The sequence below is a fragment of the Ostrea edulis genome, chromosome 6 (assembly GCF_947568905.1).
Source record: "Ostrea edulis chromosome 6, xbOstEdul1.1, whole genome shotgun sequence".
Lineage (NCBI taxonomy): Eukaryota > Metazoa > Mollusca > Bivalvia > Ostreida > Ostreidae > Ostrea > Ostrea edulis.
Window position 1 is genome coordinate 5517180 of NC_079169.1, and position 121896 is coordinate 5639075.

The 121896-nt window shown below is 35.9% G+C and overlaps 3 protein-coding genes and 1 pseudogene across 7 annotated transcripts; all 4 read left to right on the forward strand.

Annotated features, from left to right (window-relative positions):
* Positions 1 to 28003: 28003 nt before the first annotated feature.
* LOC125645421 (angiotensin-converting enzyme-like) lies at positions 28004 to 43459 on the forward strand. Of its 2 annotated transcripts, none has more exons than XM_048870906.2 (13): positions 28004 to 28358; positions 29168 to 29329; positions 32004 to 32091; positions 34522 to 34665; positions 37082 to 37273; positions 38275 to 38372; positions 38694 to 38863; positions 39398 to 39522; positions 40469 to 40567; positions 40978 to 41122; positions 41373 to 41471; positions 41815 to 41937; positions 42682 to 43459. In XM_048870906.2, exons 1-13 carry the CDS (start codon positions 28179 to 28181, stop codon positions 42956 to 42958), a joined length of 1902 nt encoding a protein of 633 aa, XP_048726863.2. In that variant the 5' UTR covers positions 28004 to 28178; the 3' UTR covers positions 42959 to 43459. The 2 variants fall into 2 exon arrangements, with proteins under 2 accessions (XP_048726863.2, XP_055997353.1); XM_056141378.1 differs by lacking the exon at positions 39398 to 39522 and adding an exon at positions 39568 to 39692 and having other exon boundaries at positions 28008 to 28358.
* A 7261-nt stretch (positions 43460 to 50720) lies between these two features.
* Positions 50721 to 94428, forward strand: LOC125683659 (uncharacterized). The gene is made up of 37 exons (XM_056141147.1): positions 50721 to 50918; positions 51230 to 51394; positions 57135 to 57219; positions 58511 to 58654; positions 60733 to 60924; positions 61487 to 61584; positions 62408 to 62577; positions 62832 to 62956; positions 63464 to 63562; positions 63872 to 64016; positions 64132 to 64230; positions 65269 to 65391; positions 66464 to 66692; positions 77749 to 77860; positions 78040 to 78061; positions 78180 to 78275; positions 78392 to 78505; positions 79960 to 80070; positions 80236 to 80331; positions 80448 to 80561; positions 80843 to 80953; positions 81122 to 81217; positions 81573 to 81686; positions 81858 to 81953; positions 82070 to 82183; positions 82470 to 82580; positions 82760 to 82855; positions 83205 to 83318; positions 83605 to 83715; positions 83895 to 83990; positions 84340 to 84453; positions 87261 to 87371; positions 87678 to 87788; positions 89633 to 89782; positions 90526 to 90675; positions 92123 to 92269; positions 94350 to 94428. Exons 1-37 carry the CDS (start codon positions 50721 to 50723, stop codon positions 94351 to 94353), a joined length of 4383 nt encoding a protein of 1460 aa, XP_055997122.1. The 3' UTR covers positions 94354 to 94428.
* Positions 94429 to 102012: 7584 nt separating this feature from the next.
* On the forward strand, positions 102013 to 109564 carry LOC130047103 (integrin beta-5-like). 4 transcript variants are annotated; one of them, XM_056141381.1, is made up of 6 exons: positions 102013 to 102120; positions 102238 to 102259; positions 104380 to 104493; positions 107203 to 107295; positions 108001 to 108093; positions 109488 to 109564. In XM_056141381.1, the coding sequence occupies exons 1-6, from the start codon at positions 102081 to 102083 to the stop codon at positions 109489 to 109491; spliced, it is 366 nt and encodes a 121-aa protein (XP_055997356.1). In that variant the 5' UTR covers positions 102013 to 102080; the 3' UTR covers positions 109492 to 109564. The 4 variants fall into 4 exon arrangements, with proteins under 4 accessions (XP_055997356.1, XP_055997355.1, XP_055997357.1 ...); XM_056141380.1 differs by having other exon boundaries at positions 108001 to 109564; XM_056141382.1 differs by lacking the exon at positions 107203 to 107295.
* A 4884-nt stretch (positions 109565 to 114448) lies between these two features.
* LOC130047029 (uncharacterized) lies at positions 114449 to 116643 on the forward strand (annotated as a pseudogene).
* The last annotated feature ends 5253 nt before the right edge of the window (positions 116644 to 121896 follow it).

Consider the following 121896-nt stretch of genomic DNA (forward strand, 5'->3'; position numbering starts at 1 on the left):
GATCTTGTGCATCACATAATGGTCCTCGATAATTAGGTTTATAATATTCGATCCTCGGGATCGGCAGTGGTTGTATGTGATAGGGTATTTGGTCACCCATTCGGACACGTGGGTTTCATCCGGGTACTCCAGTTTCCTCCTACATCAATGACCCTTCACGCCAACGTCTGAACCGACGGGAAGCATTGATATAATTTGTAAAAACTTGTTCTTCGTAAAATAAATAAAGTTTAAACTTTTAGGTCACCTAAGTAAACTCAGGTGACCTATTGCAATTGGTTGTCGTCGTGCGTTGTGCGTCGTCCGTTAATAATTGAACATTTTTAACTTCTTCTTGATAACTACCGGTCCAATTCTTTTCAAATTTGTTATGAAGCATTTTTTGGACAAGGGGGACGCAACTTCAGCACCCCTGGGGCGTTAGGGGTGGGGCAAAAACTGCCCCAAATTGACCAATTTTCAAAAATCTTCTCAAGAACCGTACGTGTAAGAAAAACTAAATGCATGGTGATGTAGAGCAAGAAGGCCTCTACAACAATTGTACATTTCATGATCCCCGGGATAGGGGTTCTGCCCCCAGGGTGGGGCCAAACTCTGTATATAGTGTTTATGTGTAACACATAAGTTATTAAATGTGTGAACAATAGACATTATTAACTTCTTAAGATCAATTCTATGTAAAAAGAAAGAAAAAAAAAATCAAAGAAATCAGATAGGGTCTGGACACTCAATGTCACAGATTTCTTTGATTTTCACAGTATTAACTTTACTTGCACCATCTTACATAATTTTAACCCCACCACCAAATTTCTACCATCCGTTGCCATGGAAACCGACAGCACTCTATGAGGGCTAATTGAACTGCAAAATTCAGCCAGTTTTACCCATGCTTTGTCCTTGTGGTATATAAAAAATTAAAAAAGACAACTAATTCTCTCCATAAATCTCGATTCCCATAAAATTCCCTCCTTATTTGTGATATCTATATCCACCTATGGTAAAGAGTGTGCTACTGACCGCTGTACCAATGTATTATAATTTGTCACTTTGCCAAAAAGTGATTTTTTGTTGGATTTCGTTGATGATTTTAGATAATTTGAAAAATACATACATCATAATCAACTGTCATCAAAGGGTGTCCATATCAAAGACTCTTGATATATATAAAAAGATTAATGGTGAAACGTAGTACAAATGATCTATTGTAGTATGAAAAGTGTAGATTTGGGCATTTTGCCAAAAATTCATACTAATGACAAATAATACAAATCTACGCCATTTTCAGCCAAAATGAACTATATGAGGAATTGATATTTCAAAAATAAACATGGAGAAGTTTATCATATTAATCAAAATTAGTTAAACTGATAAAACACAACAACATGTAAACATAAACTGTAGTCCAGTAGGACCCCCTGGGGCCCTACCAAAACACCAAGTACATTTTGCAATCATTTCCATAAACGAGCTATATTACATGTACTGTATTGACATGCAAACTATTTTCAATGTCTAGATAAAGAATTAAGTACATGAATACCATAACAAGAATTGTTTGCAAAACATATATACCCCCTCAGCTATGCCATCTGTACACTTGTGTTAATTTTTTTTACTACCACAGTCATAGCAAGGGAGTACCAGGGTCATGCATCATGGGCACGATTAAGCTGTCAATGTGTTAATGTTTGCTTCTTTATTATATTTCATAAAATTTTGATGATTGGTTAAAGGTGGAAAATTTCCCTTTTCTCTGAAGTTTGAACATACAGAAATTGCACCCTTCTCGCTGACATCAAATGCATGGAGTACATCCCTGCACTTCCAATGTGACCTTTTGAACTGAAAATCACCAAAGGTCTCTATAACCAGTGACCAACCCATGCATGGAATAGCATCACTATAAAAAAAGTCTTCTCAAGATATTGGGCAGATACCAATAAATTGTTTATTGTACTGCCTTGTCATAACCAACCAACATATGAAATATCATAATTGAACAACAGGCTCAAGATATTAGGAGGACGCCATTGCATAGAGTACTAGCTACATTGCACCTAGCCATTTTTAATCTTTTGACCTGAAAATCAATGGGGGTCATATACTACAAGTGACCAACCCCTGTATGAAATATCACAATCAATCAAAGGGTTCTGAAGAAACTGGTCAGACATCAATTGTACAGAGTACTATATTGCACCCGGTGACCTTTGGACCAGAAAATCAATAGGTGTCATTTTCTACTGCAGAAACTGCATGAAGCTTTAGAATCTATTGAAGTCTGTTCAGCACCTGTAATTAGTAAAATAATATTAACACAGAAAAACTCATTTTTGCAAAGTTGTTTATTCAACAAACATGGATCACAATGTTATCCAAACAACACAATCATCTGTTTTTAATAGTGATTTCCCTTCAACTGTTCAGTAATGAATCCTTATTCAGTAGGCTCACATAAGACACTTGCAGGAGTTCTAGCCTGTTAATTTTGCAATGTTTTAGTTACATTGGTCTTCTGACACCAAAACTTGATCTTAATTAAGTCATGGTGTGTCCTTAGAAGAATAGACTACCAGTTTACTGAATCAGGATGGACTTGTGTCGTGAGGTGTGTTCATTGACTGTAAAACTCGCAGGTTATTTTCCATTCTCATCAGCTCTTCTTTGTCTTCTATATCATATAAGAGTCATGGAATGCATCTTCTGCTCTCCAAGTTCTAAAACATGTGTTGAACAAATATTGAAAAGTTCATCTTATTTTTCACATACAGTACGCACCTAATTCAATTTGATTAAACTGTCTTTTACCTGCATTTACATGTACAAGATCCTTCATGATGCTAGAATAGTAATTTTACCACTTAATTAATTACTTAATTGATAGATTATCATCCCCGCCCGCCCCTCAAAAATCATCTGTGAAATAAGCATAGATTGATATATCTGGCATTAAATTATGCACTTCTGTTGACAAAAACTCGTTTGTCATTAATAAATTTCTCGGAAAATAAAAATTAAAAAATTAAATTCCCCACCTGTCCCATACTTTTTGGTGACCCTGGATGATAATCTACTAATTAAGTTGAATTGGCCTAAAGGAGGTTATGTTTTGACACAGTTTGTATACATGCATGTGTTTATGATTTACTGAAGAACTACTAATAGTGTTAATACTCATAAATTAACAAGAGGTCCACAGACCTTATTGGTTATCCGAGTATTAATCAAATTTCAAAAAATTCAAAGTATCACTATAGCTCTAAGGGCTATGGAATCCATGATATTGGACTTTAGCTTATAAATAAGCAGAACAGGAAGATTAAATCTTCCTGTTCTGCATATTTATAACCTAAATTCCAATATTCAGTAGTAATATTAAACAAGAGTTGTTCTTAAAACATAAATTCCACAGAAAGTGCCCATACTAATGAAGGACTTAAAACATAATATATAATACACTATATGACTATTTTGGACCCACATTCACAACCCTGTGTTTTCGAAATTCGCAATTTTGGTATCCCTTTCCGCTTTTCCTTCATAAGCATCTAGTTTTATTTAAGGTAGTTCCATCCTCCTGTGACGTCATCAGATTTTGCGAAGTCAATGATTTGATAAGATTTATGCATTGTATGAACATAAATTTTGTTGGAATCTTTTTCAATAGTTATTGTAAAAAATCTTGTTGACCATAAAATATTTCAAACGTTTATATGAATAATCAATGAGCTACATTATTCACAATGCTGTATGAGTTATTTCTCCCTGATTACAGAGAACGAGCGGCACATTGCTGTCCTCATTTGATGGTGTCAAGTAAGGAATAAATAGAAAATTTGCAATTTCTGATTGCAATAAATTGCTAGTTAAGGAATTTTTCCAAGAATTAAGTGTAATGACTTGAAAATAGTATAACTGAACAAAATGTCTTAGTCACTGATTACATGTATGTGACCATTGTGTGTTTTTCTTGCAAGCAATGTATGGTCATGATGTAACAAAGTATGTAAATATTAACTAGTCCTCAATTTCTTTAGATCAGAATCATGATGTCCTTAGTATATCAGCAATTCTTCATTATTAATTTCTATCAATATTTTCGACAACCAAACACAAAAAACATGCAATAAGATATGCCTAAAAACACATGTGAAACCAACGCATACATGTACATTATCAATTGCGAATATTTGTCAGTTGTTTCCCCTATTTCAAACATAGGTGGCGCAAGACTCGTTTACGTCCTTGTTGACTTCCGGTGTACATAAGATTTATAAGAGAGTGCAAGGTTTTTGTTGTGCAAACAGGGAGCGGGGGTAGAATTCCCGAGATATGAAGCTTTTAAAAAAAATCAATTGGTTCATTGTCATCAAATGTGACAGCGACAACGATCGTTTTAAGTTCCACTCAGCGTCGTGCGCTATAAACTTCAGTCTTCAGTTCAGTCCGACTTCACAGATATCAGATGACGACTTTGTTGCAGATAGTATTTACGGGGGATTAAACATTTGCTCTGTAGATAGTAATATTCTGCATGAATGTTTTATGCTGAAATTTTATTTATCCTTAGTGATACAGTCATCAATGATCTTATAATTCTATGACCCCCACCCCCCCATTCTTTCTAGACTAGATCTATAATCGAACAGGGGAAATTTGAGTCCTCAATATATAAACCAAGTATGGTACGAAAATACATTTCAGATGTCTTTTAAAAATTAATTTTAGAGTTAACCAAGGTCGTCAAAATATGAATGAACGCGATTGCTAATATCACCCCCCCCCCCTCCGCCGTCACTCGGTACGACGACACGACTGTAATGGAGGGGTGGCTATAATCAGACTGTAACTGTAAGGCAGTAAGAAAGTTTAAAAATGGCGGCTACCAGTAGCGGACGTCGTATTACCGAAGGAAGTAAATCTAATGGTTCTTTGCATTATCCTAGCACAGACAACGGTGCAAATGCTACAGAAAGTGGAAATACAAGTGTTCTACTAACAGACATGCTAAATTGTGACAATTCTGAGGAAACAGACGAGTTTGTCAACTTGTTTACTTCCCAACCCATGAGTTCCGTGAGTACTTCTTACGATATGAACTACAACATGTCTCTCAATCAAGCCGTGTTCGATTCACAATCCATTCCTATCAACGATAGGATTTTGAATCAAACAGATATTGAATACCTAGATGAACAGCTTAAAAACTTACCAAAAGAAATATACATAGGGAAGCTTACCGATTTGTGTTCTAACAATGAAAGCATGATATGCTGGTATCGGGACATATTATGCACACGAGCGAAAAGTCAAAGTGATTGTCCACGGGGTAACCTTATTAACAGAAAATCCACTAAAAGCAGTCCTAACACAGTAAAATATGCCAGAGATTGCTTTACTCTGAACATGTTTCTTCAAGGTGATAAGCTCGGAATAGAAACTATCTTCGACAGAAATAAAAATTCATCATGTGGCACCGATAGCTCAAAAATCAATCTAGTTGAACTAAGGGTGACCATGCAATCTCTGATGCAAAGAGTGACTGAGTTGGAAGATACTTTAGGCTCTAAGAACAAATCTATTGAAAATCTGGAATCAAATATCCGGTCGCTACGCTCGGAACATGTGCAACTTCGGTTAGACTACGAATGTCTCAAAGCTGAGGCCACATCAAGATTTACTAAATATGACTCCTTTCAGAAGCTCACAGCCGACAATATCAAACGTGTGGAATCTGATTTTGATGAATGCCGAATTCATAAAAACAAAACAAATGATGAACTTAAAAGACTAGCCAAAGTTAGTGTCTAAACTTTCAAAAACAATTAAGCACCCTTAGTCCAAATAAAACATATGCAAATATAGTAGACGAGCAATCAAAAACGTCTACAATATCGGAAAATCGTTGCCTGGTGGAGGAAGCAGAATCTTGTCGTACCATCCACCAGAATTCCCAGTCCGATTCGTTAGGCAACGTCGTAGCTGAGGGAATTCAATCTTTGCGTACTTACATGTCAAACACACCGACGCAAAATCACCCAGCAGATGAAGGAAGAGCAGTGCCTGCACTCTCCACTGAAACCCCGCGGTGTACCTCTCCCACTCGTGGTCAACATAACGGTGATGGCCAAAACGATATTGAAATAACCGAGGTAAATTCGACACGCTCTGAAAGGCATAGGAATGCTGGTACACAAAGAGTTCAATCAGACAATGTCAATAGATCGGTGAATTATAACGGGGAATCGTGCATGGTGACCCTGCAACCCAAAAAAGCAAAGCAAGAAGAAGACATCTTCATAGGGGTTACATACAATAAGACAGCTAGATACTATCTTTCGGGAATAAACAAAAAATCAACCAAATATGGTATTGAAAACTACATTCAGGACAAAGGTATAAAAACTACCCACCTAATGTTATTCAAACCACGATACGGAAGCTCTCTAGTTACTGCAAAGGTAAACGTACCCGCACAGTTTGCTAAAATTGTAGAATCGCCCCGATTCTGGCCTGAAGGAGTGAGGTGCAGACGGTGGTTCATTCATTCATTCATTCTTTATTTCCTCCTAAAGGAGATTTACATACAACAATTATACATTAGAAATAAACATCACATAGATAGTATATAAGACAGAAAAAAAAAATTATATTGTGAATACATGTTATAGGTAAGTTATACCACAGGTATAGAAAAATGTTTTCTCACATCGTACGTTAATATACGTATATTATATATGAAAACATACATACATATGCACACATCTATATTTACATATGCACGTATATGTTCATATGCATAACCAGTTAATTTGCATCATTGGGCACAGTGTGAAATACGACATTGAGATATCTAGACTGGGCAGTTACTTTGGTTTGCGATTGTTCGCTTAGGTTGAAATTACGTACCTAAACGAGACATTCTGTAGTACCAGGCTGCTGCATCCCTTAATAAACGAAAGTTAAGGAGATGTAAACTGGAGGATTGTTCAGAAAATATAAGGCCTGGCAGAGACCTTCCACCTAAAAGAAACGTATATAGGTCACGACTGTCAAGTCCACACAACTCAGCGGATAAGTTAATATCAAAATTCTCTACTATTGTTTGCCACCAAGCTTCTCTAAATACAAAGGTTCCTTTGCATGCTGTTGAAGCATGTTCAAATACATTTGTAAAAATACGATGACAAATTATACACGTTTCGGGTGGAATATCCACAAGAGTCCAGAGTTTCACTATGAATTTGCAAAGTTGAACTTCATGCATGCCAGTAGGAATTTGCCAGAGCATGCTGGGATTTCTATTTTGGGTTATACATCTGAAGAGTGTGAATTCAGGGTCTCCGAGTATACGAGCTGATCTAGTTTCTGAAAAATGGCTGGATACAACAGAGTTTACAGTTCTTTTCCATTCTACTTGGGTGGGAAACATTCCACTTTGTAGATATGAGTGGAGATGTATTTGAAGGCAATACTTGTTGAGGAGATCGATCACATCCGGTATGAACCCATAATGTTTGTGTTTTGGAAAGTCGATGTATGAAAAAAGACGGTTAAGAAAGATCTGTTTAGTGAGGTTGTTTGTTTCCATCCGACATAGGCGACCAAAGAACTGTAATTTTCGTTTGTCTATTTCAGACACTATTGGCATTAGTCCGAACAGTGACTCACACATGTCCGATCGTGTTTGTTTGGGGAGATTCATAGCATGTTTACAAATAAAGTGCTGAAAGATGTTGAGGGAGCGAATATCTTTTTGTCTGAGATCACACCATAGTTCACTTCCGTATAAGACGCCAGGAAGAATAACTCGTTTATATAATTTGGATAAAGTCGCAGGGTTGAGGTGTTCATTGATTTTAAGAGCAAAATATGACTGTTGTCCTTTTCTGCATGCATTGGCAATCCTATCACTGGGATCCATTTTTGCATCAAGAAGAATACCAAGATGAGTGTAAGCTTTTGAGAGTTGAATAGTATTCTGGCCAAGTCGCCATGAGGTGGAGTTAATGCCTGTATCTGAGGGAGAGAAGCGCAAAACACTAGATTTATTTGCGTTGAAGGTAAATCTCCACCGTATTGAGTAGCTGTAGGCTGTGTCTAGAAGAACTTGGAGTGACCGTGGAGACAAGGCAACACAGGAAATATCATCTGCTAAAGCTGGATTTGAAGATTTTATACTGTAGATTCCGGTATTTGTGCAATTGTTTTGCAGTTCCTGTAGAAGGTCATTAATAAACACTAAATAAAGAAAGGTTGAAAGGACACCACCTTGCCTTACTCCTTGAGAAATGGGAAACCAGTCAGAATTCGTCTGGTTCACGGCAACTGAACAGAGAGTATCCGTGTGGCAATCATCAATGAGAGTCCATAAAGGTCCTGTCACACCGAGATGACGTAATTTGAGCATGAGACCATGCCTCCAGACTGTATCGAAAGCTTTTTGCGTGTCCAGAAAGGCAACATAGACAGGACTACCATGTTCTAAGTTGTGGAATATAGTTTCTTGGAGATTGAATGAGGCTGTAATGGATCCTAGTCTTGGTTGGAAGCCTTGTTGTTGTGGGTTTGGAAATAGGATGGATGGTAGTATGTGATGGCGAATCCTTAGCATCAGTATTTTCTCAAATAATTTCATAAGACATGGAAGAAGAGCGATTGGTCGGTAGCTGTCGGGAGATTTTTTGGGCTTGTTATTTCCCTTGTAGATAGGTACTATGAGATCCTTTTTCCAAATAGTTGGGATTTTACCAATCTTGATTATTGCGTTGAAGAGGTGTGAGATACATCTGGAAAGTGAGGGTCCTCCATATATAAGATGTTCATTTTGAATACGGTCCAGTCCAGGTGCCTTCCTGCGTTTAAGTTCCTTGATAAGGTTAGAGACCTCAGTTGAGGATACTTCTCCTCCCGGAATCGTAGAATATTGTTGATAACAAGTTGATTTCTTGATCGAAGTGTACAAGTTTTCAACAAGGGTAAAGAACTCTGAGTCAAAGTTTTTGCAGTCAGTTGGGTTGTAGACCCTTTCAAAGTAATTGGCAAAACAGTTTGCAATACAATCAGGCTTGTCGAACAGTTTTCCGTCAAGTTCAATTTCTGGATATGATTTCGGTTTTTTGGGACGCTGACGTTTAACGAGTTTCCAGAATAACCTCACATCACATTCAGAGGCTTCATCAATGTCATGGAACACCGATGCCATGTATCTTTCATGTTCAGCATCTAACTCGTTTCGAAAGTCTCGTTTAGCTCGTTTGTAGTTCTTATAAGATTCGTGTACCATACCTCGAGGACGGCCTTGACTTAACCAGACATTCCGTAAGTGGCGTTCTCGGTTGTGCAGACTTTTAACTTTAGGCGTCCATTCTGGTCTTAAGTGAGGTTTAAATTTAGCTAAAGGAATAAAAAGGGATGCAGCAGTGTATAACATATGGTACAAATCAGTGCAAAAAGAATCGATGTCATCAACAGAGCTAAGATTTTTATCGAACAAAACACTTGATTCATTGTTGATATACAATTCATAATCCTGTAGTTTGCTTACATCTGCTTTGTGCCATGCTGGAAGAGAGTTATATGGTTTACATGAAACATAATTCTTTACGTTTAAGACAATATCCATAAAAACCGGAAGGTGGTCAGACGTGGAACTGAAGGTACCTTCTTCAAAAATTTGATACTTGTATACATTGCTAACAAGAGTTTTGCTACACAAAATAAAGTCTAATGTGGTCTTAGTTTGTAAAAAGGTATAACTAGACCCTACAACAGGAAAATCAATCCTCGGACGACATATATCGTTTCGAGAAATAAATTCTTTGAGTGCTTTAGACTTGTATGAATTAACATGGGGCAGATCAATTTCATAAATACTGGCATTCAGATCACCTCCTATTACCACATCACCTAGAGTGCAAAAATGATTGAATAATGCATCTAACAGGTTTAATTCAGTGTTGTATGATTGAATATTACTATCTGATGGTAAATACGCTCCAAGTATATATAACGAGTGTTGATGTTGGCGTTTAACCTCAATACCAATGATGCGAGAAGAATCTATATCTGGTATTTTCGAAACTGTAAACTGCAAGTCTTTCTTATACATAATCCCCACCCCTCCTTTGCCTATAAAGCTTGAGTAAAGATTGTCAGAGTTTTGACCATGACCTGGTTCTATATGAACGTAACCTACATATTTGGAACTAATCGTGTCTAAGTATTGCACACTGGTTGGTTTAAGCTTGTGTTCACATATAATGGCAATATCACAATTGACATTGTCCAGAATATTTGATAAACTTATGGACGATGACATAATGCCACGTACATTCCATGTTAGAATATTGAGAAATGCTGACATAAAAACATTGCAGTTGATCAAATGAATATAAACAGTTGCAAACAACAAAATACATGTATATGACAATTTAATCAACATCATTGTCCTCTGGTTGCACCCGGTTATCATTTTCCGCAAATCCATTGTCCTGCTTTTCTTCACACGCGATTTTGATTTCCCACTGTCTGTTACTTAACCATCGGCGACAGGAAATACCATTAGGCCAAAATTGTGGCGATTCGATCGTTTGCACATCACGTAGTGATACGTTGATCTTCGCGTTGCGTCTTGCGCCTGGGTGTTTTTGTTTAAAAAATACACAGTGTGATACAGAGACGCCTCTGCTTTTAAGAAAATTCACCAAACCTGTCTTCGTGGACCTAGGTCCAATTCCTGCGATGTAATACCTAGCATTTCGCTTGTATGAAACGCCCTCGAATATATCATCATCAACGTTAATAGTTAATGATGTTCCATCTTTAGTAGGTTTGAGCGCATGGTGGATATCATCAGACTTACGGACGTTAGACTGATGACCCAGGTTTCCCAGTTTCTCGGTAAACCTTTGTGTGCGTTGAATTGGCTCAGATTGATCACGTACCGTTGCATTGTTGCATGGATAATCTCGTGTCGCATCGGTCCCTAACTTTCCCCCGTTAAATGTAACGGTAGATGTCTTCTGTTGGTGTTCGTCCATGTGTGACGGTCCTTTACAGTCATTTACTGGAATCTCGGGGGCTATAGAGGGGGAGTACGTTTTGTCATGTTTTTCTCCCGGTGAATCAGCTTGGCTGAAGTTGATGATGGCAGTATCATCTACAGTAGTGTTACATGGTGGTGGAGTATCAGACTCATTGACAAGTGGTTGGTTGTTTTGTTTAGAGGACAAGTTACATGGTTTTTGTCCTACAGTTTGGAATTCGCTTGCAACGCTTGCATACGATTTCACAGGGCTGCGTGTGATCGACTGTATTTGCTTTTGGATGTTTTGAGTAACTTTAGACAATCTTTTCAATTCGTCATTTGTTCTAAGGTTTTTCTTGTAGTTGTGGAATTCCTGGATGTCAAGTTCAGCTTGTTTGAGTCTTTCGTTTGCAAGTTTGAGAAATGAGTCATATTTTGTGAACCTAGAAGTGGCCTCTGCTTCCATACAATCATATTTAGATTTTAATGCCTCGTGATCTGATCGTAAAGATTTAATTTCCTTAACATAGTAGGATAACGAATTTTCTAATTCTGAGACGCGTTGCAGTAAGGTTTGCAGCACTACTTTTGTTTCTATGCGCTTAACTTTTGATGCATCCGTGGAGCAACTGTTGTTTTTGTGTTTGTCGAAAACGTGTTCAATGCCTCGTTTTTCACCATTGATAAACATATACAATGTATAACAGTCTCTTGCGTATCTTTCAGCACAAGAACTTGATTTTGTACTTTTCCTATTCATTAGATTTCCCGTTGGACAGTCACTATTGTTTCTTGCACGTGTGCATAGTGTGTTTCTGTATCGTGAAATCATAGACTCGTCACTCGAACACAACTCTAACAGTTTGGAAATATACAAATCTTTTGGTAAATTCTGCAGATTTGCATCTAGATTTTCAGTTTCGGAGCGATTTAAAACTGTATCATTGAAGTCATTGCTATCTGGTAGTTGTGTGGCGACAAGATTCGCACTAATGCGATCTGAACGATTAGTACTCACAAGAGCGTCCGAGGTGAATAGATAAACAAAATCATCATTTTCTACAAGGTTGTCACAGTTTAACAAATCTGTTAGTAGTCCATCAGATCCAGCATTTTTACTTACAATATCTGTGACGTTTTGGTGTCCATCACTTATAGTTTCCGCTGTAAATTCATTCAAAGCAATACCAGTCGTAGTTTTAGTTACATTGGTCTTCTGACACCAAAACTTGATCTTAATTAAGTCATGGTGTGTCCTTAGAAGAATAGACTACCAGTTTACTGAATCAGGATGGACTTGTGTCGTGAGGTGTGTTCATTGACTGTAAAACTCGCAGGTTATTTTCCATTCTCATCAGCTCTTCTTTGTCTTCTATATCATATAAGAGTCATGGAATGCATCTTCTGCTCTCCAAGTTCTAAAACATGTGTTGAACAAATATTGAAAAGTTCATCTTATTTTTCACATACAGTACGCACCTAATTCAATTTGATTAAACTGTCTTTTACCTGCATTTACATGTACAAGATCCTTCATGATGCTAGAATAGTAATTTTACCACTTAATTAATTACTTAATTGATAGATTATCATCCCCGCCCGCCCCTCAAAAATCATCTGTGAAATAAGCATAGATTGATATATCTGGCATTAAATTATGCACTTCTGTTGACAAAAACTCGTTTGTCATTAATAAATTTCTCGGAAAATAAAAATTAAAAAATTAAATTCCCCACCTGTCCCATACTTTTTGGTGACCCTGGATGATAATCTACTAATTAAGTTGAATTGGCCTAAAGGAGGTTATGTTTTGACACAGTTTGTATACATGCATGTGTTTATGATTTACTGAAGAACTACTAATAGTGTTAATACTCATAAATTAACAAGAGGTCCACAGACCTTATTGGTTATCCGAGTATTAATCAAATTTCAAAAAATTCAAAGTATCACTATAGCTCTAAGGGCTATGGAATCCATGATATTGGACTTTAGCTTATAAATAAGCAGAACAGGAAGATTAAATCTTCCTGTTCTGCATATTTATAACCTAAATTCCAATATTCAGTAGTAATATTAAACAAGAGTTGTTCTTAAAACATAAATTCCACAGAAAGTGCCCATACTAATGAAGGACTTAAAACATAATATATAATACACTATATGACTATTTTGGACCCACATTCACAACCCTGTGTTTTCGAAATTCGCAATTTTGGTATCCCTTTCCGCTTTTCCTTCATAAGCATCTAGTTTTATTTAAGGTAGTTCCATCCTCCTGTGACGTCATCAGATTTTGCGAAGTCAATGATTTGATAAGATTTATGCATTGTATGAACATAAATTTTGTTGGAATCTTTTTCAATAGTTATTGTAAAAAATCTTGTTGACCATAAAATATTTCAAACGTTTATATGAATAATCAATGAGCTACATTATTCACAATGCTGTATGAGTTATTTCTCCCTGATTACAGAGAACGAGCGGCACATTGCTGTCCTCATTTGATGGTGTCAAGTAAGGAATAAATAGAAAATTTGCAATTTCTGATTGCAATAAATTGCTAGTTAAGGAATTTTTCCAAGAATTAAGTGTAATGACTTGAAAATAGTATAACTGAACAAAATGTCTTAGTCACTGATTACATGTATGTGACCATTGTGTGTTTTTCTTGCAAGCAATGTATGGTCATGATGTAACAAAGTATGTAAATATTAACTAGTCCTCAATTTCTTTAGATCAGAATCATGATGTCCTTAGTATATCAGCAATTCTTCATTATTAATTTCTATCAATATTTTCGACAACCAAACACAAAAAACATGCAATAAGATATGCCTAAAAACACATGTGAAACCAACGCATACATGTACATTATCAATTGCGAATATTTGTCAGTTGTTTCCCCTATTTCAAACATAGGTGGCGCAAGACTCGTTTACGTCCTTGTTGACTTCCGGTGTACATAAGATTTATAAGAGAGTGCAAGGTTTTTGTTGTGCAAACAGGGAGCGGGGGTAGAATTCCCGAGATATGAAGCTTTTAAAAAAAATCAATTGGTTCATTGTCATCAAATGTGACAGCGACAACGATCGTTTTAAGTTCCACTCAGCGTCGTGCGCTATAAACTTCAGTCTTCAGTTCAGTCCGACTTCACAGATATCAGATGACGACTTTGTTGCAGATAGTATTTACGGGGGATTAAACATTTGCTCTGTAGATAGTAATATTCTGCATGAATGTTTTATGCTGAAATTTTATTTATCCTTAGTGATACAGTCATCAATGATCTTATAATTCTATGACCCCCACCCCCCCATTCTTTCTAGACTAGATCTATAATCGAACAGGGGAAATTTGAGTCCTCAATATATAAACCAAGTATGGTACGAAAATACATTTCAGATGTCTTTTAAAAATTAATTTTAGAGTTAACCAAGGTCGTCAAAATATGAATGAACGCGATTGCTAATATCACCCCCCCCCCCCTCCGCCGTCACTCGGTACGACGACACGACTGTAATGGAGGGGTGGCTATAATCAGACTGTAACTGTAAGGCAGTAAGAAAGTTTAAAAATGGCGGCTACCAGTAGCGGACGTCGTATTACCGAAGGAAGTAAATCTAATGGTTCTTTGCATTATCCTAGCACAGACAACGGTGCAAATGCTACAGAAAGTGGAAATACAAGTGTTCTACTAACAGACATGCTAAATTGTGACAATTCTGAGGAAACAGACGAGTTTGTCAACTTGTTTACTTCCCAACCCATGAGTTCCGTGAGTACTTCTTACGATATGAACTACAACATGTCTCTCAATCAAGCCGTGTTCGATTCACAATCCATTCCTATCAACGATAGGATTTTGAATCAAACAGATATTGAATACCTAGATGAACAGCTTAAAAACTTACCAAAAGAAATATACATAGGGAAGCTTACCGATTTGTGTTCTAACAATGAAAGCATGATATGCTGGTATCGGGACATATTATGCACACGAGCGAAAAGTCAAAGTGATTGTCCACGGGGTAACCTTATTAACAGAAAATCCACTAAAAGCAGTCCTAACACAGTAAAATATGCCAGAGATTGCTTTACTCTGAACATGTTTCTTCAAGGTGATAAGCTCGGAATAGAAACTATCTTCGACAGAAATAAAAATTCATCATGTGGCACCGATAGCTCAAAAATCAATCTAGTTGAACTAAGGGTGACCATGCAATCTCTGATGCAAAGAGTGACTGAGTTGGAAGATACTTTAGGCTCTAAGAACAAATCTATTGAAAATCTGGAATCAAATATCCGGTCGCTACGCTCGGAACATGTGCAACTTCGGTTAGACTACGAATGTCTCAAAGCTGAGGCCACATCAAGATTTACTAAATATGACTCCTTTCAGAAGCTCACAGCCGACAATATCAAACGTGTGGAATCTGATTTTGATGAATGCCGAATTCATAAAAACAAAACAAATGATGAACTTAAAAGACTAGCCAAAGTTAGTGTCTAAACTTTCAAAAACAATTAAGCACCCTTAGTCCAAATAAAACATATGCAAATATAGTAGACGAGCAATCAAAAACGTCTACAATATCGGAAAATCGTTGCCTGGTGGAGGAAGCAGAATCTTGTCGTACCATCCACCAGAATTCCCAGTCCGATTCGTTAGGCAACGTCGTAGCTGAGGGAATTCAATCTTTGCGTACTTACATGTCAAACACACCGACGCAAAATCACCCAGCAGATGAAGGAAGAGCAGTGCCTGCACTCTCCACTGAAACCCCGCGGTGTACCTCTCCCACTCGTGGTCAACATAACGGTGATGGCCAAAACGATATTGAAATAACCGAGGTAAATTCGACACGCTCTGAAAGGCATAGGAATGCTGGTACACAAAGAGTTCAATCAGACAATGTCAATAGATCGGTGAATTATAACGGGGAATCGTGCATGGTGACCCTGCAACCCAAAAAAGCAAAGCAAGAAGAAGACATCTTCATAGGGGTTACATACAATAAGACAGCTAGATACTATCTTTCGGGAATAAACAAAAAATCAACCAAATATGGTATTGAAAACTACATTCAGGACAAAGGTATAAAAACTACCCACCTAATGTTATTCAAACCACGATACGGAAGCTCTCTAGTTACTGCAAAGGTAAACGTACCCGCACAGTTTGCTAAAATTGTAGAATCGCCCCGATTCTGGCCTGAAGGAGTGAGGTGCAGACGGTGGTTAAACAACAGAGACTGGAGTAAAAAATGCGCGTTGCAACCAACCCAAGAGAACTGGGACTCTGAAATTCATTGTGAACACGATGTTGACTGATATTTATCTCGCATCTGATCGTGTAAAGAAAACTAACAACAGAACTAAATAATGTCACTCGGTATGAATTATCAAACAATGCATTGGTTTATTTTCCTTCATTTATTATGGTAGTCATGATGGCGTGGAATGTTCGTGGAATTATTTTATCCACATTATGCCTGTCCTCACTGTTGGATAGAGAAAATTGTGACATTGTAATTATCTCTGAGCATAAGCTTAGAGAAAATACCAAACATTATTTAAACTCTGTACACAATGATTACCACAGCTTTGTAAAAATAGATGATGAGAACGCTTCGCAGCAAAATTCTAATATGTATGGTAGTGGAGGTGTTGCAATTATGTTTAAAAAGTCATTATTTTTTTCTGTGAAAGAAATTCCATGTTCTGAAACCAATCGAGTATTAGGTATTCAACTTCAAGATCAAAAAGGTTGTGTTATGTATATTTTTGGTGTTTATCTACCATCAGACAACGATATTGATGCATATCAGGTAGCAGGGGACAGTTTCGCACTATAGGCCCGGTCAACTTTTTCAAAAAATGGAATTGCCCTGTATTTGAAGTGATATTACATGTGTAAAAATGTATACAATAATTTTAGGATGCATGTCAAATGTAGCTGAGTGCTTAGTAAAAATGTTGATATACAACATGTAGGTGTCACCATGATTCCTAGCATATAGATGGGTGCAAATACGAAACTAAGACACGTGGTCAGTTGCTGAAGAAATTCCGGTGAAAACATGCAGGGTCTAGCAAAAGGTCTGTAGCTGTGAGGGAAGGTGGATGGCCCCATATGAGAGGTAGATTTTTGAGAAGGGCAGATAGGGTTCTTGATTGTGCACAGTGTCTAAATCCCCATGTTTGGTACTGTGATGGTGTGGGGGTGGTGCGGATTAGCCCAAATGAGGGAAAATCAAAGCAAAAAAGGGGAACCTGCTCAGAGCATGTTTTGTGCACCAGCACCAGTATTTATAGATTACATGTAATTTAGGGTCATAATTTATTAACTACACTAATATGAAATACAAGTATTGACATAAAAGGGAAATATGATTTTTCATTAGTCTGTCATAATCTGACTTTGGTGTATACCCCCTATCCACATGTTTCAAAACCAAAGAAACTGTCCCCTGCCACCTTTAAGAGAATGGCATTTTTTGAAACCCATGGAATTCAGTCAATTTCATTAATATTATCAAGATAAATGTATTAGATATGTAATACAACTCTTTATTTCAATAGATGTATCACATTAGTGTCACAATGGTAGACAACAGAGTCAAGGGGGGTAAGCTATGCTTTAGTACTATGGAAAACCAGAATCTGGTCAAGTATCATAGTGACATGTAAGTACATGTAAATAAGCTTAGTGGTTAAAATAATGTTATTTGGGGTACTTCATATACTGTGTATTCTTTTTACATAGATTACATGTAGTTTTACATGTTCTACATGTAATTAACAAATTGTACTGATTGACAGGTCTCAGGTACAGTAGATCACATTTCTTCTCAGCACCATGATACATATTTATGAAAAAATACTTGCAGATAGAGAAATAAGTCATTTTAGAGACATTTTGTACACAAAAAACACAGTTAACACCATTTTCTCATTTATGGGTGGTACTTGTAAACAAGCCACCTCCCCTTTGACATTTGACTGAATTGCATGAATCTTTAGTTTTCACTATTAGGATGGCATAGAATAGAATGTAAGAAGAGAACAGGTATTCAAAATCTTGTTGGGGAGTTGTTTACTTAATTAGAGCATATTTCAGGTCTATACATATACAGTATGTAAAGAAGTAGACAGTGAAGTTGGAAATTTTCTTGATTTTAAGAGCAGTTATGTCCCTTTATCTCTCTCTAATCCATCATTTTCTACACAGGTTCTCATGATTACATGTTCAGCATGTAGCACCACATATAAGGTCACTTTTACCATAGATACAATATACTTGTAATATTATTTGTTAGGCACAGGGATCTTACTCGAACACTCTCATCACTCTAAAATGACAACATCATACACAGAAATGTAGGGTTTTTAAATAATTTTATTGCGTACACATTTAGGGCGGTCGACATGATGTATTGGTGTAGTTTCACTCAGAATAAGTCAGATTTGTCAAAAATGGGAGTTGACGTCAATGACATGAGATGTCAGAATTCTTAAAGGTAGCAGGGGACAGTTTCGCACTATAGGCCCGGTCAACTTTTTCAAAAAATGGAATTGCCCTGTATTTGAAGTGATATTACATGTGTAAAAATGTATACAATAATTTTAGGATGCATGTCAAATGTAGCTGAGTGCTTAGTAAAAATGTTGATATACAACATGTAGGTGTCACCATGATTCCTAGCATATAGATGGGTGCAAATACGAAACTAAGACACGTGGTCAGTTGCTGAAGAAATTCCGGTGAAAACATGCAGGGTCTAGCAAAAGGTCTGTAGCTGTGAGGGAAGGTGGATGGCCCCATATGAGAGGTAGATTTTTGAGAAGGGCAGATAGGGTTCTTGATTGTGCACAGTGTCTAAATCCCCATGTTTGGTACTGTGATGGTGTGGGGGTGGTGCGGATTAGCCCAAATGAGGGAAAATCAAAGCAAAAAAGGGGAACCTGCTCAGAGCATGTTTTGTGCACCAGCACCAGTATTTATAGATTACATGTAATTTAGGGTCATAATTTATTAACTACACTAATATGAAATACAAGTATTGACATAAAAGGGAAATATGATTTTTCATTAGTCTGTCATAATCTGACTTTGGTGTATACCCCCTATCCACATGTTTCAAAACCAAAGAAACTGTCCCCTGCCACCTCAACATGTTCTTAATATTGTAGATAGTTTGTACAATTATTACTCGGATTATGGTAAAGTCATTATTGCAGGCGACATGAATGACAGTATTGTTGATTTCTGCAATACAAACGCACGCAAATCAAATTTATTGCTAAATTTAGTTTCAAAGCATAATTTATGCATTCAGAATACTGACTTTGTCGTAGAAGGTGAGAAGTTTTCTTTTTTCAAAAATTTACAACCTTAGATTATATTCTTTTTGACAAGTATGTCTTAGAAAATTTGCAAAGTTATAGAATTATTCCGGAAGGTACGTTTTCTACAACTTCTGACCATTTACCTATCATAGCAACTATGGATTTCAATATAGCTACACATAATCTTAGGTACACCCAATCACAATTACCGGCGTGGCACAAAGCTGCACCCGAGGCTGTCGTAGAATACAGACAGAAAGTTGATAACGCCCTAGAGCACCTGTTAGAATCTAACATAAATAACAATACAGACCTGGGCGAGTATATCCGTACTATTTCGAATACTCTCCACAGATGTGCCAGGGAATCAATCCCATTTACGTCATTCAATCCTTTTACTCGTCCGGAATGGACAAAAGTCGTTAAAGAACTTCACACTATTGAACGTTCTAAGCGTCGTGTATGGATATCTGTATGCTACAACTTTACATCTGCTGAACTTTACATCATATCGAAATTATAAAAGAGCAAAGCGACTGTTTCGAAACGCTCTAAATGAAGAACATGAAAAACACATGTGTAAGGTTTACCGTGACCTCGACAATGCGGCAGAATGTGACATACGTCTATTTTGGAAATTAGCCAAACGCAGAAAACCCCGAACCTCGAGAATTTATCCCGAAATAGAAGACAACAATGGTCAGATTCAAAATGACCCAAATAGTGTAGCGGAAGTCTTTGCTTCTCATTTTGAAAAAATTTGCAGTCCTTTAGAAGAGGAACATTTTGATTCTAACTTTAAATACGAAGTTGAGAATAATATTAGCAACTTTATAAAAGAATGTGAGGTTGATGTTAGTGACTTACCGGGTGGTAATATAGAATTGGAAGAACTTACACCAATTATAAATAATCTAAAGTTACGGAAAGCACCTGGTCATGATTCACTAACAAATGAACATATTATTCACGGAGGTAAAATTCTTACCCTCTGTCTTCTGAAAATGTTCAATGCAGTCATAGCCTGCGGTAATATTCCCCATGAATGGAAGTGCGGCTTAATAGTTCCATTGTATAAAGGTGGAGACAAATCGAAAGCCGCATGCAACAGTTATAGGCCTATATCTCTTTTGCCCTGCTTTTTTAAAATACTAGAGAAAGTAATTCTATCTCGTATCTCAAACTCAACTCTTGTATCAAAACATTTCCCAAATGCTCAACAACAAGGTTTTCAAAAATATCTAGGTTGTTTAACCGCGTCGTTTAATTTACAAGAGACAATTTTTCATAATATAGAACAAGGCAACAATGTCTATGTTAGCTTTTTGGATAGCAGTAAGGCTTTTGATACTGTTTGGAGGGATGGCCTCATGTTAAAGCTTTACAAACTTGGAATAAAAGGTAAAACCTGGTCATTGATTAATAACTGTCATAAAGGAACATCTAGCTCTATTGTTGTAAATCAAACTCAATCTAGATGGTTCTCTGTTGATCAAGGTGTAAGACAAGGTGGTGTTTTGTCTACATTTTTATATCTTGTTTATATTAACGATCTTGTTGATGAATTAGAGCTAAGTAGTCCTAATACAGGTATCCTTAATGTTATGAGCAGCTGTCCCTCATTGGCAGATGATATATCCTGCATTGGATTATCCCCAATGGCCCTCCAAAACTTGTTAGATATTGCATACGCATATTCGAATAAATGGCGATTTTCCTTCAATGCGTCAAAATCGTGCGTAGTGAAATTCCGTGGTAAGAGGAGTAAAATGGATAACAAATTTCCTTGGCATCTGGGACAATCATCGATTCCATGTGAAGAATCCTATAACCACCTAGGTATCGTGATTCATCACAAATTCCAACTTTCTGAAAGAATAGGAAGAGCCTGCGAAAAGGGCAGAAAATCCTTTTTTGCACTATCTGACATAGGATCCCATTTTCTCAACCCAATGACTGTATCTCATTTATATAAAACAATCGTTATGCCTACAGTACTTTATGGATGCGAACTCTGGAATAATATGACCTGTTCAGACCGCCAAAACCTTTGTATTTTTCAACATTTTGTGTGCAAAAAATCTCTAAATTTACCAAAATTATGCAGCTCCGATATATGTGAGTCACTTTTTGATGTATTGCCCATCAGAGCAGAAATAGATACAAGAAAACTACTGTTCTTAGGAAGGCTCTGTCGAATGGACATAAACACTCTACCAAAGAAAATATTCTTGACTCGATTATTTTCTTACTGGCAAAACCTTTCAGAAGTCCAATATGGTTTTATTCCAGATATCATTCAAACCTTGCAAACATACAATCTTACCAATTATATAAGTACATGGCTTGACAACGGATTCTTCCCAGATAAGTTATCCTGGAAAAGGATATCCAGAAATACCGTATCATTGTATCACCAAGACCAGCGGCAATTGAGGATGAACAGTCCGGATTTCCATTTATTCAGACAAATATTTTCAGATATAAAACCTGCCACAATTTGGAAATTAGATAACATTGAACTTTGCAAATTCATATGCAAAATATATACAGGTATGCATGTAAATGGCCTTGTTCATTTCTGTCATTTATGTGGTAATTCGTTCATGGATGTTTTCTGTCACTCGTCTTGTTTGTGTCTAAGTACCGCCAGCATACGAGAACAGTGGTGGAACGCCATCGCTAATAACTTCAGTGTCGAACTGTGTGCAGAACTCTGTGGGCTCTCGGAATTTGAATGGTACCTTGTTCTTCTTGGTGGCCAAATATCTACACCTTTAAATAAGATGGACGCCACATCTTTCCGTCTGCTGAACTTTAAATTGGTGCGCAGCACTTCAGCCCTATACTACAGATGCTCACTGCAGTAAATATATCTATATTAAATATGCTTTGGGGTAAAAGGGACAGCTGCTACCATGTGTACTCATCTGTTGAGGTGTACAACTAAGAATATCCTATTCTTTTCTATTTTTGTTTATATTGTGTACATAATGTGTTTTTCTCTTTTCTTTCTTTCTTTGTATGTACGTCACCATCAAATGTAAATGCGGAACCACGCTTCCGTTTTCCAAAATGTGATATTTTAACGATATCCATTTGATTTTTACATGGCGATACGATATATGAATATCCGATATCAATTCCTTCCTGGTTGTTCTTATCATCTTATCAGTCAAAGTTTAAGTTGAGATTTTGTGAATTTTAATTTGAAAAAAGGGAGGGGGGAGATAGAGATGATTATAGCTTTAGAAAAAAATTGGTTGGAGAACAAACAACATTTTGGTGGATGAGGGTTTGTCAATTACATTGTACATGTCCGTGAGGCATTCAGTGTACAAGTTTTACTATGATCCAAATGTTCAACATATGGAATTGCGGGGCATCAGAGAGAGGGGGAGACAGATGGGAAGGGGGGGGGGTCAGACCAATTCAGATTTCCACGAGCATCATGATAATATTTCTTTTGTGAGGGTCCGGGTTAGAATAGGTTCCAAATTATCATCAACAAATATATGGTATGCTCGTGTAAAAAAGAAAAGTTAACATTTTGCTGCTCCAGTGACCACAGATATCGTAGTTGTGTTCGCTGCTACAATGTTACAGATATTGACGCAAGCTTCAAAGATCAGCTGCAAATAATTTGTTTTATTTCACCGACCGCCATGAATTTGTCATTTTTTCCTCATCCTCTCTCCTTTTTCAAAATTATTGGGGCGGCATCTATTAGTTCCTTCTTGAGATTGCATCTACTTAGACCGGTGTAAGGGGTGTACGTGTAACATGTATAACATGCATCCAATTTATGTACATGTAAATGATTTCATGACCTGTAGAGATTCATATAAAACTTTGTCTCAGGATATAAGATATATCACACATTACACGTATGCAGTAATCATATAAACAAAATCTTCAAAATTCAGTTTACTTTCGTTTTACATTTACATTGTGCAAAGCCTTCTCTATAATATTTTTTTTCAGATAAAATGTAAAATTTAATTGTAAACCACATGTATCTTATAATAGTTATTGTTTAGCATAGTTCAAATTATTATCCAAGGTTGTAAATATGCTCAAACTTCACATGTCTAACGATGATATGATAATGTATAATTTTTCAAGATTTTAGGGTGGGGGGTGTAGAGCTGATACATGTAGCTTCTAAACTAATACGTCAACATATGATTTTCTTACTCAAATCTTTATTTTAAGATAATAATCTGTAAATTAAAACCAATTAATTCAAGGTTTAGTCCATAAAAATTAGGGAAAGGTCCAATATTGACGTCAAATGGTATTTCCTACAGTATTTCTTTTAACATGTTTGGGCCCAAAAAGTGTACATTATGAAAATATTCATTCCAATTTATTAGAATAAATGATTACATACTATTAAATAAAGGGTATATAGTCTATGTTGCTTATTACAGCCCATTTGTTTGGGAAAATAATAATTAAGAAAAATAAAGAAGGAGGAGTGCATTTTCCTTAAAGTTGATGGGGTGCTTTCTTTTGAGAAGCAATAACAATGAAAATAGCATGTCAACATTTATATTTTTCATTGTCTATCTATTACTGGAATGTATATTTATCTTGTAAAGGCAATTTTTTCATGATTGAGTCCATTTAAGGCCGAGTATAGATCTACCTTTTATGTGAAACACTTAAATGACGTTTTGTTTAGTGCTGCTGATACTAAATTGAAACTAAATGGATAGAGCAGGTAATCTTTTACCAAAATTGTAAATTTGATTTTCCCCAGAGTAGGGGTTCTGACCCCAGAGTGGGGCCAAACTTAGTATATAGTGCATGTATCTATGTGTAAGTTTGCTGATACTGTATAAAATCTAAATGCATACTTAGGAATAGCAGGAAAAGGATGTAAAAAAAAAAAATGGTGAATTTCACAACCCAGGGTTATGACTTTAGGATGGGTCCAAATAAGTCATATCTTTTGATGTTTTAATGTTAATACATGTACATCTATTATTTAAAGCCTTTCATCAGTGTATGCACTGTTGCTGAACATTAGAATTTAGCTTAGAGATTCAGAACAGGAATTTTTTTTTCTAGATTCCATAACCTGTGGGAGTAGTTATTCTTTTTCACTAGTATTCAGGTGACCTATAAGGCCTGTGGGCCTCTTGTTTGATAAGCAATAATATCAAAGTTGGGGTGTGGAAAAGGAAAACGCTTATGATACAGGACAAGATGAAAAGCCTTGACATCTTTAACATAGTACAGTGAGGGTGTGAACAAGTTTTTCAGCATTAAGACTCGTGGTAAGGCCAACTAAAAGAAATTCTACGTATTTTTTATACACCCGTAATTACATGGGCATACATGGTAAACGATGCCTGAACGTCTGTCCGTCCGTTTGGGGTTTTCATTTCTCCGTCACATTTTAAGTTGAAACTTGCTATTTAGCATCTTTGTGGGTTACTTTAGATCATGTTGCAATTTTAATTTATTTCGACATCTCTTGCAAAAGTTTTGTCCTTTTATTTGAAATTTATATGGGTGTTACATGGTTTGTCGATTTAGCTCCTCTCACATACTTTCTTAAAATTATTTTACAGACCGCATTGGGAAGCAAATTCGATACGGGAGTTTGAAAATGGTTTTTCCATGCTTTGAGTAAAGAATTCGACTGCATATTTTATTTTTTTAAAAGCCTGAGCATGGTTTATTTAGTGCATACGTCTTACCGGGTTACCTTATCATGCAGTGGAACATATTTTGATATGAAATTGTCGTTCGCGTAGAAATACAGTGGAAGGTAACCTTTTTCCTTTTTACAAATCCTAAAATTCCTACAGTAACTTCGTTCGGCTTAAAGGAATGTGCGCACGCATACTGATATAACGGGTCCAAACAAAGATGCAAAAGGATAGTGACTTTCCAGTTCATTAAAATTTTGTACATTGATTCGTTCGATGGTGCGTTCTTGTGCTCGATTGTTTTTAGTCTAGTGTACAAGAAACATCACCGACACGATTTTTATCAGACTTTCCATTTCTGTAGTTTTCAAGGTAACAGGTGTGAGATAAAGATCACGGAAAATAACATTCCTGAATTTCTTTTATACAAATCTGGGACTACCAAGAATGTTACATTGCTCGAAAGTACCGGCTGTATTATCCTAGTGGTTAAAGTATTCAATACAAAGATATATTAGCAACATCAGTATATTGGATCAGATCAAAGATCTGGTTTTCTCATCCACATTTTTCAGACTTGCATGTTTCTCTGTACATGTATGTAAATATTATATATATATGTCTCACGAAGGGACCTTTGTTTTGGTATTCGACCTAGTGACTTTGAACTTTGACCTACTTTTCAAAAACTTTAATCTATGCTATATCTTTTGAATCAAGGGGAGTGGAGTTTTGATTTATTGATTGATTGAATATTGTTTAACGTCCCTCTCGAGAATATTTCATTCATATGGAGACGTCACCAATGCCGGTGAAGGGCTGCAAAATTTAGGCCTGTGCTCGGCTCTTATGGCCATTGAGCAGGGAGGGATCTTTATAGTGCCACACCTGGTGTGACACGGGGCCTCGGGTTTTGCGGTCTCATCCGAAGGATGGCCCCATTTAATCACCTCTAACGACAAGCAAGGGGGTACTGAGGATCTATTCTAACCCGGATCCCCACAGGACGGAGTTTAATATTTCATATATATATGTATATGTATATATATATATATATAAAGCACTAAATAATCACAACCTAGGTACTGAAAATTTTCGCCCCAGGCCGGGGTCGAACCAGCGACGTACGGCACCCACCGCCTAGCAAGATTGTCAAACCAGTGCGTAAGTCCACTCGGCCACAACGACTTCCCTATATATATATATATATATGTGTGTGTGTGTGTGTGTGTGTGTGTGTGTGTGTGTGTGTCATGAAGAGACCTTTTTAGTACCAAAAAGCTACTTTTATTGCGGACTTTGACCTACTTTTTAAAAACTTTAACATGGGCTATATCTTTTGAACCGATAGGGATAGGGCTTTGATATTTCACATATAGATGCCTCACGAAGATGGTACAAAGGCTTTTGACCTAGTGACCTTGGACTTGGACTTACTTTTTAAAATCTTTAACCCGGACTATATCTTTTGAACTAAGGGGGATAGGGTTTTTATATTTCACATATAAATGATGCCTCATGAAGAGACCTTTTTGGTACAAATACTTTTGGCCTAGTGACCTTGACCTTGGACTTTGACTTACGTTTTAAAAACTTTAACACGGATTATATCTTTTGAACCAACGGGATAAGGTTTTGATATTTCACAAATATATGCCTCATGAAGGGACTTTTTTTGGTACAAAGATTTTTGACTCTCTATCCTTGACCTTGGACTGTGACTCACTATTCAAAAACTTTAACCTGACCTATCTTTTAAACCAAGGGGGTATGATTTTGATATTTCATATGTAGATGTCTTACGAAGAAACCTTTGTTTTCTTATCAAGATTTTTGACCTTTGGACTTTCACTTACTTTTCAAAAACTTTAACCTGGGCAATATCTTTTGAGCAAATGGGGATACAGTTTTGATATTTTACATATATATATGCCTAATGAAGAAACCTTTGTATAGTACAAGATATTTGACCAAATGACCTTTAATTTGAACTTTGACCTACTTTTCAAAAATCTTAACCTTGGTTTTATCTTTTTAACCAAGTGATAGGACTTTGATGTTTCATATTTAGATGCCTCATGACCAGGTATTTGATATGGTATCAAAACTTTTGATCTAGTAACCTTGGACTTTGACGTATTTTTCAAAAAACTTAAACCTTTTGAACAATAGGTTAAGTAGAGTCATGCTTCCCGGCGAGCTATACTGTCTTCTGAAAACTCATGTTATACTTCATATTTGTGTGAGCTTAGGCTATTTTAGAATTTTAGACATCCCATAAATATTTGACATCGCTCCTCTAAATATCCCTAAAACCATGATCCTACAAATGCATTCATTTGTTTTTTATTTACAGACACGATAAAATGGCATAGCATATAGAGCTTGTGGTACATGCATTAGACTAGACAAAATCAAGTTTACGTTTTACGTCACATAAATTTTCTTTAAGGAACTCGAGAGCACGTGAATAAACAGATTTTTAAATACTTGGATGAAATATTTTACGTACATGTATTTGTGTATCCGAGATTAGAGCAGATGCTGGGTACATTTGTTGAACTGAAGAAAAGGATGACTAAGTACCGGTCTAGATATGTTATACCACGTCATCAAGGTCATAGGTCACAGATATCAACTTCTTTAAATTTTCACTCTCAAAGTTGAAAATCTCAGAAAAAATTACTTTTTGTCTCAGAATTTTCTATTTTTTGAGATATTATTTCATTTGATCAAACATTCTAAATTCTTTTTTTTTATTTGTGTGTTGGACATAAAATGTATATCTATTTTGGTCAGCCTTATAGAATAATCATATTTTTCATTACTTTACGAACAAAAAAACTCCACCTAATACCGGACGCGGTGTAAACATGGTGCATAATTTTGTTATGAGTCTTATGGTCACATCGTCATAAATCACATAGTTGAGAAAACAACATGATAATATTTAGGATAGTTTAAGGACTACTTTACAACCGATAAATTATTATACAAACAACAGAAAAGATCGTAAATATACTGTGACATATAGCTGTACATATATACGTGTCGGGCGGGTTTTACCTGTAGAGCAGGTGAGAGAGAGAGAGAGAGAGAGAGACTGCCGACACACGTCTTATCCCCTACACACAATGTGGAAGTTCTTACTGTTGGGAGTATTGTTTCGGGGGACGCTGGCACAGGAGACGGAGACCGATGGTCAAGCCTTTGTAGATGAGTATGATGCTAAGGTGGGAGTCCTGTGGAACGAGAACGGGAAAGCAGCTTGGGAGTATTATACTAATATCACGGACCACAATCTGGAGGTTATGGTATGTAGGATAAAAACTATGATAGAACTTTATACAATTTGTACAATTGTGAAAGAGTGCGTGTGTTCTAGATAAAAGGTGTGTGACAGGGAATGTGTTATCACGACAGTAAAAAACTATTAAACACTAATTAGCATAGTCCTGTACTGTATCGCGACGTTGATTGTCTAATCTATGTGGTGCATCGTTTTAGTCAGAGAAAGGTAAACACGTAATTTTGTATTGCGTATAAACTGGAGGCTTCTGTAGGAAAATCCCAACCATAAAACAATATGAACACTGCACATTATGCATGATGTTAACGGTGTGATGCGATTGAAAAGTACTTTTGTCGTCATTTGCATGCAGTGACATTCAGGTGACAATTTCTGTCTAATTTAATAGCTGTTCTGGTGATGGACTTGCAATATTGATGGCAAGAACTTTTGATCACGTAACATAAGGCATCAGAATACATTAACATTTGAACACATTTTTATTTGGAATCCACTTAGAAATGCGCGTTACACTGACGCAGATTTGAATATGAAAATTTGAAACTTATAGTACATGTAGAGTGCACCTTCTTTAATTGGAGAATTTATTTTTATTTTTCAAGCATGGGAAAACGGAGAAAGAGATTTGCATACAGGTTATTGTGTAAAAATGTCAACACTACACACACACACGCACCCCCCCCCCCCCACACACACATACAAACACACATACATGTACAAAAAAAGAACGATTAGAATTTGGTATACCTGTTTTTGGATGAAATGTTGTACATATATGAAGTCCAAAAGTAACGTAATTCTTTTTTGTTTCAGACCAATTCGAGTCTCAAGATGGCTGAGTTTGACAAGGAGATAGCAGCAAACGCCAGTAAATTCGATTATAAGAGTTTTAGTAATGAAACGCTGAAGCGACTATTCACGAAGATAGTGAACATTGGGTTTGCAGCCACTAATGACAGCGACCAGCTGAAGGCGGTAATACTCTAACCTAGCTTTAAGTCGATGATACTGTAAGCTTTAAGTCGATGATACTGTAAGCTTTAAGTCGATGATACTATAGCCTAGCTTTAAGTCGATGATACTGTAAGCTTTAAGTCGATGATACTATAGCCTAGCTTTAAGTCGATGATACTGAAGTATAGCTTTAAGTCGATGATACTATAGCCTAGCTTTAAGTCGATGATACTGTAGTATAGCTTGAAGTCGATGATACTGTAGTATAGCTTGAAGTCGATGATACTGTAAGCTTTAAGTCGATGATACTGTAAGCTTTAAGTCGATGATACTGTAGTATAGCTTTAAGTCGATGATACTGTAGTATAGCTTGAAGTCGATGATACTGAAGTATAGCTTTAAGTCGATGATACTGTAGTATAGCTTGAAGTCGATGATACTGAAGTATAGCTTTAAGTCGATGATACTGTAGTATAGCTTGAAGTCGATGATACTGTAGTATAGCTTTAAGTCGATGATACTGTAGTATAGCTTTAAGTCGATGATACTGTAGTATAGCTTTAAGTCGATGATACTGTAGTATAGCTTTAATATTGCTCAATACTAAAAATAGGGTTGAGCATTCGCTTCGTGTCCAGCATCGAAGGTTCGAGACCCTTGACCTTGGTGAACCTAAGACGCAACAATGGGTTGTGACAGCTCTTTCGTCAAACACTCGGCATATAGTGAGAGTTGCGGGTCTTTTCGGCACGATCCCTCACTGCTCTGTGTCTGAGCGCCGTGAGTAGGTTAAAATTTGTGGCGATTCACCTTCAGATGATGACATCACAATATAGGTAAAAAAAAATATCCAAGGGGCATCAAGCAAACAAATCAATACTAACCGTAGAAGGCAAATACAATTTTGGAGGTGAATACAATTAACTCTAGGTGGATTTAGTGAAAGTGAGGCATTCAGGAAGCGGATGTAACGTACAGTTTGTATAGGGAACTACATCTGGAAAACATCGCTATATTCCCAAGGACACCTTGTATACATGGTATATGTATGCGTTAACACATGAACGACTACATGTATTTTGTCAGTGATAAACCTTTGTTTATTTTTAGATATATAAAAGCACTACTTAAACCGAAACCTTATATAATACATAAATAGTGTTGCATCTGAAGGTAACATGGATCAACCCGAGAAAACCACTGCCAATCGAGGCACAGCATACTTTATAAAATATAAGAAATATATTTTAAAATATTACAAAATTTAAGGAATATAATTATGACAAAATATAAGGAATACATTACAAAATATAAGAAATACATTACAAAATATAAGAAATATATTGCAAAAATATTTCAAAATATGAAGAATATATTGCAAAATATGAGAAATATATTACAAAATATGAGGGATATATTGCAAAATATAAGGAATATATTATAAAATATGAGGAATATATTACAAAATATGGGGGATATATTGTAAAATATAAGTAATATATTTTAAAATATATGGAATGTATTACAAAATATAAAGAATATATTACAAAATATAAGGAATGTATTACAAAATATAAAGAATGTATTACAAAATATAAGGAATGTATTACAAAATATAAAGAATGTATTACAAAATATATAGAATATATTACAAAATATATAGAATATATTACAAAATATAAGGAATATATTACAAAATATATAGAATATATTACAAAATATAAGGAATATATTACAAAATATAAAGAATTATATTACAAAATATAGGGAATGTATTACAAAATATAAGGAATGTATTACAAAATATAAGGAATGTATTACAAAATATAAAGAATGTATTACAAAATATATAGAATGTATTACAAAATATAAGGAATATATTACAAAATATAAGGAATATATTGCAACGTATATAGAATAAAGTAGTATTACAAAATATATAGAATATATTATAAATATCCTGGTTGTTTGTGTTATGGGCGATACTAAGTAAATAAATAAGGGAAACATGGGATATTTTCTGATTTATGGGCTTCGATTGTTTACATAGTCCAGAAACAAGGACGACCTAAATTTTCTACCTTAAATAAAGCAAAACAATGGGAAAGCTGCACCTACGCGCTTCGCAGAATATTTTGTTATGGCTATAAATCCTATCATTCAACTTCAGTGCTATTCACAGAATTTATGATACATTATAAAAATCTCGTTGATAAAGACGTTGTTCAAAATTAGACATTCTACTTAATTCATTTCCAATGTTTTGCAAATTAGTTTATATGAAATTTTATTGCTACGAACTCGTGTTTTCCCTAATTTGAGCAAGAATTTTCTTTGTTATTTTTAGGGCTGTTTTTGCTTACATTTATATTTTTATAAGAATTTGTACCAAGCTGAACCTGTCCTGTAAATTTCTGTCCTGAACAAAAATATTATCGGTACATAAAAAGTGTAGATATTGGCCATGTACAAATGCCCCTTAATTTGACATAGTGTCATTGCCTCTTTAAAAATAAATAAAAAATACAACTTTAAAAAGAATAGAAAGCTTAAAATATAGCACCTATACAGGATATGAGAGAGAGAGAGAGAGAGAGAGAGAGAGAGAGAGAGAGAGAGAGAGAGAGAGAGAGAGAGAGAGAGAGAATTAATTCTATTTATCATCAAATATATATATATAATTTTTTTTTTATAGATTTCGAATTTAGAAGCAGATCTTACGGGGATTTATAGTAAGGGGGAAGTTTGTTTGGAGTCCAAAGGCTGTCTGCAATTAGAGCCAGGTAAACGAACTTGTATTGATAGCAATTAACTGTATCAATGAACATGCAAAGAATAAAACAAGATTACTATTATATATTGATCCTAAGCAAGGCAAAACCACAGCCATTTCAACGTCAAAAGTCGCGACCTTTACAGAATTGACTAGACGTGGTAAATTGCAAAATCACAGTTGGTAACATTTATCTGTCGGCTTTCGTAATATCAGAGATTGTCCAATTTTTATAAGTGAAATCAATTATATCAAAACAAATGCGACGTGTTTCAATGTTGATGCTTGCGTTAGCATTATAAATTCCTTACTGATTAATTGCGATGCCCTGAAATGCAGAAAAACTGTAATGTCCTCAACCCGTGAACCTTATCAAATACACGCACCTGCTAACACATGATGCCCAATCTTCTTATTGACTTAATCTAATCGTCAAGCTCATCGAAATCGAGGTCCATCATAATAAACAGTTCCCAAAATGTCGTCTTTTCTTATTGAGGGGATGGGATGTTTATAGGGAAGCTACTGCCTAATCGATTGATCTCGTTAACTGATATAAACCAGTATCTACAACTTAAATATACAGAGGACATTAATATACATGTATCTACAACGTAAATGAAAACACACAGAGGAAACCAATATACGTGTATCTACAACTTAAATATACAAAGGAAACCAATATACGTGTATCTACAACTTGAATATACAGAGGAAACTAATATACATGTATTTACAACGTAAATGAAAACACACAGAGGAAACTAATATACATGTATTTACAACGTAAATGAAAACACACAGAGGAAACCAATATACGTGTATCTATAACGTAAATGAAAACACACAAAGGAAATCAGTGTCCATGTACGAGGGCTGTTCAATATGTAATGTGTATTGTACCACAGCGCGATAACGCTTTGCACGATTTCGTGGATGATACTTCCATTCATTTCAGAAATGGATTCAGAGATTGAAATTATGTATTTCAAACCGCGGAGAATATTTTGAAGGGATTTAATGTTCATTTCATTATTTGAGTCGAGTTCTTTTGATATATTGCACAATACACATTACATATCGAATAGCCCTCTTATTTTAAAAGCAAATTGGTCGGTTTAACTTTTTATCTTTTTTAAAAACCCATCTCAGTTTAATGTATGTCACCATATTTTTAAACATGTAGAAGCTAGATGCCCTATTGAAATTATTTGAAAATATTGTCTTCTCACTCCAATCTCTCTCTCTCTCTCTCTCTCTCTCTCTCTCTCTCTCTCTCTCTCTCTCTCTCTCTCTCTCTCTGTGTGTGTTTGTGTGTGGGTAAACAAGATATTTAGAATTTACTCGTTGTAAATATACAAGAGACCGGGAAAAGTCTACTGTAAATTGCACATTTAATAAGAATTTTCCAAACTCTTAAAATGTCAGTTATTTATCATATAAAGGTCATCAGTCGCCTAATTCCTCACATAACTTTGTACAGGGTTCATTTATATTCATTTCATGAATTGCTTGCATTTTTACATGAGCGATGCTAAAAACCTATGATAACATCTCCGTGACCTGAATAAATAGATCACTTTTATTCTTCACCACAAAGTTACATAGTAAGTAATGAATAAGACTGCACACGCATCTGAAGAGTAACAAATAAACCACGTGATGCATCTCATGGTGGAAAACTGGTCAATTAAGGGTATAGCGTTTCGTGCCTAATCCCCAAAATGTCATGAAGACGTTGTCGATTTGAACCATCCGAAGATTGGGAGGAACTTTTTCTGTTCGTTTAATGTGGGGGTGGGCTGGGGTTAGGTTTTTTTCTATCCTTTAAGGGTCCTTGAAATCGGATACAAAACATACTAGAAAATATTGCATGCAGCCTGACGTCTGGAATTTTTCGTACAGTGGCCTCAGCTTGACAATCAATGCCCCCATCTGATTTTATATGCAAATATTAGATATCGGATGAGATAATTATAGCTAAAATCCTGTACATTAAAAAAACATAAACGTATGTATGCATGTATATCTCTAGCTAAATCACGGCGGGTGTGACCAGTGGACAGGGGATACTTACTCCTCCTGGGCACCTGATCCCACCTCTGGTATATCCAGGGGTCCGTGTTTACCCCACTCTTTAATGTGTACCCTTATAGGATCACTGTTCGTTATCGTCACCTTTCATTATTGAGTAAGCGGTTTCATAAGAATAACCAGTGGCGTAGCTTCCATTGAGGCAACCGAGGCAGTTGCCTCGGTAAAAAAAACACCTTTTACGTTGTTAAAATGTCGATAGCTTCTGGGGGGCTACGCCCCCCCCCCAGACCCCCTGCCTCGGTAATATTCGAACCCAAGCTACGCCTATGATAACTTTTTCTCTACAAATTGTCTTCATTCAGTGTTTCAGTATTTATATAATCACTTTGTATTACACGGACAGGACTGACAGACATCATCACAAACAGTCGGGATTATAACGAACTGCTGGCGGTCTGGAAAGGCTGGAGAGACGCTTCAGGAAAACTAATGAGAAACAAGTATACCGATTTTGTCAAAGCTATGAATGCCGCCATCAAATTCAGTGGTATGTATAAGTCACAAGAACGTCTACATGCACAAACCTTTTCTCTTCTTGCAGATTCAGTCATATAGAAAATTGTATAAATGTACATGCTCTTGCATATGAATATGTTTTTGTTCAAATTATAAGTGACCACGATAATAAAATTGTGTTGAAACATAGCTCATTGCATATTAAGATATACCCAGAATAAACCAGGTTTCATAAGTAAAAACTATACTAATAGTTCCGAAGATAACGTTTTCTAAACTGAACTGGTTTTTTTTTTTTTTTTTTTTTTTTTTTACCTTTGTACACCTTTACAGTCTACATCATGATTTAGCAATATGAAAGATGTTGTTAATGCGCATTAAGAGCAGCATTTGTTGGTAAACATGGGATCCATTGATGATATACATCCTCACAAAATGGCGAAAGTGATTTATTTGTTTGTGGCTTCGTCTATGTTTGTCAAACAACATAGGCCAACATGTACCACACGCAAAGACAATAGATAAAATTAGAATTCCAGACTAGTGAAACCAAACAACATACTCGCCAATATGTACCACACGCAATATTTAAGATAGTGTGAGACCCGAGAGGTCTCTGTATAAACCGGGATCGTACTTGTTTTTATCCTAGTCAATGAATGCCAACTATTAGCATATAAATATTCTGGACATCTGTCGAGTGTTGCACATGTAATAAAATGAAGGGCGTACGTGTATGCGACGTTTCTCAATAATCTATATTTTTTTATGACATTTGCCGTACAATTCTCGTGCATTCTATTTCGTTTCTCCAAAACATATTGGGGTACATTACCGTGTCTGTTTTAGAGTTTGTTTATTTTGATTGTACGTGGTTGTTGCAAGTAAAACTGTGAAATCAGCTCTTATGTATTGCACTAAGTTGTATAACTGAACATTACTGTAGCAAAGAAGGAGAGAAAAACCTTGGGAACAATCGGGTATCGGACTCGGAACCCTTGCATTACTAATTAGTTGATCTAACCATTGGACTACCCAAGCCGAAATACAAAGTATAAAAATAGTACTACACCTGTATGTCCTTAAACAAAATCTTTTAAAAATGCCTTTATTTTACAGGTAATATTTAAATGTCCGGACTACTCAGTGGTTCTGCCTCTTTGTTACATTTAATTGATTTTCTGATCACTCGACTCCTAGTAAACTCCTCGGTCACTATATACTTCCTGAACAAATCCTAGTAAACTCCTCGGTCACTATATACTTCCTGAACAAATCCTAGTTAACTCCTTGGTCACTTGCCATCAATCACAGCCAAGTTGTGAATATGAACTTCATGTTTGATCAATTTATTATTTTACTTACTAGGCCTCATAACTTTCACTTGACCTATCTATCCACTGATGATAAAAATACCATAACATTCTCACCATAACCATGTGGCCATTCCTCAAGTATCTTTGACATCTAATCTCTTGTCTAATCAAATGATTCGTTCATTATAAATGTATATACAAATTATCAAGGTGAGTAACTCTTTCAACTGCTTTGACAATAGTCTTTGGTAACAAAGATATTTTATTTCTCATCACTTTTTCTAGCTGCAGAACTGTAGTTCCGGGGGGTTGGGGGGTTGGACAGATAGGAAAAGCCACAGACCCACTTCTAAAAAAATCTTCCGATATAAGGCGCAGATTTTTCTGCGCATGGTTAATGTTGTGTAACAGGAAGGGAGAAAATGCAACGGACCAGACCGGGATTCGAACCCGGGCCCCTGAATCTCTAGTCAGGTGCTCTACCAACTGAGCTAACTGGCCACCAGCGATCGAACCCTGCTGACCGCTACATTCCTCCCTCCTTATATTGTCTTCACACTTCAAGACATCAACCCAGGATCTTTATCCCCTGGCAGGAATTTTCACCTGTCAGTTCCAGGTGCTGGTCTACGGCACCAAATGTAACAGGAAGGGAGAAAATGCAACGGATCAGACCGGGATTCGAACCCGGGCCCCCCGATTCTCTAGTCAGGTGCTCTACCAACTGAGCTATCTGGCCACTGGCGATCGAACCCGGCTGACTGTTAAAGTTGTATATCACTATGTCCTTGCAACGTCCTTTCAAAATTCAAGAATACAGCCATAAACAAGATCTCAATGGTGGGCAGGAAAGCACTGCACCGTAAATCGGAGGGTTTTATAAGGAGTGGATCTGTAGCTCTCTGGTCTGTCCCAATATTTCCCCAGAGAGCTACAGTTCTGCAGCCACAATTTTTCATAAAGTTGTAACAAACATAAGAATGATTCTTCATGGAAAACCCCCACTATATCCCAATAACTCACCCTACCTTATGAATCTTAAGGGTATGTCTGTAAATGGTAGATTAAGTGAAAATTTACAGTTGGTTTACATTAGACACACGGCATTGACTAATGTCTTCTTCTCCCAAGATTTTAACGATACGGGGGAGTACTGGAGATCGTGGTACGAGACGCCCACCTTTGAACAGGACGTCAAGACGCTGTTTGAGGAACTGGAACCGCTGTATGTGGAACTTCATGCTTACGTCAGAAAGCGCCTCAAACAGAAATACGGCAAGGAGATGTTCCCAGAAAGTGGTCACATCCCGGCTCATCTATTCGGTGAGAAATGTTGAATCACTATTAAATCAAACTATAGACATCAATATACTTTCGAATACACGGCTTCCACTAAAACAGCCGAAAGGAAGTGGTACTACACAAGACACTGATGTACCTATTACTCAGCATTCTCAGATAGTGACTAATACTTAGACTGGATTTGAGGTTTGCCCAACTATCTGTTTTGTATTGCTTATAGGAGTTAAGAGATTGATCACTGTTCATTATCTTCACTTTCCATCAACCATGGCGATTTTATATCATATACGAATATGCAAAGCCAATGCGCATCTAATCTTAAATAATCGAAGTTTTCTACATCACAACTGATAAATGCTTTTACATCCACTTAATGAATTCAAATTTTACGAAATTTCAACAAAACAGAGATGATAAATGTACTTAAAAGTCAAAGGTTCAATGGGAAGTTGGGTTACATAAAAAGGAACGTACCACCACAGAAATTCTCGTATTTCATTTGAGACATTATAAATCCTTTTCGTCAGCAAATTTCTGTACACACAGTAAACTATTGTGTTTCGCATTTGTTTGTTTAAATATACATAAAAGGATCACGAAGACTATATAGGTAATAAGCTCCTTGATTTTTATATCTGACTTTCAGGTAGATGATGTAATTTCTTTGCAATGTAAACAAAAATAAACTCCTTCGTTTTTGGTGAATTGAAATTATGCAACAACATGCATGATATGACGTATATTCACATACTTCAATTAAGTGAACTTAACAACATAACATGTGTACACGTGTAGTTTGAAATTGATCGTTAAAGTTTTAAGAGTTGCGTAATGAAGATCCGTACAAGTGATTTCAATTAATCAAATTTAATTTTTTTTCTACAAAGGGAAAGATATGTTCTAAGTACTGCCTCGACTGCGAATTGAAAAACGAGTCATAAGTTCGATAAGAAAAAAAAAAAAAAAAAATAAAAGAGTGTAGCAAAAAAAATTCCCAAATAGAAATATTGTTCTTATTGTAGGGAACATGTGGGCGCAGCAATGGAGCAATATCTATGACCTCTTGGTCCCATTTCCAGACGCCAGCTCTATGGACATCACATCCAAAATGATAGAACAGGTATTAGCAGTGACAGATTGCAAGGACATTCAAGTGTAGTAGAAGTTCCTGCAATTCTTAAAATGTACAATACCTGGAGGCGGATCACTGAATTATATGTTGGCGTAACACTGCAGTATCGAAAAGTCATTCGATTTCGAAAAATATATTCTCTTCGTATTTGCTTTCACATTGATATGCTTTTGCAAAATTAATCTTTATTTCATTGTAAAGAATGATGATCTTTGGTGCGTGTCTATGGGAATACTAATTAATGAAATACAAGTGCTTTCACACACATGCATGTACCAGTGTCTGAGTGGGGGACCCTCTTTCTTTCAGAACTATAATGTGACACACATGTACCGTGTTGCCGAGGATTTCTTCATGTCCATTGGTATGGAGAAGATGACGGACGAATTCTGGCAGAATTCCATGCTTGTGAAACCAGACGATCGAGATGTAGTTTGCCATGCATCAGCCTGGGACTTTTATGACGGGAAAGATTTCAGGTACAGCTACCGGATGTTTAAATTTCGTCATATTTTTCAGATTTGAAATTCGGTCAGAAGAAACGTTAAAATGTATTATGTGTAATTTTCTCTCGAAAAATTGAATTAAATGAAAACTTCTCTCTCTCTCTCTCTCTCTCTCTCTCTCTCTCTCTATATATATATATATATATATATCAGTAATAACTCCAGTATATAATTATTTCAAACACTTTTTAAACCTCAAAACAGGAACATGAATATGTGATTTTGGAAATTAAATAATTATTGTCTTGCAAACAACAATTCTTCCTTATATATTTCTTTACACTAAAAGCAGTTATCTAAGGTAGTTTTATCAGGTTTCTCTTGTTTTTGTACAAAATAAATGTTTTTATTAGTCATTAATATATACATGTATTCCTATGCCATTGAGAGATTTTGAGAAAAAAATATGGTTGCTTTCTTTTTTACAGCTAGTGCCCCTTTGAAAATAAAGTTCAATATCATTTGATATTTTTCAAACTAAATTGAATATGAAAACTGAAACTTCAGAATAAAGCAGTGTACTGCCATCACTGAGGACCAGCTGCTGACTGTGCACCACGAGATGGGTCACATTGTGTACTATCAAAATTACAAGCACCTGCCCAGGCTGTTCAGAAGAGGCGCCAATCCGGGTACTACTGAGTTTATTTCTGTAGCACTCTTACTAACATTTTCAGAATTAAGCAGTGCACAAGCGTGACAGAGGACCAACTCCTGACCGTCCATCACGAGATGGGACATATCGTATACTTCCAAAACTATAGAGACCAGCCTAGGTTGTTTCGGGGAGGAGCCAATCCGGGTATACTTTTTAACAAAGAATTGGAATACACTAATGGAACTCGGTGATTCTCTCCATTAGCGAAATACTTTACGCGTAGAGTAAGATTTGCATTAGCCAATATTTCTTCATAACTTTTATGCTTGTAGACTTTTGAAATACGAAAAACTGCACTGCGCTAGGTTTCATAGATAAATTTGATGTGATTTATATATCTTTTAATTGTTTTTTTTTTTAAAAAAAAATACCTCTACGTTTACTTAAAGACTAAATAAAGATAAAATTTAGGTAGGAAAATATTCAGGTGCATCAGGTGACGGACAAAAGATTTCTGAGAGCTTTCTCCCTGCATGAACTCAGATGTCTTCCGATAGAACTCTTCATTCTTTGATTATCCATGGAGGTGAACGTCTGCATTCTCTTTCTTCTGGAACTGCTTATCTGTTTAATGTTTGACTGCATCAGTAAATCATAATAATCATATAATTTCACAAAATCCTAAAAAACCAACACACACAAAAAAAAAAAAAAACCAAAAAAAAAAAAAAAAACCAAAAAAAAACCCCCCAAAAACCCCAACCCACAAACAAACAAACAAACAACCCCACCCCCCCCAAATACCCCCCCCCCCCCAAACAACGGAATTTCTGAAAATATTCACTTTGTTGACAACCGCAGGATATCTGAAAAATTGCTCAAGCGGCTATAAATAGTAAATAATCAATCAATCACTTTGTTGAAATAATGATTAAGTTTTACAATTATATGATCACGTGGCTACATTTCACTATTTTCAGGTTTTCACGAAGGAATGGCCGATATAGTCAGCCTGTCCTTTCAAACACCGGAGCACATGCACGTGATCGGTCTCTTGGATAATGTTCCAAATGATGCAGGTAAAAGTAAATGAACATGGTACTCATCTTGCCCTCATAAAAACTCAAAATCATGGATAAAAAAAAAGATTCCTTGCAAACCTATGACAGAGAAGGTGTTCATATTTATATGTCTTCGAGGTATTACAAAACCAAGTTCTTATTTAAGTCAAGGAGAGTAGCACACGTTTTGAAATGAGAAGTATCATGATACTTCACATTTTTATTTTGCTTCAGTTTCACGTTGAATTACAACATTTACTAAAATCTAGACGTACTACGCTATTGAATAACCGCATCAAGTCTTACAATAATTATCTAGACCATTTGAATAAGATTTTACTGTTAATGATATTTAGGAAGTTTCTTATTAATCAAATTTACTCTAGGAGTGATATAATAAAGAATAAGTTGACGTTTTATATTCACAGATAGCGATATAAATTTTCTGCTTAAAATGGCGCTAGACAAGGTTGCCTTCCTTCCCTTTGGTTATTTAATTGATCAGTGGAGATGGAGCGTGTTCCGCGGGGAGACAAACTCGTCTAACTATAATCAACACTGGTGGGATCTTAGGTATTTCATCAGATTTGAAATCAAGTTGTTTAAAAAAAAAGATATGTTCTTCATTATGATGAACAAAAGCATGTGACATGATAACTAATAAGGAGAAATTTCATTTCATTTCTATATCGTATTTTATGTCATTATAATTACTTATCTATAACAGACACATGGTCGAATAGGTAATTTCTCGAGTCAGCACGGATTGTTAAAATCAATCCTTGAATCAATTATACAACATTACTAATTGTATTCTGAACAGATGTAGGTACCAGGGAATTTCGCCACCAGTACAAAGAACAGAGCAAGATTTCGACCCGGGCGCAAAATACCACATTCCTGGAAACACTCCGTATATCAGGTAGGTTGTTGATAAATGAATAGTCAATCTTTAAAACTTATATGTATGTCTGGAACTACTAGAAAATTGATTTCTCATGTAGGTTAGGATTTCAGAGAAATAAACACTCCATATTTTAGAACAGTTCCTAAAACCACTAACTCGTTCACTGTAAGAACATCATATTTTGGAACATAAGTTATTGTTAGCTGGAAGAAGAACTAGAACTCTTGAAAACAACAGATTATTTATGTACAAAACGGTAAACCACTATAGATTATTGCTATTTATAGGTAGAAAACAGTCAATCATAATAAGAGATTGCTATTTTTGAAAGGTAGAATAAGGTAAACCACTATTTTAGGTACTTTGTGAGCTTTGTGGTACAATTTCAATGGCATAAAGCCCTGTGCGAGGTGGCTGGGAATACTAAACCCCTACATAGATGTGATATATACAAGAACACAGACGCGGGGGACAAGCTGAGGTATGTGCCATTCTGAAACTTAGAGTTCTAAAATGTTTGATATAGGAGTTTATCCCACTGTGATGTTACAAAGTATGAATTTATTTCACCCAGGTTCATTCCAAAATTAATAGTTTGTTGTGGTTCAAAGATGACTCTCTTAATAAGAAACGAGTAGTGGGTTTGTGATAAATTTATAGCACGGGTAAAATATCAAACAATAACTGTAAAGAAGATATTTGTACTTAAGTTTTAAAATTGGTTTACATCCAAGTTAGTAGGGTAAATATTCCAATATTCTTTCTTACTCCCATATGGAATACTCTAACCAATCACATTCATCGTTTGAAAACTGACACACGCGCAGTATCTTCGCAAGATCGACCCGACATGTTGCTACCATACTAACCTTCGTGAAAGGCACAATACGTCATATAAGAGTTGAAACTCTCTCCATTCGATTGTAATTCGGGTAACCCGAATTCGTACTCGATATGAACCGAAGTAGCCCTTAAAGATTATACCGGATGTTTATAGTCGAACGAATAAATGAAAAAGAAAGTGAAAGTTTATATGCTTAAAAATGATGACCTTTTATCGATAGCCGAAGCATATCTCTCGACACGGGTGTACACAATCAAATAATTTAATTACGGGACGCCAAATGTGAAATCTGCTACGATATATTCAATTGATATATTTGATATTTCTTCCTCGCGAAGATACAGGAAAATGTCTAGATTTTGTATATATTTTTCACAACAGAGAGATGCTAATGATGGGATCGTCTAAGCAATGGCAGGATGCCATGGAGGCCATAACTGGACAGAGACTTATGAGTGCCAAACCTCTCGTGGAGTACTTCGATCCTTTGTTGAAGTGGCTGAAGGAACAAAACAAGGAAGACAACACTGGCTGGTCTGCTTCTTGTCCATCCGTCATACCCACGCCCCAACCACTTTCTGCAGGATCTACGTTAGAGTTTGTTTCTATCACGTGCTTTGTTCTCTGTGCTGTGTTCGCGTTCCTGAACACGAATTGACACTTTCTTGACAGCGTGTAATTCTTGTGCATATTCCGTCCTTTTGTGTGTATAATCCTACAAAATTTTGGAAGAAATCCTCCATAGTTTTCATGTAATCTAAGTTTCTGTACCAATGCATCAAAAATGATTTTTAGGTAAACTAGGTACTATGCATGCATTTTACAATGCTCTCTTTATGTAGTTAAAACTGAACTTATCATTGTGTGTGTTGTAAATGTACAATCCAAAATAATTGTGCATACATTGTATATCATTAGAAAAAAATTAGTTTGACTGTGAATAGATACAGAGGTTGTAATGGATCTCCGTGGAGAACAGATGTTACGTTTTGCAGCGCTACAAGAAATGAAGATGAAAATGACTTTCTCTGTAGATGTATGGAGGGTATGATGCGATCCCATAAAGAGGTTTCCAAATATTAGCGTTTGCAATTGATTCATGATAGATAGTAGTTGTATGAATGAAATTTTGCAGAATCAACCACCGTCGGAAAATAAATCGCTTCTTTGTTGATTAAGGAGGTATGCCACACTAGAGAAATCTGACCTGGATGGAAAGTGGAGGAAATATACAATAACATTTTGAAATTGAAAACTCTCAAAACCTTATTTTGTTAAAAAAAACCCAGTTTTAGTAGAAAAAATAATAATATAATACCCTGCTCAAACCCACGATCAACAGATCAGCAGTCGACACGCTAACCTACTGAGCTACCCAACTAGGCATTTAGACGTAAAAGAAATATACAAATATTGCTGATATTTACATTTTCATTCATGTTTAAAAAAAAAAGAAGTCAGCCATTATTACGATGTCGTATTGCTCCTTTAAGCAATATTAGCTGTCATTCTGTTATTGAAAATCGTTGTAAAGTTCCGATTTACTATTACAATGATAGTAAAAAATAAGGTGTATAATTTTTTTTCATTGATATTGGAATTAGAAAATCTATATAGAAACTCTGAATGAAGCAAAATTACATTATTGTCTTCCCGTACAAAAATTGATTTCTATATAATGCTAGATATTCAATAAAACCGAAATCTTTATTTTCGATAAAATCTTAAACTTGCTTTTAATTTTATCAATGATTATGATTAAAGTTGCATACAAAACTATCATAATAGCACATTTTTACAACTAAATAAATTATTTAGATTTAGAGCTACAAATTGCTTTAAATGTACACACACAGTACTGTCCGAGTATTGCTGAAAAGGAAGTCAGTCCATTATGACGATGTGTTTTATTCCTCCTTAAATGAAACACACACACAGTACTGTACGAGGAGCCGCGAGGAGAGGTTGTCACGTCAATTCATCTCTGCCATCTGGAGACGTGTACAAAACAAAGCAATTATGCATGTATATAAACCTCACCGTAGCCGTTCCTTAATCATGTTAATGTTTCATTATACTCTGGTATATTAATGAGCCGCAGTGTCTTTGAACAAACAGTTTTACTGTAGATATTTTGACAAATGATTATGTTAAAAAAGTTTAAATGCTTTTCTTAAATAAAACCGTTGCAAATATTTTATCTTAAATGTCGTAGCGCAAAATGTATGTATTGCTGAAAATAAAATGAAAAGACTTTGACATAACTTCAATTGTCATTAGCGGTAATTTTAATTACGGCAAGGACAGACAGATATGTCGTACCGGTGAAAGGTCACCCACGTGGTGCGTGTTGGATGAGTGGAACCTGGAAGCATGACCCTTCGATTGTTTTTCGATTGAGAAAAGTATCGCTAAAATGAAACTATTGTACCCTACAGTACTGTTACATGTACATGTTTATGGTTGATTGTATTTTGTTTGACGTCCCTCTCGAAAATATTTCACTCATGGAGAAATCACCATTGCCTGTGAAGGGCTGCAAAATTTAGGCCTCATCTTCACAAGTCAAGGGTTATTGAACATGTGATGATAAAAGATGTTTGCCTGATGAATTGAGATCTGACTTATTGGTAGGAAAGCATCATATATATCATTCTTATATACCACTAAGAATAGAACAATTTCCTAGGAAAAAAGATCAAAGTCTAGATTATGTCTAAAATTGTCAATCAAATACGTCACCAGATACGCCCCAAAGGACATGAAATTGTCAATCAAATACGTCACCAGATACGCCCCAAAGGACATGAAATTGTCAATCAAATACGTCACCAGATACGCCCCAAAGGACATGAAATTGTCAATCAAATACGTCACCAGATACGCCCCAAAGAATATGGAATTGCCGGACGTCATTGATTTAGATTATTTTTTTTCTTAAAGAGGCAGTTATTATGACTTGCAATACATTTTCTTATTATAAAATTATACGTTAAGGATGCATCATTGAACATATGTGAAGAAGTTTTCTGGTTTTGTTTGTTTGATTGATTTTCTAAATTGTTTTTCTATTATTAATATATTTTAAAAATAAATTTCACTTTTGAAAATGCATGAGGATATGGAATGCGACGCTTCTAGCAGCCATGTTTATCGTAAAACGCTAGCGTTACGCGTCACAATTCACAGTCTCTTATATTTTCATACACTTTGGATCAGTCACATTTATTGTCAAGGCTACCGCAACCGATCCCAATTTCATTTTTTTTACATGTCAGATATACTATAACAAAGTCCAAATGCACATGCGATTAGTTTTTGAATTTTTAATCAAAAAGTCTTTGGATACGTGGATAGAAGATCATAACAGAAGCTTTTCGTTGTTGATAACTGATTTAGCACTATTGTTAGATGACAAGAGAAGATAACGACTCATAAATCCCATAAAGAATACAAAATTAAAAATAGGGCAAATACGGACCCCTGGACACACTAGAAGTGGGATCAGGAGGAGTAAGTATCCCTTGTTGACAGGTCACACCCTAATTGATCAGAAAAACAGTAATCCATAGTCAAAATCAGTATGTAAAAACGTCCTAAATTGAAAAATGTTATGAAACACATCAGACAGCATTCGACCTAACGAAGGTTGTACTTGCAAGTAAGGTTATTACAACGACCATAAAATTTGCAAAATGCTGATTTCAATCGAGATTGTTGAAGTCCCTTCAACATCAGCTTATTTGTCAGTAGCTCACCTCGAATAAAAAATTGATCTTATACAGAACATGCTCTCGCGTGTCGAATCAGTCGAAATACATAACCGCCATATGCAGATAATGGAATATTGCTACATAAATATGGTGAGTCTGTCAATGGAGAAGCTGGTCATCCCGTTTGTCATACAGTAGAGTTGTCAATTTGTCATAGCATATTCAATAGAATATACAAATATAATGTATGAAGCATATATGGAAGATTCTGTGATGTCTTATATTTCGCGTTCACTGGGATGTATCGAATGAACAAGTGAATGAAAATGAACATTGTTAATAGATAAAACGTCGATATATGTAAATGTTGTGTTGGATTTGAACGAAGTAATTAGGTCATTACTGCTGGACTGTGATATACATGTATCTTTTTTATGTATGACTAGGGTGTTGCATTTGTCATTGAATATTTACAGTTATCTGTGCTTTGTCTACAACAGAAATTGTAGTGTTTTTCAAATGTGAAGACAATTCGGCGTGAGTTACAACATAGAGCGCGTGGAGGGCTCCGATACTCTGAATGTTTAACATCAATAACAACATATTCCTCATCTAAAACATCAATAACATAAGAATCATCATCTAAAACATCAATAACATCAGAATCATCATCTAAAACATCAATAACATCAGAATCATCATCTAAAACATCAATGACATCAGGTTCATCATCTAAAACATCAATGACATAATATTCTTCATCTAAAACATCAATGACATCAGATTCTTCATCTAAAACATCAGATTCTTCATCTAAAACATCAATGACATCAGGTTCTTCATCTATAACATCAGATTCTTCATCTAAACGTCAACGACATCAGAATTACATGATCATGCGAATTACCACCTAGCTTTAGTTACTTGATCACCCCGAAAAGTATTCATTAGTTAGAAGAAAGTCGAGAAATTTGCTGTAAATTGTAACAAATCCTGTGCATATTTTATATTAAATGTGTTCAAATGAATTCAGCACCATGCAAAAAAAAATATTCTAAGAAAAATATGACTTTAAAGCTGTGTTTTTATATCGATAATCGACATCTTACCCTTTTTATCTTTCTATTTGTCCAAAATATGAATTTGTTTTGCCGTTTTTCAGTTTTACCTAAATCAGATCTAGCAACATTATGTCATAAGGTTGAAATATAGCTGAAATGGTAATCAACTGTATTGCAGCTCTATCTGTTGACCTGGTTACTCAAAAAAATTCAATGGCACATTTCGATATGAAGGTAAATGACCCGAACTAATTAATTAAAGTACATGAGTAATTAAATGTATATTAAAAAGGCATTTATTAGTAAACATGGCGCTGAACGAATATAAGTACATATGAAGACATATCTACTAGAAGATTTTGACAAGCAAGCATAAATAACTCATGAAATACCGTTATATGGGGATCCGATAGAGAAATTCCCACATTTCTGGTCATTGTTTCTTTGATGCATCCATTAAAAATAGCCGCAGTGTTACATGTAGCTTAAATTTGTGTCACAACGGGAGACGAGAGTCTTAGATAGGTTTGTTAGACTTGCAAATAGGCGGAAACTTTATGTTAAAGAAGATATTTATCAATCATTCGTAGATTAAGTCAGTTTAGAAGGATATATAACTGGCAATGACAATGTACATGTCTTATGTTCTTTTCTGATTTAGCTATGCAAAGTGGATATTCTGATAACAAATCAAATATACAAAAATAAAACCAAATTCTAGTATTAAACAAGAATATCAGTAAAACTGATGGATGCTCCCCAAACTTCATCTAACGAATGGACTACTTCATGAAAGGTAAAGATAACGAACAGTGATCAATCTCATAACTCCTATAAAGGGTGAAGATAACGAACAGTGATCAATCTCATAACTCCTATAAGCAATACAAAACATACAGAACATTGGGCAAACACGGATCCCTGGACACACCAGAGGTGGGATCAGGTACCTAGGAGGAGTAAGCATTCCCTGTCGACCGGTCGCACCCGCCGTGAGCCCTGTATCTTGATTAGGTAAACGGAGTTATTCGTAGTCAAAATCAGTTTGCCAGGAACGGTCTAACAATCGGTATGAAACGCATCAGACAGTATTTGACTCAATGATAGGTTGTATTGGCAAACTAGATCGTTATAACGACCATACAATTTGCGAAATGCTGACTTTAAACGAGACTGTGTAAACTCCTGCTTCATCAAGTTGTTTTTCAGTAGCCTGCCTCGATTTAAAAACTGACCATACGCAGAATAAGTTCTTGCGTATCGAATCAGTTGAGAGATATAAACACCATGTGCAGGTGATAATGGAATATTGCTACATAAATATTGGAAGTTGACGATGAAGAAGCTGAAATCATCCCGTTTGCCATAAAGTTGAGTTGTTAGTTTGCCGTTAATATCTACTTTCAATAAAATATCTAAGTATGAAGCAGAAGTGGACAACTCTGTGCTGTCTTATATTACGAGTTCACTGGGATATATCATACGACGAATGACTCGCACAACGGTCAAAAACTGTTGAAATGAAGTATTTTTTCATATATAAGGTATATTTTTTGAGTGACCTTCTCAAAATGACCTTGATTGGCCGTTGTCTGAAAGCCATTTGCGTATTACATATTGTGATCAATACCTGTTCAAAAACTGTTAAAATAAAGAATTTTTTGCGCATATAAGGTATATGTTCTGAGTGACTTTGACCTTTGCGAAATTACCTTGATCCAAATTCTCTGTCTCAAGTAATATTTGTGATCAATTTTAGATGAAAGGTTTAGAACACTGGAACTTTTAAATTAAAAATGTTGAAATAAGGAACTTTTATATGTTCTGAGTGACCTTGACCTTTTAAAAATGACCTTGAAAAAAACCCACCTTGGTTTATAAGTACTTGTCTCGGGGAACATTTGTGATCAATTATATCAATTTCTGATGAAATGTTTAAGAGATATGGTCGGATGGACGGACAGACATGACGGCGAATGTTTTTGGGGAGCATAAAAACAACAATAAAAACCAAATTTTGGTATAAAAGTTATACACGTATAACAAAATGATGATTACTCATTAAGACATTTATACTAATTATATATCCCCGAGGGTCTCTACAGCCCAGTAGCTAAGTACTTCGTTACTAGCTTGAAAATACGGATGTATATTTAATTGCTGTTATAAAATTTAGAAATTCATTTCAAAATTAAGGATTATCTCCCTCATGCATAGCTCTTATCCTTGGACGAATTTGGCTCCACTTGTTTGGCACGCTGTTTTTTGGCTATATTTAGATCTAAAACTTCATAGTTATTTCGGATTTCAAACATTTCGGTTGAGCATCACTGAAGAGACATTATTTGTCGAAATGCGCATCTGGTGCATCAAAATTGGTACCGTATAAGTTTTACATACTACATATGTCATTATATCTCGCGTTTGCTGTTTACGTTACGCGTGATATATCTGAAAATTCAATACAAAATAAAAAGAATTGTCATTGTGTAACAGCATTTCCATTATAAAATGTAATCACATTCAGACAACTTGATAAAACTTACAAAATAATATCATTTTTGCAGGTGGACTTACTGTATCTACTGTTAAATTTTGGTTTTGTTAATTAGATTTGCTTATGTAAAAATCTTTAAGAAATGGAGTGACTATTGGTCATTCTTATAATACTGTTAGTATTTTCAAAGAGCTGATTAGGTTAGACGTACTGGGAATATATGGGGCAAAATTGCAATCTCGTTGACCATACTTCTTTGCACATGGACTTGTTAGGTTATATAGAATACACCAACAAACTGTAATTTTCTGACGAAATTAGTACGTACTACGTATATCAAATGAATAAAGAAATTTTCTCGATTACCGTATTTATTTGTAGTTTACCAATAATTTGGTTAATTTGAAAAATCTTTACTTTAAAAGCTGCATACTGTTTGTTTCAACAGTCTCGTTTAAATCAGCATTTCGCAAATTCTGTGGTCGTTATAACGTTCTAGTTTGCCTATACAACCTAGAATGCTGTTTGACATGTTTCATATCTATTGTTAGGCCGTTTTTACACACTGATTATGACTACGGATTACTCCATTTACACGTACCTGATCAAGACAGGGGATGTTTACTCCTCCTAGGCACCTGATCCCACCTCTGGTATGTCCAGGGGTCCGTGTTTGCACAACTCTTAATTCTGTATTCCTTATAGGAGTCGTGAGATTTATCACAATTCGTTATCTTCACCTTTATGTTAAAAATACAAAAATCTATACACAGCACAACAAATGAATAATATTCAATAAATTGGTAAAATATCAAACATGCCTTATTTTTGAGATTTTAGAAATGTATCCGGCTCCTTGCACATTTTCTAAGCATCAACGTGAAAATATAATATTATATAAAATCCTACAATGTTTCATTTCTCTGAAGAATGTTCCTGGGGCCTCCCATCACTTTATCTCAAGTTAAATCCGTGTCATTAATTTACCTCCTGAATGAAAAATGTGAAAAGAGAAGGTAATAATAGCATTTGACAATTATCATCCATGTTGTGTGCTGTTAACTGACAGTTTAACGGAAGATTCAAGGTGAGATTATCTCAAAAAGCATTCCTCACATTAATTACTCGTTGCACTGGTTTACTGAAACCATGATTTTAGGAAGCAGTCTTTTGTTACTCTTGGCAGTGCAATCTGCACCAATGCATTTAGCTAAAATCAATAACGAATCGGCCGCTTTACAATTTATAATTGATCATGACGAAACGTTTGGAATATTGTGGAATATATTTTATAAATCTGCCTGGGCTTACTTTACAAACGTTACCGAGGAAAATCAAAAAGATATGGTGAGTATTTAAAAAAAAAAACTTTTTTGAAATTTTTGATTCAGAATTACGGTTGTACACGATAACCATTGATTGATAGCTATTAATCACTTGATCATCTGCTTGTGTAGACTGTCCTGAAACTTCAGTTAATATGTAGAAAATGTAAAAATATTGTTTGGAAAATTATTTTCCAGCCTTTTAATCAGAGATATTTCGTTTCTTTCTTTACGTTTGTTAACGTCTTTCCAAATCCTAGGCTTATGCGACTTATTGTGCAATATTGAATACTTCTCTGGCATTTTTGTCTTGATCACATTATAACATTGCAGAATGATAAATCTGTTCGGTTATCGAACTTTGACAAGGAAGCGGCGGGATTTGCCAAAATGTTTGATTATGAAACTTTCACCAATTCCACAGTAAAACGACAACTTATCAAAATCATAGAAAGGCCAGGATTGTATGCAACGAACGACTCTGAACTGTTAGAAAAGGTAAGGGTGTGTATATGTAATTAAAAAAAACTAGTTATAAGACATCTTTATCCATTATAGTAATTGCCTATTGAATGTAATCTGTAAATCACTTGACTAACACTAAAACACATGTTCATGTAACGAACGGCTCGTCACTAAATGAAAACTATTGATATTGTAATATACCATGATTATTCACTATGAAATAATCCTGGTTATTTTAAAAAGAATTTTTGTTGCTTTAAATTAGATAAAACATCAAAGAAAATACATGATAGTTCATAATTATGCATTCAAGTCGTTGACAATGATATGTCAACGTTTTAACAATTACGTGAAAAGAGACGGACCAACCAAACTTTTTTTTTCAATACGACGAGAACCTCAAGTCACTGTTGGTATGAATAACGTCTGTTAATTAGTAAATAACTTATCAAAAAATGCTCGAATTCCTAAGACTTTCAGTTTCTGACTTTGACTGAAATTCACCTCAAAAAGTTGTACAGAAAATAACTACTTTAAAAAGGTTTGAAAAAATAGATAGATTAAAAAAAAACTTTTAGCGATTTATTCAGGGGTTAACATTAATGTATACTGTAAGGATTGTAGAGATTTCTTTTTAAACGTATTCTTCACTTTCTCCCATTTCTTCTATTAGTTACGTCACTTCCGGGTGAACTCTCGTTTTCTCCAACTGCAATATATGACCGTGGATGAAATATCATTGTTTCGATACTGATATTTAAACAATAAAATGCTTTCTTTGTTGTTTCATCGGGTGATGAAGGTAGCAAGCATTGCAGAAAAAAATTACGCGGGTCATGTAAACTTTTTCTGCAATGATTGCTACCTTCATCACCCGATGAACCCACAAAAAAAGAAGACATTTCATTGTTTATATTTCTATGCATTGTTTTAAAATATAAACTAGATTTAAGTACTAAAATATAATATGGTTGACTCATTCGTTACGTTAAACGGAACAGCCAACGCACCCTTTGACCTTGATAACACTTCATATTTGCTAAATGATTACAGACAGGTGGTACTAAAAACCCGGATCTAACTAGTTTGCAACAAACATGCATTCATTGTCGCAATTGAAAGCAATGTCAATTTCAATATAAATATAAGAGAAAAGATTCATTAAATGTAAATATTAATGTATAAATTTCATATGTTTAATCAATAAGTATAGATTGTTTAATTATTCAACAAAGAGTTACTGTTCAAAGTTCTCTGGCCACTTTGTAGAGTCTGATTATACAAGTAACTCTAGTTTGAGGTATAGTTAGCAATGGAGATCGAATTATCAAAAGAAAAGACTATGCATACTAGAAAAAGTTTCCGCAAATCAGATTTATTTCTCTAATCCAAGTTAGAAAAAAAAAAACACCATAAAATTTACATTTATGTGATATGACTTTCAAAATTTCTTGTTTGCATGATATTTTGTGTGCATCATAAAGTGCATTATCATAACGATTCTGGATTAAACTGTTTTCTAGAAACATTGTAGTACTAGTTTACCGATTTTATTTGCTGGTAATTTCAGAAATACAGTTATCTATTTGTACATGTATAAAGAGATCAATTTTTGTACTAGAAGACAATAATATAATTCTGCTTCATTCAGAACCCCTGATGACATTTTCTAACACAAATATCAATGACAAATTCTATATACCTTATTTTTTTCTGTCATTTAAATTATAGTTCATCACAATCTCACAACAAAATTTTCCAACATAAAATGACAATTGTATTGCTTTATAAATCACGAGAGGTATAGCGCAGTGGGTGTAGACAGTGCATTGTGACGTCATATTTAGCTTCGCTGTTTTTTCTTTGAACATCTGTTATATGTCTATGAACCAAGTAATCATCAACAACAACAAAACATAGGAAGGACTGAGAGGACTCGTCTGGTTGTAGATAGATATGTTACTCTGTACTAGTTAACTTAGGAAGGAATGAGAGGACTCGTCTGGTTGTAGATAGATATGTTTCTCTGTACTAGTTAACTTAGGAAGGAATGAGAGGACTCGTCTGGTTGTAGATAGATATGTTAATCTGTACTAGTTAACTTAGGAAGGAATGAGAGGACTCGTCTGTAGATAGATATGTTACTCTGTACTAGTTAACTTAAGCTTTTTATAACTGCACCTACACACACACATAATGACAGTTTGCACGCTCAAGTTGTTGACAACAAACGATGTCATGTTTCCATCAGTCACGAAAAGAGAGTAAATGATTATATTTGGATGAAAATAGACGAATAATAGTTTTTTTTTTGGAATACATACAACAAATTAACACAGCATAAAAACTTATTTGTGAATGTAATTCATTTTATGATGTTTCTGGTAAGTTCTTGTGTATTTGGGGGTGACTGGAAAATGCCATTACATTTCAAAGCGCTATATGATCGATAGCAAAGATTACTGATACTTGCAATACGCCATTCTTGATTTAATATTTTTTTCAAAGCAGGAGAAATTTACATAACTATCGGGGTGTCATTAAAATTTAATTTAGGTGAGGAAAGCGCGATGGCTCCGCAGTGACGGTAACATTTTTCCAAAACACTATGGGCAATCCTGATAACTTTTCAGCTGACGAAGAGCATATCACGTGACTCACAATGTCAGAAAGATCTCGTCACGTATTGTTTTCTAAAGAATAATTAATGTAAAATACAGAGTTATTTAACCTTTATAGAGGGCTTTGAGAACGGAACTCTCCCTACGGGTAACACGTATGCACGTGAAAAGGGAAAATTTAGAAAACTAATGAAATATTGAACAATACATATGGGACTTTTGGTCAAAATAGCGTAGATTCGAATGCCAGCGCGAGAACATCTATGTTGCCATTTTGAGTCTCGTCTACCCAAGTTCACATCGTTCTAAGATGTTACATAAAATTCGTAAAGCATGTAAACCATGTCTTCTGAATCATATAGGCCCTAATCACTCCTCGATTAGAAGCACCTGTCTCCTATGTTTGCAAATTACCTAAACAAAGATACTAAATATGACGTCACAATGCACGTCTTTACATCAGTTGAGTGGAAAGGAATACAAAATAGCATCCCCTGTCGACCGGTCACACCCGCCTTGAGCCCTATATCCTGATCAGGTAAACGGAGCTATCCGTAGTCAAAATCAGTGTGCCAAGAACGGCCTAAAAATCGGTATGAAACACGCCAGACAGCATTTGACCCAATGATAGGTTGTATTGGCAAACTAGATCGTTATAACGACCATATAATTTGCGAAATGCTGACTTTAAACGAGACTTTTGGAACCTCTGCACCATCAACTTGTTTGTCAGTAGCCTGTTTCGATTTAAAAACTGACCATACGCAGAACAAGCTCCTGTGTATCGAATCAGTTGAGAGATATAAACACCATGTGCAGGTGATAATGGAATATTGTTGACATAAATATTGGAAGTTGACGATGAAGAAGCTGAAATCATCCCGTTTGCCATAAAGTTGAGTTGTTAGTTTGCCGTTAATATCTACTTTCAATAAAATATCTAAGTATGAAGCAGAAGTAGACGACTCTGTGGTGTCCTTTATTTCGAGTTTACTGGGATATATCAAATCGACACATGAATGAAAATCATTATTGCTAATAGATAATACATCGTCGATATATCTAAATGTCGAAATGAAAGCCATAGCAAGAGATTTTTTCTTCTCACGTAGAAGGTTTGGAATAAATTCTGCTTCATAGGAATATAAAACAAGTCAGCTAACAAAGGAGCAGAATTCTTGCGCATGGGGATTCCAACAGACTGTTGGAAGACCTGATCACCAAAGACCACGAAGATATTGCCAATGAGAAACTCCAGCATATTTTTTATTTCAACTTCAGAGTACTTGTGCGCGGAATCTGAATGGCGTTTAACGAAGTAATTTTTTTGATGACTGATCACTAGATAGGAATATTTGCGTTTTCCATTTTTGTTGAAGAAGCAGCTGTCTGTGATGTCAAAAAGTCTAGTCTTGAATTTAGCGTGAGGAATGGTCGTGTACAGTGTTGAAAAGTAATACGTTTTAATGTTGTTGATTTGAGAAAAGTTTTGCGATTTCAAGTTTACTAAAAGTTCTTTAGAATTTTTTAGAATCCACATTTGATTTACATCACTTCTGGCATATGTAGTAGCACAATAAGTTTGAAGTTTCTCCTTCACAGCTGTTAATATTTCACGTACAAGTGAGAGAATGTTTCTATTTGTAATTTACCATACTGAATACTATCACTTGGGACACGCTAATGACCATTTCATGCTTTGCTCAGTCCAACGGTCACACCGTTATATATATTATCTCGTAAGTGAAAAGGTCAAGTTTAAAAACTGATAAATTTTTGTAGTAAGTATAAAACATCGTCATTGATAAATCGTTTCCTGCAAAAGCCTTAAGTTCCTTCTACTTCGCAAATTGACAAAATACATGCATAAAAATTTTACAATACAAATCTAATAAATTCCGTGAACGAATTTACAAAATTAATGAAAAATTACTAAATGTACCTCTGAAATGGAAGCAACAAAAAGCTAAATAGGGAAAAGGATTATCGCAAGTTGATAACTCCTATTATTAAATGATCAGGGATTTTGATGCTCTCCAATTGGTCTAGACGATCTTTTCTGCTGTGCACCTCATTGTGACTGCGCATCAATATCAACTCAAATGGCAGGTTTATTCTGGGTTTCACTATATATATGATGGTATTTTCTATCGACCAATCAAATTGCGTGTTTGCATGCATGCATCGGTGAGACAAATTCAATTCCCTTTACAACTTTTATCAATTTTTGTCAAATCATTATAAACTATATAATGTAAAATTGATTGATTGTATATTGTATAACGTCTCTCACGAGAATATTTCACTCAAATGGAAACGTCACCATTGCCGGTGAAGGGCTGCAAAATTTAGGCGTATGTTCGGCGATTACGACCTTTGAGCAGGGGGGATCTTTATCGTACTACACCTGCTGTGACGCGCGGCCTCGGGTTTTGCGGTCTCATCCGAAGGACCGCCCCATTTAGTCGCCTCTCACGACAAGCAAGTGCACTGAGGACCTAATTCTAAAACGGACCCCCACGGGATTATAATGTAAAAAATTGAGAATACATTTATAACTGTTATTTGTTGAAGGAATAAAAACTAAAAATATTAAAAACTTGTGAAATTCCTGATCATTTGATAAAGCAGGTACTGACTTCTGATGTGGTCTACTTGTGTCTATATGGACCTGGTTAGATATCAGTTGACCTTGACTTACGACCTCGGTCAACTAATACCTGTCCAGGCCCGTATAGTCACGTTTAGACCGAATCAAGTCATTAATTGTACCTTAGCTTTTAGGTCGGTAGGTCACCATAATTTCTAAACATGAATTTCAATTTTCGGGAAAGGAAAAAAAAAATATGTTTAATAAAATTGTCATGCATTCTGAGTTTTAACAAACATATGTTTTTCAGTTAAAATATTGAAAGGTTACATTGAAATAAATTTTACTTTCCGTTTACCTTATCAAAATGCGCAAACGCAGTAATTTGAACACAGAAGACACATTCTTTAAGAAACTGTTGATAATTACTAGTACTAATTTCTAGTGGACATTTTGGACAATCATACTAAAAATATTTTAGAGAAATATAAAGCACAGTGAATTAAATTAACGGACCACTGTTTATCTTCACCGTTTTAACTGATCATACTTCATATTGAAGGTAACGGGTACACAACTTGGAATCAGAAACTTACACGAACACGCCATGTATTGCCTACCTCGTCAAAACTGCCTCAATCATGCGGGTAAGTCACTTGAATTCTGCTGGTAAGTCATACATAGAGGCGGTATCGAAGTTTCTAACAATCTGTTAACTACGGTAAGTCGTACATAGAGGCGGTATCGAAGTCTCTATAATACAAGGAACTGATATCAATGTATCTATTTTACAAAGAGGTGATGTCAAAGTTTGTATCATACAAAAAGGTGATATCAAAGTTTGTATCATACAAAAAGGTGATATCAAAGTTTGTATCATACAAAAAGGTGATATCAAAGTTTGTATCTTACAAAAAGTTGATATCAAAGTTTGTATCTTACAAAAAGGTGATATCAAAGTTTGTACCATACAGAAAGGTGATATCAAAGTTTGTATCATATAAAAAGTTGATATCAAAGTTTGTATCATACAAAAAGGTGATATCAAAGTTTGTATCATACAAAAAGGTGATATCAAAGTTTGTATCTTACAAAAAGGTGATATCAAAGTTTGTATCTTACAAAAAGGTGATATCAAAGTTTGTACCATACAAAAAGGTGATATCAAAGTTTGTATCATATAAAAAGTTGATATCAAAGTTTGTATCATACAAAAAGGTGATATCAAAGTTTGTATCATACAAAAAGGTGATATTATATAAATAGTGCATGTAGTTGAGGGTAACATTGAAAATTTTCACCCTGAGAAAACCATTGTCAACCGAGGCGTAGCCGAGGTTGACAATGGCTTCTCGAGAGGTTGAAATTTTCAATGTTACCCTCAACTACATGCAATATTTGTTTTATTATACTGAATGTTATATAAACAACAAAGCAGAAAACTTACGTCTGTTTACAGTTTATCAATCACTGTCGTGCGATATTTCGTATATGGATGCGGGTTTTCGTGTTTATTACAAACGTTCAAATGACGTCGTTTAACAATCTACGGCGAACCGTACGCCCATGGAATATTTTTTTTTATAATATCACACGTTGTCAAGTAATGTTACCCGTTGCTAGATACTATCATCCTGGAGCGCGTGTTTTCTGTTCTCAGAGGGTAACAATATGTTTTTCAAATGCTTCTCGACCAATCAGATTCGAGTATTTTACATGAGAGTATAATAACAAAGTTTATACCATACAAAGAACTGATATCAAAGCCTCTCTGTCAATCAAATTAAATTATACTCTAGTAAATTTTACTCAAGACTAATACCAAGTTCGCAATGGTTAGGGATACATATGCAGGCATTGAACATTTATCACCATTTATTGCGTTATATGTTTTTGTACAGGTTTTTCGTAGTTATTTCGGGTTTTAACAATTAACAGGGCTACAGCAGATCATGACGAACAGTCAATTCTATGATGAACTACTGACAGTTTGGCAAGGCTGGCATAGCGTGACAGGACGGGCTGTTAAAGAGCAGTTCACACAACTTACTAAAGCCATGAATAAGGCTGTTCAATATATCGGTAAGATAAATTATTAAGGACATTCAACGTTTTGTTGAGCGAGACAGGATTTGTTTTTACCAAATCAGGCGCGTAACTAGAAAGAAAATTAAGTGTACGCAAAATACGGAAGGGTCTGGTGGCAGTCACGGGGTCTTGGAAGCTCCTGGGATTTATGAATGAAATCACTTTTTTGGCTTCTTTTTTTGAGTGCATAGTTGATAATTTGAAATTAAAAAGGACTGAATTTGATTGCATGGGCATTATAGTGTTAATTAAATCATAAATCGGAACTATATAACGCAAAGCTATTTGTGAGGCACAAATGTTTTAACGACAGAGCTCTCTCTCTCTCTCTAAAATGATGTGTACGCAATTGCGTATAGGCAGCTACGCGCCTGAAAATAAATTGACAAGTGCGAAGCACGAGTCAAAATCAAAAAAAAAAAAAAAAAATCTTCTCTCACAAGTGAAATAAATTCTATATTCAACAAAAACATTGAATTTTCTGTTTATCACATTTTCTTTGGTTAATTGATTAGTTGTTTTATGTCCTGTCGAGAATTTTTTCATTCATATTAAGACGTCACCAATGTAAAGTCAGGTACCACAAGTGTAGACTTATGCTTAGCGCTCAGGGCCGTAACAATGAGAGGTCTTTATCGTGTCAACGCCTGTCGCGACATGGGACCTCCGTTTCTAAGGTAATATTCAAAAGACCTAGAATTCTCACTTCTAAATTCCGAGTATTTGGCGAAGGAACAATCACTACATAATTTAACGTCTTAGGTTTGACGCGATCATTGCACGAGCGGGGCTCCAACTCACGACCTCCCGGTTACAATGCGAACGCTCTACCACTGAGCTACCGCGACTCCTATAATGCCGTTCAAAATAATATCGCGCAGAAAATATAGTACATTCAGTAATATGCAAAATATATAAAAGTCAATACATTTGAACAATAAGACAACTTTAATTCATTTATATTTTGGGTATTCAAATAAAAAAGATTTAAAAAAGATTATATATATATATAACGTAAAATGAAGGAGATCTTATATATCGCGGATGAATATGATGGCACAGTACTTTTGTAATTTTCACAGTGTGAAAATAACAGCAGTGAAATTATCAATTTAATTTCAATAGTTCACTGTTGCAAATGCAATGTGGTCCGTGATTTTATGCAGACTTGCAGTGAACTTGAACTCGGCCAGTGCTTTGGTTAATAGCGGGTATCACCATATCATCAGTGAGATATTCAAACAAACAACACACATCGGAGAAGTCCACCAGATATATCAGTTATTTGGGGTAGATATATAGCAACATACGACTGGAACCCAATCCATTAGTTGTCTAATCGGAAGATAATTATGTCTATTCTCAGCTGTCAAGGTCACTTGCAGACAGAATGCTAGAATACTGTTGCGTTGATGGTCCAAGAGCTCTGTACACTTGAGGAACGCCAATGATTAAGTTCCGCTAAATGATTATATAAATGCGCTAACGACTGTAATAGCTGAGTAGTAATTATTCCTTCGCCATGCACCCGACATTAGGTGTGAAAGTCGCGGAATTTTCGGATATGACACTAATAATGGAGGTCCCGTGTCATGGAAGGCGTTGGCATTATACAGAACCCTCACTGCTACGATCGAAAGTGTCATTCATAGGTCAAAATGTGTGGTACCTTCACCCAAAGCTGGTGACGCCACTACATGAATGAAAGATTTCTCGAATGGGACGTAGAGCAATTTACATGTTCACATTATACAATTGTTTAAAGCTTACGCGTAACTTAGTCTAACTCGCATGATATGAATTCGTGTACATAAAATGACCACGAAATGCACGAACAATTAGCCACACAAATAATGTTAATTTCACTGTAAAACACGTGGAAATGTTTGTGAGATATTGCCCTAAATTTTCTATCACATGTGCATTGTTAAAAGTTGTATTTATTATTTATCCTTATTGCTGTGTTTAATGACAATAAATCAGCTCTAATTAAGACACTCATCAGTGATTCAAAACAAATAACTTCGTACATAAAAACAAATGCGTGTAAACTGAACGAAATCTTTTCGAAGGTCACTCAGACATTGGGAGCTGGTGGGGATCGCTGTATGAAATGCCGTACTTTGAAAACGACATAACCCATTTATTTCAAGACCTGGAGCCTCTGTATAGAGAACTCCATGCCTACATACGTAAACGGTTACTATGGAAATACGGCAGAGACATGTTTCCTTTGTCAGGACATATTCCAGTTCACTTGCTTGGTGTGTACAACATTTACATATCTTAATTTCATATGTTAACATTTCTGATATTTTGCTTTTGATATATTTGCAAAGTCTAACGACCATAGCCATTCCATCATGGATGTGCTACAGTTGTAAAGAATGTGCGCATGAATCTTGATAAATATAGTACGTCTGTTTTAACGGCTGGGAATTTCAACAGAAAGAAAAGTAGAATGTAAATGTAAAGATATATTTCTATTTTGGAAATACACGAGGATGGGATCTGCGACGATTCACGCAGGCATACTTCATGAAGCGCGTAAGAACTTCATGAAGCGCGTAAGAACTTCATGAAGTATGCCGGCGTGAAGCGTTGCAGTTCACACCCTCATGCATTTCAGAAATGAAATTTATTTCTCAATGAGATGCAATTGTTAGTCTTGCACCTGTAAGATGAACGATTGCTCTTTTTCTACATATTCACATTCCCTGCCATAAAAAAGCAAGAGAAAAAACGACAACAAACCAATCCACAAAGAAGTCATCAGCCCAGCCTTTTAGAGAGAAATAACGTAACGTGTCGTCTTATTAATCAAAGGTTCTCTGGGAGGTGGTAATATCGAAAACATCTACGAACTGCTAGAACCATTTCCAAATGCGAGTAGAGTGGATATAACAAAGGAGATGATTGAAAAGGTTAGCGTATTTCTGTTCGGAACAATTCAGATTAATTTTACTCAGTCTGGTGTTCCAATAATCTCTGTTGAGATTCGACTCGGCTGAATATTTGGACTGACGCCTTCACCGAATCTCGGAGCAGTCCTTCATAGTTCATGTCTTGAAATTTACTTTCAGTTTTGGCCAGTTCTAGCAATTAATGTGAACTTAGGTGACACTGCTGTTCGCTTCAAATAACTGATTTGACTATTTAACTCTCTATCTCTATTAATTTTGCATTGCTTACCTTGTAGGTCCCAAAATGAAAACAGTCACTAAATTAACCGTTCAAATAAAGACTTCCCTGACACAATATTTTATCTCCTGAAATTGAAGAGCTCCTATAATCTGTTTTATCAAATTACTGATACATAGTATCTCCACAATATGACATACCTACTTGTACATCGCTAATTAAAACACAATTATAGGAACTCTTCATATTCGGGAGATGAAATATTGCGCCATGGAACTCTTCATTTGAATGGAAAATTTAGTGATATTTTATTTTATGGAATTTACATAGTTAGACGGTAAGCAATACAGCATTAAGAGTGATACAGAATTGGTTTAATAGTTAAATCACTTATTCAGTGAATGTGTCAGTCCAAGTATTCAGCCGAGTCAAATTTCAGCCGCGATTAGTGTTCGAATAGATTCTAAATACAGCTATAGCAGGAATTATGTATCAAGTGAATGTTGAATGTTTTTTTTATAATAAATATTCTCTCTCCTTTTATTTGTTTCTCTCACATGCATGTATTATCTTGAACTGACTTTCTTGTTTGATATAAATTGACAGGGATATAACATAAGCCTGATGTATCGACTCGCGGAGGATTTTTACAGATCACTAGGAATGGAACCATTGACTAGGGAATTCTGGGAGAACTCCATGTTCATCAAACCTAGTGATAGAAATGTCTTCTGTCAACCATCGTCTTGGGATTTCGGTGATGGAAAGGATTATAGGTCAATCATAGTTATCTAAAGTAATGTGATTTGTATTGTTTGTATGCTGCTTTACATCCCATTCCAGAATTTTTCCTCAAACAGAGGAAACTAACTTTAGGTAAAGTGATTTATAAACAAATGGGACAACAGATGGCTCGGTCATATGTTCCTCAAATGAGCAAATTTCAGATGAAATGCGAAAAGAAGGTAATTATGAACCATAATGTTAACATATGAAACACTTTCTTCAAAGGAAATATTTCACATTTCAGAATTAAAGCTTGTACACGTGTAGATGAGGAAAATTTAATCATGGTTTATCGTGAAGTTGGACATATCATTTATTATCAAAGTTACAAAAAGCAGAACACCATGTTCCGGAATGGCGCTAATCCAGGTATACATTTCGAACCTGAAAGGATTAAATAAACATGGAATTAGACTTTATCTGAAGAATAATCATCTCAGTTGTTCGGGGATTTATGAATTGTAAGGATAATTTATGTGATTGGAGAATTCCATATAGTTTTATTTTGTAAAATAAAGCAGATGAAAGGTGAAGATAACGAACAGTGATCAATCTCATAACTCCTACAAGCAATACAAAATAGATAGTTGGGCAAACACAGACCCCTGGACACACCAGAGGTGGGATCAGGTGCCTAAGAGGAGTAAGCATCCCATGTCGACCGGTCACACCCGCCGTGAGCCCTACATCCTGGTCCAGATCCAAATACTTCTAACTTTAATTTCCGCACAAAGTAAGCGTCTTGTGACGTAAGAAGCATGAGTTCCTTTAAGAATACATTTTTATTGACAAAACATTGGTACATTTTAATCTACGTACTTCATGTTCTCTTACCCTATCCTTTCAATCGCTACTTGTGAATACTAATGATTTCAGGCTTCCATGACGGAGTTGCAAACCTGGCAGCATTGTCCTTGATGACCCCGGAATATCTCCATAAGATAGCTCTCACTGATTCAGTTTCTGATGAATCAGGTTAGCGCAAATGATTGATTGAAATATAATTATAAATGCACATACATGTATGTTTTCAAAATCTAAAGACAAAGCATTTCTTATATTCATAAACGAATGTTGATGTTAGGAGCTATAATATGAAGAAAACACACACATCATGAAAAATAATGAAACTGCAATTCACTGGCATTAATTTCACTTGTACATTTATTCATGGCACTGTATATTTCAAATAGATTTCTTCAACAAATGCCTTAAAGTTGGTTATTCATAAAATGTAACGATCTCTTCTTTAAACCTACATAATGGATACTAATTATTTTGTAGAAAACGAGATTAACTACCTTTTGAAACTGGCGTTAGAAAAGGTGGCGTTTTTACCCTATGCTTATGCTATCGACCGTTGGCGATGGGGTGTTTTCAGAGGTCAAATATCTCCTTCGGAATACAACAAGAAATGGTGGGATATCAGGTTTGTACTAATGCCCAGATAATTCATTTCTAGTATCAGTTTTATTCCGTACGCTTTATAGGTCAAGGATCAGTGATAATTTAAGGTCGTTTTATATTTCTATTTCGATATACAGATGTCGTTATCAAGGAGTTTCACCACCAGATAAACGAACAGACGAAGATTTTGATCCCGGTGCCTTGTTTGATGTGACTGCCAACATACCTATTATCAAGTAACTGTTGATTGAACTTCTTTATTGTATCACAATTATGAAATAGATAAACAAGTACATGTAGTATTTGTTTTAATTTGGAGGAGATTGCGCTATAGTCTTTATAGTGTGGCTGTGTGTTAGTATCAGATACTTTGCGAATCCCCTGCAGGCGGCAATGTAAGAATTATGATGTACATTTAGATCCTTTTATCAAACATTGTCTGATTATCGTAGTTAGATAATGATGAATACCTTTTGATAGTTGATATTTACCAGCACTTTATGATGTTGTAGAGATTTTTCGACTTTTAAACAACTTGCGCTTCAATTTTCATTTGTACTCGTTTGCATAAGATAAATTGTTTTCTTTTGCTGACTATGCGCGGTTGTCAATAGTTTAAAGTCTTCTAAATGCGTTGATACCAAACCTTCATTTTATTTTATGATATTTAATGGAACACAATCTACATTGGAGGTAATATCTTAAGAAGAAATTCGGGTTATATTTAGCATTTGTTTTGAAAATTTTGACAACCTAGATTAATACCATTAATACCAATCATTTGCTATCGATCACAAGTATAAAAAAAAAAGAAAAGAAAAGCATAGTGAAATAACGTTGATAGAATATTTGGATAGATGGCACATATATAGGTTTGTATAGATCTGTTCATATTTTCTATACAAATATCATAGATTAGATCTAGTTCGACAATACAACCTATCATTGGGTCAAATGCTGTCTGACGTGTTTCATACCGATTGATAAGCCGTTCTTGGCACACTGATTTTGACTGCGGATAACTCCGTTTACCTGATCAGGATATAGGGCTCACGGCGGGTGTGACCGGTCAACAGGGGATGCTTACTCCTCTTAGGCACCTGATCCCACCTCTGGTGTGTCCAGGAGTCCGTGTTTGCCCAACTATCTATTTTGTATTGTTTATAGGAGTTATGAGATTGATCACTGTTCGTTATCTTCACCTTGCATGCATACATTGTCGGATCTAGCAATTGGTCGTATAAGAGATGTGTCGCTATGTCCTTTTATTTCAGACGGTTCGTTAGTGTGATTGTACAGTTTCAATGCCACGCAGCACTGTGTGAAGCTGGGGGTCACAAGGGGGAACTACACAGATGTAACCTCTACGGAAGCAAGACTGCAGGATATCTTCTCAAGTAAAGTATTGTAATTAGTTTGCTACAGTCGGCAAAGTTCCCCGCATTTTGTTAGTTTTACGTCCTATCGAGAATGCTGCTCTCATATTGAAACGTCACCAGCTACTGTAGGTGAAGTATCACAAATTTAGATCTATATATAGCACTCAAGGCCGGGCAGTGAAGGTTCTTTAATCGTGCCAACAACGCCTGGCCCGACACGGAACCATAAGGTCATATTAGAAAAGCCTTTGATTCTCACATTTAGCGAAGGAGCCATCGCTACATGCCAATGGTTACGCCTTAGGTATGACGCGGCCATGGCACGATCGGGGCTCGAAATCTCGACCTCCCGGGCAGGAAGCAAACCGGCGCGGGTTCGAAAATGATTAATTAAATTTGTTGTAGTATTTGTGGGCCAATTTCAACACACTTTAGTTTAGACTTACCCGTAAAATATTAGTAAGATGACGACTGTGTGTATGTAATTATGAAAGTGTAAACATGGTTCAATGAGATTTTCCCAAGGTTGAATTATTTCAGCGTAATATTCTCGGTGAAGGTTTATTCCGCTTATCAAAAACGTGTCACAATGGAACGATAAGTTTATCAATGACATATACATGTAAACTACAGTAGTATTGAAGTCTGATAGAAAGGAATCCAGAACTGTAAATGTTTTTCAGTAGCCCCCCTCTAGTGAATCACAACTCCCCCCAACCCCCAACCCCAATTTGATATAAGTCTTTGATTGTTTTCACCTAAAATTTTGTTTGCAAGTCACATTAGGTACAGCTTATCAAAATGACATCACTACGTACGGCGGCATTCAGCTGTTTGAATTGTTTTCTTTGGTCGTAGTATCAACATTAATCGAATTCTATGAAGGGACAATTATCATGCTTTTTTCGTAAAGGTGATTTAGTTGACAAAGTGGGTTTGGGATTAAGATATATTGTAACATTTCAATACTGCGAGTTTGTTACCTGAGATTTGATGTCGCGTTGCGCATTGTCGTAACAGACACCTTTAGATACAAGATGTACAGCTTTCATACACTGCTGAATTAACACTTGCATTAATCTGTTTCCAGAAGGGCGTTGCGTTTGGGTTCATCCAAACCGTGGCAGAAGGTGATGCAGATGATCACGAGACGGAAGCAAATGAGTGTCAAGCCATTGTTGAAGTATTTTAATCCTCTGTTGTCGTGGCTTAGAAATCAGAATAAGGAGGAAAACATGGGATGGGCGCGTTCCTGTCCCTCCATTATACCCCAACCCGAGACGTCGGCACCCATAGATCATCCAAACAAGTACATGTTAGTATTCAAAGTCTAAAGTACTATGACAGAATATACAATGTAAGTTTATCACATGATGCTTGAAGTGTTATAATATATCTGTGATTTTAGGAAACGTATTTTGGTTATTTTCAGACGGTATTTCTATTTAGTGCCTTCACTAAAATAGCCATATTGCACCCAATATGAAAAGTAAGTACACAACTTTGATGAGGCTATTTTTTAATCCATAATGTCAAATATTTGTATATTAAATTTTATCGACAAAATTACAGTTTTAATACGCTGTTAATTGATATATTTCCCTGCAAATATTACTTCAGAGTCCACTTCTTGATCTCTGCCTTGTGAAGTAATGTTCAGTGTACATGGCCTGGGGATATGTTCTATTGTTAATCACTGCTTATGGAGGAGAAAGATTAGAAGAACAGAGAAGAGGAAATGACCCATGAGGAACATAATATAGAATTATTTGTATATAGTCAACTTATATTGATCAAAATGCTATAAAACTATTTGTATTTGTATATATTTTTAATAAAATGGTTACTTTATTTTCTCTACAAAATCTAAAATGAAGATGGTATTTTCTGCTTTTGTTTCCCACGACTGTTTTATGCTTTCGCAGAAGAAGCCGAGAAATGTATGCAAATATTTGGGGGTCATACTAAATAGATCTGCAAAGAAGATTCTTAATGGCTGAATCATTTTCGAACTATAAACGGAAAAAAATATATACCGTATATCAGGTTTTTTCCGTGTCATGTTTTTTCCGCGAATCAGAACCTAAAATAGCGTATTAAATTTACGCGAATCAAATTTTCACTATTTCAAAGTCATCGTGAAAATATAATTCAGGATTATTTAAACTTACAAAAGAAGCCAGCTTGTGAAAGTATAACTCTTAATTTCTAATGCAAAAAATTTCACACAGTGAAACGATTTACACGATTTCTGAGTTACTGATCACACAACGATTTTGCACTTTTCTTTACACTATAGTAAATAAGCGACTCACTGCTGTATGCGACCGTAATAATCCACTCCAGGCGTTACCCTATCTATTGTACTTGTATTAAACGACCACCTGTCTAACGCGACCAACGACCGTGATTTTTACAACATTTCCGTCTGATTTCACGAAATTTTACCTTTTTTTCAACGACTTTACATTTTTCGATTATAACGCGATTCCTACTTTCGATTTCAGTCGAGCATGACTATTCTGGGAATTATCGCCCCTAGCACTTTCGTTTTAAAACGAATGGGTAATAGTTCGGCTGTGCTCTTGTTTAGTCGACACACTGACTCAATTATTATACCCAAGCCATCAACTGATTAACATATAATCAACACAGGGTCGGATGAAGTTAATTAACAAAACCTGAGTTGTTTATTTAATAAAATCAAGAATCGGGGAATCAAGGTCGTTGTTTTCATAGTTGTGAATTTCAACATACTTTGAGATGTGTGGGGTAGATCGGCCGTATAACTTTATCATAAAAGTAAACTTTGTATCAAATTTACGCGGATTTATTTTCCGCGATTCGGAAATCGTCATGAACAAAGCGGAAATTGGATACACGCGGAAAAAACCTGATATACGGTAATACCAGTAAAATAGCACCTGCCCTATTCATTGATGTTTTAATAAAATGAGGCCTTCTATCGTTCTACTCTTGCATCCTCGTCTCAAATATTTAATATAAAAAATTCCTAACATATTTCCCCTCTACACTAATGTTCCTTCAAGCTTTCATTAAAAGCCCCACGCGACCCGAAAACTCACAATTCAAATGATTTTGTTTGTTGACGTAGCCATGTTAGGTGGCCAGTCACATGAAATGAAATTCGCAAGTCAGATTTTGTTTTGCGAAAGAAGTTTAGTAAAACTCGAGCCTGATCTGTAGATTTTGAATTCAAATAAACAGTTTTAATTTTTTTTTTTCAGATGACTTTCTATTAAAACTGCTAAATTATTTTTTTTGGTTTTTTAAACGGGGGAATGAAAAATGTAAGAACTAAATTAAAATGAAAACAAAACACCAAAACCAACAACAACCAGACAGCATTTGTGAATCAGTCGAAATAAACATGTGTATAAACAATAGATTGATCAACAGCACAATCTGTATGGGGCATGTTGATGTACATGTTTGGAGTAGACATGTTGAAAATTAGATTTACAATTTGAATAAGTCATACTCGGTATAAAAACTGTGAGTATAGATATACATGAGTAGATGCATGTATTTCCACATAGTTTTGCACACATGTAATTGCATATATTGAATTCCATTGCGTGTCGTTTGAACATTGAAGACGCATTTTGTTTCAATCTAGTTAGATTCTGTTTTAGTGCTGTCTGCAGCCTTTATCTCTCGTTCAAAGTCAAGAAAGCATTTTATCATATAAATAATCAAATAGGTTTCAAATCAGTGTAAATATATATCAACAGTACTTTCAGTCCTTTGATGATTTTTGTTAATTTATGGCATTATTCAGTGCTGCTTAGGAGCTGCTACATCGTCCTCAGCATAAGGGTATTCGATGTTTAATGAAATTGATGTTTACAACCAGAGAGAGAACTATCATCATTATTTCACAGTGGTGGGAGTTGACCACTTTCACCTTACCCTCAAAATTTCAGGCTCCGGGGTACAGGTCTTCGATGATTCCGAACCTGATGTTTATTCACCAAGGGTAAAGCATTATGAATAAAAATTGGAGGGCCGATATCAAGACCCAGAGAGAGTTCCATCACCATATTTTCACAGTGGTGGGAGTTGATCACTAATATTTTACCCTCGATTTCATATCCCAGGGTAAGGAAGGGGGTCTTTGATGTTTTCGAATCCGATGTATATTCACTACGTGTATTGCATCGGAGGAGCGGATTTCTACAACCAGTCATCTTTGCTCTCTATCACATCTTACTAACAGCTTTTATTATACAATTGCTTTTCTTTCCCATTTTTAACCAATACTATCCATTTCAAGTGGGATTCTACCTTATTCATAATAAACTGCTTTATTGCACGAACTTTTCTGTACACGAAACACTATTTTATAAAATTAATGTGTAAGTTTTAAATTTCTTAACCTTTATAAAACCCCCACATTTGTGCACCAAAGCTTAACACAAAAACAATACATGTAATTTGGGTATCATTTAATGTTGCATGTTACACGCTTTTTCATTGGTTGAAAAATTAGTAGAATATCGTATCCAACGGAAAAAAAAAAATAAATGGCCGGAACTACTTTCTAGTGGAATGTTGAGGATTCCTCTGGATGCTTCGAATTTATATATAGATTAGGGAATCCTGAAATAAAAAACTTAACAATTCTAGCGATCTATATAAATAAAAAAAAAAAAACCCCAAAGAAATATCAAATATAGATAATGATTACTTATGCAAAATGAAATAAACATGGCTATTTGAGGACCCCCCCCCCCCCACAATCCACAATATAACAACGCACGTCTGCTTCTGTAATTCCGGGCTGAGAGTTAAATGTATTCAACCGGGATGACAATAGTCCAGTTTGCAGCTTGTGACAACTTCCTTCATGTCACAAACCCAAATACCAGATACACCGCACACTGCCTCAGAGATACTGCAATATCGTAACTATGGTTTCGAATTCCGGCAAAATATGTTTATGAGTGGGCACCGAAACGAGGTTTCTGTACGATGTTACAACAACTGTGACGCCTTAGGAATTCACTGGTAAAACTAGAAAAACCCTCTGTAACACTCACTTGTCCACCTGGAAGCTGTGACAACCCTCAAGAGAACCCTATCATGCATCCCACATCATGATTATGCACATGTCCCACGCTTTCCGTTAGTACCGACATCGAACTTTGCACTTAATTCCAGTTCCACTCAACAAAATTTCAGCACTTTTCTCTGAACAGGACTTATCTCTAACTCATCCTTTTAAAATGCATTCTGCAGTCCACAAGAAACCCGTTTGCTCAACAGTTCGTGGAAGTAGCCATTGAAGGATTTAGTTTTTTGTTTTTGTTTTAAAAAGTTGTGTATTTACAAATTACTACGCTCATTTCGAAATGACATAGAATGTAGTCCAAGAATAACTCGTTAATTCAACTCAAATCATATCATGTTTTATCATATAAACTCAATGTTTTAAAATATTTTAAGGAATAAATGTATTATTTTTTCGTTGGATGGAGGTATACCACGAAAAAAAAAGACGGAAAACTTTTACATCATGCGCTACGCGCAATGATGCAGTTTTCCGGGTTTTTTTTATTTCGTGGTATACCTCGATGCAACGAAAAAATGATAAATTCATTCCTTAAATTAACTATCAACATTGAATTTAAATCTTTCATTTTGCTACAATATTTCAGCGCGGATAAAGTATATAATTTAAACGTACAGTTATAATTTTAAACAAAATTGTTAAGTGATTAAATTTATTCACAACATTTTTGTATTTCCATGTTTCTCTGACTTTTATACTTCCACCATTTCTGAATATTACATTTTTTTTGTACATTTACAGTTAAGTTAATTTTTTTGTGTAGATAGGAAGTGTATTTAGCATTTCTTGTAAACTTCCAGTGACTCCGCTATCAAAACGGTATCATCTGCACACATAATTAACAAAAGACCCATGGGCCAAATTGCTCACCTGAGTCATCTTAGCCTATATTTAAATATTTTCACTATATATTCGCATGTAAATCCTTGATCCCTATTTTGGCCCCAACCTACCACCGAGGAACATGATTTTTACAAATTTTTTTGAATCTGCACTATCACAGGACACTTTCACGTAAAAGTAAACTTCTCTGGTCCAATACTTCTTGGGAAGACGATTTCTAAAGATTTTCCCCGTATAATTGTATGTAAAACTTTGATCCCCTATTGTGACCCCATCCTACTCCCAGGGGCTATGATGTTAACAAAGTTGAATCTGCACTATACCTTGAAGCTTTCATGTAAATTTGTACTTTTCTGGCCCTTGACTCTTGGGAAGAAGGTTTTCAAAGATTTTCCCTATATATTTGCATGTAAAACTTTGATCCCCTATTGTGGCCCAACCTACCCTTGCGGGTCATGATTTTAAATTGAATTTACTCTTTGTTAGAAAACTTTCATATAAACTGCAGCTCTCCTGATCTAGTGGTTCTTGATTTTTAAGTGACCCATCCTATTTTTGTTTTCATGTTTGTGATTACCACCCCTTTGAAGGGGTCATGCCCCTTCATTTGAAGAATATTGAACGCCCTTTACCTAAGAATACTTTTTGTCGCGTTTGGTTGATATTGGCCCAATGGTTCTGGAGAAGAAGTCGAAAATGTGAAAAGTTTACAAACTGACAGACAGACGGACAACAGGTGATAAGAAAAGCTCATATGAGCTTTCAGCAAAGTAATAAGTTGCAGTTCAATTGATGCACAATTACGCTGAATGAAATGTCTTTCAAAGTCATTATGATACACGGAAAATAATATAGGTGATGAAAATTCAACCTTGTATGTTTCTTACTTACGCGTTTGGATTGTTTATCCTCTCTGCCTCCCGTGGGGATTTTGGTTAAAATAGGTCGTCAGTACCCCTTGCTTGTCGTAAGAAGTGACAAAATAGGGAGGTCCTTCGAAGGAAACCGCATAAGCCGAGGTCCCGTATCTCAGCAGGTGTGGCAAAATTAAGTTCCCTCCCTGCTCAAAGGCCGTAAGTGCCGAGCATAGGCCTAAATTTTACAGCCATTTTCCGGCAATAGTGACATCTCCATATAAGTGAAATATTCTCGAGAGGGGCATTAAACAATATACAATCAATCCTTTTCGCCCATTTTTCCCATGGGGATCCGGGTTAGAATAAATCCTCAGTTGTCGTAAAATGCGACTAAATGGGGCGGTACTTCGGGTGAGACCGCAAATACCGAGGGCCCGTGTCACAACAGGTGTAGCACGATAAAGATTCCTCCATGCTCAAAGGCAGTGAGCGTCGAGCATAGGCCAAAATTTAGCAACCCTTCACCGGCAATCATGACGTCTCCATATGAGTGAAATTTTTTCGAGTGGGACGTTAAACAAAATACAACCCATTTTTCCATAATCCATAAAGGGCTTATAATGTTTAGCACGGGTGTTTACCTTCAATAATACCTAAAGGACTAACAATGTTATGCACGGATATTTACCTTCGATGATCCGTAAAGGACTTACAATGTTCTGCACGGGTGTTTACCTTCAATGATCCATAAAGGACATACAATGTTTAGCACGGGAGTTTACCTTCAATGATCCGTAAAGGACTTACAGTGTTTAGCACGGGTGTTTACCTTCAATAATCTGTAAAGGACTTACAATGTTATGCACGGATATTTACCTTCAATGATCCGTAAAGAACTTACAATGTTTAGCACGGGTGTTTCCCTTCAATAATCCGTAAAGTACTTACAATGTTTAGCACGGGTGTTTACCTTCAATAATCTGTAAAAGACTTAGTGTTTAGCACGGATGTTTACCTTCAATGATCCGTAAAGGACTTACAATGTTTAGCACGGGTGTTTACCTTCAATGATCCGTAAAGGACTTGCAGTGTTTAGCACGGGAGTTTACCTTCAATGATCCGTAAAGGACATACAATGTTTAGCACGGGTGTTTACCTTCAATGATCCGTAAAGGACTTGCAGTGTTTAGCACGGGAGTTTACCTTCAATGATCCGGAAAGGACTTACAATGTTTAGCACGGGTGTTTACCTTCAATGATCCGTAAAGGACTTACAGTGTTTAGCACGGGTGTTTACCTTCAATAATCCGTAAAGGACTTACAGTGTTTAGCACGGGTGTTTACCTTCAATGATCCATAAAGTACATACAATGTTCTGCACGGGTGTTTACCCAGTTCATCAGGGTGGATTGATTGCTTGATTTGCTGTTTTCCGCCCCCTCAACGATTTTTCAGTTATCTGTTGGCACCCAGTATTTATTGGTGGAAGAGAGAACTCAGATACAATGTACCTGGGAAGAGACCACCGACCTTCCGGAAGTGAACTGGGAAACTTTCTCACTTACCGGCGCGAGTGGGTTTTGTGAACCCATGCCGACCAGAGGTGAGAGGCCGTGTGATTTTGAGCGCGATGCTCTAACCATTCTGCCACGTAGGTCGAATAAAGCATTCAACCCAATATACTTATATACCAAAATGCATTCAAATACAATGCTGAATTCGGAAAACAAATAGTTTTCATAATACTCATTAATTTGAAAATGTGCTTTACAGTTGTCCACTAAGTATGTAATTCATTGTAACAATGTAATCAATTTGTAAAAACAGAATTGAAATAGGGTTTAAATTTGAGGAATGAAAATTGAAGATTACGAATGGAAATTAATCTTATAAATCCCATAAATAATACACAATGAAGAGTAGGGCAACCACAGACCCCTGTATATACCAGAGTTGGGATCAGGTGGTTAGGAGGAGTAATCATCCCCTGTTGACTGTTCGCATCCACTGTGAGCTCTTTATATTGATCAGGAAAACGAAGTAATCCGTAGTTAAAATCAATGTGTAACGAATGTGAGTTTTTGTGAGTTAAAGCTAAGTATAAGCTTTCTATCATTATATGGTATGAAGTCAATATTTGCAGTCCATATGACGTCATCATATGACGTAAAATAGTACAGGTAGATCATTCAGCACCTCTGTTATACTTGTTCATCGTCATAAGTGAGTATCGATATATTGATTTTAAAAAGTTATTTCTCCTGCAGATATTTAGATGCTTAGAGGGGACTACATCTAACATTTACCCATTCTTACTAAATATTTCTCGTTGTTAGATACTTCTTTATAAGCATTTTAATGTACCGGATCACTCCATCTTGTCCATGAGAGTAAGGATTTTGGAAAACATTTACCATCACACAAACAATCCAACATTAAGCACCCCTTTTCGTGGAGAACGAGAAGAAGATCACTGGATCAGGACACACAAGGAAATGACGTGAATGTGATGGAACTCTTTCCCAATAACCAAATACGGAAACGCAGTCATGGACATCGTTCATATAAAAGACCAAATACATGTATAAATTATGTCACGTTTGATTCACTTTTGCCTTACGGCAACAGACAATTAGGTCCACATCATATTCGTACAAAACTTTACCCTGTTTCATTGAGAATTTTACACACGTTATTTGAAGAAGCTATGGCTATTCTATTCTTGGATTTTTCAACACCTGAATCTATATTGAATTCTATGAATATGGATGTTGCCCATCACAGGCTCTTTAAACCAGCACGGACCATGGATGATATTCCTTCAAAATCATGTCGCCAGTTCCTTAAGCTCCAATTTACAAACAATGGAATAGATGCCGTCAACATAAGCAAATTTCTTCGCCATAAAAGGGTTCAGTCGTGTATACCAACTTATTTCAAGTTCAAGTCTATGGGTTAAAAGCATAAGAGGAATATTAAAATCCCTCATTCGACATATGAAAACAAAAGTACGTACCATCTATCCTTCTGTGTTTAGTAAACCAGAAGTGATAAAAGAATTAGATAGGTTACATGAGGAATATGGTTTGAATCAAGCTGACAAAGCTAGTAGCAACATTGTCTTTGTTTGTAAAGATCATTATTACAACTGTATTTTCAACGAACTTGGCATTAATTCCACTTTTGGTAATCGTACTTGTACTCCAACTGCCCTTTCAAAAGATTAAATTCTTCAAATCCATGCTTCAGGTTTAGACTCATTTAATATCCCAGTCAATGGATCGAATGAATGTGAGTTACGGTACCTATACTGAATTCCTAAACTACATAAAACCTCTTACAAACAAATATACATTGCTGGATCCAGTAAGTGCTCTACCAAGCCCCTATCTTTGCTCCTCACGAAAATATTAACAGCTGTGAAAGAGAAACTTCAAACTTACTGTGCGACTACATATGCCAGAAGTGGTGTTAATCAAATGTGGATTCTAAAAAAATTCTAAAGAACTTTTAGTAAATTTGAAATCGCAGAATTTTTCCCAAATCAATAACATTAAAACCTATGACTTTTCAACACTATACACGACCATTACTCACGATAAATTAAAGACTAGACTTTTTGACATCATAGACAGTTGCTTCTTCAACAAAAACGGAAAACGGAAATATTCATATCTAGTGATCAGTCATTCAAAAACGTACTTTGTTAAACACCACTCCGATTCCACGTACAAATACTCTGAAGTTGAAATAAAAAATATGCTAGAGTTCCTCATTGACAATATCTTCGAGGTCTTTGGTGATCAGGTCTTCCAACAGTCTGTTGGAATTCCCATGGGGACGAATTGTGCTCCTTTGTTAGCTAGCCTTTTTTTATATTCATATGAAGGAGAATTTATTCAAAAACTTCTACGTGAGAAGAAAAAATCTCTCGCTGTGGCCTTCAATTTGACATTTCAATATATCGATGACGTTTTGTCTATTAACAATAACTTTCATTCATATGTCGATTTGATATATCCCTGTGAGCTCGAAATAAAGGACAGCACAGAGTCGTCCACTTCTGCTTCGTACTTAGATATTTCATTGAAAGTAGACATTAACGGCAAACTGACAACTCAACTGTATGACAAACGGGATGATTTCAGCTTCTCCATCGTCAACTTCCCATATTTATGTAGCAATATTCCATTATCACCTGCATATGGTGTTTATATATTTCAACTGATTCGATATGCAAGAGCTTGTTCTGCGTATAGTCAGTTTTTAAATCGAGGCAAGCTACTGACAAACAAGTTGATGGTACAGGGGTTTCAACAGTCGATTGAAGTCAGCATTTCGCAAATTCTATGGTCGTTATAACGATCTAGTTCGTCAATACAACCTATCATTGGGTCAAATGCTGTCTGACATGTTTCATACCGATTGTTAAGCCGTTCTTGGCACACTGATTTTGACTACGGATAACTCCGTTCACCTGATCAGGATATAGGGCTCACGGCGGGTGTGACCGGTCAACAGGGGAATTTCACGAATATTTCTCAGGAAATTGTGATATATATTTTTTCTAGGAGTTATGCCATTTTGAACGTTGACTTTTGGCCAAACTATTCTATGGGCTCCTCTGAAACCGCTGAACAGAATGTTGTGTAACTTTGTATTTAATATGGACATACTGTGTAGATAAGTATATTGACAGGGGAATAATATTTGATTTTTATCTGGGAGGTATGTCACTGGTGAACCTAGAATGTTGGACAAAATACGTTATATGGTGCAACTTAAAACTGATTTTTAATTAAAAAATTTCTGTTTTAATTTTTACAAAATTCATATTTGTAAACATTAACCTGAGTAGTGTCATCTAGTTATATGCGTGAAAATAGTACAGTGTAGAACAGAGGTCGTTATAGTTTATCGCATTGTCATTTATTATGCGTAGCATCATTAATTTTGGCCCCGTGAGGATCCGGGTTTGAATAGGTCCTCAATACTCCTTGCTTGTCGTAAGGGGCGAATAAATGGGGCGATTGTTCGGATGAGACCGCAAAACCCTAGGCCCTGTGTCACAGCAGGTGTGGCATGATAAAGATCCCTCCCTGAGCGCTGCGCATAGGCCTAAACTTTGCAGTACTTCACCAGCAATGGCGACTTCTCCATTTGAGTGAAAGATTCTCGAGAGGTACATTAAACAATGTACAATCAATCATTCATCAATTGTGGAGGTTAGTGAGCTTCCTCACCTTTTCTTTTAATCCAAATTAAATAACGACATGATTTCTATAGCATTTTAAATCTTCGAGGACGATGGTTTTGAATACCCCTTTATTATTTTTTATGGGAGCTATATCTACGGGTAATATCTTTTTATTAGATATGAAAGGTTTCATATAGTACTAAGATGAAAAACTGAGTATCATACAATCATTAATTGATAATCTCATGCCTTCCATTCAATTTATCTTACCATGTGACGATAGATTTTGACCTTATCTTCGTTTCTGGATATCCAGAGCAAGGTTTTTCAGGGTTGGTGTAGCGGTTTTATCCTTGGTCTCTGTCTTATCATGACTGCATGAGGACACGATTTACTTGTATCAGGTATTTAAGCGCATTTCATGTAAACTATTCATTGATAGTCCAAAAACAATCATGAGGATTAGTCACTTTATTGTGTTGCTGGCTTTTGCAGGTTTGTTGAATATTGATGTGGAACACCATTCTTCTGACATATTCAGATAGTGGCGTAGAATTTTCACGATTTCATTCAAAATCAATCATTATTTCTTTAACGCATTCATCATATTACTTTATTGCTAACGGAACTCTTAAAATTAGAAATATTTCCACGATATATTTCTTTCTCTTCAGGTTTGGCTGTGGCCAATGTAAGGTAATGACCAATACGATTACAGACATCGACATGTCATTTCGCAGTAGCACTAACATTAACTTGGGATATTGAATTTTGTAAATAAGAATTCGAATAGACAATTCCTTATTTCTTGCAGGCGTTCTCTCTGTCATAACGGACACCAGTGCACATGTCCTGACGGACAAACGGGCGTTTGTAACTCAAACGGGCATTGTGATTGTGGAAATAACGGGTGAGTTTGATTTTTGTGTTTTCGAGTTTACGTTCATGTATATGGCTTTCTGTATGAGGGATCAATTCACCTTATCTATGATTGCTGATAAATCGATGATTAATTTGACGATATAGGAAACGACAGACCTCCCAATGCACAACTGCTGCTGACTGCACATGCAGCGACGACAAAGTAGCCGAGTGTCACCATGGACACTGCACGTGTCACCATGACAGCGGTCATCACCCGTAAGTCATCAGAACTTCTCTGTTCCCTTCAGGTTTGGTAGTGATCATTGTAAGGTAGAGAAAATAATGACGATAGAGAAGGGATTTATTTCTAAAATCTAAAAACATTGCTTTTAGTAGAATATTGGATATTTAAGTAAAGATCTAATGTTTTATTTATAACGCACAGGTGACCTATTTTCCATTGTAATTCATAATGTTTTCCTATGATTTGATAAGTTCCAAAATACATTGGTGATATAACCGGGTTGGTTTCCTCAGCATCTCAAGAACAGAACATACTATAGGTAAATCCTGAAAGTCTCCAGATAGACAAAACAAACGTGTTCCATGTCCTCTAATGTTTTGAAGTTTCATGACTGTTTCTTATCTTCACCTTGCCCTGGCTATTCATATAAAATCCTGTACGGATCATATCCTATAACACTGGATTGCCCATGACAGTCAAACTTGGTCAGTTGATCCATCTTGGAGGATGTGTGTTGCGAACCAATAGTAGGTTACTGTAGCATAATTTTAGAATTGTAATTGACAGTATCACAGGTTGTAACTTCCATTATGTAAACTTAGCTATGCATCCTGCACATGTAATTGCTGTAGGATGTATCATGTGTGCTAGTGCATCACTTAATTATAGCAAGCAGGATGTGTGATGATATACGGTTGTAGTACTGGAATTAATCTTATTTCATATTCAGATAATGTCGATCTTTCTAAAATACAGATATTATGGGAATATTCTTTATTTAAATATTATATCAGGGCACGGAAAGCAGGCCATTTATGTCCATTATATCTTAGGATATTTAGGAAACATTGACTACATTATTTCCAAAGAATTGTAGAATAATAATTTGTGATCACAAAAACAGAGTAACAGTTACAGGTAATGTGTAAATAATAGCTCTTCTAATATAACAGAGTACTCAAAGTATGACTGCTTATCATTGAAATATCCAGTTTGGTAAATTATTTTTATAATATGAAGTATTGCGATACTATCAATATTATCTACTGGCGTTTTAACATTTTCATCTAAAAGGAGACAAACTTCTCAATGTACAGTAGATGGTGACTGCACATGCGCTAGCAATCAAGTTGCTGCGCGTCACCATGACAGCAGTCACCACCCGTAAGTCATCAGAACTTCTCTTTTACCTTCAGGTTTGTTAGTGGTCATTGTAAGGCGAAAAACATGAAGATAGACACTGAAAAATATTTTTTCTAAACTTCAAGCATTGAGTTTGATCACTGTTCGTTATCTTCACCTTGCATACTATTGCATATAATATTGTATCTTGTATCGGTATCTAACTGAATTGATACTAAAAAATATCAAAATCCCCACACTGGAAAACTAGCAATTTGAAAAAAAAATATTTCGAAATATGAGGTATTACGATGCTATTGATAGAAGTATTTATCACTGTTGGTTCAACATTTTTATCTAAAAGGAGACAAACCTCACAATGTACAGTAGATGGTGACTGCACATGCGCTAGCAATCAAGTGGCTGCTTGTCACCATGGACACTGCACGTGTCATCATGACGGCGGACATCACCCGTGAGTAATCAGAACTTCTCTTTTCGTTTTAGGTTTAGTAGTGGTCATTGAAAAAAGAAAAGAGACCTTATTGTTTTCTTCATTTCTAAAATATCGCATTGCTGTTTGAAATATTGAATCTTGTAATGTTGTCATTTGTTTAGGAAAACTCTTTATTTCTTGCAGGCGTTCTCTCTGTCATAACGGACACCAGTGCACATGCCCTGACGGACAAACAGGCGTTTGTAACTCAAACGGGCATTGTGATTGTGGAAATAACGGGTGAGTTTGATTTTTGTGTTTTGGAGTTTTCGTTCATGTATATGGCTTTCTGCATGATGGATCAATTCACCTTATCTATGATTGCTGATAAATCGATGATTAATTTGACTATATAGGAAACGACAGACCTCCCAATGCACAACTGCTGCTGACTGCACATGCAGCGACGACAAAGTAGCCGAGTGTCACCATGGACACTGCACGTGTCATCATGACAGCGGTCATCACCCGTAAGTCATCAGAACTTCTATTTTCCCTTCAGGTTTGTTAGTGGTCATTGTAAGGTGAAAAAACAGCAATTAAAGACACTGAATTTTTTTCTAAACTTTCAGCATTTCAAACCACTGCCTAGAATATTGTATCTTGTATCGATAACACGTTGAATTGATACTCCTAAATATTAGAATCCCCAGACTGGAGAACTAGCAATTTCAAAAGATATTTTCTGCAATATGAAGTATTATGATATTATTGATGTTAATAACGTTATATCAACATTTTTATCAAAAAGGAGACAAACCTCTCAATGTACAGTAGATGGTGACTGCACATGCGCTAGCAATCAAGTGGCTGCGTGTCACCATGGACACTGCACGTGTCATCATGACGGCGGACATCACCCGTGAGTCATCAAATTTTTTCCCTTACGGTTTTGTAAGAGGTCATTGTAAGGTGAACACAATGACAATAGAGACGAAAAGTTACCTTTATCTCAATTTCTAAAATTTGCCATCATTGCTTAGAATATTGAATTTTGGAATTGTTTAGGAAAACTCTTTATTTCTTGCAGGCGTTCTCTCTGTCATAACGGACACCAGTGCACATGCCCTGATGGACAAACAGGTGTCTGTAATTCAAACGGACACTGTGATTGTGGACACAATGGGTAAGTGTAGATGATGTGCTTGTAAACTTTCTTTAATATATCACAGCATATTGTAACACCATCACAGCAACTACATGTACTGGAAAGATGAAATTCTATTTTCACATTATCACTTCTCTGTCATGTGACGTCTCCCAAAAAGATTAATAATCCTACTAATCTACTCTAGTTTTCTCAGTATGCGAACAATAGTTTATATAATATATTAATACTGGAAATATCTAGAGAGAGAAAAAACAAGTTGTCTTTAGTCATCACTGTTTCCGATCCTTCTGTATATTGAATATATGTACATATACAATAAAATATGTTCAAATCAACTAATTATAAATCAATGGTTAATTTGACGATATAGAAAACGACAAACCTCCCAATGCACAACTGCTGCTGACTGCACATGCAGCGACGACAAAGTAGCCGAGTGTCACCATGGACACTGCACGTGTCATCATGACAGCGGTCATCACCCGTAAGTCATCAGAAGTTGTCTTTTCTTTTTTAGGTTTAGAAGTGGTTGTCGACAAAATAGAAGGGAGCTTATTGTTTTTCTTCATTTCTAAAATTTGGCATTGTTGTTTAAAATATTGATTGAATCTTGTAATGTTGTCATTTCTGTAGGAAAACTCTTTATTTCTTGCAGGCGTTCTCTCTGTCATAACGGACACCAGTGCACATGCCCTGACGGACAAACAGGCGTTTGTAACTCAAACGGGCATTGTGATTGTGGAAATAACGGGTGAGTTTGATTTTTGTGTTTTCGCGTTTTCTTTCATCTATATGGTTTTCTGTATGAGGGATCAATTCACCTTATGTATGACTGCTGATAAATCGATGATTAATTTGACTATATAGAAAACGACAGACCTCCCAATGCACAACTGCTGCTGACTGCACATGCAGCGACGACAAAGTAGCCGAGTGTCACCATGGACACTGCACGTGTCACCATGACAGCGGCCATCACCCGTAAGTCATCAGAACTTCTCTTTTCCTTTCAAGTTTGTTAGTGGTCATTGTAAGGTGACAAACATGAAGACAGACACTGAAAAATATTTTTTCTAAATTTCAAACATTTCATAATACTGCGTAGAATATTGTATCTTGTATCGGTATCTAACTGAATTGATACTCCTAAATATCAAAATCCCTACACTGGAAAACTAGCAATTTGAAAAAAAAATATTTTCCGAGATATGAAGTATTTTGATATTATTGATGTTAATAACATTATATCAACATTTTTATCTAAAAGGAGACAAACCTCACAATGTACAGTAGATGGTGACTGCACATGCGCTAGCAATCAAGTGGCTGCTTGTCACCATGGGCACTGCACGTGTCATCATGACGGCGGACATCACCCGTGAGTAATCAGAAATTCTCTTCCTCTTTTCCCTTATGGTTTTGGAAGAGTTCATTGTAATGGGAACACAATGACAATAGAGACGAAAAGTTACCTTTATCTCAATTTCTAAAATTTGGTATTCTTGCTTAAAATATTGAATCTTGGATTTCTTTAGGAAAACAATTCATTTTTTGCAGGCGTTCTCTCTGTCATAACGGACATCAGTGCACATGCCCTGATGGACAAACAGGTGTCTGTAACTCAAATGGCCACTGTGATTGCGGACACAACGGGTAAGTGTAGGTGATGTGCTTGTAAACTTTCTTTTATATATCACAGCATATTGCAACACCACCAAAGCAACTACATGTACTGGAAAGATGAAATTCTATTTTCCCATTATCACTTCTCTGCCATCTGATGTTTTCCAACAAGATTAATAATCCTAGTAATTTACTCTAGTGTTCTTAGTATGTGAATAATGGTTTATATAATATATCAATACTGGACATATCTAGAGAGAAAATAAAAAAGTTATCTTTAATCATCACTGTTTCCCATCCTTCTGTATACTGAACACATATACAATAAAATATGTTCAAATCAACTAATTATAAATCAATTGTTAATTTGACGATATAGAAAACGACAAACCTCCCAATGCACAACTGCTGCTGACTGCACATGCAGCGACGACAAAGTAGCCGAGTGTCACCATGGACACTGCACGTGTCATCATGACAGCGGTCATCACCCGTAAGTCATCAGAACTTCTCTTTTCCTTTCAGGTTTGTTAGTGGTCATTGTAAGGTGAAAAACATGAAGACAGACACTGAAAAATATTTTTTCTAAACTTCAAACATTTCATAATACTGCGTAGAATATTGTATCTTGTATCGGTATCTAACTGAATTGATACTCCTAAATATCAAAATCCCTACACTGGAAAACTAGCAATTTGAAAAAAAAATTTTTTCCGAGATATGAAGTATTTTGATATTATTGATGTTAATAACATTATATCAACATTTTTATCTAAAAGGAGACAAACCTCACAATGTACAGTAGATGGTGACTGCACATGCGCTAGCAATCAAGTGGCTGCTTGTCACCATGGGCACTGCACGTGTCATCATGACGGCGGACATCACCCGTGAGTAATCAGAAATTCTCTTCCTCTTTTCCCTTATGGTTTTGGAAGAGTTCATTGTAATGGGAACACAATGACAATAGAGACGAAAAGTTACCTTTATCTCAATTTCTAAAATTTGGTATTCTTGCTTAAAATATTGAATCTTGGATTTCTTTAGGAAAACAATTCATTTTTTGCAGGCGTTCTCTCTGTCATAACGGACATCAGTGCACATGCCCTGATGGACAAACAGGTGTCTGTAACTCAAATGGCCACTGTGATTGCGGACACAACGGGTAAGTGTAGGTGATGTGCTTGTAAACTTTCTTTTATATATCACAGCATATTGCAACACCACCAAAGCAACTACATGTACTGGAAAGATGAAATTCTATTTTCCCATTATCACTTCTCTGCCATCTGATGTTTTCCAACAAGATTAATAATCCTAGTAATTTACCCTAGTTTTCGTAGTATGTGAATAATGGTTTATATAATATATCAATACTGGACATATCTAGAGAGAAAATAAAAAAGTTATCTTTAATCATCACTTTTTCCCATCCTTCTGTATACTGAACACATATACAATAAAATATGTTCAAATCAACTAATTATAAATCAATTGTTAATTTGACGATATAGAAAACGACAAACCTCCCAATGCACAACTGCTGCTGACTGCACATGCAGCGACGACAAAGTAGCCGAGTGTCACCATGGACACTGCACGTGTCATCATGACAGCGGTCATCACCCGTGAGTAATCAGAACATCTCTTTACCCTTCAGGATTGGTTGTATGTTGTTTAACGTTCGTTTTGAAAATATTTAACCAGTATTTTATCATGAATAACATAATAAGGATTAGGTAGCAGGTAGTGCCTATATAAGCCTTCTCCCTCTCGAGAATGATGATAATTCTAAGGTGAAAAGCAATGATGATAGAAACTGGAAAATATTTGTCAAAAAATGTAGCATTTGATTCTAAATCGTCGGGAACCCACGGTCGGTTGCAATACCTTTACCTCCTGCGACCTACCCTGAGTTTCCGAAGATGTTCATGAAAGGTAAAGATAACGAACAGTGATCAATCTCATAACTCCTATAAGCTATACAAAATGGAGAGTTGGGCAAACACGACCCCTGGATATAGCAGAGGTGGGATCAGGTGCCTAAGAGGAGTAAGCATCCCCTGTCGACCAGTCACACCCGCCTTGAGCCCTATATCTTGAATAGGTAAACGGAGTCAAAATCAGTGTGCCAAGAACGGCCTAACAATCGGTTTGAAACACGTCAGACAACATTTGACCCAATGATAGGTGTATTGGTACTGATACTGTTGTTTATAATATTGAATCTCACAATGATGTTATGAATAAATGTGAAGATTTAATTATACAGAAATGAACCTAACCATCTTTTGCAATTGCCTATATATCATCATAATACAATCAACACACAGGTTGTTTTATTGCACTTATATTTAACCTTTGCAAAATAAAGGTAATACGAATAATTGTGTTCCGTATCAGTTTTAAACAAAGATAATCAGATATATATTATACTAGTGACAAATTACTATTTATAAAACATAGGTGAACTATTTTCCATTGAAATTCACCAATTTGTCTATGATTGGATTACTTCCAAAGAATATCATCCGATATACTCGGGTTTTCTAGGCATATCAATAAGATAACATGTAATGCATAAATGATGGAAATATCCAGAGAGAAAAACATATTCCCTGTCCCCAAGCGTTTTGAAGTTTTATAACTGTTCGTTATCGTCACCTAGAAAACTGACGTTCAGATCGTCTCCTATAACGCTGAGATACCCGAGACAGCCAAACTTGATCTGACAGTTGATGCATCTTGGGGGAATGTCTGTTGCGAACAAAAAGTGGGTCCCTGTAACATCATTTTAGAATTGTAATTGACAGCATCACAGCTTATAACTTCCAATATGTAAACTTAGATATGCATCCTGTACATGTAATTGCAGTCGGCTGTATGATGTATTCTAGAGGTGCAATTTATGATAGCAAGCAGGGGTGTAATGGAAATACAGGAGTATTAGTGGGTTTAATCTTATTTCATGTCAGATAATGTCGATGTTTCTCTCATATAGAGACTATGGGACTATTCTATTTTTAAAAGTACATCGGAGCAAGGGCAGCAGGGGAATTATTTGCATTATATCTTAGAATATTTAGGAAACATTGATTGCATTATTTCTAAGGAATTGTAGAACAATAATTTGTGATAAAAAACAATAGAGTACAAGTAACGGGTAATATATAGACAACTTATCATTAAAATACCCAATTATCACTCGGTGTCTTTGGCTGACATGTGCAGACATTCAATCCTGATTCTGTGTGAGTGAGCTAAAACTTTATGAGTCGCCAATATTTTAGCTAGTCCCTAACTATTCTGCTACAAGACACCACAGAGTCGTCCACTCCTGCTTCATACTTAGATCTTTTATTGATTGATTGATTTAATATTGTTTAACGTCACACTCGAGAATATTTCACTCATTGAGACGTCACCATTGCCGGTGAAGGGCTGCAAAATTTAGTCCTAAGCTCGGCGCTTACGGCCTTTGAGCAGGGAAGGATCTTAATCGTGCCACACCTGCTGTGGAATGGAACCTCGGTTTTTGCGGTCTCATCCAACGGACCACCCCATTTAATCGCTTCTTATGATCAGCAAGGGGTATTGAGGGCCTATTCTAACCCGGATCCCCACGGATATTTCATTAAAAATAGATATTAACGGCAAAGTAACAACTCAAGTTTATGATAAACGAAATTATTCAGCTTCTCTATCAAAGGTGAAGATAACGAACAGTGATCAATCTCATAACTGTCAACTTCCCATATTTGTGTAGCAATATTCCATTTTCAACTGCATATTGTGTTAATATCTCTCGACTGATTCGATACCTAAGAGCTTCTTCTGCGCATGATCAGTTTTAAAATCGAGGCAAGCTACTGACAAACAAGGTGATGATACAAAGGTTTCAACAGTCTCGTTTAAAGTCAGCATTTCGCAAATTATATCGTCGTTATAACGATCTAGTTTACTAATACAACCTATCATTGGGTCAAATGCTGTCTGACGTGTTTCACACCGATAGTTAGGCCATTCGTGGTACACTGATTTTGACTACGGATAATTCCGTTTTCCTGATCAAGATATATGGCTCACAGCGGGTGTGATCGGTCGACAGGAGATGCTTACTCCTCATAGGCACCTTATCCTGTTAATTCCAGAGGTCCGTCTTTGTCCGCCTCTCTATTTTGTATAGCTTATAGGAATTATGAGATTGATCACTGTTCGTTAACTTTACCTTTCATGTACTGATATTCACAACACTTCAAATGTCTTTATATTCCAATTATTGATACCTCTGTATCGATACCAATTTGAATTGACATTTCAAAAAGCAGAATCCTCCCACTGGAGAACTAGGAATTTGGAAAATTATTTTAGCAATAATAGGTATTGGGATACGATTGATATTAATTACTGTCATTTCAACATTTTTATCTAAAAGGAGACAAATCTCACAATGTACAGTAGATGGTGACTGCACATGCGCTAGCAATCAAGTGGCTGCTTGTCACCATGGACACTGCACGTGTCATCATGATGGCGGACATCACCCGTAAGTCATCAGAAGTTGCCTTTTCCCTTCAGATTTGATATTGATGATTGTAAGGTCAAAAACAACGAAGAGACATATTGAAATATATTTTTTTAGAACTTGTAGCAAATCATACGGTTGCCCAGAATATTGTATGTTGTATGAATACTTAAATGAATTGATACACCTAAATATAAGAATCCCCACACTGGATAATTAGTAATTTGGAAAATTATTTTAGTAATATAAGTAAGTTATCTACACCTGTCAAGGTATTGGGATACGATTGATATTTATTACTGTCATTTCAACATTTTTATCTAAAAGGAGACAAATCTCACAATGTACAGTAGATGGTGACTGCACATGCGCTAGCAATCAAGTGGCTGCGTGTCACCATGGACACTGCACGTGCCATCATGACGGCGGACATCACCCGTGAGTAATCAGAACTTCTCTTTTCCCTTACGGTTTGGTAGTGGTCATTGTAAGGTGGAAAACATGAAGACAGACACTGAAAAACATTTTTTTCTAAACGTGTAGCATTTGATACAATTGCTTAGAATATTGAATCTTGTAAATCAATATCACAATAATGTGAGGCATAGATGTGTAAAGCTGATAATACATAAACGTCTATCGTTTATATCTCCCTCATATTACAATCAATACGGGGGTTGTCTTATATATTTATCGCTGATCAAGATATAGGGCTCACAGCTGGTGTGATCGGTCGATAGGGGATGCTAACTCTTCCTAAGCACCCGATCCACCTCTTGTATATCCAGGGGTCCGTGTTCGCCCAAATCTCTATTTTGAATTGCTTATAGGAGTTATGAGATTGATCACTGTTCGTTAACTTCACCTTTCACTATGGATAATTGTGCTCTGTATAAGTTTTAATGGAAAACAGAACAAGGATAATCATATCAATATTGAACAAGCTTAAGATTTTTATTGATGAATTGATTATTTAAGGAAAGTTAATAATAACCAAATATCGCCTAATGCTTTTGGAGGGAAACACGTGATGAGGAGTGTAATGCAACTCTCTAGTCTCCATCTCAGAAATCTTCAATTTTGTTTTCAGTCAGTATGACTATAAATTGGCTTATACCTTAAATACATGATACATGAAAGGTGAAGATAACGAACAGTAATCTATCTCATAACTCCTATAAACAATACAAAATAGAGAGTTGGGACACGTCAGACAGCATTTGACCCAATGATAGGTTGTATTAGCAAACTAGATTGTTATAACGACCATAGAATTTGCGAAATGCTGACCTTAAACGAGACTGTTGAAACCCCTGCACCATCAACGTGTTTGTCAGTAGCCTGCTTTGATTTGAAAAATGATCATCAGCAGAACAAGCTCTTGCGTATCAAATCAGTTGAGAGATATAAACACCATATGTAGATGATAATGGAAAATTGCTACATTAATATGGGAAGTTGACGATGGAGAAGCTGAAATCATACCGTTTGTCATAAAATTGAATTGTTAGTTTGCCGAAACTTAAACAATAAAGAAACGCATATACCTAATTTTAACGGTAGAAATCCAACCTCGCAAATTAATGTTTGATAAAATTAAGGTGTTGACAATGGTTTCTGCATTAATACTGGCCACAAAAATCAACCCTCCGTAACCTTTCTGGTACTATATTCTTTGTTCTTCCTTTTTTCATTAAAAGTTTGGAGTGTTTTGAAAACACTCATTATTTGTAAAGCAGGTTACAATTTTCAACATTTCTTCAACTGGGTGCTCGTGTTGTCAGTTTACTTTCCGAAGTTTATCCCTCATTCATATGTTACGGCTAGATAAGAGGGTGCATTAATGAGCAGTGTGTCCGACAGGCTGATTGTCCAATCGACTATATCCTCACTGAGAAAACGCGGTTGTTGGCTGCATTAATGAGTTAATGGAACAAATTTAGAATCAAATAAATACCCCTTATACTGTGTAAACTATTAAATTGGGAACCTGGGAATCAATATATATATATATATATATATATATATATATATATATATATATATATTCATTGGCAACTTTAAAAGTTGAAAGTACAATAACTAAGTAAAAAACACATAAGAATATTAGCAAAATATAAACGTGATAAGAAAATATAAATGAACTTTAAAAGATTGAACCATACTTTTATTGCTAAGATGTATTTCAATGATTGCTTTTCAGTGATGTCTTTCATTTCTTTTTGCATTTGTTGTATACTTTTATGATCTGAATTACATGTATTATGTCCTTCAAATGTTAGACAAAGGCGTCAGACTACCTCATGTACTGTACCTGAAAACTGCACGTGCACTGGCGCGCACGAGATAGCAAGTTGTGACAACGGAATGTGCCATTGTCATCATGATGGTCACCATCATAACGACGGAAACCATCACCCACCACATCATCCGTGAGTCCAATCAATTCTCATTAGTTTTATCACTTTCATTCTTGGCAAATTCTCCTCATTCACGAAAAAGCCAATGCTATCCGTATTCAAGGAAATTCACATTGGAAATATCCAGTTTCAAGAACTATAAGTTGTTGACAATGGTTTCTGCATTAAATCAACCATCCGTAACGTTCCTGTTATTGTATTCTTTGTTCTTGCTTTTCTTTCATGAAAAGTGAGGATTTTTGTGTGTTTGTTTTAGAAAACACCCATTGCTGGTAAAAACAAGAAACAATTTTTCATACTTTTTTCAACTGGGTGTTCGTGTTGTCAGTTTACTTTTCAAAATTTATCCCTTATTCATATGTTACAGCTAGATGATAAGATGGTGCATGTCTGAGCATATTTAATGAGCGTTTTGTTCCCCACAGTTTCATTGTCAGACGTTTGGAGTTGTCCAATCGACTATATCCAGACTGAACAAACGCGTTTTTTATTGCATTTATTGAAATAATGGAATAAATGTACGATCAAATACATCCAGCTTATACTATGTAAACTATCAATTTAGGAACTTGGATATTAAAATGTCCATTTCTTTTTCCATTCACTATCTAAATCAACTTTAAAAGATTTATTCATACTTCATTAATAAAATATATTTCTATGGATGCTTTTAATATGCAAGTCTTTTATTCCTTTTTGCATTTGATGTAAACTTTATGATATGAATTACATGCATTATGCCCTTCAAATTTTAGACAAAGGCGTCAGACTACCTCTTGCACTGTACCTGAAAACTGCACGTGCACCGGAGCGCATGAGATAGCAAGTTGTGACAACGGAATGTGCCATTGTCATCATGATGGTCACCATCATAATGACGGAAACCATCACCCACCACATCATCCGTGAGTCCAATCAATTCTCATTAGTTTTAGCACTTTCATTCTTGGCAAAGTTTCCTCATTCACCAAACATCCAACGATATACGTATTATTTTGAATTCATATGAAATACCTAGTTTCAAGAACGTATTTGTGGATACCACATCCACTCTTAGCATGATGAAACTGAATTCAGCCTCTGGACAACCTATGTGTTTGATGCTATCCAGTCGCCATTCATCTCATACCTTCAATGGAGATCGAATTCAATTAGAACTCGAATTAACCGCATCTGTTCTTCTCGAACAACATTCCAAGAACAGAGCGATGAAAAGTGAAGATAACGAGCAGTGGTCAATCTCATAGCTCCGATAATCAATACAAACAAGAGTTGTGCAAACACTTACCCCTGGACATACCGGAGATGGGATCAGGTGCCAACGAATACTAAGCATCCCCTGTCGACCGATCACATCCGCCGTGAGTCCTACGATTTGATCAGGTAAACCTACTAAGCAATAGTCAAAATCAGTGCGCCAAGAACGGCCTAACAATAGGCATAACAATAATATAAGAATGGCGAAAGTCTTGAAAACACCACCGTTGGCAGCGTTCAGACACCCCTGAAATGGAAAGACGCGGTAATTAGAACGACATTGGATAACCAACACTCTGCCATTTGGGGATATCAAAACTTGTTCACATACTTGGTGTCTTATCTACTATTGGTTACAGGAGAGATTTTCGGATACACGTCCTGCCACACAGACAACTGCATTTATCTGATCAGCTATACAGAAAAAATATATTTCAAAAATCCAGCGTTGGTGAAACAGGTGACCTCTGCAAATGAGTCAATAAGCACAGACAGGCCAAGTCTTCCATTAAAGCAAAAAGAATCACCAACTCTATTGAAGAACATTTCAACCTGTAAGGTCATGTATGGGAAGGACATATTGACCACGAACCCAGCTAGAGCATCTTTGAGAGGAGGAACAAGAAAAAATGCTGGATACATAGACATAAGTCATTCCGCCAATACGACATGGTTAAGATAATTGAAATCACCAGAATGAAATTCATGACAGACAATTTGATTAGATATAGGGCTCACAGCGGGTGTGACCGGTCGACAGGGGATGCTTACTCCTCCTAGGCACCAGATCCCACCTCTGTTGTGTCCAGGGGTCCGTGTTTGCTCAACTTTTGTGTGTGTGTGTGTGTGTGTGTGTGTGTGTGTGTGTGTGTGTGTGTGTCTTTACAAAGACTAGTGATAAGTTATAATATGGATAGGAAACCTAATGTCCAATCGGAAAAGCTTTATGTTTAACATTTTACTTCCTAAATAGAATTAGACTGTACAGATAGTGCAAATGGGTTCTCCTTTTCTACACTAAATGAGTAAATGAAAAATATTTTTTTCATATGTTGGCAATTATGTATTACGCGTATTATGATCTCTGAATTTCAGACAAAGACGTCAGACGACATCATGCACTGTAAATGATGATTGTACATGTACTGGAGACCACGAGATAGCAAGTTGTGACAGCGGAATGTGTCATTGTCACCATGATGGTAATCATAACGGAGGAAACCACCACCCACCTCATCATCCGTGAGTTCAAGGATTTCTCCTTATCTTAGTTCTAGCTTGGAACTTATCATGCATTATCAATTTCATTTTGATATGCAATCCATCTCATGAATAACCTGTGCATTTTACTTACAATTACACCCAATATTCTGACGATTTTTTAATTGTATCTATTCCATTACTCTAACCATTCGTAAGTTCATATGAACATACCCATGATATTTGGTTTCATATTGTGATCTTGTCACTTAAATCTCTGTCCTTGATATGATATTCATCACACAAACAAATGGAGTTTTGATACACCAATATATGGCATTTATCATTTTGCACTCTTTTTCATCCAAAATCCTACATCAAATAAATTATAACATTAATTACATGTAGATAAAATCACATCAGCTGTAAGTCTGTATTGTATCACTCAACGCGTTAAACATACATTTTTAATTCAATAACATACCCAAGTGTTCCCAGGTCGATACTTCCGCAGTTTGAATCAAATAGTATTCGATGATGTATCTTATGTTGAATTGGCAGTCATGGCTCTTTCGGATATTAGCTTACACAGGGAGGTCCCATATCGCGTCAGGCGCTGGGATGTTAAAGAACCCTAACTGCTACGGCCTATAGCAGGAAGCATAGGTTTAAATTTGTGGTACTTTACAGCTGGTGACATCTCAATATGAGTGAAAAATTCTCGAAGGTGTGTAAAACAAAGAATTGAATGGAAGGCATGTCAGAGTTGTTTCATCTATAACAGGCAGCATGAATGATATTGAAGCTAACCTGAAAATGATTGTTAAATGAAAAAAGTACATGGCTACTTTCAGTTTACAGTTTGACTTTAATAAACTGAGTTGAAGCTTTATGGGAAAATTATTGTATGGTATGTCATTCTTTGATGTTTAATGAAATGCGTCAAGCATATTTCCCTCTTTTATCCTAATTTTGACTGCATATTGTTCCGTTTACCTGATGAAGAATTAGGGTATGACAGGTGAACAGAGGATGTTTACTCCTAGGCACTTGATTTCATCTATGGTGTTTCCAGGGGGGTCCACACCTTTGCATTATTTTCAGTTTTGTATTCTTTATTGCATTTGTGAAATTGATCAATGTTCGTTATTTCCACTTTCTCACCCAGAAAAACTGTTACATTTCTTAGGAACTTAGGCTTTATTCTTCTTAGTTTTATGGATTAACATTGGGTTTGAACCTTGTGTTGACTTTACTTGCATTCCATTTGATAGGACAAACATTTTGATATATTGAGGTGAAATAGATCTGGCGGGACCTTGATTAATCTGAATGAAACATAACTGATTGACGCTTACATCATATGTGCCTACATATTTTATGCATTTGATTTCTCAAGAAGATGTATTATTCATCTGATTCTCATACTATCTGATATTTTGTCGTATACCTACCTTCATTTTAAATTTTAATCAATGCTTATGTCAGAATCCATTCACATGTATCATGGCCCCCATCGTATCATCCAAGAAAACACCCATCTCCTTGCCCAGAACACCTTACCATGATATTCATGTAGTCACTTCATCCTTAAGGTTGTATCATTTCTCATAACTCTGTGTAACTATTAAAATATACTCGCCTAATCTTCAAACGTGATGCCACTCACCTCATCATTGTTCAGCATTATAAATGTATTACAGATCATTTGCATTGAATCACCTACGTCAGTGTGCGTCATATACACCTTATTCTATGTCATATTGACGAGGTTATGACGTGGGTAACTTGCCTTTCACGGGTACCATTTAGTCATAACCTATTTACGAGTGTACTTGCTTCACCATACAGTCGTAGAACATATCATTCGTGTGCTTTTTTCATCACCCTCATCATAATCAATAAGTGTGATATTTAAGAACTAAATCTCATTTATTTCGTTGAAGTCAACGTACTGAAAGTCTGTATATTTATCAAGATCTGCAACGCATTCCTGAGGAAATAGCTTTCATTACAAATTGTAACAATATCAAGGGCAAATACATTGGAAATGTTAACATTATTTGATGTTTATCAATTCAGATTGTGGAACTTTCACAAATGCCGTTTTCTCTTTTTGTAGATGAAAACAACCCATACCCCTTTGGGTCTAGTTTATGTGAAATTATGATATATTTAATAAAAGAACATTCACAATTCAACTTGTACATGCTTACTAGTAATTAAACTTTGAAAGAATGATACCACCAATACGCAATACGCAAGTTCCGATATATCAACTCTTCTGTGATGGAGGTACATTCAGTATTCCGATGAACGCTTGGGTGGGTACAAGAATTATACAAATGTTATAGACTAGCTATGTAAATAAGGATAAAAGTTATTAAAGCGTAAATTTTGTTTATATCAGCTGTTGCTATACATTAAACTGACCATATGAAGAACAATATTTGTTTGAATTAGGTCATTGAATTAAATATGATTTTTTTTTATTTCCTCTTCTGCACGAGTAATACTTTAATCAAAGAACTTTGGCGATGATCGATTTCTATTTGAGCTATTTTATTATCAAATAATCATAAACCTACTAAAATTGTGTGTCCCAGAAGTTTGGGTGGTTGCATGATGTCTGATAATCATTCTTTAAGCAATTTATGAAGGCAGTGGTAAGCATTTGTACCCACCGCGTGTGGAAGAAAGTATGTTTTGCATCTCACTGTGCGAAAGAGTTCCACAAAGGGACAGAACTATTGGGCAACTCGGAAATTGCGTATTCTGAGTTGCCCAATAGTTGTTTCCCCTGTTAAATTCTGTTGCACGGTACAAGACGCAAAATATATTTTCCGTACACACGCGGTGGGTGCAATGGTTATCGGGTTATTATCAGTTGCTATGCAATGACAGCGACCCAAACTACAAAAAACATTCATATAGTACATTTAGGAGTATTTTAGAATAGAATATGTAGCTGGAAGAAAATGAAAAATTCAAACTTTTTTTCTTGATATGCTCAGTTAAATGTAAACCACCGCCTGATATAAATAAATCACGCTTATAGATGTATAATTTTTTTTTATGATTATCTACGTAACCAATCTATCATGTACATACTATACACCCAGTACTCATACAAGCGTTCAATAAAACTACTGATAGAACGCATCTCCATCACAAGAGAACTTATCTCGAAAATTGTGTATCATCAATTCGACATTTAGATATGTCGATGCTGTCCTACGTTTAACTATGAACAATAATAATGTTCATTCATGTTGACTCGATATATCTCAGTGAACTCGAAATAAAACAGAATTCTCCACATCTGCTTCATACTTATATATTTTATTGAACATAGATGTTAACGGCAAACTAACAACTCAACCTTATAACAAACGGGATGACTTCAGATTCTCCATCGTCAACTTCTCATATTTATGTAGCAATATTCTATTGTCACCTGCAGGTAGTGTTTATGTCTCTCAACTGATTCGATACATAAGAGATTGTTCGGCGAATGATCAGTTTTTAAATCGAGACAGATTACTGACAAACAAGAAGATGGTACAGGGGTTTCAACAATCTCGTTTAAAGTCAGCATTTCGCAAATTCTATGGTCGTTATAATGATCTAGTTTGCCAATAAAACATATCATTGGGTCCAATACTGTCTGGCGTGTTTGTTAAGCCGTTATTTACACATTCATTTTGACTGCGGATTACTCCGTTTATCTGGTCGAAATATAGGGCTGACGGCGGGTGTGACCGGTCGACAAGGAATTCCAAGCATTTCACCTGTTCGTTATCTTCACCTTTTCATCAATACAATTTGATGTCTTTGAGAACAGTAAATCTACGGTAGAACAATTTATCTATGATATGATCTACTTCAGACGTAGTTTGTGTCCCATTGAACTGTGGAGTGTGTTTAATCACAAATCTTTTCACGCCTATTGAGCAATATAAGAAAGTTATCCTTACATTATGCAAATGCGATTACTATAAACATCTACATCTGAATCCGCACATTGCTTTATTGACCTTTTTCTGCTAGTATGCTGGTAGATTTTGTCTTCCATATTACGTAGATGTGACTTCAATATTAGAAGGTCATTACAAACATGCGTAAACAATTTATTCTAGAATTGTCGTCAGACTAGTATCAACGTCGAAAGACACACTTCAAGCACAACATATGATTCATTAAATGGCTTGGTTTTCTTTTTAATAAAATATACACATGAAAAAATATCGCAACACCTTTTTCCTCGTAACCTGCATATCTTGATTATTTTCACACTTTAAGATGAATAACAATTTCATGTTTGACGTTATAATTTAATAGCATAGCCTGGCGGCCGTTTCACTAAACGATCGTAGATCGTAAACGTAGACTTAAATGTGAACGTAGCACGTAAGACCGTTTCACTAAAAGTTACGATTTGCGATTTACGATCAATATTGATCGTAACCCTACGAGTGGTCTAGGGCTATCGTAAGTGCTCCTACATGCACGTAAATGAGCAATATGGCCGCCATGCTGGCCCGCCTGAGATCATTTTGTGGTAGTATTTACCTGACTGAGTTTGTTTATACTTTGTAGGAAGAAAACAATCACAATGACTTGCAGTCTGCTTTTGCACAAAAATATTGTACAGTCCGAGCCCGAATCTTAAATCAATATTAGAGTTGTCCTTCTTTGTTACGCACACCCACAGAAATGCCAGTCTCACAGGGGTCAAGCCCGTTTTGGGCCCGGGCTCTGTGATACCACAGATATAGTAAATTTATTGTATCACAGAGTTCGGGTCCAAAACGGGCCTAGCCCCTGTGACCAGTCTGCTGAAGTAAATGTAAAGGCAATGAATTCATAAAAAGTGAGGAAGGGGGGGGGGGTGTGTGTGTGTAGTCCATATGTCAAACTTTGCATGTAATGATAACGAGAACAGTTGTTAGAAAAGTAATATGGGGAGGAGGGTGTTATTGCTACATTAGCTGCAGCTCTCCGAAAAAAATTATGTTGACAGACCGGAGTGTTAACATAATTTTTTTCTTAGAGCTACAGTTCTGCAGCTATTGCTACATGTGCCTGCATCACCGTTAGTGTACATGTATATTTAACATTAGGCAGAATTCAAGTAATTCTCATAGACATGTTCAGAAATTAAGTTTCTTTAGAAACAGTTCATTTAAATCCGAGACGTTGCGATTCGACGGACTCAGTTATTTTTTTCTCGTCAGATCAATACTTTTGATGCAACTGACTAACTGCATAATATATGCATATTCGAATGATAAACATTACAAATTTTAAGGAAAATATGATAATAACATGATTTGGTAATGGGAGAGAGGTTAAAATCCCAATTTTGCAAGTGGAACGTGTCTGTAGTTTTATGAAGGTCGTTAGAAATTAAACATACAAACCTAGACCTATATGTATACAGTACACAGAAAAGGGAAGGGTCATTATCTGAAAACGTTTAAAACACCATAAGTATATGCATTCAATGTCATTGTTTTAAAGATAAGAAGATGTGATATTTTAAGGAAAATTTACAATGAATAACCAGGCTTCTATTTATTGAAATGTCTATTATGAATGAAATAAATCAAATAAAATTGACAGGTTTTAAACGTCAAAATAGGTATAGGGTTATCTAGTATAACTTCCGTTTACACAAGTGGCGGGCTCTAGACCTCTTAAGCCCTCGATCAAACGTTCAATTCAATGTTGTGGCAAAGCTTGTCACTCCTGATGTGTGTCAGTTTATGTAATGTTTGGATTGGCAGTTTCCTTTGACGAACTCACGAGTAGTGAGGTCCCGAATGTGTACAATACGGTTCAAAGCTGACCTTTCAATAGCCCATGGTAGGTTCGCAACGGACTCTACGCAAAACAAAATCCTACACAGCACGAGAACATATGTGGTTTGGTATTGTCATCCTAAACACTGGCCTTGGTCGAAGGGGTGGTTGTCAAAATGAGGCACATCACTTGTAACAAAACTGACCCTCTGGTAATTTAGTGCATTAAGGTTCCCTTAACTGTGATAAGATCCAGACTACCGTTGTAGGAAACACAGAGCCCACACCATAACTGATCCACCACCAATCGTTTCTACAAGATATCTTTATGGGTCTTCTTGCACGATAACCAAATGACATATGTCGACTCCGCACTATTTTCGTTGAAAGCAAACGATGTGGCAACCATACCTATTTAAAAATTGCACTATTGATAAAAACGTTTCGTTTAACCATCTTTCTGAGTGCAATCACCTCCGGAACAGATGTTGTACGGAGTTTTACAGATCTTGCACAATATTCGACACCTATTATCAATTACCTGGCGTTTTCTGACAATTCTACAGATGGTTGAATGCTGATGACCAGCTTGATGACAAACTTGTCTCAATGACACATCTGTTACTTCCCTCAATCCAATAATCTGCAATCGGATCGCATTTTAAACTTGCAGAGGACCCATCAGTTCGATTTGCATGAAAAGTAAACCCAATTTGTCAACCTGTACAGGTTAAGTAAAAAACTAAAACACTGTGTTCAAAACTTGCAATTCTGTTGGAAGTGAGTACAATAGTCGAAAGGGCGATTATCAGCCGACAGAGTTGACAACAGATAATTGAATACCGGTGTATTGTAAACAAGTTACTAACTGAATAGCGTTACTGATTTCAAAATTGTTGATCTTTTTTCAAAACTTTTGTAAAGAAGTAACTTTGGTGTTACGAAACCTTTTTCCATGTTTATGAATACGGCTTTTCTAGCAGTGCAGATTTGACAGTATGAAGAATGTGAGAAACATTTCATCTGGCTTATTCACTGGTTTGTGTTCTCTCGATATTCATTTTCATGCACAGACAGAAAGCTTACCCATTTTCCTGCAGTTTACAATCACATGATTAATGCCAATGCTTGACATAAACACTAAATTAGTACCAGTTATACATTTCCTGTAAATCATTTTGTTCTGACAATGACTCGTGTAATGATGTCAAATTGAGATTCGTGTGGCACCTCGACAGATGAATCGCTAGAGATTGCAAATGATGTTAGTCATAAATGGTGTACTTGACAGTAAACGTTGATCTGGCATACTTAGCGGTATTTATAGATATGCATTGTATAATTTTATACTAAATGTGCTGACAGAAACAGTCATAAATAACCATTGCATGATAGATAATCATTTATCACAGACCTTCGATGTCTCATACAGAAAAGTAGTCCCATGCTGTCAATATGTGGTACAAGTACACGTGACAATTCTTAATGTCATCAATTGATTTTGGGGTTCCTTTGAATAGATATTTAGGTTTGAAATTATCATTTAAAAATCATTTCCTAAAATAGTTTTTACGACAAATTCCAACTAAGTCTTAAAAATCATATTATCAATGATAAAACCAGAATTATTTCGTTGTTTTTATTTCTAGGTAAAAAAAAAACTGACTTCTTAATATGACAAAAAATACCAAACACATTCCCAAAAATACAGATGAGGGATATATATTTTGTTTGTTTAATGGGGGTGTTGCTGACCGTAAAGAATGCCTTCCTTTAAAAAGAACATAGACTCAAAATAGGAAATGTTTAAAATCACACGGCCTCTCACCTCTGGTCGGTGCGGGTTCGAATCTCGCGCCGGTAAGTGAGAAAGTTTCCCAGTTTACTTTTGGATGGTCGGTGGTCTCTTCCCAGGTACATTGTATCTGGGTTCTCTCTTCCACCAATAAAAACTGGACGTCACCAGATAACTGAAAAATTGTTGAGTGTGGCGGAAAACAGCAAAACACTCAAAATAGGAAAGGTGAAGATAACGAACAGTGATCAATCTCATAACTCCTATAAGCAATGCATAATAAAGAGTTGGACAAACACAGACCCCTAGATATACCAGAGGTGGGATTAGGTGGAGTAGTAAGCATCCCCTGTCGACCAGTCATACCCGCCGTGAGACCTATATCTTGATCAAGTAAAGGGGGTTATCCGCAGTGAAAATCAGTGTGCTAGGAACGGCCTAACACTTGGTATGGAACACATCAGACAACATTTAACCCAATGATAGATTGCAATGGCAAACCAGATCGTTATAACGACCATCAATTTACGAAATTATTACTTTAAACGAGATTGTTGAACCCCTGCACCATCAATTTGTTTGTCAGTATCCTGCCTCGATTTAAAAACTGACCATACGCAGAATAAGCTCTTGCGTATCGAATCAGTTACGGAAGTACTGAAAAACAAAATACCTCCACCGAAACAGCTCTCAAACACCAGAAAATTGAATACCACAACGAGGTTGTACTAGAAGATTGAGTACCCACACCGAGGCTGCACTAGAAGATTGAATGCCCACACCGAGTCTGTACTAGAAGATTGAATACCCATACCGAGGCTGTACTAGAAGATATTTTCTTCCTATAAAAGAGGAAAATTGAGAGCCACAGCCTCGAACTGAGCGCCAAATGCGCGAGGCAACTGGGGGATGTACGGGGGCATACGTGTACTAAGATTAAAGACCCACACTGAAACTGCACTAGACGATTGAATACCAACACCGAGGCTGTAATAAGATTGGATACTTACACCGATGCTGTACTAGAAGATTGAATACCCACACCGAGGCTGTACTAGAAGATTGAACACCTACACCGAGGCTGTACTAGAAGATCATAGATTTTTCTACCAATAATGATTTACTACACTTGTCAGATAAAAGAGGAAAATTTAGAGTGCAGCCTCGAACTGAACGACAAAGACGTGAAGCAACTGTATTGTGTGTGTCCTGAGGCATGGGTGTACTAAGATTGAATACCCACATCGAGACTGCACTAGAAGATTGAATACCCACACCGAGGCTGCATCAGAGGATCGAATACCCAAACCACGGCTGCATCAGAAGATTGAACAGCCACAACGAGGCTGCACCAGAAGATTGAATACCCACACCGAGTCTGTACTAGAAGATTGAATACCCACACCGAGGCTGTACTAGAAGATTGAATACCACACCGAGGCTGCACCAGACGCTTGAATACGCAAACCGAGGCTACATCAGAAGATTGAACAGCCATAACGAGGCTGTATTAGAAGATTGAACACCCACACTTAGACTGTACTAGGAGATTGAATACCCGTATCGAGGCTGCACTAGAAGATTGAATACCCACACTGAGACTGTGCTAGAAGATTGAATAGCCACACCGAAGCTGTACTAGAAGATTGAATACCACACTGAGGCTGCACTAGAAGATTCAATACCGATGCCGATGCTGCACTAGAAGATGGAATACCCCTACCGATACTTTACAAAGATGGAATACCCCTACCGAGACTTTACAAAGATTGAATACCCACACCGAGGCTTTACAAAGATTGAATACCCACACCGAAGCTTTACAAAGATTGAATACCCTCACCGAAGCTTTACAAAGATTGAATACCCACACAGAGGCTGCACCAGAAGATTTAATACCCACGCCGAGGCTGTACTCCATGGAAGCAGCCAAGCAAAACTCGGAAATATATCAAAATGAATAATTTCTTCCAAGGATACGTTTGCTGCATGCTAGATTTCATGTCCTTCTACAAATGTGTCGCAATGATTGAAAGAAAAATGCTTTTAAGAATGAAAATCGTACCATCTACGCAATTTACATTTGAAAATGGGCCAACCTATGGCGTTACATGTTTGACCTCTGGTTCCATTGCAAAGTTTCACTATCCTATTATTATATGCATGGTTTTGTCTTATCATGTAAGGTGAGGTGCAATACATATCTAAGCGTGAGGTGAATGTTTCGTTGTCAGTCCCGGATTGATACAGAGCGATGAGGATCATTCTAACCATTACAGTTCTAGCCTTGGCAGGTTTGTACTTGTGGAGGTTCAGTTTCAATTGTATCAACGTTTCATTAATTCTTGAAAATCACGTTTCCACTAATAATTTAAATTGAATATTCCAAATGATTTGTTTTCCCATTTCAGGTTTGGCAGTTGCCAGTGTAAGGTAATTATTTTTACTCTAAATATTGAAATCATATGATACAAGGAATGGTGCTGCATTAATTACATCTAGTCTATACTGGAATGACAATATTGACCTCTTTATCTATCCTTCCACCTTGCGTTTCGTCGATAGTGAACTTGCAAAGGACGGTTTTGTTTAGAAAACGTATTTCAATTTTGTGGAAGATCAACTTTAAAAGCGACCTGTGCCGCATTATTAAACAAAAGAAGAAATAATGACAGAGCTAAGAAAAGTCATATTGTGGTTCTTCTCATAAAATCATGACACATTTTGAACAATGTGCACTCAAACACTTCGCCGATTGAAATAATTATATTATCAATTTATGATAGTTTTATATTTATAAAAGAAATTATTCATTGAACCAACACTTGCTGTTATTGTTATCAAAACACCTCTCTGGGGTAACTCTAGCTGCAGAACTCCACCTGAGATCTACATTGTATCGTTAAATGTTTGATTGACAGATGACTAACAATTTGGGGGTATTTAAGTAGCCATGTCTGTGTGGACCTGTGTGGTCACATAAATGACCTGTGTTCATAGAACTGTCCTGTGTGGTGGTACCGTTCTGTGTGTTGGTGGCGCCGTTTATTCTGAAGCTGTATGACATATCATACATTATTTCACCTGTTTTAACCAAAATTATTTGATTTTAAATCGATGTTTACAAATAACCGCGTCACTCTGCCATTTCAAGTGACAGTCACGTGACCAGTTCAAACTTTCAGATCATCGGTGGTCTTATCTGTGTAAAGCTGTGTATTTTGTTACAACAGTACCGTGCCGTAAGTGTAATAGAAATAAAAATATAAAAATCCTCTTAGTAATTCGTTGTTTTACGCTCTCTCAGCCTTAAAACTAGACAGTTGCGTATGAGTTAATACATTATGTTGGAATTCCCCTGACGCGCGTGGGTCTATTTATAGACGCCTAACACTGTATAATTTATGGGATGATTTATGTATGTACCACACTATATTTACTTTCTAAATAATATTCTCACTGTTTTCTTTTACATGCAGATGTTTTCAAGCATGTAATTAAGGGAAAGTTAATAACTTTATAAAGCAATTAATCTGCTTTAAAGTAATTATGTACAAAAATAATACATGAACATCGGGTCATACAGCTTCAAGCGCTCTCTGTATGAAGGACACATCTTCTCGACAACTCGTGCTGAACTGACGCACCACTATAGAAGTTGTTTGACAAAACACGTGACCCTACTCTCGCCTTAACATACTCTCTAAGTAAAGGATATAAGCCAAAAATTGTTCATTCTGTGAGAGAAAGAACTGATCGAGGCCCATAGGGAAAATTGTAACAATAACAAAGTATTAATTTACATTAGGTGAATAGGTCCGTGCTGAACGGAATCTACACACAAAATAGTTAATTCCAAAAACCTAGTTCATAGTTATAAAATAATCGAAATACCTAAAGTGCTTGTCTAACCAAAGCTTTCTTATCATAAAAAATCCCAGTGTAATTATAATAAGATCACAATAAGAAGGAATTTTCTAGTACAATCTTGAAAGTCACAGTTATGCAACCATTACGTCATCTTTCTTCTAAAGAAGTAAACATCGAGCTCTAGAACAATCAAGGTCACATGTGTCAATCGAGTGTAAGTAGTACACAACAATTTACCAACACATGTCATGTACAGGGAGTAGAAGGTGTACATCTTTGCACTTAATTACGGAAAGGTATACACTTTGTGGTCGGTGTAGATCAATCAAGCGCGCTCATAATTCAATGGATAAGTCAGATTTGAACCTTTGCAACCGTCAGAAACGGATCCAATAATTATTCCGAGGGGTCCACTTCTTGTATTCATCCATAGGAATCTAAAAATACTTTGGCTCTGATATCAATATTTTGCAAATGCAACTGGATAAAAATAGACAAAAAATATGTATTTTTTATCAATCTCAAGGAAAGATGGCTGGGTCCTTTATTCTGGATCCACAGCTTGTTATATCAACAACAGCATTGGTTATTGACTAGATTTGTTACGGTTTGAAAAAATAAGCAAGTTCTCTGTAACTAAAGTTATAACTAATCATAAATCGATGATTAATTTGACGATGAAGGAAACGACAGACCAACCAATGCACAACTGCTGCTGACTGCACGTGCAGCGACGACAAAGTAGCCGAGTGTCACCATGGGCACTGCACGTGTCATCATGACAGCGGTCATCACCCGTGAGTAATCAGAACGTCTCTTTTCCCTTCAGGTTTGGTAGTGGTAATTGTAAAGTGAAGCACAATAAAGATAGAGACAGGAAAATATGTTTTTCCTGAAATAAAAATGGAAAATGAAGGCCATTGTGGATGCTCTCACAGTAAAAAGGAGAAACCTTAGCAGACTTCTAGAATTTGAACCATTACTGAAGATAATGATGAAAAGGTGAAGATAACGAATAGTGATCAATCTCATAACTCCTACCATCTTCATCAGTCAAGGGTTATTGATTCATTACCTCGCACTAACCCTTGACATCAGTCATCATTCTAAACATGGATTCAAGACAGAGGATGACGCAATATATTAAAGCAAATCAGCCAATGATATTCCTTGTTTCAGATGCTAGTTTGGTTTAGAACATAAACAAAGTAAAAAAGGCGTCTATTGACGAAAGGATGAGTGAAAAACATCTATAACTTCGGCTAATTGTTTCTTCAAAGAAAATGCATTTCAGAGAATCAATCGACGGTACCTACAATCCACTGGTTACTGACCACAAATTCTACAACATGTTGTCGTGGCTATGCATGTTTGGTTTCGTTTTCGTTCGATTTCTGATTTACTCCACGCTACAGGTTGCAACACCAATCACATGCTCTGTCTCGAACAATTGTTTTTTAATGTTGACTGATGGCAAGGGTTAGTGCGAGGTAACGATGTCAAGGGTTAGTGCGAGGTAACGATGTCAAGGGTTAGTGCGAGGTAACGATGTCAAGGGTTAGTGCGAGGTAACGATGTCAAGGGTTAGTGCGAGGTAACGATGTCAAGGGTTAGTGCGAGGTAACGATGTCAAGGGTTAGTGCGAGGTAACGATGTCAAGGGTTAGTGCGAGGTAACGATGTCAAGGGTTAGTGCGAGGTAACGATGTCAAGGGTTAGTGCGAGGTATCGATGTCAAGAGTTAGTGCGAGGTAACGATGTCAAGGGTTAGTGCGAGGTAACGATGTCAAGGGTTAGTGCGAGGTAACGATGTCAAGGGTTAATGCGAGGTAACGATGTCAAGGGTTAGTGCGAGGTAACCCTTGACTTATGAAGATGAACTTCTATAAGTAATATAAAATTTAGAGTTGGGCAAACACGGACCCCTGAACATACCATAGATGGGATCACACTATTTTTAATCAATCTTTATTCATATGATATATTACTCTATATTGTCGTTCCAACTTAGCTCCAAAGAATTTCAACATAAGTGAAAATGAGATGATATAACACAGAGATGCCTCAACACCAACTTCATTGATATGATCTTGTTGTTCTAGATAAGACCAAGGTCATTGATCATGGTATGATATGAAGATTTTTATGAAAAGTATGTTGAACTTCCAGGTCAAGGTCACGGGTCAAGCTTCGCGAAATGATAAGATGTTGCCATAAAGAACCCACACACAAAATATGAAAGCCCAACCTAAAATTCTTCAAGATATATTGAATAGGTCAGAAATATTTTAAGTAGGTCAAATCCCAAGGTCAATCGATGAAACACAATGGTCCCGAATGTATTAATACGTTATGTTACACAGTAACTTAAAAGTGGGTCAAACTCCGAGTTCAAGATCACAAGGTCAAAGATCCTTATAAAACTCTTACCATAAGAAATATTTATACAAGATATGAAAGATTTACCTTTAAAAGTTCAGGAAATACATGTAGTGTATAGATCAGATTTTTATTAAACGTATGTCAAACTACCAGGTCAAAGTCACGATACCACAGACCACTGCATCAAATGAAAGGTCCTTCCGTAAATTATGTACATGTATATACAAAATATGAAAGTCCCAGCTTAAATAGTTCAAGAGATATTTCTAAAGATTTTCCCATATACAATTTGATTCCCCATTGTGGTCATGCCCTACTCCCGGGGACCATGAATTGGACAAACTTGGATCTGCTCTGTCATCAAGCTTTTATGTAAATTTAAACTTTTCTGGTCCAGTGTTTTTTAAGAAGATTTTTAAAGATGTTCCCTATATACTAGAATGTAAAAATTTGATCCCCTGTTGTTGTCCCAACCTATCCTTGAGCGGGATGAATTGAACAAATTTGAATCTGCACTATGCTAGGAAGCTTTCATGTAAATTTGAACTTTTCTGGCCCTGTGGGATTTTGGGGGGGAAGATTTTCATGTCAAACTTTGATCATCAGTTGTGGTCCCACCCCACTTCCGGGGGCAATGCTTTGAAGAAAATTGAGTCTACACTATATCAGGAAGCTTTCATGTAAATTTGAACTTTTCTGGCCCAGCTGTTCTTGAGAAGAATATAAGATTGCCTAGCATTTTTGTGATTATCTCCCTTTCGAAGGAGCATGACCCTTCATTTGATAAAACTTGAATCTCCTTCACCTATGGATGGTATGTACCAAGTTTGATGGAAATTGGCCCAGTGGTTCTAGAGACGATGAAAATGTGAAATGTTTACAGACGGACGGACGGACGACGGACAATGGGTGATCAGAATAGAGTAATTACATGCATATACTCAACCATGAGTCTTAATGTAATTCTTCAGCATGTACAGCCCGATTCTGGAAATGATGGAAATTTACTGTCCACCTTATTCCGCAAGTTCATGTTATGTTTAACATACCAAACGTCTTGCGGGACTCGACGTAATCTCTCTCAATGATGTTCTTCAATTCTATACTAACTTCAATGTTTTACAGGCGTGCACTTTGTCATCATGGCCACCTGTGTACTTGCCAAAACGGAGAGACTGGTCTTTGTGACCAACATGGACACTGCCATTGTATTCATGGGTGGGTTCGGTTTCTCTTCCTATTTGTATAATGCTAACAGTGAAGATAACGAACGGTGATTAATTTCATACATCCCACAAAGAATACAAAATTAAGAGAAGGACAAGTAAGGACCTCTGAACACATAAGAGGTGAGATCAGGTATCTAGAAGGAGTAAACATCCCTTGTTGACCGGTCACACCCGCTGTCAGCCTTGTTCGGGTAAACGTGAGTAATCTACAGTCAAAACCATTGTGTATAAAAGAATAACCAATGGTATGAATTGCGACCGAATGACAGGGTGTATAAATTTTACGAATTATATCATTATAACTACCATGGAATGAGCGGAATGTTGATTTTAAACGACACTGTTAATTGAAACCCCTGTAAGTTAGCTGTAACATCAATTTGTTTGTCAATAGCATGTCTCGATTTAAAAACACAATCCTGTTCATCATCCATGAATTGGTTTATATTATTCCAATAGCAGTTGTGTTAAAATATTACTTTAGACTTGTAGTTTCACTCTCCTGTTAATTCATCCACGAGTGCAGTGTATTAATGTTATCCTTCAATATGTTCAGCTCGATTCTAAAAAGATTGAAATTTTACTGTCCAAGTTCTTGTTATGTTTAAAATAAAAAAAAAAACGTCTCGCGGGACTAAAGTTAATCTCTCACAATGATATTCTTCAATTCTATACTAACTTCAATGTTTTACAGGCGTGCACTTTGTCATCATGGCCACCTGTGTACTTGCCAAAACGGAGAGACTGGTATTTGTGACCAACATGGACACTGCCATTGTATTCATGGGTGGGTTCGGTTTCTCTTCCTATTTGTATAATACTAACAGTGAAGATAACGAACGGTGATTAATTTCATACATCCCACAAAGAATGCAACATTAAGAGAAGGGCAAGTAAGGACCTCTGAACACACAGGAGGTGAGATCAGGTGCCTAGGAGGAGTAAACATTCCCTGTCAACCGGTCACACCCACCGTGAGCCCTATATCGTATTTAGGTAAACGGAGTAATCCTCAGTCAGAATCATGATGTAAATAACTGTCAAACAATTCGTATGAAACACGTCAGACAGCATTCGACCGAATGACAGATTGTATTTGCAAATTATATCAATAAATTCATACAAAATAATTGAGAGCTTGTATCACTCTTTCGATGGTGAAATCATACTTCATAAGATGTGTTTTAACACGCCATTAAATAAAATTTTGGTGTAATGAGCTACCTTAATGAAGAAGCTGTCTGTGATGTTAGAAAGGCTGGTCTTTAATTTATTGTGAGGAATGGTCGCGTAAAGTGTCGAAGTCTGCTGTTAATCTGGGAAGTTTCGTGATTTCAAATTTACTAAAAGTTCCTTGGATTTTTTTTATAAAGAATCCACAGTGCCTGCTGCCCAATCCTTAATATATGTATTGTGTATTTATATAGATGAGTGAAATATCTGTTTTCACTTTCGATTTATTAAAACGAGAAGCTCGGCAATTCAGAACTGATGATGACTGCACATGTGCCAAAAAAAAAGTGTGATCATGAACATTTAAAATAAAATATAAACACTATACCGTTCATATACAATATCTAAGCATGAAAAGGTGCAGTATACGATAAATAGAATATTAAATGACTCTCCCGGAGTGTCAACACGTGTGGAACGAAGTTCTGGGGACAATCCGTATCATCCGCCCGAAATTACCCGGGTCCCAACAGGGGCACCAAAGAGTCAAGTATATGCCTCTGCTCAGCATATGATCAACATAGAATATTTTTCAAGAATATGGGTCTTCCCTAATCATTGTGATATCCCTCCGCATGATGGTCGAAATTGACAATTTACGTAGAGTAACGAGTACGGTGCAGTTTATTCCGTCCTCCTCGTAGACGAGCTCCCACACGTCTCTACGACATTCTAGTAACATTTAGCTTCCTACTTATTACAAGTAAGTGCAACACTTTTAAGGAAAATAGCAAGAGACGTACTATATATCTTTTCTCACAAGACATTTGCAAATTCAAACAAGCAAATAAATTCCCCTGGGTTTTCAAAATTCTGTATTTCCCACACGTTTGTTTTTTTTTTTTGTTTTTTTTTTTTTTTTAAATATTTCCTATGTATGGAATATTGTACTAAATTACATGTCGATATATTAAGTTAACGTTGTTCTATATTTTCTTTATTTTTCAGATAAACACTTATCATGATGTTGGTGTCGTTCCTCTGTTTCTGAATTCAAAATAGTAAATAAATCAGATAAATTTGCATTGCTGTTTACAAACGAGTTATGAATCATCAATATTAGATTTCATTCAATATGCCGATGTGGGATTGATTTCACACATGCATTTGTAAAAAGTAGAGACAACGTATGTACAGCCAAAGCGTATTAGCATCACTGAACTTAAACTGGTACTTCGTTGACCTCGCTTCTCTCGTGTACAACAGGTAAGCACCAATTTATGACAGCCAGGATTTGGGCTGTATCGTTATCTCACGCGTATAACGAGAGTTCATTTCAAAACAACAACGACGCTAGCGATGACGTCACAGTCTACTGTATTACGTTACGAATATATACGGTGAAGTATGAAGCGTGAGATTCGAGTAAGTTACAACGGCGCTACCCAATCTAATTAAAATCGGACTTCTTAGATCCGCGCATTATACTCTGCGTAAGAGTATACGACGCGGATCTAAGTAGTCTGAAATTAATTAGAGTGCGGCGCTTCCATTCGGAATCTCTCCAGTGCGACATGAAAATCAATTATCCAATGAAATCGGCTCATTTGCGCTAATCAAAGTACCGCTTACCCGTTGTTTGTGTGTTCAATATTCTACGTAGAAAAATGACCCACTTTTTTGTAGAATCTGTGTCATTTTTTATACAAAAAACTGGTTTTGGTAGGAAGATTCTTGTTAGGCAAATACATAGGGGTAAAATCACGCAATCTTATGGTATGAAGTGTTCATTTCTAAAAGCTATAACAAAATTAAAAGGTTATGCTATACCTTACATCATTAATATACAATTATTGCTGTTTTTGAGGTCAATACGATGATTTAGACATCTGAGGAGTACAATATTCACCGGGCCCTTCCGGCTCGGTGAATATTGTACTCCTCAGGTGTCTAAATCATCGTATTGACCTCAAAAACAGCAATGATTGTTTTATTATATGATTAAATGATTAAAAAACAAACCTCGCCATTTTTCTAGTGTTTATATACGTCTGCTGAAATCTTAGTCGAACCCAGTAAGAAACGCGGAATTTCATTGGACGGCAAAAATAAGTATAATCGATGGCGTCAAATTGGAAGTTCAAGACCTATTTTTGGTCCTATGTGGAAAAAATAATTCCTTATGTTCACCTGGAAGGTCACGTGGAGGTAAACATAACGTAGCATGATTTCTACATTGTTGGATCTCAGCCAATTAGAGTTCTAGGAATTATTCAATCATATAATAATACAAGATGTTTTATCCCCATGAAAGGAAAACAAATAACAAGCTTATAATGATGTTCAATGACTATTAGAGCAAGAATTCGCTCATTCTTAGATTTTTTTAATCACATTTTATAAATTAAGTTTCCACAGTTGTCATTATTTAAAAAACCGAGATCAATTTCTTAGCTGGTGTCAGAAAGAGAAATTTATATAAGTAAAAAATATAATCCTCTTTGATTTTACTCTGGGTAAATAATATGCAAAAAATCAAATACATTGTATATATATATATACACAATAAGTAATATTCACACAGGATTCGGAAACAAGTTGTAGCAACTTATATTAATCCGTTTGGTGGTTGATCAGTTATGGTGTGGGACTGTGTTTTCTACCACTGATTTCAAAAGCTGGATCTTATCACAGTTTGGGACAACCTTAATGTACAAAATTACCAAAAAGGGGACATTCTTGTAGCAAGTGTTGGGCCTCTTGTGCTATCTCTTTCACTTTGTGAGATATTTCCTTTACTCTGAGAGATATCTCTTTTACTCTGAGAGATATTTCTTTTACTCTGAGAGATATCTCTTACTTTGAGGGATGTCTCCTTCACTTGAAGAAATATCTCTCTAAGAATTCCTAGAGAGATAGAATACGGATTAGAATAAGGATATAGAAGATTCTGCATCTTTTTTAACATAGAAAATGCTTTGTATTCCATTAGCAAATAGCATTTCTGAATATTGTGCTTTCAAGTCCTTCAGATGTTTCATCAATATTTTCAAGTCTACAATACATTTTATATTTGCATATTTTTAGAGCTATAAAGGATAAAAGTAAATTGAACACTACAGTTGTTTCAATTTTGACAGAGAAAAATCCAACGACAACATTTTTCCATTTTACATCAAAGTCCATGAAATTTGTACATTTACACAATCAATATTATTTTGAATTCTCAATCTTATCGCTACACTTTTTACACTTGAAAGTCGTATTTCTATTGATTTTATTACTGTAATAATTATTTGAAAGTATATTATGTAACAGTTTATAGTTAAATTCTGCAATTGTTTTGTCTGGAAGCATTTCTACTTCATCCATGTATGTTTTACCCCAGTCACTGTTAGCTACATCAAATTCTTTTTTATACTTTGCTTGCATGACTGCCACCTAAAAACCTTTTCTTTACGAAAGTGTTATAAAAGTTTTTTGTTCTGTGTTTGTTTTGGCAGTGATTGTTTATTGAGATCTTTAGATGACTGCGTATGGTGAAGTTGTAATTTTGTTCGTATTTCTTGAAAATTGATTTTATTATTTTAAATTCACAAAGCCAATTATGCTTTCTTTTTCTTTTTTACTTATAATTCCATTATATCCCCAGGTGGCTAAAGAAGCCCGTTATCTGAGAATAAATCCTTAACATAAAGTATATTACTTTTCGACCAGTTAGGAATGAAGATTGTTTTGCCTTTATATGAACATTTTTGATTTGACCATATTGGTTGTGTAAGAAATTGTACATTATTGTGATGATCGTTATTTGTTTACACGCATGAAAGCATGTAATTACTTGTTTATAGAACAAAGACATTGTCCGTATTATTTCGTAGTTTTCTATTCTTTTTTTCTGTAGTCAATGTCAGATAATTTATATCTATGTTATTAGGAGTAAGATAACTATCTATGAAGTTCAATTATACAGTGTTTTGTCTCTTTCAATTTGTGGACCCACGAAGCCTTTTAAAAGGCTTTAATCTCCGATTCAACATCTGTTATACCCAATCCTCCATCTTTTAACATTTCCAATCATGGTATCCATTTTATCCTATCAGTTTTGTTCCATATGAAATCAAATATTAGTCTATTCAGTTGGCTTTTTTAAAAAAATATAATCTCTATCTGGCAATTCCAAAATACTTGGTAAATAAATAAGTTTTGTTAAAGCTAGTGTGTTTGTAACGGTACATTTTCCAAGTTTTGTTATAGCGTTCTATTTTGTCATGGCCAACGTAAATACCTAGGCATTTGACTGCCCCATTTGTTACATTTATTCCCATTATTTCTGTAAAAAGATTTTTTAAAGGACCAAGAAGAATGCATTCGGTTTTACTAATGTTTATCTTGGAGCCTGCATGAATGCAAAAATTGTGTATTGTGTACAAAGCCTGATTAACTGATTCTATATCTTTCAGAGTTAAAGTCATATTATCATCGTGTTGTATATTCTTAACTTCTTTCTCCATATGATCTGCTTGGAATCCTTTTATCCTATCATTTTCCTTAATTTTTAATGAGAGAATATCAGCGATACAATGATTTAACAAGGCCGATATTGGACATCCCTGCCTTGTTCCTCTTTGCATTTCGCATGTCTTAGATCCACCCATTGATTTTTAATCTGAAAATTGGGTTATGGTATAGTGTTTTTATCCATTTTAGGAAATTCGGACGAAATTAAATTTTTCTAGAGTTTTAAATAGGAAATTCCATTCAACTGAGTCAAAGGCCTTTTCGAAGTCTAAAAATAATAAAACTCCTTCTTTATCATTAGTTTCACAGTATTCAAGAATATCCAGGATAAGACGTACGCGCATTTATTCCTATAAAACGACGTTTGATATACGCTGTTTGTTCATCTCCTATTTGTTTCTATATAATCCTCTGTAACCTTGGTGCAAAAATGAAATCTATAATGTTTCGATAGGCTAGGACACCCCAAATATAAGTCGTAAGGTTACTGTCTAAGACAGGTGTCAAAAGTAAACAGTAAGGTTATGAAAGAGGTTGTCTTGGACGAACCAGATAATATCTTGTATATTAAATAAGTAGAATTTATTACAGAGATTACTACAAACTAAAAGTGAGTATGTAGATTATCGAAGAAATCATGACAACCAAATGTAAGTGGTAATGTTATAGAAGAAGTTTGAAGACATGTCAGCAGTATAAGGTAAGGATATCGAAGAGGTTAGGACATAGCAGATGTACATGATAAGGTTATTCTAAAAGCTGAACTGTCACAGATGACTTTGTTAAAAGTACCCAGGGTCATATTTCACCAAAATACAACTAACAAAATTTAAGACGTTATCTAATACAGTTACACAATTCTAATAATAATAATGTACACGTAATGTCTTCGTTGCCATGGATTTGTCCAGCTATTTCCGATTTGGAGCACCATACAAACCGGTGTGTGTCAGCCACCCAGCCACCCACCCCTGGTTTCAGGGTTTGAAACAATTTAGGATGAAAAGTAAAGATAACGATTAGTGATCAACCTTATAAATCCCATAAAGGATACTGTCCAGTCTGGTTACTAAATCCACTGAGTGACATGGTGGTCAATACTACATCGCAAGACAAGATACACTTATACTGTATAAAAACACACATTTCATACACACAAAAATACCGTGCATGCACGGCCTGAGTATGCCTTACTACATTGTACAAAATACAATTACTTTTCTAAGAAAATATGTTGCACGTGGACCCAAACTGAATGCTGTAAAAAAAAAAAACCTGATAGAACATTTAAATTTTCTGATATTTTTTTCATACAGAATTGTTTTCGGCATATATTTAAAACAACAGCAGGACCATAATAAAATATGATATGGTCACAGTTGTCTTATGACTTTTGCGAAAAGGAAGAAGAAATGAGAATGTCATCACTTCCTTCTTCTATGGGATCCCCATTGGTTAATATCTAAGCAGAAGTACATGTGACGTATTAGTTTTTTTTTTTTTTTTAGACATCAATGCTCGTGGAAGGACGTGTTTTGCCGACGTCGGGATTTTACTGCTCGAGTCGCTCAACATATTAGGAAAGGTAGTTTAAAATTGTATATGCTATTGCCTTGGTGGTTCTCTTTAAGCCTAGGTGGCCATAATTTTACATACCTAGGTGGTCTCGTGTTTAGCCTAGGTGAGCAGTATTAATTGCCTTGGTGGCTGAGTGTTCGATTGTGAACCTTGGTGGTTCTCGTTGCAGGCCTAGGTGGTGAAATATACATTCATTATTTTTTATATAGCCTCAGGACATTTTTTGAAATTGACCTAAGTGGTCATTTTTTATAGAGGCGGCAAGTATTGAAGTAGCACGTGCATTCACTGACTGGTGTATAGTTTACCCGGTGGAAACAGTTATGGATCTTCAAGTTTATTCATTGTGTTTTGAATGGTATTTAAAAAAGCATTCCTTACGTGTTCTTATACTGTTGAAAAATATGAGTTTTAAAATATGTGAAATTTACCGGGAGAAATGTGTTTGTAAATCAGGATAGTTATCTCGCTTCTTCTAGTTGTGACGTCACATCTGTGTGTACACATGTTTTGATTTGTTTGTAAATGGTTCAACCTACTGTTTTAAAAAAGAGACACTCTTTGAAAGGGGTGAAACTGTTACCTGTTTTAAAAAAGATCAGAGGCGGAAAACCAGTGGGGTTAAAAGAATTTTCTAGAGTTTCAAAAGACAAGAAGACAGAAAATTTGGAATTCGAGGAAATCGAGATTTTGGTCAACACTATAACAGGAGAGAATGTGGCAGAGCTTCTGGAGTTGGCAGGTTGGCAATATCAATCTTTCTATATAGTTTAATTACTTGATACTTGAGGGTGAAAGACCTGTTTGAATTTTACATATAGATCTACCAACATTGGTATCATGTTAAATACATTCAACATTTTATGGATGTAGTAAAGTTGGTAGTGCAAACTTCTAACTTATAAATTGTAAACCTATTATATTATAAAGAAGAAAATATACACAATATATTGAAATAATTATTATTGATTCTGAAAATGAATACTTATACGGCATGTGCTGAGTTATAGGCGATAATAATTTACATGTACTAAATTCTGGTTTAGGGAGAGAATTCACTGTAGAGGAGGCAAAATGGATGCTGCATTGTTTGATAATTTTTGCAAATGAGGTGGGACAACCCAAAGGACAAGTACTGGACGAGTCAATGGTATATTGGTTTATTACAGTGTAAAAAATAAAGCCGTATAGTATATTTTAATGTTGGTTTTTAGGGGCATCTACTGGAGAAGCTGGAGTATCTTCAGAATCGTCAGGGACTTCTTCAAACTCTAAGAAAAGAAAGCATGATGGTGATACAAGTTTAGAAGAAAGGCTTTTGTCATTGGAGAAAACGGCAAAAGTCGAGATGATTAAGGAGAAGTAGAAGGTAGGACTCTATGCCTTCAGGAAGATCCCAGTAATGCCCTGATTTTATTGACTTTAGATGAATTGGCTAAAACAGCTAGAAAGATGGACCATTATGAGGCTGATATGTTTGAAGAGTTATGTAGACAGGCTAATAGATATTAGACAAAGTTACAAATTTCTAATTTATGTCTGTCAGTGTTAGGAGGAAAAGTGGCAGATGCTATTTCTAAGGCAATTTCTAAGTGTTTAAAGGAGAAACCTGAAGCTCAGAATAACAGTAAGAATGAAAATTTTGATACGCAAAAACGGCCAGAATCTCCTTTGAATAATTTATATCCCTATCAGCCGTCTATGATGTATCCTATGATACCGGGCATGTATCCCAATATGTTTAATATGGGGGCATCTAATGATTATATGAACCAGAGTTATAAAAGGACAAACAGAATTATAAGTCTTTTCGCCCAAAGGACCCCTGTCATTTTTGCGACAGCAATACACATTTAGTAAAAGATTGCGAGAAAATGAAGCTTGCAAAAGGAAATAAGTAGATGAATGACATGTCTCTGCTATTTTTGTCATGTAGATTGCAACATTTGATTTCTTTTGTTAGACAAATGTATTATGTATGGATAGGATATGAACAGGTGAAATGTGTATTTGTTATATGTACATGTATGTATGAATATCATAAATGAGATACTTGTTTGTATGATAGGAGTGAATTCTTTTGTCTTGCAATCCAAGGGACACTGATACCCTTGTGATTTTTCACGTGAATTGTAGCCGAAGGGATTCTTCCTTTCGGTGTGATTAGTGCTGGTTGTGTTCTCAGGTATGTAAGATTATAATCAATGATTATAATTTTACAGAGAATGAAGTTTGTTCCAGACAGTATGTTTTTCACGAAAGTTCCGACTTGGGAGTTGAATAGTGGTTTCAACCCTATGAATGTGAAGATTAGGGAACAACCGGCATGGATTACACTTGAAGGAGGAGTCCCTTTGCCTACAACCCATTTACCTCGCGCAGAGGAAGTAATCAATGGTGACTTGAATTTTGATGTTAACGCTTTACCTTTAAGAGATCCAAATAATTTTATATCTGGTCAAATTCATTCTTTTGTGTCAGAATGGGACTCTATTATTGATAAACATATTTCAAATAATGGTAACATTCTTCAGTGGATAAGAAATGGTGTCAGTATCTTCGAGTTTTTCAGACATACAAAGGGAATTTTAAAGGAACACACTACAATTAAAACATGTCTCCTGTACTGTGTACGAATTTTTAAGGTACGAGTTATCAAAATAAATGATAGAAGCCATGTGGCTGAAACATTATTTACCTGTGGAACTTTTGGAAGTTTAAGGGAAATTACAGTGTAAGTAATTGATTGCCTTTGTAAATTTATTCTTTTACGTCTACTTTATTTGATGTTTAATGCAATGCATAGTTGCAGTTTTCAACAATAATGATAGATATTTGTGGTTTTCTCTAACCTCGTGTTCTCGAAGTATGATACGTCATTGTTGTCATCACTATGTCTAGGACAATAACTTGTCTATATGTAGTTGAATATTACATGAAATTTGCATTGTTTTCTTTCTCTTCGATAAAATGATGTAAAGTAAGCTATAAGAATATGATTTCATGTTAATAATAGAATAGGTTGCTGTTCAAAATAATTTTCTATGGAACGCCATAACAGTCATTGTCAAAGTTAGTTAATTCGTACGCTATATAATAATTAGCTCGTCTATAATAGTTAACACATTTTCTTATTAGTTTTTATCTTTCTTTGTAGTCCTTTACCACATGCCATCTCACATATTCGTCCTTGTCAATAAAGACATCAGTTTATTTGTACTTGGGAGTATTCTATGTAGATGCTTGGTTGTCTGACTGTCTGCTGATCACGAGACAGTACATCTCCGAAGCAGTATTTCCATAATGCTAGCATTTGTCGACAGCATTCTGAATTTATTGCTATCATAATGGGAACTCACAAACAAGATTCAGTGTGGGACGATAAAGCTCTTAGGTAGAGTTGGGGAGTGTCAACCCCCAAGGATAGTTATGCCCCTTACAGTGGGACCAAGTAAACCTCGTGTGTGTCATGATGAACGGTATATTAACTTATGGATAAAAGATTTGCCTTTTCGATTAGAGACTTTGAGGGATATTCATCGATTAAAAGACAAGAATGCTTTGATGGTTACTTGCGATGATAAATCAGGTTACAGTCAAGTTAAAATTGTTGAGAAATCTCAAGAATTTCTCTGCATTCAATTTGGCGGTTTTTATATGGTGTACACAACATTACCGTTTGGATGGAAGGCTTCGGCTTTTATCTATCAATCGATACTTCGTATACTTCGTATCTCCGGAAACTCTCAGTACGTAATTCTCTGTATATTGATGACAGGTTTGTCGCTACCAAGGGGGCTGATTTTGTAGGCGTCATAGTTCAAGAGGAAGCTAAGAGGCTTGTGTATGGTTTACTTGAATTGCTGACAAGGTTGGGATACACTCTTGCTTTAAGTAAATGGTCTTTTTTTAGGAATTTTAGTTGATTCTGTTCAGGAAGCATACATACTACCAGAGGATAAAAAAGCAAAATTCATACAACTTAGGGAATTCATTCTAGCTAAAGAAGAAGTTGATGTTAGAACATTGCAAAGATTTGCTGGAAAGTGCATTCCCATGAGTCTGGCAATTCCAGGTTGCAAGTTATTTTGCAGAGAAGTAAATGATGGATTTTCTCAGTGTTTAAAAAATAGTAGGTCTATAAAAGTTTCTGGATCTCTGAGGGAGGAACTTGAGCACTGGAAATTTGTAGATGATTGGCAAGATTGTTCTAGGTGGAGACCAGAATTTCACAAGAGAATTTCAATTTACACAGATTCTTCTGGTTTCAGATATGGGGTCTCTGTAAAGTTAGGGGAGGAAGATGTAGTTTTAGGGGATTTTTGGTTAGAAAATGATGAAAGACCAATACATGTTAAGGAGGCAGACGCAATTTTGAAATCCTTGGTATCGCTTAGTAGTGTGATGCAAGATTCAAAGGTGGATGTGTACACCGATAGCATGGCTGTTATTGGTTCTTTGAATGGTCAGGGTAGCAAATGTAAACAACTTAACGATATCTTAAAAGATATTTTTTCGGTTTATTGTAACACAAAATGTTGATTTACGTCTGACTTTTGTGTCATTTCAGTTAAATGAGGCTGATAAACCCTCTCGGATTTTAAGTGCTGCTGACAATATGCTTAGTGACTTAGTGACAAGTCATGGGTTTTGATTGATACTATATATGGTTCGCATTCAATAGATTTGATGTTGTTGGATTCAAATGTAATGAGGTCAAAAGAGGCTGTACCTCTAAAACATTTTACACCCTGGGCAACTCCTCTTTCAGCAGGGATTAATATGTTTTGTCAGGACACCAGAGGAGAAACAAATCCTTGTTGTCCCTCCTATCGGGCTAGTTTCTCCTGTCATTTGTTTGGTTTAGCAACAATAAGTAACGTGTACCATTATAGTCCCCAAGATTGAACCTTTACCTATGTGGTGGCCGAAGTTGCTAGCCAATTCAATTGGATCATTTTGTCTTGGTGTAAAAGGTGAAAAAGGAGTTGTCAATATTCCTTCTAAGAAAGGTTTGTGTTGGATAGTGTAGGTATGAGATGGCCTTTGTTTGCTTTCAGAGTTTTATTCGTGTGAAATATGGCTGCGTTTGTTAAGATTTGGTTTTATATTGCAGGATAAACGAAGAGAGATTGAAATTGACTGGGAAGTAATAGATAGGAGGCTTTCCGATCTGGATGAGAGTAAAGTTTCTTCTTTAAGGCATAAAAAGAAAAACAGTCTTTTGGAGTCTTTATCGGGTTTTTTGAGAGCATCTCCAGAATCGCCAACTTTAATGTCATGCACTCCCAATGATATTTGTAGGTTTTTCGTTTGGAAAGATTCAAAGGGGAAGACTATAGTTCGTGCTATTGATTGTGAAAGGTTAGGTTTGAGAGGTGATTTTGAGTGCGGTTGTCCTAAACGGCTTGCTTCAGGGACAGTAGAAGGTTTCATTCAACAGTTGATTAATATATTTGACGATTATGGTCGTAGTAGAACATGGGATCTGGTGTCTAGGACCGGAAACCCTGCAGCATCCCCTCTTGTAAAAGAATACCAAAAATAGGGGGGGGGGGTCAGACTGACTAATGCCGGGCCAGGACAGATTAATTGATGTAAGATATGTTCAGCTCTTAATAAACAATTTGGTGTTATACACTTGAAAGTTGACGATGGAGAAGCTGAAGTCATAACGTTTGTCATTAAGTTGACAAAACATCGTCGATATATCAAAGCCAAATTGAAGGTAACAGCACAATATTTCATCTTTTCATGTAGAAGATTTGAATAAATTCTACCTCATAAGAATGCAAAAGCATGTCAGCTAAAAAAATCGAATAAAATTTGTGTCCATAGGGATTTCAACAGACTGATGGAAAATCTCGTATCCAAAGACTACATTGATATTGTCAATGAGGAACTCCAATATCTTTTTAAATATCAACTTCAAAGCATCTGTACGTAGAATCAGAATGATGTTTAACAAAATCAGTTGTTGTAAAACTGATTACAAGATATGGCAAGTTCCGAGTTCCATCATTATTGACGAAGCTGCTGTTTATGATAAAAAAAAAACACAAAAAAAAAACAAAAAAACCAGTGGTCCTTTATTCATCGCGAGGAGTGTTGAAAAGTCGTACGTTTTGGATACGTTTTGTGATTTCAAATTCATTGGAGTTTTCAAGAGTCCTTATTTGATTTCCACCACTTTTAGCTTTGTGACCCAATCCGTCTGAAGTTTCTCCCTCACACCAGTTAATACTTCGTGAGAAGTAAGATAGGGACTTAGTAGATCATGTACTGGATGTGCTAGGTATCTGTATTCGAAAGGGTTTTGTGAAGTTTAACAATAGAGTATCACAGATGCGTGTCTCCCATTAAGTTTGATATTAAATGTGTTTAAAACTCAAACGTGATTTTGAAGAATGTCGTCTTTTGAAAGGAAATTTTGAATATAAGTTAGATTTCCAAATGTGTAATTAAATTTATAATATTTCCCCAGATTTCTCCATATGTTTATATGGGTGTAATGATAATGTAGAAAATGTAACAAGTTCGCATGTACATCGTTTATGCAAAACACAACAACAAATATACACGATTCAATTTTACCTTGCGTCAACAAACAAATAGGTCTCTATCATTTTCGCACACTTTACTCTGTTCCTTTTAATGTTTCAATGCTAATTGAAGAAGCCCATACTTGAATTTTCAACACCAGAATACAGGTTGAATTTTGTGATTATAGAATATGCCCACCACAGGAACCGACGGCGTGACACAGAAGAATTTTTATTTAAAATCTGTGGTGGTTTAAAGAAATATTATAAAAGTGATCTAAGACAAATTGCACGTAAATATCCAGGTTACAGACGAAATCTACGGTACGATGTCAGAAGTTGTCTACGACAAACATCACATAAATAAATAGGCTATTAAAATGTTCTACGATGAACTAAACACAAATAGGTAAGATACAGTGGAAGTCAAGGTCTGGGACAAACAATTCTTCGTTTTCTGTCCAACCGGAATTCAGAAGAAATTCATGCGGAAACAGACAGATTAGAATCATGGTTTTGTGAATAAAAAATTCATTGCTGACATTTTGGTACGGTGTAGCGTAGCCTCCCGTTTGACAAATACATGCATTCATTTTAAAAGCATCGCTTTTATTAACAACTTGGTGTGTTGTTTTAATGTCAGAAGATAATAAAAACATCAACACAATATTGTTGAAGATCGGATTGCATGATATTTCTCAATTTACAACGGATCATGTATGCATGAGATGTTCTACACTTTGGCTTATGTTTACTAATATTGTTTGATAAATTCA

Coding starts and splice junctions, on each gene's coding strand:
- LOC125645421 (XM_048870906.2), top strand. CDS start 28,179: ATGTGGAAGTTCTTACTGTTGGGAGTATTGTTTCGGGGGACGCTGGCA. Junction 38,373..38,693: donor CATCCAAAATGATAGAACAG/GTATTAGCAGTG, acceptor TCTTTCTTTCAG/AACTATAATGTGACACACAT. Junction 41,938..42,681: donor GACGCGGGGGACAAGCTGAG/GTATGTGCCATT, acceptor TTTTCACAACAG/AGAGATGCTAATGATGGGAT.
- LOC125683659 (XM_056141147.1), top strand. CDS start 50,721: ATGATTTTAGGAAGCAGTCTTTTGTTACTCTTGGCAGTGCAATCTGCA. Junction 50,919..51,229: donor AGGAAAATCAAAAAGATATG/GTGAGTATTTAA, acceptor ATAACATTGCAG/AATGATAAATCTGTTCGGTT. Junction 83,319..83,604: donor CATGACAGCGGTCATCACCC/GTAAGTCATCAG, acceptor TTTATCTAAAAG/GAGACAAACCTCACAATGTA.
- LOC130047103 (XM_056141380.1), top strand. CDS start 102,081: ATGAGGATCATTCTAACCATTACAGTTCTAGCCTTGGCAG. Junction 102,121..102,237: donor TACAGTTCTAGCCTTGGCAG/GTTTGTACTTGT, acceptor TTCCCATTTCAG/GTTTGGCAGTTGCCAGTGTA. Junction 107,296..108,000: donor CACTGCCATTGTATTCATGG/GTGGGTTCGGTT, acceptor AATGTTTTACAG/GCGTGCACTTTGTCATCATG.